The 144,179-nt window shown below is 39.5% G+C and overlaps 1 protein-coding gene across 1 annotated transcript; it reads right to left on the minus strand.

Moving 5' to 3' along the window:
- Positions 1-132,242: 132,242 nt before the first annotated feature.
- LOC307117297 (E3 SUMO-protein ligase ZBED1-like) lies at positions 132,243-134,362 on the minus strand (the record flags this gene model as incomplete). Its single annotated transcript, XM_079802083.1, has 2 exons — positions 132,243-132,677; positions 132,911-134,362. The coding sequence occupies 2 exons, from the start codon at positions 134,360-134,362 to the stop codon at positions 132,243-132,245; spliced, it is 1,887 nt and encodes a 628-aa protein (XP_079658209.1).
- Between the last annotated feature and the right edge of the window lie 9,817 nt (positions 134,363-144,179).

Below are 144,179 nucleotides of genomic sequence, written 5' to 3' on the forward strand. Positions count from 1 at the left end.
AGTGATATGGACCAGAGATATATTGTCCCATTCATTTTCTCAAAAATCTCAAATAAAATATTTCACCATTGAAACAGTATCCAAACAATACGAACATCGCAAATAGAAAGGTAACGTAGGCTACAGGATTCTGTAGACTAATTATAAGGAAAGGAAACTACTTCCCATGCCGCGCATATCGCGTGTCTCGCGCTAGCTTCACAACGAGATTTAATTTTCATAGTTGAGGACGTTGTAAAGCTTATGACCGGCGGAAAAATGGGTGTAATGAATGAATTAGATTATGAAGAATGACGATTTGTAGATCGTGCTTTTGCTTTATACACACCTTCCGCAATCTATTTTTCAATTACTTTTAAAAAGTGGTGGGGACAATATCGAGCTTGGCAAAAAGTGGTGGGGACATGTCCCACCCGTCCCACCCGTAAATTACGCCTATGCATTCACAACAAACTCAGCCCATGCACTAAACACTTCCTGGTAGAACAATGGCATGTTCTCAATCATTGACTTTAATAAGGCCATGAACACCACATCCACAACCTTCATTTAAATAATTCTTCATATACCCCTTCCACCCATACTCTACTTTATCACTTTATTGTTTTAACTCTTATTGCCTTCCTTTTAACTCCTAAATCTATCAACTTCTAACCCCCCTCCCTGTAATCTGCTATTAATGTTTTTGTTGATATTTTCACTCCTTTCCCTCCCCACACAGATTATCCAGTCTCTTTATTCCATTCAACACCCAGTTTGGTAGGTCAATTGACATAATTACATCTGTTGAGCAATAGTGAATTAGCCACTTCTACCCTGCCTCTCAATCTTAGCTCTCTTAGTCTCCAAAACTGTAACATTTGTTTAATTTTATTCAACACTCCAGCCTATGTGGCATCTCTAGCCTCTTTTTCATTTACTCCTACGTTCACACCTAAAATCTTTATATAGTCTTTCGTTATTTTAAAAGGAATGTCTGACTCTTCTATGTCCACTCGTCCTATACTCATTTTTTTCTGATTTATCTACATTTATTTGTGCACCTGCTGCTTTTCCGTACGTTTCCATCTGTTTCCTTGTTCTATTTATACTCTATATGTCCCTAACTGTGAATGTTGTCAACTGCATACGGATGAATTACGCTTATTCCTCCATATGGTATTTCAATTCCTTTTATCTCCTTATGTCTTATAATCAGTGTTGCCAGCGGCTCAGCTGTTATTGAGTATAACAATGCTGACAATGGACATCCTTCCCTCAGATAGTACCCATTCATTTTGACACAACTTTTAGCGTTGTCGTATATTAGCTTTATCCACTTTTGAATCCTCCCCCCAAACCCAAATCTTCCTATTGTTTGCTCCATAAAGCTGTGTTCTACCCTATCAAAAGCCTTGTTTAAATCCACAGATAAAATCAATCCCCCTTTCCCGTCCTTTCCCATGTTTTCTGCTACATCTCTTATTGTGCACATAGTATCTGTGATATCTCTTCCCATTATGCTGTATGCCTGGTTTGGCGATAATATTCTCCCTACTACCCCTTTTATTCTATTAGCCAATACTTTTGTTAAGATTTTATAATCTGTATTTAATAAACTCAATGGTCTATAATTTTCCAACCTCAGAGGACTTCCTTTATTTTTATATATGATAGTGATTACTCCTAAACCCATAGATTCTGGCCTTTCCCCTCTCTTCCATACTCCTATACAACTTCCACAGTATTGGTGCTAAGGTCTCTACAAGTCTTGTAAAACTCGTGCGTTAAACCATCTGAGCCCAGGCTCTCATTCATTTTTGTTTGTTTTATTGCTTCTTTTATTTCTTCAATACCTGTATCTCTTTCACACATATTTTTGTCAGTATTCAAAACTTCATCCACACACTCCTGTCTTTCTTGAATAATTTCCGATAAAACGACTCTACTTCTCCTATCTTATCACCTTTTTAATTTTCCAGCTCTGTGATATGCTTTCTCCTCTGCATTTTATTTTCTAAATTCAGAAAGAACATTGTGCTTCTTTCTCCCTCCAATGCATACTGAGCTCCACTCCGAATTATTGCAAGAAAGGAGCCAAAGCAATTGAGAAGGATCTTTGCCATTTCCGTGGCACTGACTCTTTATATGAGAAAGGAATTTAGTTTTGAAGCATGAGTGAACAGTTTTGGGAGAGATATTAGGATTTTGCAAGTGAGCTATAGTGTTGTGCTGAACTGTAAGACTATTTTGCCAAATGATCTTACAATTTTGAGAATGTAATTTCTATTTTTCAAGAAATGAGCCAAACCAATGGAGAAAACTGTAAATCATCCTTTAAAAAAAAAAAAATAAATAAATAACTTTTTACAGTCTTAATTCTCAAACTTTGCTTTCTTATCATTGGGTCTATCAGTCCCAAACCTTCCTTTTCTACCTCCCCAATTATTGTATTATAAGCTATTTTAGCTGGTTTACCATCCCATAAAAACTTTAAAATTAACCTATTTATGCTTTTATACACCCATATTGGCAGGTTAACCACACTTGAAATATACCACATCTTAGATAAAAATACAGAATTTAAAACCAGTACTTTCCCCGTTAAAAATAATAGTCTTTTTTCCATTTTTCCAATAGTCTCCTCCCAAACCATTTTTCTAATTTCATCTCTTCCAAGTGTTATTCCTAACATCTTTAGTTCATTCCTCTGTTCTTTAAAGTTCCATTGTCTTCCTAAAGTATCTATCTTCCCCATTCTCATATATTCTGTCATTTCATTATTGACTTTAGCACCTGTTCCACCTCAATATTTTCACAATATTAACATTGCCTTTACAATACTCTTAAAATCTTTTAAAATCAAGGTGGTGTCATCTGCATATTGAAACATTTTAGGCTGCACATCCTCCTCTTCCAAAACTATTCCTTGCTTTTCTTTGTTTATTGCAAATCCTAAAGGTTCAGCAACTAAAGTGTACAGTAGTGCTGATAATGGACACCCCTGCCTTATAGACCTTGATATCTTAATAAAATCTGTTAAAAACCCATTTACTTTAATACAACTTAAAATGTCATTATATAAGCATTTTCCCCGAAACCAAATTTTCCCAGTATATCAAATAAATATCTGTGCTCCACTCTATCAAATGCCTTTTCCAGATCTATACTTATCAAATATCCTTCTTCCCCTTTGTCTTTCATATACCACATTAAATCTCTAATACTTGATACTATATTCAATATATCTCGATTTAAAACACCATATGCTTGATTTGTTTTTATAATATTGAGAATCACTTTTTTCAGTCTGTTTGGACAATGGTCTTGTCTAAGGCTTGTGTGGGCTATTTCTTCTGGGAATTTTAGCTGCTTTTTCAGGTCGGCCCTCATCTCCCAATCATTTGCTGAAGCCAAGATCCCTCTGCCCTTTCGTCCTGTTGCAGTGCTTTCTCCTGGCCTGACGAAGTGGATAAAGTTAGGCCCGTTAGAAATCTTCTTCACCTTCTTCCTCGCCTGCTCTACGCCATCTTCCAACTGGGCTAGAATCTTGACGTGTCGCCACCTGAATTTCCCATCTGCCAAGCCTAACCGACACGATGAGAGTACATGCTCGAGGTTAGCTGTTTTTCCACAGCGCTTACAATTGGGGCTCTCTGCTAACCCCCATGTGTGGAGATTTGATGGAGTAGGCAGAACATCATACACAGAACACATCAGGAACTTTACTCAGTGTCCTTCCATACTCCAGATGTCCTGCCAGGTCAGGGCCCTCCCACTTTGTCCAGCTGCCCTGTTTCTTCATGGCTACAGCCTTGACATGCCGAACCTCCTCTTCTGCCTTTCGAACCTCCATCTGCACCATGGTTCGCCGCTTCTTTGGGTCAGCATTGTTCCAGCTCACTCTAGTGGAGCAGCCTAGTCCAAGTCTGCCCTGGGCTACTGTCCCCACAATATCTGAATGATGCAATCGGACCTCTGCCTCTGTCAGTGCTCTGCTAGCTGACCACTTGCGGCCTGTCCTGACCACAATGCCTGCCTGGCGTACTCTTCCGTCTTTGCTGTCTCGCAGCATCATGGCCTGACGCGTCTTTGTCGCCTTAGACCATGATGAAATCAATATTTAACATGTGCAATGGTCTATAATTTTTATGCTCTTCTCTTTCTCCTTTATTATTTATATATAATCTTGATCATTCCTTTCTTCATATTTTCCCTATTTTTTTTTCTGTTTAAAAATATCAATAAATAGATCATGCATAATTGGCGTTAAAACATTATTAAAAAGCTTATAAAATTCAGATGGTTAATCATCCAGGCCTGGAATTTTCCCATTACTCAACTGATCTATAGCTTCATCTATTTCTTCTTCTTTTATTTCCTTATCACACATTTCCTTATCATCCTCATTTACTTTTATTTCACTTTAATTGGGGATATTTCACCCCATGTTTTGGGAGCTTGGGGGTCCCTGATAATATATCCATCATAAAAAGTGAAGGACCAGTGGAGAACCGGCCACAGGGTCATGGAGGACCAGTGGAGAACCGGCCACAGGGTCATGGAGGACCAGTGGAGAACCGGCCACAGGGTCATGAAGGACCAGTGGAGAACCGGCCACAGGGTCATGGAGGACCAGTGGAGAACCGGCCACAGGGTCATGAAGGACCAGTGGAGAACCGGCCACAGGGTCATGGAGGACCAGTGGAGAACCGGCCACAGGGTCATGGAGGACCAGTGGAGAACCGGCCACAGGGTCATGGAGGACCAGTGGAGAACCGGCCACAGGGTCATGGAGGACCAGTGGAGAACCGGCCACAGGGTCATGAAGGACCAGTGGAGAACCGGCCACAGGGTCATGAAGGACCAGTGGAGAACCGGCCACAGGGTCATGGAGGACCAGTGGAGAACCGGCCACAGGGTCATGAAGGACCAGTGGAGAACCGGCCACAGGGTCATGGAGGACCAGTGGAGAACCGGCCACAGGGTCATGAAGGACCAGTGGAGAACCGGCCACAGGGTCATGAAGGACCAGTGGAGAACCGGCCACAGGGTCATCAAGGACCAGTGGAGAACCGGCCACAGGGTCATGAAGGACCAGTGGAGAACCGGCCACAGGGTCATGGAGGACCAGTGGAGAACCGGCCACAGGGTCATGAAGGACCAGTGGAGAACCGGCCACAGGGTCATGAAGGACCAGTGGAGAACCGGCCACAGGGTCATGGAGGACCAGTGGAGAACCGGCCACAGGGTCATGAAGGACCAGTGGAGAACCGGCCACAGGGTCATGAAGGACCAGTGGAGAACCGGCCACAGGGTCATGAAGGACCAGTGGAGAACCGGCCACAGGGTCATGAGGGACCAGTGGAGAACCGGCCACAGGGTCATGAAGGACCAGTGGAGAACCGGCCACAGGGTCATGAAGGACCAGTGGAGAACCGGCCACAGGGTCATGAAGGACCAGTGGAGAACCGGCCACAGGGTCATGGAGGACCAGTGGAGAACCGGCCACAGGGTCATGGAGGACCAGTGGAGAACCGGCCACAGGGTCATGAAGGACCAGTGGAGAACCGGCCACAGGGTCATGGAGGACCAGTGGAGAACAGGCCACAGGGTCATGAAGGACCAGTGGAGAACCGGCCACAGGGTCATGGAGGACCAGTGGAGAACCGGCCACAGGTTCATTTGCCAAAAATGTAATTATATATTTGTTACAGCACATTGAGTCTTTTCATTGAAATGAAAAGACTCAATAAAATAAGGTTTTTCCTTGTTTTAGTTTACCAAGCCAAGATTTAGTGGGTCCCACATCGCTGCAGCAAAGCCCAACCTAAGTATGGCTAGGAAACCATCCGTGTCCAGTGGTCCCATTACAAGCACCACTGTCTCTGTAAGTACTGGTATAATCCACATTGCATTGTATGAAGACACACTCCACTCCTGTGCACTTTTTAGTGACATATTTAACTCTAACAGTACAGAAGAACAGTACTATATAATGTTTGAATTAAATAGATTTTGTATACACTGCAGTTTAAAAGTTGGTGGGTTCAGTATTTAAATTTTTTTTTTTATACTTTTATTCAGCAATTGATGCAATATTGCAAGCTCCGTCTGCAGTTCGACTGCATCGTTTGTGGTCGGAGACCTTGCCACAGGAAGACCACAGCTGGATTGCCAACAGACTTTTAAAAACGGGGCCCAAGGGGAAACCAGAGCTTTGTGAAAACTTACAGCTCTGGTATTACCCACCACAGCCAGCACTTACCTACAATCAGGCTCCAGCTCCAGACAGATTTTGTTGTCATGCTCTGTTGCTGTGGATGCCGTACAAGCTGAGGAGGGTAAAGGTTCTCTGTCCCAGTCCTGCCTGTAGACAGCATCAGCTGAGGAGGGTAAAGGTTCTCTGTCCCAGTCCTGTCTGTAGACAGCATCAGCTGAGGAGGGTAAAGGTTCTCTGTCCTGTAGACAGCATCAGCTGAGGAGGGTAAAGGTTCTCTGTCCTGTAGACAGCATCAGCTGAGGAGGGTAAAGGTTCTCTGTCCTGTAGACAGCATCAGCTGAGGAGGGTAAAGGTTCTCTGTCCCAGTCCTGCCTGTAGACAGCATCAGCTGAGGAGGGTAAAGGTTCTCTGTCCCAGTCCTGTCTGTAGACAGCATCAGCTGAGGAGGGTAAAGGTTCTCTGTCCCAGTCCTGCCTGTAGACAGCATCAGCTGAGGAGGGTAAAGGTTCTCTGTCCCAGTCCTGTCTGTAGACAGCATCAGCTGAGGAGGGTAAAGGTTCTCTGTCCCAGTCCTGCCTGTAGACAGCATCAGCTGAGGAGGGTAAAGGTTCTCTGTCCCAGTCCTGCCTGTAGACAGCATCAGCTGAGGAGGGTAAAGGTTCTCTGTCCCAGTCCTGCCTGTAGACAGCATCAGCTGAGGAGGGTAAAGTTTCTCTGTCCCAGTCCTGCCTGTAGACAGCATCAGCTGAGGAGGGTAAAGGTTCTCTGTCCCAGTCCTGCCTGTAGACAGCATCAGCTGAGGAGGGTAAAGGTTCTCTGTCCCAGTCCTGCCTGTAGACAGCATCAGCTGAGGAGGGTAAAGGTTCTCTGTCCCAGTCCTGCCTGTAGACAGCATCAGCTGAGGAGGGTAAAGTTTCTCTGTCCCAGTCCTGCCTGTAGACAGCATCAGCTGAGGAGGGTAAAGGTTCTCTGTCCCAGTCCTGCCTGTAGACAGCATCAGCTGAGGAGGGTAAAGGTTCTCTGTCCCAGTCCTGCCTGTAGACAGCATCAGCTGAGGAGGGTAAAGGTTCTCTGTCCCAGTCCTGCCTGTAGACAGCATCAGCTGAGGAGGGTAAAGTTTCTCTGTCCCAGTCCTGCCTGTAGACAGCATCAGCTGAGGAGGGTAAAGTTTCTCTGTCCCAGTCCTGCCTGTAGACAGCATCAGCTGAGGAGGGTAAAGGTTCTCTGTCCCAGTCCTGCCTGTAGACAGCATCAGCTGAGGAGGGTAAAGGTTCTCTGTCCCAGTCCTGTCTGTAGACAGCATCAGCTGAGGAGGGTAAAGTTTCTCTGTCCCAGTCCTGCCTGTAGACAGCATCAGCTGAGGAGGGTAAAGGTTCTCTGTCCCAGTCCTGCCTGTAGACAGCATCAGCTGAGGAGGGTAAAGGTTCTCTGTCCCAGTCCTGCCTGTAGACAGCATCAGCTGAGGAGGGTAAAGGTTCTCTGTCCCAGTCCTGCCTGTAGACAGCATCAGCTGAGGAGGGTAAAGTTTCTCTGTCCCAGTCCTGCCTGTAGACAGCATCAGCTGAGGAGGGTAAAGGTTCTCTGTCCCAGTCCTGCCTGTAGACAGCATCAGCTGAGGAGGGTAAAGGTTCTCTGTCCCAGTCCTGCCTGTAGACAGCATCAGCTGAGGAGGGTAAAGGTTCTCTGTCCCAGTCCTGCCTGTAGACAGCATCAGCTGAGGAGGGTAAAGTTTCTCTGTCCCAGTCCTGCCTGTAGACAGCATCAGCTGAGGAGGGTAAAGTTTCTCTGTCCCAGTCCTGCCTGTAGACAGCATCAGCTGAGGAGGGTAAAGGTTCTCTGTCCCAGTCCTGCCTGTAGACAGCATCAGCTGAGGAGGGTAAAGGTTCTCTGTCCCAGTCCTGTCTGTAGACAGCATCAGCTGAGGAGGGTAAAGTTTCTCTGTCCCAGTCCTGCCTGTAGACAGCATCAGCTGAGGAGGGTAAAGTTTCTCTGTCCCAGTCCTGTCTGTAGACAGCATCAGCTGAGGAGGGTAAAGGTTCTCTGTCCCAGTCCTGCCTGTAGACAGCATCAGCTGAGGAGGGTAAAGGTTCTCTGTCCCAGTCCTGCCTGTAGACAGCATCAGCTGAGGAGGGTAAAGGTTCTCTGTCCCAGTCCTGCCTGTAGACAGCATCAGCTGAGGAGGGTAAAGTTTCTCTGTCCCAGTCCTGTCTGTAGACAGCATCAGCTGAGGAGGGTAAAGGTTCTCTGTCCCAGTCCTGCCTGTAGACAGCATCAGCTGAGGAGGGTAAAGGTTCTCTGTCCCAGTCCTGTCTGTAGACAGCATCAGCTGAGGAGGGTAAAGTTTCTCTGTCCCAGTCCTGCCTGTAGACAGCATCAGCTGAGGAGGGTAAAGTTTCTCTGTCCCAGTCCTGCCTGTAGACAGCATCAGCTGAGGAGGGTAAAGGTTCTCTGTCCCAGTCCTGCCTGTAGACAGCATCAGCTGAGGAGGGTAAAGGTTCTCTGTCCCAGTCCTGCCTGTAGACAGCATCAGCTGAGGAGGGTAAAGGTTCTCTGTCCCAGTCCTGCCTGTAGACAGCATCAGCTGAGGAGGGTAAAGTTTCTCTGTCCCAGTCCTGCCTGTAGACAGCATCAGCTGAGGAGGGTAAAGTTTCTCTGTCCCAGTCCTGCCTGTAGACAGCATCAGCTGAGGAGGGTAAAGGTTCTCTGTCCCAGTCCTGCCTGTAGACAGCATCAGCTGAGGAGGGTAAAGGTTCTCTGTCCCAGTCCTGTCTGTAGACAGCATCAGCTGAGGAGGGTAAAGGTTCTCTGTCCAAGTCCTGCCTGTAGACAGCATCAGCTGAGGAGGGTAAAGGTTCTCTGTCCCAGTCCTGTCTGTAGACAGCATCAGCTGAGGAGGGTAAAGGTTCTCTGTCCCAGTCCTGCCTGTAGACAGCATCAGCTGAGGAGGGTAAAGGTTCTCTGTCCCAGTCCTGCCTGTAGACAGCATCAGCTGAGGAGGGTAAAGGTTCTCTGTCCCAGTCCTGTCTGTAGACAGCATCAGCTGAGGAGGGTAAAGGTTCTCTGTCCCAGTCCTGCCTGTAGACAGCATCAGCTGAGGAGGGTAAAGGTTCTCTGTCCCAGTCCTGTCTGTAGACAGCATCAGCTGAGGAGGGTAAAGGTTCTCTGTCCCAGTCCTGCCTGTAGACAGCATCAGCTGAGGAGGGTAAAGGTTCTCTGTCCCAGTCCTGTCTGTAGACAGCATCAGCTGAGGAGGGTAAAGGTTCTCTGTCCCAGTCCTGTCTGTAGACAGCATCAGCTGAGGAGGGTAAAGGTTCTCTGTCCCAGTCCTGCCTGTAGACAGCATCAGCTGAGGAGGGTAAAGGTTCTCTGTCCAAGTCCTGCCTGTAGACAGCATCAGCTGAGGAGGGTAAAGGTTCTCTGTCCCAGTCCTGTCTGTAGACAGCATCAGCTGAGGAGGGTAAAGGTTCTCTGTCCCAGTCCTGCCTGTAGACAGCATCAGCTGTGGAGGGTAAAGGTTCTCTGTCCCAGTCCTGCCTGTAGACAGCATCAGCTGAGGAGGGTAAAGGTTCTCTGTCCTGTAGACAGCATCAGCTGAACGGTGGAGGCCTGCACAAAAGGGCTCGGCAGGTTCTGGACATCGATAAGATGTACAACTAGGGCTGTCACGATAACACATTTTGCTGGACGATAAATTGGCCAAGAAATTATTGCGATAAACGATAATGTTGTTCTGAGACCATTTTCATCTCAAATAATGATAATGGCATAATAATGCAGGTACACCTTTTCAAAGATCAATAAACTTTTATTTCTAAAGACTATTTTACACTGAAAACAGAAAACATTTTAAATATCCACAATAAATGAACAAAACAACAAAAGCAATGGACTCTCAGTCTGTTAACAAAGAATACACTTGGATAAATACCAAAACCACAAATAAAATGGATGTAAACAAAATTGCACTTGACACTTCAAAAAATATTAAACATTAGGCTCAGACATAAATAGTGATACATTCCATAACAGGAAAAACTGTCAGTTAGGACCTTTGTAAACAAACAAAAAAAGCCTCAACAGGCCATGTGCGAAAAATAATTTCTCCAGCATAAAGCTTTGTTCAAATAAAGCAAAAGTGAATTGCAGTCTATTTCCACCAAGTTGCGCAAACACATCTCTACAATGTCCAGAGTTCTTAACATGAACGACACCGAAATGGACCAACTTGCTGATTTCCTGGGACATGATATTTTTATCCACAGGAAATATTACAGATTACCAGAGGGAACACTCCAGCTGGCAAAAATCACCAAAGTCTTGATGGAAATGGAGCAGGGAAGGCTTACCGAATTCAGAGGGAAAGGTTTTGACCAGATCAACATCAATCCAACAGGTCTGTAACCTGTTAATGGAGTTTAAACTTCCTGTCAAGCGTGTCCTAGTGACTTTGGAAGAATCTGTGCATATCTCTGAATAATAAGACTATATTTCAGAGTGCGTTGAGCCTAATGCTGGGATGGAGAGTGACGTCAAGTGAGCCAGGTAAAGATTTGTAAACACATTTTTTAAAGATGTTTGTCATTTCCATTAGTTAAATAATAATTAAATCACGCCTTCAAGCAGGCCCTTCAGGAGTGAATAGCAGCAGGCCAGTAAACACGAATGAAGGTAAGATGTACGAACAGGCAGTTCAATGTTTAATGCAATCAGAATATCAAGAATTCCCCCAAACAGCCTATCAGTAATTAGTAGTTTGATCTAGAAATGTATATGATTGTGTTTCTAAAGGATCTCCAGAGAGGACACGGGAGGTCATGAAAGTAACATCAGGTAAGGAACCTGTCCAGTAATAGTTTTTATTTGCTTTATTTATAAAAGGTCAACAACATCATAAAGAGTAGTATAAAAATAATCCAGTCTTGCACCTACAACACATGCAGTGCAATTAATGTCATTTTCTTGTCATTAGTTCCTAGGAAGAGAAAGTGGAGTGAGGTGGAGATTGCGGCTGTAGAAGAGAAAATGATGACATTTATTCACTCGGGAGTTACTCGACTGCATTGCATGCATTACAGCAGCCCTCAAAGCCCTCGGTGAACGAGACTGGCAGTCAGTAAAGTATTATATAAAAAACACAATCACAGCATATGAGAGAAAGACCACTAAAAAGTAAGGTTGATTTTGGTTGTTGATTCTGTTTTTGCGTTTTAGTTGAATTATATTATCTGTTTTTTTGGTCTCAATACCATAGTTGGAAACATTATAATGTAATTTAAGTTTTGAAAGAGTTCAAACGGCTCGATGTTGGTTGTAAATGTGGTGCTTGGACTTCCTTGTTTTTAAGTCTGCAGGCAAAATGCTGTGTCAGGTGATAAGGAGTTGGTGTAAATGTTTTTTCTAATTGCGTAGATTAGTTTTACTGTACAGTAGCCATACGACAGAGTGCCTATAGTTGTCAATGCCTTTATTCAGGCCCCTTTATGTTTCACATTTTTAATTGTGTTGTGGATTTCATTTTAAATTGATTAATTTATTTTCTGATGGCACATTAGACGAAACACATCATAAAAAAAATATGTTGTAATATCTGGTGGCAAGCACGGAACCCATACTGTACTGATTAAATTTGGCTGTAGATTCAATTTGTATCAAGGTCGTTTTTATTTCTCTTGGATTTTTTTAATGACTTAAAGATTCAATTCTTAGAGCATTTCAAAACAAGACAAAAAAACTCCATTCCACTGATAACGTTCATTATTTTAGACAATTTAAGAATTGTAGCTCTGATCTACTAACCTTCCCAAATGTGTTATTACTGGTTAACTACAGGATACTTAACTTTGCCTCAAACATAATACATACTTTTAACAGTAAGCTTACCATGTATACGTTTAATTGGTTTGATCATTTTAATATTTTTTTGGTGTATCTACTTGTTGTGTGCTCTGTCGGGTTTAGGGTGGGTGTTTGTAAAAGCACTCTGTGACAACTTTGTTTTAAAGGGCTTTATAATATAAATTAGATTGACTTTGATAAGAGCAGCAAAATCACATTCAACGTACGGCTCTCATGGGTCATAACCAGTAAATGTAGCAACTGAATTGTGTAAGAATGAGTTAAATGCAGTATATGATTGTGGCAGTCTTGGAGGACTGAAATGACTTGCAGTTGAAGATTTCATGTTGTTCAAGTTCATTTTTGAAGGTAAGCTGAACTAACTTATTAAACCACCCTATTTTTAACAAACCAATATAACTTCCGGAAATACCATTATGAATTGGCCAGCTGGCCATATTATGACCTTTCTTTGTCTGTAGATTACACTGGTTTGTCCCCAGATTGGACATCCATGTGTACTTATTGATACACTAGTTGGTCAGGGTTTTGTCCCCAGATGGGACTTCCTGTTAATGCCCATATAAGGAGTTGTCCCTGTGTCCCCACATGTGTTAACCTGACCTGTCCCCAGATTACCACCTACCCTTATTTTAATGAATTAACTACATTTTAAGAGAGGTATTTATTCAACTTTTTTTTTTTTTTGATGTGTTTATCTAGTATCTAGGATGTCAGGAAAGTGGTGTCCCCAAAATGTGGTAAATAACTGGTGCCCCCATGAGGCACCCCAAAGAAGTGTGTGTGTGTGTGTGTGTGTGTGTGTGTGTGTGTGTGTGTGTGTGTGTGTGTGTGTGTGTGTGTGTGTGTGTGTGTGTGTGTGTGTGTGTGTGTGGACATACAGTAAAGTACAAGTGGGAGAGATAAGGAAGGCTACCCGGAGTTGGAGAATGCGCCAGCGTCGAAGAGCAGGGCAGATGCAGTGCGGAGAGCGATAAACACACATACACACGCATACACACACTGGCAGTGTTTTTCTCGCGCAGCTGAACCGCGGCTCGTGTATTGCAAATACAGACAAATAACAGTAACAGTACTGCGCATGGTTAGTTCATGTTAGTTAATACATTAACTAATTTTAACTAATGACCATTATTCTAAAGTATTACCAATTAAACTATAAATGAATGAAACACTCCCCAGTATTAGACTGTGTTGGGGGAGATTAGCTCACTCTGTGCCTTCCTCAGGTCTCTCCTCTTAAGCCAGCTCAGGTTGAATGCGTTGACCAAACTTTAACAGAGTCCAATGGCACGCGCTGTCCGATCTTTGTTGCTGTCCAGACCAATGGACACAGTGAGATGGAGGTTGTGACCAAAGCAATTGAGCCATGGCCAGCCAAGATCCCTTATTGCAGCAACAATGTTAGCACCGTTGTCTGTAGTGATGCAAACTAGTTTGTGCTCATCCAGTCCCCAGTGTGCTACAGCAGACTTCAGGTTTTCTCCAAGGGTGTCATCAGTATGGTTATCTGGGACATATCTGGTCTCTGAACACTTGGAGTGCAGTTATATAGGGTATAGTCAAGCTCATATAGGGGGTCGTGTCTGAACTTGACCACATATCCGTAGTGGCAGAGAAAAATTGGATGTCTTTGATCTCCTTTAGTATGTCATCTTTAATGCTGTTGTACAGTTGTGGAATTGCCGTTTGTGACACGCATGTTCTCCCAGGCAATTCATACTGGCTGTCAAATGTTTGCAGCATTCGTCGAAATGCCGGCTTTTCGATGATACTAAAGGGCAGCATCTCTTTAGCGATTAGGTGAACTACACTGTCGGTGAGTCACACCATTTTGCACTGTCGTGTTTGTATTTTGTTTGTCGACTAAACGCCCCAGTGATTGAGCACTGTCGGGAAGACGGAGACGGCTTTTCTGTTGTTGTAGTTTTTTTTCCCAGCTGGGAAAACTGCAACGGTGATTGTGTTTTAGGTGCAAATGCATGTTTGTTGTGTTACCGCTTTTAGTTGCTACCGTTTTACAACAAATGTGACATACCGGCTCGCTCAGGTAAAGTGGTTCACCACGGTCATTCGGTTTGAATGCGAAGTGCTTCCACACTGCAGCCATCGCGTTTGGCTTTGAAACCAATTCCATCTTTCTTTCTTTTTTATTCCTCCAACTCACAACTAGCGTCTTCTCTCTCTTCCCGGCAGTCCCCTCAAGCACTCCCGCCTGCCTTCCCACACACAGACCATGTGACTGACAAGCGCCGCCTCCCCACACAACTGCCAAGAGTCGTCATCCAGTCTCTAGAGAGAGAGCGAGGAAAACAAACAGGCATGCAAATGGAAATTATCGCGGCCGGAAAAATTATCGAGCTCATTTTATTTTAGGGTGCGATTAATTGATTATCGCGACAGGCCTATTTACAACAATGGTCTCAGAAACCCTAATCTGTGCCCAGTGTAAAGCCACGCATGTGTCTTGGAGTCAGACTGTCCTGCAACAGCTGGATCTGGGCCATCGATCTAGTTTCGGGTCATCCTCACACGGAAGTAAGTACACTTTCATTCCACATCCACTTGATAGCCCTTCATCACATTTATTTTCAAATACTTTACAATACAAATATGTAAATTGGATTTAGCTTTTCCTAAGGTATGCCTGTGATATGAGGGTCATTCGGTTCCTGTGCGAATGTGGCCTAGGCCTCAGTCCCACGCGGATCATTAAACAGCTGAACCACAGTGAGGAGTGGCTCCAGCGGCTGGCCCAGTACACCACGCAGTGTTTGGGCTTCCTCAATGCACCTGGGGTGTTGGCAGTCAAATTTCAAGAGGGTAAGAGGGGTAGAGTCAGAACACCCAGGGGAGCTGCACCAGTACAAGCTACCAGAGAGCACAGCAGGTCCGGCAAAGCAGAGGCAGACTGCTGTTGGGCAACCCCCTCTCAGACCCAAGGCACCAGCACAGAGTCAGAGGTTGGTTACACCATCAGCACCTGGATCATCACTGCAGGGAATGGTCCAGGGAATGCCAATGGTCCAGGGAATGCCAATGGTCCAGGGAGTGCCAATGGTCCAGGGAATGCCAATGGTCCAGGGAATGCCAATGGTCCAGGGAATGCCAATGGTCCAGGGAATGCCAATGGTCCAGGGAATGCCAATGGTCCAGGGAATGCCAATGGTCCAGGGAATGCCAATGGTCCAGGGAATGCCAATGGTCCAAGGAGTCCAGATGGTCCAGGGAGTCCAGATGGTCCAGGGAATGGCAGTGGTGCAGGGCACCATCTCACAGCCTGCTACACCAGCTGCCATGCCCAAGAGACCCTACAGGAGAACTGTAGAGGCCAACACTTGCAAAAAATGTGGGCAATTTAAAACAACTGCAACTGGACACAGCCAGTACATGGGCAGGGTGTATTGCCCACAGACTGAGACCATGACAAAAGAGGGAATGAGGAGAACCACTTCTAAATAATGTATATATATTTTCTAGGGCTGTCAAAAGATTAATCGGGATTAATCGCATCCAAAATAAAAGTTTGTGTTTACATAATATATGTGTGTGTACTCTGTTAATTATTATTTATATATAAATACACACACATTCATGTATATTCATGTATAACATTGCAACAATAAAAACTTTGTATATTAAACAATAATTTGTACATTTTCTTATTCTTGTGACAGACATTTTTCAGCATAATGGTTACTGTTTAATGGGTTGCATCTTTGTTCATTACAAATAACAGATTTGCAAGTGTCTTGTCTGAATATAACCTAAAAATGCTTATTCAGATAAAAAATAATACAACTACTAAATAATAATAACACTGTTCCATTTGGTAACTAATTACATATGTATATTTCATTAACACTGGAACAATATGCATTCAAAAATGTGTTTATTTAATTAAAATATAAATATTACAAAAAGTTGTCTTTATCTGGATTCGAACCCCGGTCTTGGTGAGCACCTACAATAGAAAACAGTGTAATGTAAATGCGTGATTTTCCCACACAAAGAAACTGGGAAAGTTATCACAAGACATGTGCTAAGGAAGGAATATCTCCAAAAGTCACATTTCACCCTTTCTTTTCTTCATTTTTTCTTTTCCTTCTTCCCCTTCTCTCTTTCTTCCTTCCCCCTTTTCTTCCCTTCTTCCCCGCCTTTGTTGGACTATTGTTCCCCAGCTTTGCACTGGTGAGACTGACAAATATCCGGGACTACTGGAGGACAAATACAATATTCAGCCAACAGTTTCCCCACTCAGGTATCAGGTCATTTCCTGGAACATCCACATGAGCGACCCTGATGAAGATGTCCACAACGACCGGAAGAGAGGGACACCAGCTTATGACCGGCTGTTTCGTCTGAAGCCCTTTTAGATGACATCAAACATGCGTGCAGAGCATTTTATCACCCACGGCAGAACCTTTCAGTGGATGAGAGGATGGTGGCAACAAAGGCTCACACTGGCATGACGTAATATATGAAGGCGAAGCCAACTACGTGGAGCTTCAAACTTTTTGTGCTGGCAGACAGCAGCATTGGGTCCACTTTAGACTTTGCTGTATACACGGGGAAGTCTGTGTTTGCTTCTGGTGTAGGACTGGCATACGACTCGGTTATGTCCCTCATGAACAAATCATCCCTAGGGAGTGGCTACAATGTGTATGTAGACAACTTCTACACAAGTCCAAAGCTATTCATGGATCTCTACAGCATGAACTTTGGAGCATGTGGCACCTACAGGGACAACAGACGAGGATGCCCCCGCACAACCACAAATGCCATGACCAAAAAGGATCCTGGGGCACCATCAGGTGGATCCGTGACGGCCCTCTGGTTTTTGTAAAGTGGATGGACACTCGGGAAGTCTCTGTCTGCTCCACAATTCACCCGGCCTTCTCTGGCAACACAGTTCAGAGAAGGGTAAGAACTCAGGATGGAGGCTGCGACACCAAATCCATCCCATGCCCAACCCCTGTCACTGAGTACAACAAGCATATGGGAGGTGTGGATCTTTCTGATCAACTCATCCAATACTACTCCGTTCACCATAAAACCATGAGATGGTACAGGACATTGTTTTACCATTTTTTGGACATTGCTGCGACCAACAGCTACTTACTTCACAAGGACGTTTGTGCAGAGAAGCAGCAACAGCCCATGACCCACAGGGCTTTTCTGGAGGAGCTGACAGCCCAACTCTGTGGTGTTACCGTTGCTGTTCCCCACACCCAGCAACACAGTGACCATGTGCCTGTGCCAACATCTGACCAAACTGGTACCAGCAAGAAGGCCTCCTATGGTAGAAGGCAATGTGTGAATTGCAAACAGGCAAGGCAGGTCAAACAGGCCACCCCCTGGAAATGCAAAGCCTGTGATGTGGCCCTCTGTGTGATTCCTGATAGGAACTGTTTTGAGGCTTGGCACCAGTAAATATCCAAAAAACCAAAGAGGCCAAAAACGCCTGGACTTTTTTTTGGCAAAATGTAAATAGTTTTGGTTCTGTATAAGTTCTCATGTTTATTCCTGAGTTCCAGGACTCCAAAGACTTGAACAAACTGTTTTCCAGAGACAATATGCTTAGCTTTTATTTATTTGTGTGTGTTTTCAATAAATATTTGAGTGATTCAATTTCCGTTTTATGTTTTCATTTGTCTTTATGGTCCCATAACTTATTTTACATTCAGGTGACATCAATGCAACACAAATATACTGACAGTGCAACTTGTCTTGAAAAAAAAGAGGTGTGTCAATTGTCTGTGCACAACAGGGTTGATGTTTTACAAGCTTTTTTTAGTAAATAACACCAGGCGGAAAATTAATTGTAAAAATACCCTTAGGTCTTAAAGGGTTAAATATAAATCCTGATGCAACATGGCAAGACTGTTTAGACTTTAAGATTTATTTGGCCTGTTTTCGTTTTGTATAAATTGTATCTTAATTTTTATCAATGTTTTTAATATATTTGATATAATATAACAGACTGGTATAATACATATATTAGTATATTTGATACCAATATAGCAGACAATAGCCTTAGTGCTGGCTCATGCATTTCACGTGTTTCTGACTGAAGCTGGAAATGATATTTGAGTATTTTGTGTATTTGGTCGTTTACAAAATCAAATGATTCAGAAAATATTTGCCATTGAAATGACTGGGAAAAAGTGTCCCAATCAACCTAAAGTCACTATTTGAAATCATAATTGCACTGGATTATGTTGTTTTAAATCCCAAATATTTTACTTATAACATTCATCATTACCAATTATTCAGTTATTTGTATTTATTAAATATTGAATTGGGTTCAGTGTCACAATATTACTGTTTTTTTAGCTCTTCTTTCAAAAACATTCCTGATTGAAATCTTGTTTCTTTTTTTGGCAGATAATTTAGCTTGCTTTAAGTAAAAACTTTAAGTAAAAAACAATTAGTTTCTGACTAACTAAAAAAAAACTTTTTTTTTTTTTTTTACTGTTACTGTACTTATCTAGTAAACCTCAAATCTAGTAGGCCTACCTGAAGCTCATTTATTATGCAGCTCATTATTATGCAGGTCTTTGTTTCTCAGGAGTGATCATAATTATTATTCATGGCTCGTCCTACTCGCATAAGGCCTGAGTAAAGAAAAAGTGTTTTACAAAATGTAAATGAATATATTGTTTTATGTGAATGAGTCGGCTCAATGATTCTCACATCAGTTTAAAGCAAAAACTCCCAATAATCAAAGGGCTTGTGAACACATATCTATTGTTTGCTTTGAAGCCTTAATTTAAAAAAAAATTTTTTTTTGTTAAATGATGTATAGTTTGTCAAGGTAATTACTTACATCCAGTGTTGGGGGAAACGCATTACAAGTAACTTGAGTTACGTAATAATATTACTTTTTCCAAGTAACTAGTAAAGTAACGCATTACTTTTCAAATTTACAACAAAATATCTGAGTTACTTTTTCAAAAAAGTAACAACTTACTTTTCACATTAATTTGACTGACTGCTCTCCTGCCCCCATGTTGAGAAAAATAAGTGCAGAGGTGTGTGTGTGTGTGTGTGTGTGTGTGTGTGTGTGTGTGTGTGTGTGTGTGTGTGTGTGTGTGTGTGTGTGTGTGTGTAAACATGATGGTTATTGTAGTTCCAGACTAAAAGTGAGCATTTATTTTATCTCACTTGCACAATAAAGATTCTGTCCTGCTCAAAATGAATAAAATCAGTCAAATGCAAAATCACAGTACTATGCAAACCTCCAATAATTAAATGTTAAATTAAAACAACAATTTTTATGCATAATCTACCTTTATATTTAATTGACCAATATTTTGCTGCTGACCTTTGCTGCAGTCCTGCTGCAAGAGGATGAGTACCAGATTGAACATCCGGTCTCCTACTTTTCTAAGAAGTTCTCTAAGACCCAGCAGAACTATAGTGTAATTGAAAAGGAAGCTCTGGCACTGTTGCTTGCTCTTCAGCATTTAGATGTGTACCAGGGGAGTAGTTCTAATACCATAATTGTGTACACTGACCATAACCCTTTGGTATTCCTTTCCCGAATGTCAGGTTCCAACCAGCGATTATTACGGTGGTCTCTCGCGGCCCAGGAATATAGTCTGGACATTCCACACAAGAAAGGCTCTGAAAATGCTCTCTCGAGAGTTTAAAGAGATGCTATTTTTGTTGACCCTTATGCCTTTCATTCATAACGTTATTGGTAAGAGTGAATGTATTTGATTACAAACTCTAGTTTGTAGTCTTAGTGGTGGGGGTGTTACGTCCCGTGGATGTATTATTATGTATGAATGTTTCTGAGTATGCATTTTTCTTTCTGTTGGGGTATTTTTGTTATGTGCTCTCTCTCTCTCTCTCTCTCTCTCTCTCTCTCTCTCTCTCTCTCTCTCTCTCTCTCTCTCTCTCTCTCTCTCTCTCTCTCTCTCTCTCTCTCTCTCTCTCTCTCTCTCTCTCTCTCTCTCTCTCTCTCTCTCTCTCTCTCTCTCTCTCTCTCTCTCTCTCTCTCTCTCTCTCTCTCTCTCTCTCTCTGCTTGTCTTTCAGGTAACGAGCCACACCTGATGTTCATAAGGAGTGCTGCAGAGTGTGCCGCTATAAGAGAGCAGAGTGAGGTTCACTTCTCCCTGCGGCACAATTGTTGGCTTGGAAACTGAGCGTAAAATTGTTGTGTTGACGTTAGTGTTTAAATCAATTGGCACACCTTGTGTGTTGAGTGTGTGCTCTAATTTGAAAACACTGTTATAGTCTTTTTGATTTCAGTTAATAATTTTCTTTCTTTTTGGTTAGGTATTTAACAGGTATTGTTTCAATCTAATATTAATCTTTTTGTTATGTGAAGCAGTAGGGAAAGGGCGCCACCTTTTCTTTTTGTAAAATGTTTATCCCTGTTTTTGTTTAGTCAGGGAGTGAGAGAAGCTTTATGTTGTTTATTTATTTTCTTTTACCTGTATAGGTAATTTAGTTTTCCTTACACAAAGTGAGGTACCCTTTTGTTTGTTGTTTTGGCGTGCCCCCCCCCCCCCATTTCGTTAAAATTGTATTTATTTTATTATATTCCAATGATCCACATCCTACATAGACACAAAGCTATTTACAACCAATCACATTATATAAAGTTTACTTAACTTCCATTTATATTAGGGCTGTCAAAATGAACGCATTATTAGCGCGTTAAAACAAATTCATTTTAAAGGCACTAATTTTATTAGCGCAGCGCACATTTTCTGTTTGATCTGTGGCCTAGAGCAGCCATAAACGTAAAGGATGCAGCGGCAAACCGAAATGGGGGAAGAAAAGGGTTAACATTAACATTACTATTCTGAAACAAGTGCAGTTATAGCCTACATACATTTTTTTTTCTGTTTAACTTTTATTAGACTCCAGGTCGAAAGAAAAGTGTGTTTTTACTTTGAGCACGTTTGCTGCAGTTCAAGTCTGAGAGCGATGCGCGAATACACTGCAAGCTCACTCACTCATATCCGACGTAAGTCATTAACACCATCACCACTTACAGTACATGTGTTTTATTGAACTAAATACATTACAGTCGGCTAAAACGAGTAAGTTACGCAGGTTACTTTTCTGAACGAGCGCTCTTCCGAGTCCGTGTTTTTCAGTGTTCATGTGAATCGCGGCACAGTTTGAGTGCAACCGAACTCAGAGCACCTTGTAACGTGTTGTGTCCAGATGAAAAAAATAAGCTCACTTAACCTGATAACCAGGACGAGGACGCACTGAAGCTTTCTTTGTTTAAATTAGCTCAAATGACTGTCAGATGTAAGTAATTAATTACCTTGACAAACTATACATCATTTAAACGATCTAAGACTTAATCCCACATTATGTGTTCCTTCAATTTCATCCATATTATTCCCACGCCCATATTAAAACCTCCACACTTATTTAAAAAGTAATTTATTCTATCCTTCCACTCTGGTTTATTCTCCTTATTCAAAAATGTCTTCATTATCTTTAGTCTTAGGCTCTTCATTCTTAGAAGCGGGTCTAGCAAGCCCATTCCCCCCTTCTCCACAGGTCCTATCATCATATCATAGGCAATCTTTGCGGGTTTCCCATCCCATATACATTTGTAAATACTCGCTTTCAACCTCTTATATACCCACATGGGCAATGAAGTTACCTCTAAAATATACCAAATTTTTGACAGCATCAATGCATTCAGTATCAAAATTTTCCCTCTTAAATTCAGCAATCTTTGTCTCCAAAAAGTCACCCTTCTCTCTCTATACCTCCCAAAATTTCATCCCATTTTATATCCCTCGTTTCCTCCCCCCCCAATTCGAATTCCCAGAATTTTCACATTTTCAGTCTCCTCCTTAAAATTAAGGTGGTCAGGTAATTTCTTTACAGTTCCTCATCATTACCGTTTTATCTATATTTATTTTTTGCTCCTGACCTCATACAATATTTCAAAATTGTCCCCATAGCTCCCTCGACGCTCTCAATATCCTTTAGGATTAAAGTTGTTGTCCGCATATTGGTAAACATTTTTTGCTCTTTTCCTATTCCCCCAAAACCAACTGCTTTAATATTCTCATCCTCTGCCACTGCTAAGCCTAAAGGTTCGGCTACAATGCTATACAGCAGGGGTATTCAATTCAAATTCTAAGAGGTCCAGTTAGAAAAAAATTCAGCAACCAAAGGTCCGCAACATCACATGACTAACTTGTGTTATCATTCAGTGCCACAGCCTAGTAGTTGTATGAAAATATGTAAGTAGCCTAGTCAAGAGACGACTGTCAAATAAAATGAAAGTACAAATTTAATAATATTTCAACAATATTTATTGTCAGTTTATTTATTGAGCTGTAGGGAAATAATAAGTACTCTAATAATAAATGATCAATTTAAATCAAATAAAGGCTGCATTTAAAAATAAATTATAAATAAATAAAACACAACAGAGAGCTTTTGAAAAATGTGCATCTCAAAATAGAGTGCTTAATTTTAGAAAAATGAAATAAAAAGTATAGCTTTAGTTTTACTTTTTAGTTAACTCCCTATCACATCTTAAGTTTAAACACATTTTAAAGTTGAAACACATTTTAAAATAAACAATCTCAACACATTAACAATTGAACAGCTTTAACACCTCCTTTTCTCTTTCTTTCCCTTTTATATCCAACTTCCACACTTTCTCTTGCTTGGTGAGAACATTTACATTTAGAGCAACATTTACATTTTTTGTGAGAAAAGTGAGCCCTTGCTTGTCCTGCCAGGATTTTAAATCTGGGCTGGAATGGAGTCAGGGCCATTCTCAAACACATGTGTAGGTGCTCATTGGTGAGCCTGGATCCATATTTGCTTTTAATAATGTTCATTGTGGAGAAAGCTGCCTCACAGATGTATGTGGAGCCGAACATGGTAAAGATGTACAAGGCTACTTTCCTGAGACCTGGGAAAGCGGTCTCTGAGACCATTTGAAGCCAGAAAGTGGCAGGATCAGTTTTTCCAAAATGCTCTTTCAAGGCCACATCTGCTTGGAGATTGACCAGTTGTATCTGGAGAGGCCCAGCATTTTCCCACTTGAAGAGCAGTGTGACTTCCTTTGAGAACTCTGACATCTGTGATGAGGAATGGGTTCTGAATGAACAATATTTCTTAAAACAATAAAACATTCCTTCTTTTCCTTCTCCTCAACTGGTGCAAGTACATTTCCTAAAATCAAATCTCTTCCTTCATATTTTGTCTCAACTACCATACATTTCCCTATTTTATCTTTGTTCACAACTTTACTCAATTTAAACACATCATCCTTCATTGAAAAAGCCACACCTCTCCCAAACCTCCCATCTCCATTATTGTATAAAATCCCTCCTTCCCATCGTTCATCACATTTTCTCTCCAGTTTGTTTCTTGTAATACGTCTTCTCTTTTACATTTTTCTTTCACCTTTCAAAAGCTCATAAGTCCTCTTGCATTAAAAGTCACACAACTTAAAACCATTAAAAAGAAAAATAAATATCTAAAACCCATCATCTCAGTCTTCCTCCTCCAAAACCTTTTAACGCTTCGTACCTGTTCATGCATTTCAAATGTCCTTTTTTCATTACCAGTTTTCTTGCAGTCAATGTGGCATTACCTTCCGTGATCTTCTTCTTATTAGTCCTTTGCCCACTCCATCCTTCTCCACCCTCTGTATGTTTTTCTCCTTCACTGTCCACACCTGTCCGTCCACCTGTTCCTCCCTTCCTCCTTCCTCTCCCTCCATCCGACACCTACATTTATTTAAAATGTTCTGACACTCCGGGCTCCTTACAGCATTGCACTCTCTGGCAAAATGTCCCCTTTCTTGGCATTTATAGCACTGGAACTCTGGTCAGTCTTTCAGCAGGTGATCTGGGCTCATGCTCAGCCTACAGGTCTTCATCTGGTGTGCATCACCCTGAAATACTGCGGCCCTTCTGCTGTTTACATCTTTGTGCTGTATGGCAATGATGCCACCTCTTTAGGGAACCTTACTTTTAGGAACCTTGTTCCATCCTCGATTTCGGTGCCCGGGTAGTGTCTTCTTTTAATTTTTGTTATGGGAATAACTCCCCATCCCTCCAATTTGCCAATAATGTCTCATCATCCAGGTAGACGGGCAGGTGCATGAAGGAAACAATGTAGTCCCTATTTTACAGTTTTTTTATTTCACAGGTCACCCCTTTTATTATCAGTCCATCAGTCAAATTATCACGTTTCCTCCTTTTCCATTGTTAGTTCAAAATCTTTTCCTTGCCTTGGTCTTAATGCCAGAATTTCCCATTTCCCCATTTATCCATCACTGCTTTAATAATATCCACAGCTCTGACCTCCATTTGTTCTCCACATTCACAATCACTGTTGCCTCCTTCAGATACATCCTCCCACTTAACTTGTTTCTTTCGTCTCGTTTTTGTCTGTGTCCTGCTCGTTGATAATCCAGTCCAGGGTCGTTTGCCCTGTGTCTCGCCATCCAACTATAAACCACAAAAAAACAGGCCCGACCCCGCTTAGCTTCTGAGATCAGACGAGATCGGGCGTGCTCAGGGTGGAATAGCCATAAGCGAAAGCTGCAGCCAAATTCGGGTTATTTAACACATTCAAACACACTTTTTTTTATAAAACAAATGCTTATAGCACCTGGTATTCCCAGGCAGTCTCCCATCCAAGGATAACCAGGCCCGACCCTGCTTAGCTTCCAAGATCAGACAAGATCTGGTGTGCTTTTATTTTATTTTTTATTATCAAAAGTGTCAGAAATACATATTTTTACAACATAAAATCAAATCAAAATAGACAAAAAATTAGAATTATAACCACTAACACATCCAACAACACACATCAAATCTATAAATAAAATATATCAAAACCAGATAACCATAAACATATGTTCATCATTGTGTAATCTCCATATGTATTTCTATCCTTTTAGAATTTTACACTTAACCCTTCTTTATCATCCACACAAATCAGCCTGCATCCATTAATAAAAGTCTTTTCAAAAGTATCTTCACTTAGATTTTTTCACATTGAATAAACATTCTCTCACCACAGATTTAAAGGTCCTGTTTTTCGTGTTTTTTTGAAGCTTTGATTGTGTTTACAGTGTGCAATATAACATGTGTTCATGTTTCACGTGTAAAAAAAACCACAGTATTTTTCACACAATTTACTGATCTGTATTCCGCCTTTTTCACTGTCCTAAAAACGGCTTGAGGATTTCCTCGTTCTATGAAGTCCCTCCTTCAGAAATACGTAACGAGTTCTGATTGGGCCAGCGTTTCCCCATGTTGTGATTGGACAGCAGCTTAGCGCATGTTGCCTCTTATCATAACGGGGAGATGCATGTGCTCAATGTTATTGTAAACATGTCTATTTTACCGTATCAATTTGAGCCACAAAGGTGATTTGACTCCGGGATGAAAATAACAGCGTCTCGACGACATGGCGACAAACGCAACACTTCCTCTTCTCCACGAGGGAGCAACAAGACCACGCCCCCTTTTTCGCGTACTCTTGTGGGCGGAGGTTAGTCAACAAACTGTTCTACTGACGTCATTACAGCAGAATGTACAGGATGTAGAACAAACCGGCCGTTCGCTGTAGGCTTTGAAAAGGAACTTCTGTTCAATAAAATATCTCGCTTGGCATTGAACTTTGAGCTTTATAATTTTACAGGCATTATTTAATGCTTTAACAGCAACATTACACACTAACTAAAGTTTGAAAAATGGGATCACGAAGAACAGGACCTTTAAACATCATAGAAACATCCACTTTTTTCTTTACATAATATGCCAAATTCCTCCTCGCCCATATTGCATACCTTGCATGACTTAGAATAAAGTTACACAGGTTAACTCCAACAATTTGTACATTCACCAAATTACAACTTTTCCCCACTCATTTCCTGTTACATCTTTTCCCCAATCATCCTTGATCAATTTTTGATGAAATACGTCAAGCTCTTTGCATTCAACAAATATATGCATTAGTTTCAGGATCAGTCTTACATACATCACATTCTCTGTTCACGTTTTTATTAATTTGATGAATCACCCCCTTTGTATAAATCCTATTATGTCTAAGTTTAAAATCTAAATTCTCACAATCCAGTCCATTATACTTCACACTTAAGTTCTTCCATATTGTCTGCACGTTAAATTTTGGAAACAATTTTGGCCATACCTTTTCTGATGCAGTCAATTTAATTTCCTTTTCCACCAATATCTTGTATATCTCTTTCATGGTTACATCTGTAACGAGGACTCAGGTGGATTGGGATCCATTTGCAGTTTATTAAGATTACACAAACTCACAGTGAAAGCAGGCAGAAGTCGGTAATCCAGGAATAACAGCAGTACCACAGGCAAGGCATAAATCATGGTCATAACAGGCAAGGGTCAGGGCAGGCAGCAAACAGTTGAAAGAACAGAGTCCAGGCAAACACAGATCAAGAGGCAGGCAGCAAGGGCTCAAGAGTCGATATAACAGGCAGGGTCGATATAACAGGCAGGGTCGTAATACAGGCAGATCAGGATATCAGTAGGAAACGCTCAGAAATGTTGCCGGGGCAGAACAAGACTTTGCGGTGAGTGTGTGACGCCGCATTCACACGGGGCGTCGGCGTCAACGCTTCTCGTTTACTTTGAATGGGTGACGTCATGCGTTGCCGAACTGAATTGTGGGTTCCGTCGCGGCGCTTCACTCACGTTGCAAGCGGCAAAAGTTGAAGATTTCTCAACTTTTCAAGCGCCAACGCAGGCGTCATCCAATCAGATCACCCTATGCAAATATCCTAGAGCAGACGCTAGCCAATCGCGTTCGTTTAAAACACCGGTGAATGAAGAGTGAATGAAGAGTAAAGAACGATCTAAAATGGAGGAAAAGCTATAATTGCGGTGGGTAATCACCCTTTACTACCAATCATTATTTACATACCGGGACACAAACTGGAGAGACCAGGCCTGGAAGGAGGTGGCAGAGACGGTTGGAGAATCTGGAATGTATCATGCTTGTATTCCGTCCGTGTACTCTGTTTATCATTGAATGACAGGCAGCATATCATATGGTTCAAATAGAGCTATCCCCCAGCCAAATGAGGAATCAAATATTAAAGTGATCAGTTTTCATACACAAAATAGTCTCACAGACTAGCTGTCAAAAAAGGCGCTTTTTTGTGTTGTGTGGTCCAAGCGGCAAGTAATGTGATTAGCTGTTGTCACTATGACGGTCGCGTCAGGCACCAAGCTTCAGCCACGCCCTCCGTCAAGCGTTGACGCCGAAGCCCCGTGTGAATGCGGCGTGAGAGTTCAGGCTATAAATATGCAGGATGATAAGGGTCAGGTGTGCAGTAATCAGTCCCGGCATGTGGGAGCATGGGAAATGAAGTCCGTGAGAAGGAGTTAGTACTCTGATGAGTGCGACCTCTGATGGCCGACGGTGGGATCTTCACCAGCGATTGTGACAACATCAGACAAATATTTCTTCTCATCATTTTTCACAATATACATATCTGGAATTCCCCAATTTCCCACTTTAGCAACCTCTCTCTCTATCCTTTCTACCCAACTCCTGGGCAGACTTGCTTTGATATTTTCACATACACAATCAACTTTTGATTTTTCAATCTCATCATCCCATCCCACAACTCAATCATAAATAGCCCTATTTGGTAGAAAACCTTTTACATATTCGTATACGATATCCTTGACTTGTCTTATTCCCGCTTTCATATACAATCTGTTATAGAACGTTTTCCCTTTCATCTGTATCTTTGGATTTCAGAAATATCGGCTGATTGAGTATTTAATTAATATTTTCACACTCATGTCCTACATTTACTAAAAACTCAGCCCATGCACATAGTTCTTGGTAAAATACGGTAATGGCATTTTTTTCAACCATTGGCTTCTTTAAAGCTATAAACACTCCTTCTTCTCCACATCCACCACTTTTGTCCAAAAAATCTCTCAAGAATCCCTTCCATCCATAAAATACTTTTATACTATCTTTCTTAAATAGTTTCTTATAGAACAACTCTACTACTTCCATTATCTCCACATAACCTGTTACCTTTTCACCCTCTTCATTTACCAGTTCTGTCATATGATTCTTCCTCTGCTTTTTTTCCTCTCTAAATTTAGAAAGAATTGTGTGCATCTTTCTCCCTCCACTGCTTACTGTGCTCAGCTCCTTACTATTGCACCTGCACACCTCTCCCTTTCATACTCATCTATTTCTGCTTTTATCCGGAAGAAACGCTCTTTTCCGTACTCAGGATAATTTTACATTTTATCTGCTTCTTTCTCCAAAGCACCTTTCATAGCATCCATTTTACTGTTTCTCATAACATTCCTTTGTTTTGAATATCTAAAACATTATTTCCCACCACTCACATTTTCATTATACAAAGGATTTTCCATTTCATATCGTATACATCTTCTAATATTTTCCCTTTATGCCTCTTCCTTTAACAGAGATGCATTCAGTCCTCCACCTCTTTATTCCCATATCTACACTCCTCTTTACTGTCATGGCCGCATGGTCACTTATTCCTTGAAAGTTGTATCTCACTTTTTTCACATAACTTAGCATTTCCCCTTTAATTAAACATAAATCTATTCGACTTTGTTTTAAACTCCCCAACAGCATTTGCCTTCTTGAAAACTCTCTTTTATATGGATTCTCCTCTCTCCAGGCATCCACCATATCATCACTTTTGCATCAACTTATTTAAATATTTTCTGGACACCTCTGATTTAAATTTTGCACTGCTCGACCCATCAAATCTTGTGCACCATACATTAAAATCCCCAACCACTACACATTTGCCTGTACATAGCGGCTTCATTTGTTTAGAAATTCCCATTCTCTCAGTTTCTACATTAGGGGAATATAAATTAATCAACCTAAACAATTCATTACACCACATAAATTCTATAGCTAGCGATCTTCCTTTACCGTCATTGTATATTTATTTGATATTATGCATTTTTCCTCCTTTTATCAAAATCGCCACACCGCAGGCTCTTTGATTACCATGATTAACAAAAATATCACCTTCCCAAAGTTGTTTAACCTGTTAAACTGCAACCCCACTTTGGGGCTCACAGCTGAAAACGACCTACCTGAATTAAAACAATTATAGCTCCTGAGAACAGTGTGCTACAGGCACAATTAAGGTATCTTTGGAAAGAAGACACTTGGGACTCTACTAAAAAGCAATCAGAGTTGATAATTCTCAAACAGATAAAAAATTATAATAGTTGAAATGCCTCAAAAATTATTTGCACTACACAGAATGTTGTATTATTTCATGTAAAAATATATGAAAATAGACCTGGAGGAATCCAGTTCAGTTATGGATTGAAAGCCACACGACTTATCAGTTTATAGTTCAAGTTTGAGGAAGATATAATGAAAAATGTGGTTCCTGCAAGCTTTTTTCCAAGACTATGTCTGTTCCATTTCTCCCTCCGCCTGCTTGAGGCACATCCCCAGAAATGACATCTCCCAACTAAAACAATTGCAGTTGCTGAACAATTTGCACTACATGCACAATTTAGACATCTATAAAAAGAAGACACTTTACAGTTTATTACCCAAACATTAAAGTAGAAAAAAACTTAGAAAGACAAACAGTTATAGAAGTTGAAGTGTCTTGAAGATGATTTGTGCTACAATGAACACTTTATTATTTGATGTAAAAATATATGAAAATAAGCCTGGAGGAATCCAGTTAGTTAATGAATTGAAAGGCACAAGTCTCATCAGTTTATATTTAAAATTTGACGAAGATATCATGAAAAATGGGGTTCCTGCATGCTTTTTTCTAAGAATATGTCCAGGTGCCAAGAAACCTACAGGAGACTTGATAACCTAATGTTATGAAGTGTACTGCAAGCTGTTTTAGCCATCATATATGATGCTTGAATGCTTTTTCAACTATAAAATAATAGGCAGAACCATAAGACTTTGTATAAGTGATTTATTTGTACAACAGAACTTATAAAAATATAATAAAAATGAAATATTAATAAAAAAGAGCTAAACTTCTTTGCAACTGAAAATACAACAAGTAATATAAGTATAATAACTATAAATATAACTAGTAATATAAATAACAATATAATATAAATATATAGCTATAAAAACACACACAATTTGCAAATGTAAAAAAAAAAACATTTACTGGCCTTTTACTGGCGGATTCAGGTCTACAACAGCAGGTGCAGATCTTGAAGAATCTGAAAGCGTTCTTCTCTTTTCTGCTGGTTGGCTGGTGCTTGGATGCCATAGCTCATCTGAAGACTCAACCTGATGCCTGTAGAATGGCAAGGAAAGGAAAGAGAATTAGCACTGCATGTCCTATTTCTGTATAGTTTGCCCATTCAATCAACAATCACACTGTCATCATTCACTCTAATTACAGGCCATCCCATGAACAATGAAACTGATGGGCAGTCGGTTAGACAGCATTCATATTGACGGCGGCCCATACATTCTCACACAGCCCAAGCATCAATCTAACGGCCGGCCATACAGTGAGCATTCATATTGACGGCCACCTATACATTCTCACACAGCCCAAGCATCAATCTAACGGCCGGCTATACAGTGAGCATTCATATTGACGGCGGCCCATACATTCGCACACAGTCCTACAATCAATATAATGGCCGGTGAAACAGTGAGCATTCAACAATCACACAGATGGTCGGCCGTCCAGAACTTTTCTTTTTTCGTCAATTTGTTTTTGTAGCACAGGGGAAAAAAATGCATTTTATATATTATATATATATATATTTTTTTTTTCTGTGTGTGCTAGAAAAAATGCTAAATATCAGTATATGTATAATCTATACTGGTATATTGTAATTTTTCTAGCACACAGGAAAAACATAAAATAAATACAGTCTCAATATATATATATATATATATATATATATATAAACAATTACATGTGTTATATATATATATATATGTTTTATTTACACACACATGGGGAAAAATTATATATACTTTTTCCCCATGTGTGCTAGGAAAAATGCAAAATATCAGCATATGTATAATGCATACTGGTATATTGTAATTTTTCTAGCACACAGGAAAAACATAAAATAAATACAGTCTCAATATATATATATATATATATATAAATATATATATATATATATATATATATATATATATATATATATATATATATATATATATATATATATATATATATATATAAACAATTACATGTGTTATATATATATATATATATATGTTTTATTTACACACACATGGGGAAAAATTATATACTTTTTCCCCATGTGTGCTAGGAAAAATGCAAAATATCAGCATATGTATAATGCATACTGGTATATTGCATTTTTTCTAGCACACAGAAACAATAAAATACATACATTCTCACACACATTCTCAATATACATAAACAACTACACATAGCAACTCACCGGTATGTTATTGGATCAACTTCTCTGTCAACAAGCACCGTCACCGCTGTGTTCACTCTCCTTTTTCACATCGCTGCTTCGAGTGAGCTCAAATAAAGCATTTTCAGCACAATAAAAACTTCTTTTGACGATCCATTGGATAATACATTCCGTCCAGTTAGTAAGATTAGCAAACAGTTACTACAAAGAGACCTCTGTTTGTTTACTAGCGCGTTAGCTTTTAGCTGTCAGATGGGGGGTGTCAGGCTCGCAGCATCTCGTCGGAGATAGCGCCACATTGGCACATTCAGATGAATAAATATTCACGCCCATGTGACAAACATACACATGCAAGGTCTCGTTGGAATCGTGTGCTCATTGGCTACATTTTCTGTCAGTCATGACGATTCAATGCTTTTATTGGCTCCAGATAAACAGACATTATCATTGGATGAGCACGTCATGACATCAGATAAAACGATCGCTATGGTTGGATATTTTTGACTATATCGCGGCTATCTTTGCATGTTTTTGAGTGGGGTTAGTTGGATTTTGTTCGTAACATTCTAAGCTTTAAACCCATGCCACTTTATTCTACCGGGAGACTGTTTTTGGTGCATTATTTTATTGCATAACAGTCTAGTATGATACTTCGCTCCGCAGAAATGCAATGTAAACAAAGGATTAACCATCAATATTACACCGTTATTGTTTCGTTGGATTAAAATGCTCTATGGGATGTTATTCAGTGGACCCTCACCTTTCCATTCGTTCTGGAATTGTTTGCAATGGATGCGTGTGTGGCTCGTAATTAGGACACTAAAGGTATGTACTCTGTTTTTATTTATAAAATCGTTGATGTGTATTGCTTACATTGATGCAAAAATACAGCCGTTATAAGCTTTTCAATGAAAAACAGTGGTCTGTCCTCGATGCTTGAGGTTTAGACCTTTAGAATGATATATAGTTTGTCAAGATTAATGATGTTTTTTTACGTTAAATCTATTAACAAACATTACACTCGTGCTAAAAATAGCGCTTCAACCCGTGCACGCGCTCATGAAGCTTATCAGGTTAATGTTATGCATTATGTCTTCAGTTCAATGAGTCTCATTGAATCACATCATTTTTTAGCATTTCAGTCAACCGCTCAAACATAATTGTTTTTCTTGAGTCCATTACTCATTATGTCACACATAACATGCATTACAGATAAGAGAAAGAAAAAGATCATTAGGACAAATTTCAAGATCTTACTTTTTGGTACTGTACTCTTCCATTCCTTTCTTTTTTCTTTTCGTCTGTTTGATATTTCCTTCATTTCTGTCCATTTCCTCACCCATATTTGTCACTGGAGTTTCTAGCACCACCTGCTCTCCTCCTCCTCCATCATCTTTGATCATCCCTCCATCGCCTTCTTCAGACATCTGTTCCGACGAGATATTCACATTACCAGCTCCTGAACTTGTCTCTTTACCTGGACCTGATTTTTCTCCCCTTTCTCATTACATTCTCACACATAATGTCCCTGCTTGCCGCACTTGAAACATTTAAAGCTCAGACATCTTCACGATGTGACCAGGTTGGATACACAAACGGCACACCTTCACCTGTCTGTCATGGATGACCCGAAAATGCTCCGTTCCTCGCATTGTGTCGAACTTTGTTGAGTATGGCAACGATTTTACAGAATCTGTGAACCTAACTTTTAGGAATCTTGTTCCGTCTGCGATGTCAGTCCCTGGCCACTTTCTTCTTTTAATTGTTGACACCGCTGTTACTCCCCATTCAGTCAGTTTTCTCTATCTCCTCATCTTGAATATATACGTTTCTTTGGCCGTGATTCTGCTGTTCTTTTTTCCTTAATCTATCCAATATTTTTTCTTTTGCTTTCTCCTCATTCATTGTCAGTTCATATTCTCTTGGGGTTTTATATCTGCAACCGATAACCTCTCCACATTCATCTCTCACTTTCTTCAATAACTCCATCATAGTGACTCTGTCTTCTCCCTCGATCTCCATCAAAACTGTTAATCTCCTCTCATACGTTCGTCTTCTTGGTACATCTTCATCGTCCTCCTTTCTCATATTCCGCTTACCAAGTCCATTTTCCATCTCCATGTTGTCCTTCCTTTTTATTTAGCCACTTAAGAAAAGAAAATAATAATACCCCAAACAGCAAAAAACTGTTTGGGGGATAAAACCAACCAAAATACACATTTTTTTTTCTCTAAAGTAGTATCAAAATCTCAACTTCTAGTTTCAAACAAATCACTCTCCACCTGTTCTTTCCACTTGCTCAACCACTTCCTGCTTCCACTAGGGCGTGCTCAGGGTGGTATGGCCATAAAACAAAAATGCTTACAGCACCTGGTATTCCCAGGTGGTCTCCCATCCAGGTACTAACCAGGCCCGACCCTGCTTAGCTTCCAAGATTTGACGAGATCAGGCGTGCTCTTTTTTTTTTTTTTTTTATCTTTTATTATAAAAATTCACAAATTACAATTCAATTTCAATTGCTCACATTACATTTACATTTACATTTAGTCATTTAGCAGACGCTTTTATCCAAAGCGACTTACAAATGAGAGCAATAGAAGCAACTACAACAGTCAGAGGCTACAGTATGCAAGTGCTGTAACAAGTCTCAGTTAATCTAACACAGAACACACAGGATTTTTTTTTTTTTTTTTTTTTTTAAATAAATTAGACAGACAGAAAAATGAATAGAATGTTAAGTGCTATTCTTGATTGGTCAGGTGCTGCTGGAAGAGATGCGTCTTTAGATGTTTTTTGAAAATGGCTACAGACTCGGCTGCTCGAATTGAGATAGGCAGGTCATTCCACCAGGTGGGGGCAGTCCAGGAAAAGGTCCGTGACAGTGATTTCATGCCTCTCTGGTATGGCACCACAAGGCGTCGTTCACTGGTAGAACGCAAACTCCTGGAGGGTGTGTATGTCTGAACAAGCGAGTTAAGGTAAATTGGTGCAGAGCCAGTGGTTGCTTTGAAGGCGAGTACCAGTGCCTTGAATTTGATGCGAGCGGCTATTGGTAGCCAGTGGAGTCTGATGAAGAGAGGCGTGACGTGCGCTCTCTTCGGCTCGTTAAAGATCACCCTCGCCGCTGCATTCTGGATCAGTTGCAAGGGTTTGATAGTGCATGCCGGAAGGCCCGCTAGAAGAGCATTACAGTAGTCCAGTCTGGAGAGAACAAGAGCTTGGACCAAGAGTTGTGTGGTCTGCTCTGATAGGAAGGCTCTAATCTTCCTAATGTTGTATAATGCAAATCTGCAGGACCGGGTTGTTGCAGTAATGTGGTCAGTGAATTTTAGCTGATCATCGATCACAACTCCAAGATTCCTGGCTGTCCTGGACGGAGTTATGGTTGATGATCCTAGCTGAATGGAGAGATTGTGATGAAGTGCTGGGTTGGCTGAGACCACAAGCAGTTCAGTCTTTGCAAGGTTGAGTTGCAGGTGATGTTCCTTCATCCAGGCAGAAATGTCTGTTAGGCAGGCAGCAATACGAACACCAACCGTGGGATCATCTGGTTGAAATGAGAAGTAGAGTTGAGTGTCGTCTGCATAGCAGTGATAGGAAAAGCCATGTTTCTGAATGACCGATCCCAGTGATGACATGTAGATGGAGAAGAGAAGTGGTCCAAGCACTGAGCCCTGTGGAACTCCAGTGGCTAGATGATGTGACTTAGACACTTCACCTCTCCATGACACCCTGAAGGACCTACCTGAGAGGTAAGACTTGAACCACTGGAGAGCAGTTCCTGAGATGCCCATCTTCATGAGAGTTGACAGGAGGATCTGGTGGTTAACTGTGTCAAAAGCAGCAGACAAATCCAGTAAGATAAGTACTGTGGATCTGGAAGCCGCTCTTGCCTGCCTCAGTGCCTCCGTAACCGAGAGCAGGGCAGTCTCAGTTGAGTGGCCGCTTTTGAAGCCTGATTGGTTGATATCCAGGAGGTTGTTCTGTTCAAGAAGCGTAGAGAGCTGGTTAAAAACAACTCGCTCGAGTGTCTTTGCAATGAAAGGCAGAAGGGATACCGGTCTGTAGTTTTCTAAAAGTGCTGGGTTCATAGAGTGTTTCTTAAGCAGTGGGGTTACCCGAGCCTGCTTAAATGCTGTGGGGAAAGTCCCGGTGTGAAGAGAGGTGTTGACAATGTGAGTGAGTGCAGGAGTAACAGAAGAAGAGATGGCCTGAAGGAGGTGAGTGGGGATAGGGTCAAGCGGACAGGTAGTGGGGTGGTTGGAAAGGATGAGTTTGGAGACTTCAGCTTCAGAGAGCAGAGAAAAGGAGGGGAGTGTATGTGTTATGGTTGTTGAGATGTGCGTGTCGGTTTGTGGTGCGGAGAATTGGCTGCTGATGGAGGAGGTTTTTTGTGTGAAAAATGATGCAAAGTCATCAGCTGTAAGAGTTGATGAAGGAGGGGGGGGAGGAGGACAGAGGAGCGAAGATAACGTTCTGAAGAGTGCACGAGAGTCAGAGCAGTTGTGTATTTTGTTGTGATAGTATGTAGTTTTAGCAGTGGAGACGTTACTAGAGAAAGAAGCGAGAAGAGACTGATACAGGGTCAGGTCAGTAGTGTTTTTAGTTTTGCGCCACTTCCTCTCTGCCGCCCGGAGCCCAGAGCGATGTTCGCGGAGAACATCAGACAGCCAGGGGGCAGAGGGAGTGGTGCGGGCTGGCCTGGATGTAAGGGGACAGAGGTTGTCTAAGCAGGATGTTAGAGTGGAGCAAAGAGTGTCAGTAGCACTGTTAGTGTCCAGTGCTGAGAACTGAGCAGGTGGAGGGAGTGAGGAGGAAACCATAGTGGATAGACGGGAGGGAGAGAGTGAGCGTAGATTACGCCGAAAGGTAATCAGCGGAGGAGTGTGTGTTGTGTTAGGAGTTAGTAGGAGGTTAAGAGTGATGAGAAAGTGATCTGAGGTGTGTAAAGGAGTAACTAAAGTGACGTCTGTGGAGCAGTAGCGTGTGTAGATAAGATCAAGATGGTTACCTGATTTATGAGTAGCTGTAGTAGATACTCGCTTAAGATCAAATGAGGTCAGAAGAGTGGTGAAGTCTGCAGCCTGGGGTTTATCAAGGTGAATGTTGAAGTCACCGAGCAGTACCAGAGGAGTGCCATCCTCAGGGAAGTGAGAGAGTAACATATCCAATTCCTCCAGGAAGTTACCCAGTTGACCTGGAGGACGATAAATAACTACAACATGGATTTTAGCAGGGTGAGTGACAGTGATTGAGTGTGATTCAAATGAGCAGTTGCCAGATAGAGAAGGGATGGGCTCAAATTTCCAATCCTTTGAGATGAGCAGACCAGTACCTCCGCCCCTCCCAATCTGGCGAGAGGTGTGTGAAAAAGAGAAATTATTTGAGAGAGCTGCAGGAGTGACAGTGTCTTCTGGTTTGATCCAGGTTTCAGTTAGAGCCATGAGACTGAGATGTGAATGAGTGGAAAGAGATGAAATAAAGTCTGCTTTGTTTACAGCAGACTGGCAATTCCAGAGACCAATTGGAATGGACATTAATGTAGCAGAGGAAATGGGTACACTACGCAGATTATTAGGATTACGGCGTCTAGAATGTACAGAGCGTGATTTACGGGTGTGTGTGATAATAGTAGAGATTTGGAAGCACATTGTGAATACGGGTCAGAGAAATTAGCAGATGAAAACAAGCAAAAACACAAAAGTGGACAAAGTATATATATATAGCTATACTCAAGTGCCTTGTCGGTGTCCTTGCTCGAGTGGAGTCGCGCAGAGTAGAGTCGAATGGTCTTTACACTCTTCGGTCTTCACACGAGGAGGGCTTCACACGAGGGCTGCCGCTTCCGCTGCCGCGGAGTACTACTCAATTTATACTCGCATTAAATGTCGTTATTGAATACAGCTGGCTACTCCCAGTGAAACGCGTTAGTTCGCACGAGGTCAAAGAATAACAAACCAGACTACAACAAACAGCCAACTACAGCAAACAGACAGCGTTCTAAAGAACAGCTGAACTACAGATCAAATGAGGAAAATGTAAACAGAACTCACACACTAGCTGTTTTCCCTGATGTTCGATGCTTCTCTCTGACTCAAAGTAAACAATGAACGCTCTATATAGCACGCTGGCTTATGGCCACGCCCAGTGAAACGCGTTAGTTCGCACGAGGTCAAACAATAACAAACCAGACTACAACAAACAGCCAACTACAGCAAACAGACAGCGTTCTAAAGAACAGCTGAACTACAGATCAAATGAGGAAAATGTAAACAGAACTCACACACTAGCTGTTTTCCCTGATGTTCGATGCTTCTCTCTCCAACATAATCATATTATGTTTTTTTTGCATTTATTATGCATATTATGTTACGAGCTTCTCTCTCCAACATTAACCAACATAATCATGTCATTCACGTTTTTTAAACCTTCAAACATAAATTTTTTCCAGTTATAAAAAATCTCTTTTCACCCTCTTTTATAAATTTATTACCAGTTACAAAAAAGTCCTTCACATCACATCGCCCATATCAACAACACATTTCAATATCTCTACAACTACTAATCTGGCATGGCTTAATACATAATTGATAAACCAAAAGTCCATTGATGTCTTCTTCCAAAACACTCCAAATAAAAATATTTTCCTCCATCCCTCCTCCAAATCCACATCCTCAAAACAATGATTTTTTAACAGACTTCTTAAGAGAGAGAAAAAAAAAAAACTTAATTCATTACATTTAAAAAAAATAATGCAAAAAAATCTCATAGTCATTGTTACATACATAACAATTCTGGTGCAGTCTCTTTTCTTTCCTCTTCATCACCTCTTTCCTCCTCACGATTTTCTCCTTTCTCCTCCTCTTCCTCATCCTCTCTTGATTGCTCCATCTCCTCCTCATCATCGTCCTCTTCCCTGATACTTTTAGTTTTGGCCCTCAGTCTTCAGGCTGTCACCTCTTTCTTAGATCTTGCTTCCATGTCATCCTCTTCCTGCTCTTCATTCTCCTCCTCCTCCATCCCTTCTTCATCATCAGCTTCCACACCAGTTATATCAGATCTCAATCCCCATTCAGTTTCATCGACTCCATCGTCATTACTCCTCCGTCGTTCGTATCCTCCATATCATCGCCACTTCTCTGGCTGGTCTTCTCTCCTCTCGTCGTCATCACTTTGTTCTCTTTCCTCCTCTGTCACCCTTCTTACTTGCTCTCCACACTCTTGCATAATGGCCCACTTTGCCACACGTAAAACATTTGAACTCGGGGCATTCTCTGTACAGATTTCCAGGTTTAATGCACATTCTGCAGACCCGTAATTGGCGATCGTGTATAACCCGGAAGTACTCTATACCTCTTAGCGTGTTGAATCGCGTTGAATATGGGAGTGAACGCACCTCATCTGTTCCTGGCCACACCCGGCGCTTGATGGCAGATAATGGCCTTACTCCCCACTCCTCCAGTTTTGCCAATATTGCTCTGTCTTCCAGATTGACGGGCAGATTAATAAATGATACCACCAAGTCATTATTTACAATATCTCTGGCATGCACCAATGCTCCCTTCACTCTCACACCGTCCATTAGTTTTTGCTTTGCCTCATCAGCTTTCATTGTTAGCTCATGAACTCTTTCTCCTCTCTCTCTGCAGCCGACCACTTCTCCACACTCCTACTTCTCCTCTCTTAATAAGTCCATCATAGAAATTCTTTCCGTTCCCGCCACCTCCACTTCCACAGTCAGCTCTTTAGAGTACTTTTCTCTGCGCTCTTCACGTACCTCACTTCGCCGGCTTGAAAGGTTGACGTGCTTTTCCGTTGTCACTTTCAGTTTGTTTACCCTTTACAATTTGTCCGTCTTTAATTTTGGTTTCTTTGTTTGCTGCCATGCTTTCTGTTGACATCATAGCCAAAGTCTGTTTGATGATCCCCCAAACAGCAAAAGCACCTCCACCGGCTCACTTCCTGTTGCTCTCTAGTGCTTAGGGGGGTATGGCCATAAGCAAAAGCTGCAGCCAAATTCGCACTATTTAACAGGTTCAAACACTTTTTAAAAATGTTTTAATAAAACAAAAAAGCTTAGCTTCCGAGATCAGTTCAAAAATTTTACTTCCCGATCTTCTTGTTTAAAAATAGAGATTGATTTAGAATTGTTTCCCTTCCAACAGGTTTAAAATCCACCACTGCTAAAAAAGGCCCCCAAGCACTTTAAACTTCTATTCCTTGTATCATCCAATTTCATCCATAAAATATTGTCTCCTATTTGTACATTTCCACACTTATTCAAACAAAACTCCATAGTTGCCTTCCAATCTTCTTTATTTTCGTAATCTAAATATTTCTTAACCACCTTTACCCTCATACTCTTCATTTTTTGTTCCTAGTCCCATCCCTCCCTCCTCTGCCGGCCCAATCAAAATATTGTAAGCATTGAATTCATTTTTTTCATTCTTTGTCTCACCCACAGTGGCATTGAAGCTACCTGTGACACGTACCACATTTTTGATAACATTAAGACATTTACTATTAAAATTTTTCCTTTTAGATTTAAAAACCAGTTTCTCCAAAATACCAACCCTTTTTTCCATCCATTCCACTATTTTCCCCTAAAAGCACACCTAAAATCTTAATATCCTGCACATCTGTGAAACTCAAACACTAACTCTAAAACCGGTACCCTCCCAAATCTCATGTATCCAGTTTTCTCTTGATTTATCTTTGCTCCTGACCCTTGACAATACCAGTTAGCTTTCTCCATTACATTTTTAACACTCTGCAAATGTTCTACTATTATTGTAGTGTCATCCGCGTATTGATAAATCTTGTTAAGCTCCTTTCCTCTGTTTATCTCAATTCCTTTTATTTCTTTACAATTTCTAACTATCATTCCTAAAGGCTCTGCAACTAAAGTATAGTTGTGCTGACAATGGGCATCCTTGTCTCATAGATCTAGTTAAAATAAAAGGCTCTGTTAAAAAAACATTACACTTTACTTTTGTTAAAGCATCTTTGTATAAAATGTACATTTTTTTAAAATTTCTCTCCAAAAACTCCATACGAAAATAAAAATCCATGCTCCACTCTGTCGAAAGCTTTTTCGAAATCCAAACTAATAACGTAACCATTTTTGCTTTCTCCACTGACATAACCCACCACGTCTCTTATGCTACTTGTTATATCTGCTATGTCTCTTCCAATAACTCCATACGCCTGATTTGTCTCTATTATTCTTAGTAAAACATTTTTTAATCTGTTTGCTAAAACCTTTGTTAAAATCTTCAAGTCAGTGTTTAACATGGTTATTGGTCTAAAATTCTTTAAAAGCGTCTGATCCTCCTTTCTTTTATATATTATTTTCATCAAGCCCAAAGTCATTCTTTGATTAAAAGCCTATTTCTTAAAAACCTCCTTATATACCTAATGCAGAATCAAACTTATTTTATCCTTAAAAACTTTATCAAACTCATTGCCTAACCCCATCTATACCCGGACTTTTCTTGCTTTTCAAGTTATTTCTTGCTTGTGTTATTTTTTCCTACTGTATTTCTTTATCGCATTCCATTTTGTCTGTCTCTTCCACTCTTTTTGTTATTTGTTCTAATAATACGTTTCTAATTTTTTCATCCATATCTTTCGTTTTGAATAAATCTTCATAATAGCTTCTTACTTCTTCCAAAATTCCCTTTGTTTCCTTAATTAACTTAATTTTTCAACTCTTTTATCATTTCCGATTTAGCTTTTCTCCTTTCTAGGTTAAAAAAAACCTGGTGGATTTTTCTCCTTTTACTGTAAATTTTGCTCTGCTTCTTAACATTGCTCCATTACATTTATATTTATCTTCCATTTGTGTCTGCATCCTTTGTTCGCTATCCTCCTCTCCTTGTCCATTACGGTTCTCTTTATTTACACTGTTCTGCGTTCCTTCCACCTCTTCCTCCATCTCCTTGTCATCATCTCTCTCATGCACCTGCCCTCTCACCTGCTCCTCTTGATTCTGGTTGTTTTCCATCCAGCACTCACACTTGTCAAATATCCTCATCGCTCTGCAGTCCCTTGCAAAGTGGCCCGTTTCCTCACACTTGTAGCACCTCGACTCTGGGCAGTCCTTTACAATGTGGTCCGGGCTCATGCACAGCCTACAGGTCTTCACCTGGTTACTGTGCACCTTCCGCCGTCTCCATCTTGGTGCTGTAGGGCAGGGACACCACCTCCTTGGGGAACTGCACTTTGATGTACCTTGTTCCGTCCTCTATGCTGGTGCCTGGATATGTCCTCCTCCTGTTGTTAGAGACGGGGGTCACCCCCATCCCTCCAGCTTATTTAAAATGTCTTCGTCGCTCACGTAAGCAGGCAGTTGCATGAATGCTTTTTCACCTCACACATGATCCCCTGAATCGTCAGTCCATGAGTCCCTTACCCGCATCCTCCTCATTCTCTAAGGTGATTTCATATTCCTTTGGTCGCCAAAATTTTTGCCACATCGATCCTTTCTGCAATCGCTTTAATAATATCCTCCGCCGTCACATCCTGCACATTCAATAATTCCACAATCACCGTTGCTTCTTTCTTGTTAACTCTTTTCCCAGGTTCTTTTTTCATCTTTATCCAATCCTTTTCCATCTCGTCGTTCTTTTTTTTTTGTTCTCACATTCATAATTAACATTGACTAAAAACTCAGCCCATGCACTGAAAACTTCTCGATAAAACATTAGCATTCTTTCAGTCATAGGTTTTTTAAAAGCCTTGAACAGTCCTTCCTCACCACATCCTCCACCTTCATTTAGATACGTTTTCATATATCCCTCCCACCCATACTCTACTTTGTCACTTTATTGTTTTAACTCTTATTGCCTTCCTCTTAATGGAATCTTAATGGAAAGGGGTCAGTTAATACCCCATTGATTTTGACACAGCTTCTTGCATTGTCATATATTCATTTTATCCATTTTCTTATTCCATCACCAAACCCATATCTTGCCATTGTCTGCTCAATAAAACTGTGCTCTACCCTATCAAAGGCTTTATTCAAATCCACAGATAAAACCAATCCCCCTTTTCTGTCTTTTCCCATGTTTTCAACAACGTCTCTTATAGTAGATATGATATCCGCGATGTCTCTCCCCACTATGCTATACGCTTGACTTGGCGACACAATACTCCCTGCTACCTGTTTAATTCTATTAGCTATAATTTTTGTCAAAATGTTATAATCTGAATTTAGCAGACTCAAAGGCCTATAATTTTCCAACTTCCATGGATTCCCTTTATTTTTATATAGAATGGTTATTATTCCTAAACCCATAGATCTCGGCATTTCCCTTCTCTCCTCCATACTTTTATATACCTTTAGCAGTATTGGCGCTAAAGGTCCCTATGAAGGTCTTGTGGGTTAACCCATCCGAACCCTGGCTTTTGTTCTTTTTTGTCTGGTTTATCGCATCCTTTATTTCTTCAATACGTATATCTCCTTCACATATATTCTTCTCATCCTCATCTAGCATCACATTCCTCAAGACTTCATCCACACACTTGTTTTACACCCTCTTTCTTGAAAAATTCCCTATAAAAATTATCCACTTTCCTCTATTATCCCTACAAAATCACTAATTTTGTCGCCTTTCCCATTTTCCAACTCTACAATATGCTTTCTCCTCTGCTTTTTATTTTCTAGATTGAGGATTTTTTTTTTTACTTCTTTCTCCCTCCAAAGCATACTGAGCTCTGCTCCTTAGTATTACTCCCTTGCTTTTTTCTTTTTCATACTCCTCTAATTCTGTTTTTAGCCTCAAAAAGCCCTCTTCACCATACTCAGGATTATTCTCTATTTTTCCGCTTCTCCTTTTAAAGCATTTTCCAATGTTTCTGCTTTACTCCTCCTCATTAAATCTCTTTGTTTTGAATACCTAATTATTATTCTTCTTTTTTCCCCTCTTTCATTCCCTCTCACCACTCACATATATTTTCCTCAATTAGTGGATTCTGCATTTCATAGTTTATACATTTTTCAATGTTTTCCTTATATGCCTCTTCATTTAACAGATTTGCATTTAAACACCACACTCCCCCTCCACTCTCCTCCCTAATTACACACACATTGATTGTCATCACAGCATGATCACTTACACCAACAAACTCATATTTTAACATTTCTCTTCTCGTCAAACATAAATCTATACGACTCTGTTTAAGGCTACCCATCACCATTTGACTTCTCGAAAATTCTCTTATATGGATACTCTTCCCTCCACACATCAACTAAATCATCATTCCGCATCCACTCTGTTAATATCTTTCTTGATCCATCAGATTTAAAATTGGCACTACTTGAAGCGTCCAGTCTCGTGCACCACACGTTAAAATCCCCAACCACCTATGCACTTCCCTTTACATATTGTCACATATTCCATAATAAACATATATTTACAAACAATAAACATTTTTTGTAAAAAATATAACCTTTTGTCTTACCTATAGCCGTCGTCTCCCTTCCTTGTAACGTTACTTGATTGTGATGCATTACATCCTTGCCAAAAAGTTCAATCCATGTTACTCCTCTCTTGTTATTTCAAGCATGCTTAATTAAATAAATATAAATATTAATAAAATATAAAAGCATGCCTTTTTAACTATAATAACGATTGCTTGTTCGGTGGCCGCTGACGTCAGCATTATTTATTTGCTATCATCTCTGTTCACCAAAACTTTAAGATTAAACAAGACGGTTCATTCATATTATTATTAATAATCAGTCACAGCGGAAGCTCGGGTTGCCATAGAAACATGACACACGCTTGAGACTGCACCTGCGCGTTGGCTGGAGCAACCTGAAATATGAGCTTTTTTATTTTTTTATTTAATTTGAACGTCATAGAAAACATTTATTTGACAGTTCACCTGAGATTGTGTTGCTGATTTGAAATATATTATTTAAATATAAGTTCAAATCAAACTTCAACAGTGCGTCACACGTAGGCTAATACACTTGACAGCACTTACTTTTTTCTCATGTTTGTCCACAATAGGCGATGCATGAAGGATGCCCAGACAGAAGAGGTGCCCGTGGGTTTAACTTCGTTATATTTGTTGTTTTTTAGCTTTTTTCGCACATCGCTTATGAATGTAACCATTATTACCGTGCGCTTGCAACGGCTGAGAGCGAGAGAGAGAGCGGGGCGAGCGAGCAAGAGGGAGAGATTGCTCGTGTTTTTCTTCTTTCTTTTTTTTTAAACCTTATTTCCCGGCTAACTTTTCTTTTCCTAATTTTACAAGTTGCAAGTTACAAAAAACACACAAGCAGTGCTGACTGACTCTGATCACGGGCAGGTGTTCTCCGAGTCCGGATCGACTCGGGTATTACACACAAATGTTAAAAAGACCCGGGACCCGAAGTAATAGATTAGGACCCGGACCCGGCTGATCATTTAAAATATAGACCCGAACCCGTACGGGTCAGTGTCCACGGGTCTCGGGGGCTCCGTGAAGACCTCTAGCCTGAAGTACTAAGTTTGGACATTGCACAGAGCATCACACACTAGGGCAGGGAAGAAGTAGAGGAAAATGGAAGGAAAATAAGGAAAAGGAAAGTTTTTTTTTTTAAAGATAAGGTTAAGTGCTCGCGGAAGAGGTGAGTTTTCAGCTGTCGTTTGAATGTTGTCAGTGGTTCTGCAATTCGGATGGAGGTGGGAAGGTCGTTCCACCAGCAGGGAACGGTGAATGTGAATGTTCTGGAGAGGGATTTTTTGCCTCTCTGTGATGGTACTAGGGATGGCTCGATACCACAATTTTGTCTTCGGTACGGTACCACAATCTAATACCGAAGTACCGATATTAAATCGATACCATACAGGGTCTGAATTTTGATGCGGGTATTGTGCATAATTTTGCTCACTCTCGCAAGTTTTGGTTTTATGAAGCGGGAAATTACCGCAAATGTTTATTATTAAATTAATCAACAAAGATCGTCACATCAATCAATCATTTGGAAACTTTTTTGTAAGTAATTTCAGCATTACTGCGCGTCTCCATTGCTTCTGGCTTGAAAAGACATCGCACCTGCACTATAAAAGCAATCTGCGCACTCAGATTCAACACTATCGCTTCCGTTGCGGGACTGCTGACGGAAATCACTGCCCACGTCTTTTTAAACCTCGCCAATTTGAACATGCAAGCGATTTTATAGCATTTCGTAATACATATGGGATGAGAGCTCTTTGAGAGAGAGAGTTTTCTTTGCGCTCATGCCAACAACAAAAACACACACACACACACACACACACACACACACACACACACACACACACACACACACACACACACACACACACACAAGCCTAAAGAGCTCGCGCATTCCATATTAAGTTGTTTTTCCTCAGTCAAATACACACAAAATTATGTCAAAAATGTCAATCTTTAGTGAGTAGTTACATAAACACAGTTGGTTATGTCTTTCGCGGATGTAAATAGTGCAATAGTATGCGTGCAAATATTATGAGGTCTAAACGTCACTGGTTGAAACGAACGCTGGAGATTTCTTTATATTTAAACGATACGATCTTATGTATGTGCGTTAATCAGTGTTAAAAGAAAAATGTCTAAATTAGAGAATAATGCACTCACCTGTCGATCTCATAATGTCTTACAAGTCAGGAATTAAGTGGCAGATGCTTGGCAAGGTTTGATGGTTCTTCAGCAGTTTTATAAGCAAAGTAATTCCAAATTTCACATCTACTCTCTTTATTAATGAGTTTTGTGCGTGTTGAGTGAGATTCAACTGCTGTATTCATCTTGTTCTGTTGCCACATTTGCCGGTTTTGCGTCAGTTTGGGTAGCGCGCTGCCACCTAGCGGTGAACTTCGGAACAGCAGTATATACCGAAATGAGCAAAATCATGATATCGTACCGTTTGAAATAAAATATATACCGGTATTTTTGCAGTACCGGTATACCGCGCATCCCTAGATGGTACCACAAGCTGTTGCTCCTTAGCTGAGCGAAGGCTTCTGGTGGGGGTGTAGACTTGTAGGAGCGAGTCAAAGTATGCAGGAGCTGAGCTCGTGGTGGATCCGTAAGCGAGCGTAAGCGCCTTGAACTTGATGCGAGCAGCAAGTGGTAGCCAGAGCAGAGATGAAGAGTGGTGTGACGTGGGTCCTTTTGGGTTCGTTGAAGATCAGACGTTCTGCTGCATTCTGGATCATTTGGAGCGTTTTGATCGCACATGATGGAAGTCCAGCCAGAAGCGCATTGCAGTAGTCAAGCCTAGAAATGAACAGGGCCTGGACAAGAAGCTGGGTTGCATGCTCTGTTAGAAAAGGTCTGATCTTCCTGATGTTGTGGAGCGCAAACCTGCATGAGCGAGCTGTCTTTGAAATGTGGTCTTTAAAGGACAGCTGGTCATCAAAGATTACGCCAAGGTTTCTGACCGACCCTGAAGGGGTGATCTGAGATGACTTCGCCATCCAGCTAGGTTCATGTTGTATTGTCGGATTGGCCGGGAAGACGAGCAGTTCAGTCTTTGCCAGGTTGAGCTGTAGGTGATTTTTACTCATCCATGCAGAGATGTCAGCCAGACAGCCGGAGATTCGTGCAGCTACTGTGGGGTCGTCTGGTTGGAATGAAAGGTAGAGCTGAGTGTCATCAGCATAGCAGTGATATGAGAAGCCATGTGCCTGTATGATGGGACCTAATGAAGTAGTGTAAATGGAGAAAAGGAGAGGTCCAAGCACTGAGCCCTGAGGAACCCCCGTGGTCAGTTGATGCGCTTGGGATTCCTCTCCACTCCAGGCAACCTTGAATTTGGCAGGCAGCGATTTGACAACGTTGTTGAACTTAACTTTTAAAAACCTCGTCCCGGCCACATTCTCCGCTTTATTATTTATATTTATTATTATATTTATTATTTTATATTTATTAGGTGCTTTAAACAACCACCTCCATGCAATCCCCTTCTTTCACCATCACACGACTATTTCTGATCTTCAAACCATCCAGAATTTTCTCTTTTGCTTTCCCAGTCTCCATTGTTAATTCATACTCTTTTGGAGTTTTGTATCTGTAACCAATCACTATTCCGCATTCTTCTTTCACGCTCTTCAATAATTCCATCATTGTAATTCTGTCCTCCCCTTCCATCTCCACCAGCATCGTCAGCTCTTTGCCATATCTGCGCTTGTCCAGCCATTACTCCTTCTTTGCTGCTAGAGGTAGCAAGAGCTGTTTGAGGATTAAATGACCCCACAGCGCAAGCACTCCTTTGGAACAGTTTTTTCAAACAATGTGTAAAGATAGAATCCTTTACTCCACTCAAACAAACACACTCCTTCTTCCTCCTTGCTTCTCTTGCTGTACCACTTCCTGCTTCCACTAGGGCATGCTCAGGGTGGAATGGCCATAAGCGAAAGCTGCAGCCAAATTCACACTATTTAACACGTTCTAAAACTCCTTTTTTTGTATTAAATAAAACAAAAATGCTTACAGCACCTGGTATTCCCAGGCAGTCTCCCATCCAGGTACTAACCAGGCCCGACCCTGCTTAGCTTCCAAGATCTGACGAGATCAGGCGTGGTTTTTTTTTTTTTTTACGAGATCAGGCATGTTTTTTTTTTTTTTTTTGTATCTTTTATTATAAAAATTTACAATTCAATTTCAATTGCTCACATTAACCAACATAATCATGTCATTCACGTTTTTTAAACCTTCAAACATAATTTTTTACCAGTTATACAAAATCTCTTTTCACCCTCTTTTATAAATGTATTACTAGTTACAAAAAAGTCCTTCACATCACATCGCCCATATCAACAACACATTTCAATATCTCTACAACTACTAATCTGGCATGGCTTAATACATAATTGATAAACCAAAAGTCCATTGATGTCTTCTTCCAAAACACTCCAAATAAAATATTTTCTTCCATCCCTCCTCCAAATCCACATCCTCAAAACAATGATTTTTTAACAGACTTCTTAAGAGAGAAAAAAAAACAAAAAAACAAACCTTGTAACCCTTAACGCCTGAATTTATATAGCTGTTTATAAAAAAAATGTATGTGTGTTTTTGCCTTTAAGTAGATGGTAAATAATGTTGAGATTATCAATTTCACTTTTGCACAACAAATAAATAGAAATTTTGGTATGTTGTAAATTTGCAACAGCGGGCATAATGGTCAATAATAAGATAACAAAAAACAGTAAAATAACAGTGAAAAAAACAATGTTTTATTTATTCACCCTTTTTTTAACTTATTTATTTATTTATATAAATCTGCAACAGCAGGTATTTAATAAGAAGAATTATGACCACTTTCATGTCACCAACACAATATACACAAACGTTACTGTTAAGGCTATAGGAAACATTGCATTAATTTGAATTGTAGATTAGGGGTGTAACGGATCGCAGTTGATCCGTGATCCGTACGGATCACGACCCGCGGTTCGGCACGCACGTGACCCGCGGATTTATTGTGCTTTTTTTTTTAACTTGTGGATTAATCTGAATTGTTTAGCGTTCGCAGACTAAAAGACAGTTTTTCTGCCGATATTGTTTTTTAAGTGATCTCGTTCCTTTAAACTCGATGCTGAGTTTCAGAGAAACACACGTGAATAGGGCATGTTAATCAGTCAGCAGTGACTAGCGGAGAAGTAGAAGAACTTGAAAAGCCTCCCGCATCATTCAAATCACGTGTATGGGAGCATTTTGGCTTCCCCATAAAATATAATGATGACGGAAGAAGCGTGTGGACAAAACTGTAACAGTACGTAGGCACTGTGGCACGAGAAAGCCGTATGAAAGTGGCGCATACATCGAGCATATGGCACCTGCTGACGCCCGTTTCACACATACTCTGTTTGCGTATGCGGTGCGTATTTTTTCCGTACCCTTGTTAACGGATACTGCACGCGTCTTCGGTCCGTCAGTGCGTTCCAGGAGTGCGTATACAGCTGTGCTGATCGATTTTTTGATGTGCTGGCGCTGAATTAAAGTGACAGCGCATCCGCATTAAAACAAACATGTCTCGATGCGAAAATCTATTAATTCCACCACAGATGCATATAATGTAAGTCTACTCTGTTTCAAAGTCATCACATGGCTTTTTACCTCGAGTAAAGCAAGGAAAACGGCCTTTAAGTAAACAAGGAGAAATAATAGCACCTGTCCTTTCTTGGAGGTGGAAAAACAAAGTTCTTTATGACCTGCAGGATTTCTTGTAAAAAGATTTAAAAACGAAAGAAAAGAGTAAATTTTAATTTAAAATGTGTGTTATTTTAACATATAGTCTATTGTCTGTTTTTCCGTAATATATACATCTAAAGTAGGTATTAGGCAATATAAATACAAAGTAATGAATTCAATAAAACGTTGTTTAAGTGTAGTGCGTTTAAACATGATATCTATAAAATAGTGTATAGACCTACAAAGATAATTGTGAGAGGTCTACTCTCTCCTGAGAATGTTGACATCCTAATCTTTATAAAAATAAAAAATAAAATAGCTCAGGCCCATTTTCACGTCTCAGGTTGTTTTTAGTCAAATTTGATTTATTCAAATGGTTATTTATTTATTTTATTTTTGTTAACACCAAAAGTTCCTTGTTAACCTATAAACCATATAGGTTATGTTAACACCAAAAGTTTTCATGTAATAAATGGAAAGCAAATAAAAATAGTCTCCTCCCCCTTTTATTATGATCCGAAAACTGATCCGATCCGTGACTCATGATCCGTAGTCGATCCGAACCGTGAGTTTTGTGATCCGTTGCACCACTATTGTAGATTGATTTGAATTGTAAATTAAGTTTTCAAATGTATGTTGCTGAACCTGAAAGAATGAGAGGGAATGCACAGAAGCAGTTCTTTGTACTATAACAATGTAACATAACAATGCTACTCCACTCTTTAATTCACTCTTTTAGTGTAAAAAGCTTTTGACACTGTAAACCATAAAATATTATTAATCAAACTAAGCAAATTTAATTTCTCCTCAGATGCAATAAAATGGATAGAATCATATCTATCGAATCGCTCAGTCGGTTAGGATCAGTGATTATCACTCACCGCACCTCGCCATGTCCACGGGGGTTCCTCAAGGTTCTATGTTGGGGCCACTGCTATTTTCACTTTATATAAACGACCTCCCTTCTGTTTGTCCAGACGTCTATATTCAGATGTACGCAGATGACACAGTTATTTATGCCCATGGTAAAAACACAAATCAAGTTGCTGAAAAACTTACACAGTCTTTGGCCCATGTCTCTGAATGGCTAAATCAATCCTGCTTAAAACTTAATGTAAATAAAACCGTTTCTATGTTCTTTTCTAAATCAAACATTGCAAATAATCAGGCAGATATTTATGTGACAGGGGAAAAAAATAAAAGTTGTGTCAGAATTCAAATACTTTGGCATCATAATAGACTCTAAACTAACTTTTAAATCACAGATAAAAAAGGTCTGCAATCGAGTCAAATTTAATATTGCAAATTTCCGGTTCATAAGATCAAACTTGTCACTTCAGGCAGCTAAAATGTTCATGTACAGTATGGTTCTGTCTCACATCACTTACTGTCTTACAACCTGGTCACAGGCAAATAAAACAACACTAAAATCTTTAGAGTCGCTTTATAAACAAACAATCAAAATTGTGGATAAAAAACCATTAAGATATCATCATTGTGTCATTTTACAAAAGCATAAGCTTTTAAGTTGGGAAAATGTCATTAAGTATTCAAACCTCTGTCTATTTTACAAGATCATCCATGGTCTGTCATCTCCTCCACTTAGTCAGTTTGTAAACATTAGAAACATCACACAAAGAGTAACACGAGAGTCGGCCCGAGGAGACTGTGTTGTTCCTCTGAGGAAAAGTGCTTTCAGTCAGAGCAGCACAGGAGTGGAACTCCGTCCCTCAGAACATCAGAGAACTCACCACACACACTCTGTTCAAAAACAAGCTAAAAAACTGGCTCATAACACATCAGACATGTCAGCATTAATACGAATATTTATCTTCCCTTAACCCAACCTGCTGCCACTTGTCTCTGCTGTGTCAATGTGTATAATATTAAATCTTGTTGTTTGTTTTGTTTGTTTTTTTCAACATGTCTGTTTTATAGTAAATTTGTACACCGTATTTAGCAACAGGATTGAAGAGTTATATCTGTTTTACTGCTTTTTATATTTGTACTGTTCTCTGTAATCTTTTTTATTGTGTTTTTAGGTAGACAATTTTAAGATCTGTCCAGGGACAACGGATGAAAAATAGCCTTTTGGCTAACTCTGGCTACAGCAATGTCAATTAATGTACACTGTCCCTGTCAAATAAATAAATCAAATAAATTAAATTATTTAAGGAGCAGGGGCCGTGAAACACCTCTTGGGTAGCCCCAGGGTTAACCTCCAACACGCACGCACGCACGCACGCACGCACACACACACACACACACACACACACACATGCACGCACACGTGGACACACATGCATGCATACATACACACACTCAGGCACGCACGCACAACAATGTAACAATGTTTTTCTCACTCGTGGAATGCACAGAAGCAGTTTTTGTTCTTGTTTAGGCACAAGTGAACATCACATTTTGTACACTTGAAGCTAGTGTGGCCTGTGCACGTAGGGAATTTGCAGCGTTGCCGCACACTGTTGATTTGCGGCCAGTGACCCACAGCATCAGCACGGACATCTTGTGTGGGAATGGCCTTAGTTGGTCCCCTGCGCTTCTTCTTGAACTCTAAGGGGGTAATTCATTACATTCCAAAAAAAATAATGCAAAAAAAATCTCAGTCATTGTTACATACATAAATAAAATGAGGCATAACACAAAAATCACAGACCCGACCTTGGTTCTTTTGTCTGTCCAGCCTGTTCTCTGTCCATGTCAGACTTTCTCTTTGCACTCAGTCTTTTGATCCTATCTTTCAGTCTCTCTTTCTTTTTCCCGTCGCTACTTCCCCACAATTCTGGTGCAGTCTCTTTTCTTTCCTCTTCATCACCTCTTTCCTCCTCACGACTTTCTCCTTTCTCCTCCTCTTTCTCATCCTCTCTTGATTGCTCCATCTTCTCATCATCGTCCTCTTCCCTGATACTTTTAGTTTTGGCCCTCAGTCTTTGCAGTCTTTTTGGGCTATCACCTCTTTCTTAGATCTTGCTTCCATGTCATCCTCTTCCTCCTCTTCCTGCTCTTCATTCTCCTCCTCTTCCTCCTCCTCGCTCTCTCCCAACTGCTCCATCTTTTCCTCACCATCATCCCCGTCGCTGGAACTTTCAGCTCCAGCCCGCCACTCCACTTTGTTTCTTTCTTCACCTCCCACAGCCCCATCCAACTCTTGCCTTTCCACATCATCCGTTATCTCTTCACTTTGTTCCTCCGTCAGAATATTGTTTAGTATTTCATCATCTTCTTGTCGATCCACCCGTTCTCTCTCCAGTCTTATCTGTTCTTCACAGTCTCTTGCATAGTGTCCAGTCTTTCCACACTTAAAGCATCTAAATTCAGGGCACTCTCTGAATGTGTCCTGGCTTAATGCAAAGTCTGCAAACACTTGCCTCAAGAGAGTTGCCTTAGTCAGTCGTAGTTCTTGTGTTTTTCTTTTTTCTCTTTTCTTCAGTGATTCTGCTCATTATCATCAGGTGTTCACCACTAATGTTCAATCATCACTTAATTAATATCGTAATTATCTCATTAACTTTAACACTGATTCAGTGTTACTTTAACACTCTGTAGAGTGGGACCATATGTGCTCTGAGCAGTGTTAATTTAACACTGGGGATTTTACTGTGTAGATACTTTTTCACCACTTTGATTCTCATACTCTTCTTCTTTAATTCTACATCAGCTAATCCCATCCCTCCTCTATCTGCCTGTCCAATCAAAGTGTTATAATAAGCAAATCTTGTTTTTTTTTTCTCCCATACAAATTCTGAAACAAATATTTTCAGTCTCATTTCCACCCATTTTGGTATTGCACTCACAGTTAAAATATACCACATTTTAGATAACATTAATGCATTTACCACTAAAATGTTCCCTTTCAAACTTAAAGCCCTTCCCCTCCAGAAGTTTTATTTCCTCTCCATTTCTCCCACCAACATTTCAAACATTTCTTTCTCTTGCCCCTTTTTCATCTTTCCCTAAATTCCCTAAATAGTTTCGATGTACTTTGCCTCACTGAAACCTGGCTTAAGCCAAATGATTATTTCGGTCTAAATGAGTCTACTCCGCCAGGATACTGTTATAAGCATGAGCCCCGTCTGATTGGTCGTGGCGGGGGTGTTGCAACAATCTATGATTGCCCATTGGTCCCTCTCCATCATGGCCTCCTAATCATCCCCATATACAGATTGGCTTCATCACTCTGTCTCCTCTCCACCAATCAGCTGGTGTGTGGTGGGCGTTCTGGCGCAATATGGCTGCCGTCGCATCATCCAGGTGGAGCTGCACATTGGTGGTGGTTGAGGAAATTCCCCCTTCTATATGTAAAGCGCTTTGAGTGCCTAGAAAAGCGCTATATAAATGTAACAAATTATAGTCCTTTAATTTGCAAACCATTTAAAAGCTCATCACAAACTTCCTCCATTTCCAGTGTCACTTCATATTGCTTTTTAGTCTTTGGTCTTACCGCAAGAATGTTTTCTACTCCAATCTTTTCCTTGATTGCCTTTATGATGTCCTGTGCTCTTTACTGATGTCAGTAATTGCTGTAGCTTCTTTTGAATACATTCTTCGCTTCTTCTTTACTTGTACCGTAATCCCATCTCGTTGTTTTAATCCTTTTCCTTGGTCATTTGCCTTAACTTGGTTCACCTCCGTTGCCATTTCAATACCAGACAGACTATCCATTCCCCGGCAAAACAGTATAACAACCCACTCCCCACACAGAAAAAAGCTGCTGGTTTGTGGTTTAAAAACTAAAACAAAAACTCCTCTTTCACTTCTCTTTTCCAACAAAATTTTTATCTTCAAAACAAATCAAACAAAATAGAGGGAGATTCACTCCACTCAGCCTCTCTATTGCTTCCTGGATCGTACCTCTTCCCTTCACAGCGTGCTCAGGGAGGTATGGCCATAAACAAAAGCTGCAGCCAAAATCGGGCTATTTAACACGTTCAAACTTCCACCTTACATCTTTTAGAACACAACAAACTTGGCAGAAAAACCTCCACATTTTCCATATTTAAAATACACATACAGATACATACACAATCATTTTACAAACAATCTGAATCACACACAGGCAATATTACATTGAAATGAAACCATGTCTTTTCAATAAAAGGGTTATAATTAAAGGGTTGTTATTGTTAAATACTTCTTTCGCTTCCATTTTAAAATAATCATATAATACTCCATGAATAAAACATCCGTTGCTTAAAAGGTTTACATACAGATACATTCTTCTTTTTTTCTGTTACTATATTCCTTCTTCTCCAAATAATTAATCTTGCAGCCGTTAACATCATATTTAAAAAACAAACATTATTGGCTTTACCTTTAAACGCAAACAAAAATATTGTTTCCCAATTATTGTCAATGATTATTTCTTCTACCCCCAATTCCCTTACCATTTCTTGCAATTTTTTAATAAAACATTTCAACTTTGTACATTTAAAAATTAAATGTAATACTCCTTCATCTTCTCGATTACATACTTAGCACTTTGCATCCTTTACTATACCAATCTTACAGAGTCTCATTTCACTCAACAAACAATTATGTCTCAACATATATTCAAAATTCTCTAACATATGACTTTTCCACCAAGATCTTAGATTTTGCCATAATTCCTTTGTTTCCAAATTAGGATATATTCTCAGCCAATATGCTTCTGATTTTGGTTTGATAAAAACATCTTTACATAAACAACACTTAAATTTTGATAATTGAAAGCATGTTGTTCGTCATTAATTTTAACACTGACCACCATTCTGTCATTTGTATTTGTTTCTGTTTCCCTTTCCATAATTTGTATCCATTCATTTGGTATTGTCTCTTTTAATTTTTCATATTGATCTTCTAAAACTACTTTACTTTCTTCTTCATAATTTTCTTCAATTGCATCACTTATCACTTGTATCGGAACAAAACCAGGTATCACTTCATACATTATATCTGTGATTTGTCTAATGCCCGCATTATACCATTTTTATAAAAGATTGTGTGTTCTCCCCTTTTAAGTATCTTGTTTAAAAACAGTGGTTGTCTTAAAATCTCATCTTTATTAAAAGACGTACAAACAACATGTTTACTATAATCTCTCCATGCTTTAAAAACTTCTTTATAGTATTCAGGAATTCCATTCATCATATTTTCCTTTAATTTCATCCATAAAACTTCATCTCCTATTTGAACACACTGGTTTAAGAAAATTCCAATCATATTTTTCATCCTTCCAAAAATGTTTAACTAATTGTATTCTTATGCTTTTCATTCTTATTAATGGGTCTAATAATCCCATCCCTCCTTCTTCAACTTTACCAATTAGAGTATTGTATGCAATTTTTTGGCGGTTTGCCTTCCCAGACCTGCCAACATGTACGCATTTTTCGTACTCGGCACGCATTTTGACCCTTTGGTACGCTTGTACGATTCGCTGCTCTCTATGTACGCATTTTGTTGCATCTCGCATTTCGCCGGTTTCAGTGCAATCTATGACGTTGATTCTGCTGCTGAGCCACAGCGTGAAAGTGGAGTGAAAAGCTTTCGGCCAATCAGAGCGCTTCATTACCTCCGCTTACATGCCCGCCCCTCCTAGACAAATGCTTCGAGTCCGCGCCGCGCGCGTTCGTTTCATTTCAGTGCCTCAAGCAAGCTAGGCAGGCCGGATAACTGCAGGCTTGCATGCCATGGCTGAACCGCGTCACAGAGGTACGCTGTTGGCGGTTACAGCCGCGGATGACTTGACGAAAAATTATATTTTAAATAAATTTGGGCGAGTGGCGGTTGAACCAATCAAATGGGAAAAAATATATGCATTCTTAAATATTGTTACAGTGTACTAAGCAAACCTGCAAGCTATGAGCCCAGCTGTCAGTATGGAGGCCTAGGCTTCTTCTCGTAGATATTTTAAAACAGCCAGTCGTTGTAGCCTAACACTCGGGGAATAGGCATTTAAACAGACAGATTATGGAGTGATATAAAAATGGCATCGGGCAATGGCAGCGCGAGATGTTCAGAAGAACACAAAGAGCTAAACTTCTACAAGCTCAATAACATCCAGAGCAAAAAAAAGGAAAAAATAAGGTAAAAAAATAGTCGAAAAACTTTGCCCATCGTTTATTAGCAGATGTGCAAAGCAAGCGGGCAAGTTTTGGGGTTGTTATGGATAATTAAAATGTGAACATGCACGTTGTGCGGTTGACTTTCAGCGAATTTTAATGAATGAATAGAGTTGGCGTTTCTGTAATATCAAAGCTCCATAATTCGTTTCTTGTATGATTTTGTTTGACCTGCTGGTATAAAATGAATTAACGTAACTGTTGCGTTGTGTTGCGTCGCGTCTTGCCACATTCAATGTAGAAAGCATTGCTTTCGTTTGAGGGTGCTTAACTCGCGTCAGTAGACAAAAAGTTACCTGATTGTGACAGATGGTCGAATTCACATGACACATTATAAATTAGCATTATAGTCTGCCATAGCCTACCCTACAGTATCAAAAAGACCAAAGCCATCTGATGCAGGGAAGATGAAAAATGTGGATAAAGACAGGTAAAGTGATGTAATGAAGGAACAGTTTATCTAATTGCATAGTATTAAGATACTAGTAAATGAATGGCAGTTATTTTTACCTTAAACTTTATGCTAACAATTGTGCTGGGTTGTCTAGAGAGGCACCAGACAGTGTGACTTTACCTTAATCTTGTCAGATGTTTTTAAACGCATGGAATATCAGTTTTTTATTAATGTTTTTACTCTACAGTTGTGTAGTTTTGTGTAGTTGTGTTAAATTATATACATTTTTATTTATTAATTAAAATTCATATTTAATTTGATTAAATATTAAATTAAATGTACATGTGAATTAGTAATAATAGTCTATTTATATAATAGCAACATTTTATGTCAAATTCAAATAAAATATCTACTACTCAGTTTCATTCATTGTGAAAATATGAAATGTGCCATAGTTTAGTGGAAGATTGCTGCCATCTACTGGAAAACAAACACCTTTGCTATTGAATACGGTAGTTTGTTATTAATCTTACTATTTGTGTTTAATCTGTCTTTTGTTCTATTTTTGTATGACGTTTAACCATCATCAGTCTTTTTTGTATATAATATCCTGAACACAATGATGGGTGTGCAGTAACTGTACAACATTTATGGTCTACTTGTATTTGGTTATGGAGTAACTAATAAATCGTAATTGGTGAAAGTATATTGTGTATATTATGTATTTTAGTGTTAGGTATCTCATAGATTACTTACTGGTGTGTGGACAACGGTGGAGCGTACATTGGCAGTGCGCTGGGGGCCCGTGGTGGGGGGGGTAGTGTGTACTCATAAAGTTTCTTCAAGGTTGGCAGGTCTGCCTTCCCATAAAAAAATATTTTTTTGTATACACATAATGGCATGCTCACAGACCCTAACATACCACATTTTTGATAAAAACAAAGAATTTATTGCTAAAACCTTCCCTTTTAAAAACAAGTTCCTTAATTTCCAGAAATGCAACCTCTTTTCCATTCCCTTTAAAACCTGCTCCCATACTAAATTCCGGATCACATTTTCATTTTCTCCAACCCTAATTCCTAGAATTTTCATATTTCCGTTCTTTTCTTTGAATGGTATTTCAAGAGGTAATTCATTCGTTCTACCAATTCTAATGTATGTTGTTTTTTCTTTATTGACTTTTGCCCCCGTTCCTCTGCAATATTTTCCCAACACCTCCATAGTTATTTCTATACTTTTAATATCTTTAATAAACAATGTTGTATCATCCGCATATTGATATATCTTATGTTCAGTTTCTTCTTCTTTTATTGATATTCCTTTGATGTTTTTTTACATTTCTACTGCCAGTCCTAGAGTTTCAGCCACTAAAATATATAGCAATGCTGACATGGGGCAACCTTGCCTGATCGATCTTGTTATTTTAAAATCTTCTGTTAAAAACCCATAGTGTTGGGTCCGAGTCCACCTTTGTCGAGTTCGAGTCAAGTCCAAGTCTTAAACAATCAAGTCCGAGTCCAAGTCCGAGTCCAAAAGGGGCCGAGTTGGACTCAAGTCCGAGTTCTTATCGACCGAGTCCGAGTCGAGTCCGCCCGAGTCCAGAGTGTAATTAAATTGAAAAAAGATTAGAAATTGCTATTGTAAATTTGTATCTTCTATTAATATTTTAAACTTTCAACCCATTAAACCAATGGCAATATAAAATTAAACAAAAAATACCACTATAACATCTAGCCATTGCCATTTAACATTTTTATTTTGTCAACAGATCAACTAGTTTCCAATCAAAAATGGTTTCAAACGATTAGAATGGACATAGATATACTGTATGTAGAACTTTTATAATTACAAGTGCAAGAAAAACACAAATTAACCTGTTTTATTGTATTTAAATTGTTTAATGCCTCTGGTATCACCAAATTCTTATGTTTAGGGGTGGGCGATATTAAAATCTTATTTCACGATAATGATATATTTTCTCAAGAAGGATTATTCAAGTAAGAATAAATACTATAGAAATTGAATTAAACAATTACATTTAAAATAAAACAAACTTCACTGTATTACATGTACAGTGATTCTTATTAAATTTACTAAAGTTAGTCAGGAGTGAGTGAGTGAGTGAGTGAGTGAGTGAGTGAGTGAGTGATTTTCTCTTTGTCTTTTGTTGTTTTATTAACATTAAAGGGATAGTTCACTCAAAAATTTAAATTCTGTCATCGATTACTCGCGCTCAAGTTGTTTTACACATATTTTGGAGAATGTCGGAAACCAACCAGTTGGTCCCATTGTAGGAAATAATAATATGGAAGTCAATGACTACCATTCAACTGTTTGTGTTCAACAGAAGAAATTAATACAGGTTTGGAACAATATTAGAGTGAGTAAATAATGACATAATTTTAGAGGTGAACTGTCCCTTTAAGGACAAGCGACAGCGTGTTCACTATAGGCTGCGCTGCTGTTAATTTAAGACCTCTACACATCTAATATACAGACACGCCGATTTTACTTTCACTTTAGACATAACTGACTGTGTTTATGTTAACCTTGTGTGTATTTGACAGTATTAGTGCAGTAAGACTACTTAGTCCAGTCATCACGTGTGTTTGACAGGCTTTTAGTGCGCGCGCTCAGCGCATGTTAACACAGTGCACAAGCACGCGAATGAAACGTTTAACCAGCAAGGCTCATATCAGCGCGTAGACTCACAGGCACACTCAAACAGAGCCAAAATAAACTGAGAGAAATATTTCAAAAATGTATTTATTCGAAATTAATTAAATCGAAAACGAAAAGAAAAAAAACGCAATTCCCAAGCGTGTATTCAAGATATTCAACAGTGCCGAACGGTTTAATATTATATTAAGAATTGTGACGTCCATAGTATGCACACAAGAATCCGACATATATCGTCCTATCACCCAGCCCTAAGTTATTTGGATTTAAGTTGGTATTAAAAGTTATAATAAGCAACTTACATTTCTCTAGGTTTTCTTTGAACATGTCGGTAGAAAGTCGTGCCAGACACATCAGTTGATTTGCAATCCGCAGAGTGCTTCTTTTTACTGGATTTCTTGCAAAAAATTCTTTATGATTTTCAAAAGCAAAACAAATTATTGCTGACTCTGAAGACATTGTCCTAGCCACGCATTGCATCCGTGTGATGTGTGTATTGTCTGCAAGCATAAGATGATGCTACTGCTGCCTGCCGGTGTGGTGCAGTACAATCACAAGCGGGGAGACGTTCATTAATTTCTTATCTTTATGGCGGTTTTGTTGTTACACATGACTCGGACTCGACTGCACTCGGGATATTTTCCGAGTCCAAAATGTCCAAGTCCGAGTCAAGTCCGAGTACAAATTCACCCGAGTGCGTGACAAGTCCGAGTTCATTCAAAATTGGACTCGAGTCCGGACTCGAGTCCGAGTCCAAGTCCGAGTACCCCAACTCTAAAAACCCATTCACTTTAACACAACTTGTAATGTCAGATCTCTAATACTGTTAGAAATGTCACTACAGTGGTTCTAAAATAACTTTATGAATTGGCGATAATAGTTTTTGTGCGCAAAAAAACCCTAAATAACGACTTACATAGTGATGGCGATTTCAAAACAAGGCATCATGAAGCTTCGAAGCGTTATGAATCAGTGAGTCGATTCAGCAGTTTGAATCGCCAAATATCAGCAGTTATGCGGTTTGACACGCGATCCGAATCATGATTCGACTCACTGATTCATAACGCTTCGAAGCTTCATGAGGCCGTGTTTTGAAATCGTCATCACTATGTAAGTTGTTATTTAGGGTTTTTTTGCACACAAAAACTATTCTCGTCACTTCATAAAGTTATTTTAGACCCACTGTAGTGAGATGGACTTTGTAACGACGTCTTTAGTACCTTTTATGGGTCTTGAGAGTGTAAAGTGCCATTGTGCCAATGGAGGACTTTCAGAGCCATCAGATTTACACTAAAATATCTTCATTTCTGTTCTGAAGATGGGTGTCTGACGGGTGTCGAACAACATGAGGGTAAGTAATTAATGACAGAATTTTCATTTTTGGGTGAACTAACCCTTTAACTGATCTATTGCAGTTTCTATTTCCATCTCTGTAATATTACCCTCACACATTTCTCTGTCTTCACTTTACTTTTAATTTTCTCTAATAAAAATTCCTCATCCTCTTCACTTAACTCATTTTCTGTAAATAAGTCTTTGTAAGATGTTTTAATTTCCTTTAAGATTCCTTCCTTGTCTTTCACTATTTGGCCATCTTGTGTATTAATGCTTGCAATTATATCTGCTTTCTGTCTATTTTTCTCTAATTCATAAAAATATTTAGTACTTCTTTCTCCTTCTACTATATCCTTTGCTCTGCTTCTTATCATTGCTCCCTTACACCTTTCTTCCTCTATATTCCTCAATTTTTGAGTTCCTCAGTTTTTCTCTCATCTGTTATTTTCTCATTTCTTCAACCCATTCATTTTTTTACTTTATTTTCTGACAATCTTTTAGCTCTCTGTACTTTTTTTAGAAAAGTTTATTGAAAACCTCTTTATTCTATTTTTCAAACCATCCCACCAAAATCTTTTTTCTTCTTCAAACATTTCATCATTAACACTATTGATTATTATACCCTCCATTTCAATTCTGCATATTTCCATTTTTAAAAGGTCTGTATTTAACATCCACATTCCTGGTCCTTTGATAATCTCGTTAAAATCAATCGTAATCCATAAGAAATCATGATCACTTTCACTATAATTTTTATAAAATGCCTTTAAAACAGTTTAATTATTTTCTCTTACATAAACATAAATCTATTCTACTTTACTTTAAGTCTCTTCCAACTATTTGTCTTCTTGAATAATCTCTTTTTAAACCATTTCTCTCTCTCCACACATCAACCATATCATATTTCCTCATTACATTATATAATTCATTCCTCCCTCTATCAGCTCTATAAATCATTGAATCATCTATCGATTCTTTGCAATACTGTATTAAAATCCCCTATCATAAAAATGTTTTCTTGTTTGGCCATTAACATATTTAGACGTTTATAAAATTCAAACTTTTTTCTTTCCTCATTTGGTACACATTTTTATTTCTCTATCTTTATTTAATAGTTTAACCATTATAATTCTGCCATTTGTGTCTTTGTAATCTGTCATTTTCCTCAAAAATCCCTCTTTTGATTAATATCGCAACACCCCTCTTCCTCTCCAAATCACAATTTATATAAATTTCTCCATCCCATAATTTTATTTCATCACTTATTTTATTTTCCCAAAAGGTTTCTTGTAAGCATATAACATCACATTGTTTGGTCAAATACATAAATTTCTCCATTTTCTGGCATTTTGTCAATCCTCTTGCATTCAGCGATGCAAAACAAAGTACTCATCAGTAATAAAGATAAAAACACCCATAAACCAGCCATCATTCTATTCTAGCTTAGTCAAGAAATCCTAATCTTGACTTCTCATGGTTTTATAAGGACCTTTTCAATGTCTATTCCTCCTTTCGGTACACTTTTATTCAATCTTTCTTTTCCTATGCTTTCCATTCCAGAAGAACTCTCTCCATTTCCCGGTTCTCTTACGCCCTTAAGGCCAGTACCGATGAAAAAGGGACTATGGAGCGATTTAAAAGGCTGTCCCTGCCAAGCTGTATTTGACGGCTGCGCGCCACCCCTAGATGATTTTTCACGGCCCAACGACCGCACAGAGCCCAAGGGGGGCCCGGCCAGGCGGGATGGAGGTTTTCCTTTTTTCTACCTCCCGCACCTGCAATCTGAGACTCGCCACAGGGTCTCAGATTGCAGGCTGCAGGAACCCAGTCGAATAAGTTACAGGTGGGCACTTCAAATACTGGATCTCATCCTCCATTGGCTCTCGGCCAAGCCACCCAGAGGCACCAATCTCGGGTCGATGGAGGGTCTCTGCGGGGCCTCTCCAACGCGTCCTGGCATGAGCTTCTAGCGTCCCCGCAGGCCGAGATATAGGGCCCAGCAGGAAAGGGTGCAATTTGGAAGGAAGGGTCCCAGAGGCCCGGGACTCTGGGGTCTGAGAGGGCCCCTAGGGATCCCTCACCACCCCAAAGGACGAGCCACTGGGACTCGTCAATTCCGAGATGTGGACAGTTTTGTCAAAAAGTCATTTATGTATGACTGTGGCCGAGTAGGAGCTCCATGCTCCGGGCACGGAAGGGTGCCTGAGGGCCCCTTCCAACCCCACCGTCCCCAGCTCCTGGGACCTCCCGGTTCCAAGATACGGCCACTTCCGGTCCAGCTTTCAGCGGCCGTTTCTCGGAAACCAAGCCGAGTTGGAGTTCCAAACGCCGGATGCTGGGGGTACCCTTGGGCCCCCCGTAACCCTAGAGTATGGAGCCCCAACTCGGCTTGGATTCGGAGATTCGCCCGGTTGTAATTTGGTACTTTGACCGGCTGGCGCTCGGGACTCCCGCAGACTTCTTAAGCGTGGCTAGTCTCGTTTGATCCGTCCCAGCGAGCTCTATAAGGGGGCCGACTTTCGGAATAATTTGCCTTTCCCTCCCGGAGATGTAAGCGAAAAACTGAAAATTCCTGTTCGTTCCAAGGGGTCGTGGGTGAATCTGACCGTGGCCGGGAGGGTGAACCTTCCCTGGCTTGGCTGAGAGCGGCGGAGGGGGTGGAGGTCGGGACCCTTTTTGGATTTTTGGACTTATTCATAGTTAACAGCTGTAATGTACATCACTGTGTTGTATTGTGTCCCCTGTGTGGTGTACAGTGGGTTTAACCACATACAACCACTTTAATTATGAAATATGACCCATTAATGGACTTACAAAATGGCCTGCAGGAACCCTGTAGAATAAGTTACAGGTAGCACTTGTGAGCATCCCACGTGATCTATTTGACGGGACCTCTGCATGCTGTCTGTGGGCATTTTAATGCTAATTATGCATAATTAATGGCTGTAATGTACATAACTGTGTTGTATTGTGTCCCCTGTGTGGTGTACAGTGGGTTTAACCACATACAACCACTTTAATTATGAAATATGACCCATTAATGGACTTACAAAATGGCCTGCAGGAACCCTGTAGAATAAGTTACAGGCAGCACTTGTGAGCATCCCACGTGATCTATTTGACGGGACCTCTGCATGCTGTCTGTGGGCATTTTAATGCTAATTATGCATAATTAATGGCTGTAATGTACATAACTGTGTTGTACTGTGTCCCCTGTGTGGTGTACAGTAGGTTTTACCACATACAACCACTTTAATTATGAAATATGACCCATTGATGGACTGACAACAGACAGCCTGCCGAAACCCTGTCGAATAAGACCCCGTATTTCCCGCCGACCAAGTGCAGCTTGTTTCAATTGATACTTCACGTGTGTTTCCTGGTCAAGGGGGTCTTTTTCGGCCAAATGAGCAGGCACTGACACGGAACTCTTGACACCGACCCAGGGGCCCGTGACGAGACGTATATGCGAATTTAGGGCCAATCGGACCACCGGTCACGAAACACCTGTGAAATGAATGCTACAAGTTGCACGTGTCAGTGGCCCCTGTTTGGCACCCGGGGGTCCCACGGGCCCCAAACTCTGCGCGCCGGTAGTCCTGGTTCCCCCGAACGTAAGAGTTTTCCTTATTCAATATTTTTTTCATTATCTTAACCCTTAGACTCTTCATTCTTAAAACAGGATCTAACAAACCTAAACCTCCCTTCTCAACAGGCCCTATCATTGTGTCATATGCAATCTTTGCTGGTTTCCCATCCCATATAAATTTTAAAATACACGTTTTCTACCTCTTATAAACCCAAATGGGTAAAGGCGTACTCTAAAGTATACCACATTTTTGACAGCATCAGAGCATTCACAATCAAAATTTTCCCTCTTAAGTTCAACACTCTTTGTCTCCAAAATGTCAACCTTCTCTCAATTCCTCCTAAAATCTCATCCCATATTATATCTCTAGTTTTCTTTTCCTCTTTCCCAGTTCGAATTCACAGAATTTTCATATTTTCTGTCTCCTTTTTAAAGTTTAGGTAGTCAGGTAATTGTTTTGCTGTTCCTATTCTCATCATTACAGTTTTATCTATGTTTATTTTTGCTCCTGAACCCATACAATATGTTAGTATTTTTCCCATTGCTCCCTAAATGCTCTCAGTGTCCTTTAGAATTAAAGTTGTATCGCCCACATATTGGTACATTTTTTTGTTCTTTTTCTTTTTCTATTCCACCAAAGCCAACTCCTTTAATATTTTCATCTTTTGCAACTGCTAAACCTAAAGGTTCGGCTACAATACTATATAATAATGCAGATAGCGGGCATCCCTGCCTTATGGACCTTGTTATGCTAAAAACATCCGTCATAAAACCATTGCACTTCACAAAACTCACTGCTTCTGTATATAAAGCTCTAATCCATTTTATAAACTTATCCCCAAAGCCAAAATGCTCTAAAAGTTTGAATAAAAAATCATGTTCCACCCTATCGAAAGCTTTTTCCAAGTCTAAACTAAACATGTTTCCTTCCTTTTTATTTTCAATCATATAACTTATTTTATCCCGTATATTAATTACCGTATCTGTAATTTCCCTCCCTATAATTGAATATGCTTGATTCGTTGTTATTATTTCTGGTAAAACCTTCTTTAATCGATTTGCTAAGACTTTGGCTAATATTTTTAAATCTGTATTTAACATTGATATAGGCCTATAGTTCTTTAAATCTGCTGAAGCGCCTCTTTTCTTAAACATTTATTTCACGATTCCTACTCTCATCAATTGACTTGCTCTCCCTTTGTCATATATTTCCTTATATATTTATTTTAGAACCGGTGTTAATGTATTCTTAAAAGTCTTATAAAATTCACTCGTCAATCCGTCTGCTCCTGGACTTTTACCATTATTCAAATGTGATATGGCTACCTCTATTTCTTCAGTTAACAAATCCATATCACACCTTTCTTTATCCTCTTTAGTTACTTTTGTTTTTACCTTACTTAATAAAAACTGCTTTTCTTCTTCTTGCGTCCCTTCACTTTTAAAAAGACGTGCATAAAACTCTTTTACATCTCCTAATATCTCTTTACTTTCTTTCGTTCGTTCTACTGCTTTAATACCTCCTTTATTGTATCAGCCTTTTGTCTATTTTCCTCTAAGCTAAAAAATAATTTTGTGCACCTTTCCCCTTCTATTACATTGTTTGCCCTACTCCTTATCATAGCTCCTCTACATTTTTCTCCTTCAATCTCTTTTAATCTGTTCTCATAAACTAAAATAGTTTCTATATTTGAATTGTCTCCGGTTCTTCCTGCTACAGCCGGTCAGTGGCTAGGAGACTCATCAAGTGAACGATGTCCACCTGTTCTTCTCTCTATAAAGCTTAGGCTTTGTTGACACTTCGGACGTCACCCTTCGCTCCTGGGGCCCGTTCTTCGTACGTCGCTAACTCAGTTAGCTGGATTTGATTGTTGATGATTTGGCATGATCTTGGATTGTTTGGTTCTTCGAAGCTCATCCTGGACTTGCTGTCATAGTAACAGGTCCGTAAGCTTAAACCTGCTCGGGAGCAGGCTTACTTAATGTAAACAGGATTAGATTGCGGCTTTATAAGCGGAGGAGATAGGGAAGTCTGTCGCAGCCATGTCTTGTCCATTTTTACGACAGCAACCTGTTGCGGAAGGTGCAAGAATAATTCGCAGAGCTTTTCGAATTAATCGCGTATTGCGGGATAGACAGGATCCTTTAGCGCAGCGCGATAGTGTAATTGTTGAGAGATATCGTTTTTCTTGTGAAGGTGTGATTTACATCATTAATTTGTTGGAACCCCACATTAAGTGTTCGACACGGAGGAGCCGGGCTTTAACAACAGCACAGACTGTGTGCATCGCCCTGAGATTCTTTGCGAGTGGCACTTTCCTTTACACTATTGGAGATGCAGAGAACTTAGTGAAAAGTGCTGTCTGTCGTGCCATTCGCAAAGTTTACCTGGCACTCAAACAGTTTTTAGGGTTTTTTGTGATATTTCCAAGCCACTTAAGACCACAGGTTGTAAAGCAGAATTTTTTTGCTATTGCAGGTACATTTATAATTGTTAATAATGACATGCAATCATGACCATGCCAATAAGTATGACTAACAGTATGTTTTCTTCAGGCTTCCCTAATGTGATTGGTGCTATAGACTGCACACACGTCCCCACCAGGCCCCAATGAAGGGGATTTTGTGAACCGAAAGGGGGTTCACAGTGTAAATGTGCAGGTCATTTACCATTACAATTTATAATATTCCATATTAGTAAAATTACATTAAAAAAAAGGAATGGAATCAAAAAGTATGCAGTTGACTGACTAAAATCTCTTAGATGGTGTGTGACGCTATGTTCCATATCACAAATGTGGAAGCAAAATGGCCAGGATCAGTGCATGACTCCAGAATTTTCAGAGTCACATTTATGCACATTATTTGAACGTGGTAAGGGAACATAAAATGTCAAGCTCCCAGTATTACACACTTATGCTGAGTCTAACAGAACTGCATTTTTCCATTATACAGGGGATTTTGACGGGATCCTGCTTGGAGACAGGGGCTATGCCTGCAGGCAGTATTTTATGACGCCCTTCCCTGACCCAAACCCTGGACCACAAACCCGTTACAATGCAGCTCTAGCCAGGACAAGGGCACACATTGAAATGACCTTTGGGCAACTAAAGGAAAGATTTCAGTGTCTGAAAAGTCTGAGGGTTGCACCTGACAGGGCCTGTGACATAATTGTTGCATGTGCCATATTGCATAACATTGCCACCATCAGAAAGGAGAGGACCCTTGTGGTGGGGGTGCAGCCTGATGATGACCTCCAGCCAGTGCATTAATTTGTTCCTGTTCTGTCTGATGTCCTGATTTATCAGGTGTTTGACAGGAATGGTGTTGGTTTGTGTTGATTCCTTCTTTTATATATCTACACGTATCTATATCTATACGTTAAATCTTTTGTTGCAACCTTATTAGCCTGACTGTGTCCTCCATTTCATTTGTCACGGCTTTGAGCCGGTCGTGACAAAGTCATCTTATAAAATACACTCACCTAAAGGATTATTAGGAACACACACTAATACTGTGTTTGACCCCCTTTCGCCTTCAGAACTGCCTTAATTCTACGTGGCATTGATTCAACAAGCTGCTGAAAGCATTCTTTAGAAATGTTGGCCATATTGATAGGAGAGCATCTTGCAGTTGATGGAGATTTGTGGGATGCACATCCAGGGCACGAAGCTCCCGTTCCACCACATCCCAAAGATGCTCTATTGGGTTGCGATCTGGTGACTGTGGGGGCCATTTTAGTCCAGTGAACTCATTGTCATGTTCAAGAAACCAATTTGAAATGATTGGAGCTTTGTGACGGTGCATTATCCTGCTGGAAGTAGCCATCAGAAGATGGGGACATGGTGCTCATAAAGGGATGGACATGGGCAGAAACAATGCTCAGGTAGGCCGTGGCATTTAAACCATGCCCAATTGGCACTAAGGGGCCTAAAGTGTGCCAAGAAAACATCCTCCACACAATTACACCACCACCACCAGCCTGCACAGTGGGAACAAGGCATGATGGATCCATGTTCTCATTCTGTTTACGCCAAATACTGACTCTACCATCTGAATCAGTGGGGAGTTCAGGAGATTGTGTTGACCAGGACCACACCCCTAAATGCATTGAAGCAACTGCCATGTGATTGGTTGATTAGATAATTGCATTAATGAGAAATTGAGCAGGTGTTCCTAATAATCCTTTAGGTGAGTGTATTTTATCAATCATTCTCCTCATATTCCTTTTAATCAACATAAAATCTATTCTACTTTGCTTCATTCGATCTTTCACCAACTGTCGTCTAGAGCAGTGGTTCCCAACCACGTTCCTGGAGGACCCCCAACAGTGCACATTTTGCATGTCTCCTCAATCAAACACACCTGATTCAGGTTATCAGCTCATTAGTAGCTACTCCAAGACCTGATGTGGGTGTGTCAGACAAAGGACACATCCAAAATGTGCACTGTTGGGGGTCCTCCAGGAACGTGGTTGGGAACCACTGGTCTAGAGAAGTCTTTTATACCCTCATTCCTCTCCCTCCATATGTCTATTAGATCATATGTATCCATTAATTTAAGCAATTCTTCTCTCCCACTGTCTCTTTTATACACCATATCATTTGCTATATCCTTTCTACTGAAAACTGTATTGAAATCCCCCATTAGAATAATCCTTTCCCCTTTTCCTATCTGGCCATTTAAATTATTAAAAAACATTTTCTTTTCTGCCTCTGCATTTGGTGCATGTACATTACACAAAAAACATTTTCCCCTCTTATAGCCAATTTTACAATAATGCATTTTTCTTCTTTATCCTGATATATGATTTCAACATCATCACTTACATTTCTTTTGAATAAAACAGCACCCCCCCCCCCCCCTCCATTATTATAAAAAAAATCCTCCTTTCCATCTTCTTTTAAAACTGTCTATCATTTCATCTTTCCAAAATGTTTCCTGCAATAATATTACAGCAGCTTTTTTGCATAACTTTCATTTTTTCAAATTTATCCACACTAGTTAATCCCCTCACATTGATTGAAACAATACAAAGAGTCATTACAAACAACACATTCATGTTTCATTTCTTTCTCCCCCCTTCTCCAATAAAACTCCATCTGTGTTTGCACTTAAGTTAATTCTCCTTCTCTGTCCTTTTTATTTTCTTCTCCATTAGGTTTATTTATCATTCCTCTATTCATTCCCCTCCTAAGCTCCTCCAAATTAACTTCAATGCATGCTTCTACTTGTTCCTTTTCAATTTTATCCTCCTCCTTTCTTTTCTTCATGGGAGTGACTTCCCAAAATTTCAATTTGTCCTCAATCAGTTCATCCTCCAAATAAGCCGGCAGGTGAAGAAAAGACACCATATGTTCCTTAACCTCCAACCTCCTTACTTCAAAGAATTGTCCTTTTATTTCCATCCCGTCCAGAAACGCAACACAAAAATCCGCACCTTCCAAGGTCAGTTCATATTCATTTCCATGCTTGGGTCTCACTGCCAACAGTTTGCCAAAACCAATCTTCTGCGTTACAACTTTAATAATGTTCTCGGCTTTCAACTCTTTGTTGTCCCTCAAATCAATCACCACCGTCGCTTCTTTCAAATAATCCACTTGCTTCTTGATGCTCCGTTGTCCCTCTTGATCCCTGTTGACTCCATTAGCCTCTCTCGATCCTTTGCCCACTCCATTAGCCTCTCTCGATCCCTGTTGACTCCATTAGCCTCTCTCGATCCTTTGCCCACTCCATATCTCTCAATCCGTTCCTCCAGTCCACCTGCCATTGCTAGGTCTTTGCCATGTGGTCCGTCCATTGTTTGCAGAAAAAAAACAAGGATTGCTTCCAAGCACATCAACTGCTTGGAGCTTAAACGTGTACCTTTTAAATCAAAACCAAATCAGACACACACACTTCCAAATTGCTCTCTAGCGCTCAGGGTGGTATGGCCATAAACGAAAGCTGCAGCCAAATTCGGGCTATTTAACACATTCAAACACTCTTTTTGTCATAAAACAAAAATGCTTATAGCACCTGGTATTCCCAGGCAATTTCCCATCCAAGTACTAAACCAGGCCCAACCCTGCTTAGCTTCCGTGATCGGGTGTGCTTTTTTTTTTTTATAAAAGTTTTTCTCATACAATCATCTTTACACAATATTTCAAATATTTACATACATCATTTGTCATACATTGGTTCAGAAATCTCCTTCACTCCCCGGCAGCTTCCACATTAAATCTTTTAAAACACAACAAACCTTTGGTGTAAAAACTTCATAAAATGCATCCAACATATTTTTACCTTTAAAATACACAAACAGTCTTTCCATGTACACTTCTGTTTTTCTTTTAAATACATTCCAAACATCCAACACAATTTTTTCCTTCTTGGCCACAATTCTTCTCTCCCATATTGCACTTTTCATTAGTTCAATTCAATTCAAATGTATTTGTATAGCACTTTTCACAATACACATTGTTTCAAAGCAGCTTTACAGAAAGTGCATTTCATAAATGTACATTGAAAAATGTTAGAAAGAGAATGTTAAACAAAAATGTTAGAATAAGTTAATCATTCATGTATTAATTTAGGCCATAACAACGCTGGCGTTGAGTCGTCTCTTCACAGGTGTTGGGGCATCTGAAGTCTCCATGAGAGGCTGGATACAAACTGGAGCTGACGAACTGTGGACTTATGCTGCCTTCACGTGCTATCGGAATTATCATAAATACGAGTTTCCTAGGTAAAAATTGCACATGAACGCCCTCTGATGTCGTGTTTACCACTGGGAAGTTCGGAAATAATTTTGATACCCCAATTCCCGAGATGGGCGTGTCATAAGCTTTAAACATGGTGGCGGGGAGAACTACTGCTGTGTGTGGTTTTATTGTTTTTTTTCCAAAACAGCTAGGTCGTCTTATCTTGACATTAATGTAGTACATATTTACATGTAAGAGTAATCATATGAAGCGTATTGTATGTTTGGTACACAGCGAAAATAGCCTGCATTTGACTGAAATTACAGAATCAGCAGAAAGCGGACTATCTGGAATGTTTATATGGTTGTCGGTGCATGGGACACTACATATGATGTTGGTTTTAATAAGATTTTCCCAATAAATAGGCATGAATAACCTGGTGTCCACCATGATTCCTGTTCACTCCGACAACAAAGCACTTGAATGCAACAAGCTCGTAATCACGACTTCTAAAGTGGGAATTAGGAAATTTCCGATAGCACGTGAAGGCAGCATTAGATATCCTAGGAATGACCAGAAGCCTCGAGTTTAGTGATCTTAAAGAGCGCGATGGATTGTAGGGCGATAGAAGATCCGTTAAATACACTGGAGCTAAACCATTTAGGGCTTTATAGGCAGAGATGTATAAAGTACTAGAGACACATACTTGAGAGTAAAAGTACAAGTTCCTTATCAAAAAAGTGACTTGAGTAGAAGTTGAAGTGCTCTTTAAGCACCACACTTAAGTAGAAGTACTAAAGTATTCAACATTTTTTGTACTTAAGTATTGCAAGTAGTTTATTTTAAAATGTACTACTCAAGTACTGAAAGTAAAAGTACAAGTATTGTGTTATGTAGTTATTAAAGAAAGTAGTCAAAAGTTTGAACATCATATTGTTTTTATTATTTCAAATGATTAAGCTAAAGGACAATCACAATGTTGGTAGGTAATTGTTCTACATATTGTCATATAAATAACCTGAAAATACTGTAGTTCATTAAGATTAAATCTTACTATAACCACTCTTACTTAAAAAAAAATGGGGTAAGCACACTTATATTCTCATTTCAAGAGGTGTTCTGAGTAAATGATTTGTTTGTAACAATTTACAATATGGTTTGATTTGTTAACATTATATTAGTCAATGTATTAGACTAATAACTAACATGAACTAACCATGATCAATACATTTGTTACTGTTTTATTAATCTTTGTTAATCTTAGTTAATAAAAAAAACAGCTGTTCATTGTTTGTGTATGTTACTTCACAGTGCACATTAACTATGTAAACAAATAGAGAGCAATTTGAGCGCAAGACGCTCGTGTTGTTTTAATAGACAGTGAATGCGCGCTCGCGGGGCTCTCTCGCGCGCTCTGTCTCTCTCTCGCACTCTCGCGCGCTCTCTCTCTCATGCGCGGTAATGTGGGTTTGGAATGGAATGATTCGTAACATTTTTATAATTGTAATGAGTAACGATGCAGCACATAAAAAAAATATCGGAGTAAAAGTATTAAACTCATCGAAAATATCTACTGAAGTAAAAGTGGAAGTAGGAGAAAAAAACAATACTCTAGTAAAGTACAGATACTGCCTTTTAGTACTTAAGTACAGTAGTGAAGTAGTTCTACTTCGTTACTATACATCTCTGTTTATAGGTCAGTAGCAATACTTTGTAATTGATACGGAACTTAATAGGTAACCAGTGTAGAGATGATAAAATTGGTGTTATATGATCATATTTTCTTGACCTAGTAAGAACTCTAGCAGCTGCGTTTTGGACTAACTGTAGCTTGTTTATTGAGGATGCAGGACAACCAGCTAATAAAGCATTACAGTAATCTAGTCTCGAGGTCATGAATGCATGAACTAACTTTTCTGCATCAGAAATAGATAGCATGTTACGTAGCTTAGCAATGTTTCTAAGGTGGAAAAATGCCGTTCTTGTAACATATGAAATATGATTTTCGAAAGACAAGTTGCGGTCTAATATAACACCCAGGTCTTTTACTGTAGTGGATAAAGTGACAGGACATCCTTCCAAGTTAAAGTTGTATTGTGAGAGGTTTTGTGGGCAGTTTTTTGGACCAATAAGTAATACCTCCGTTTTATCTGAATTTAATAGCAGAAAATTAAACGTCATCCAGTATTTAATATCTTCAACACACGCTGTCAGTTTAGTTAATTTAGCGTTTTCATCTGGTCGTGATGAAATATATAATTGAGTGTCATCAGCATAACAGTGGAAATTAATTCCATGTTTTCTTATAATATTACCAAGTGGCAGCATATATATAGAGAATAGCAGAGGGCCTAGCACGGATCCTTGCGGCACCCCATAGTCAACTGACGTCATCTTTGATTTTTCCCCATTTAGACAGACAAAATGGTAGCGGTCTGATAAGTACGATCTAAACCAGTTTAATGCCTGTCCCTGAACACCAGTGTAATTTTGAAGTCGATCTAAGAGTATTTTATGATCTATAGTATCGAACGCAGCACTAAGATCGAGTAGAACTAGTATTGAGATACAGCCTTGGTCAGAAGCTAGAAGTAAATCATTTGTGATTTTAACGAGTGCAGTTTCTGTGCTGTGATGCGGCCTGAATCCTTTGAAATTTTTCATAGATATCATTTTCTTGCAAGAAAGAGCACAATTGAGCGGACACAACTTTTTCTAGTATTTTAGACATGAATGGAAGATTTGAAATTGGTCTGTAATTTGCTAGGTTATTATGATCTAATTGTAGCTTCTTAATGAGAGGTTTTATGACTGCCAACTTGAATATTCTTGGAACATGACCTAAAGATAAAGACGAGTTAATAATATTGAGAAGAGGCTCTTCCACTACAGGTAACAACTCTTTCAGTAGTTTAGTGGGTATTGAATCTAATAAACATGTTGTTGGTTTAGATGCAATGATAAGTTTATTTAGCTCTTCCTGTCCTATAGTTGTAAAGCGGTGTAGTAGTTCTTGAGGGGCGATAATTGCGGTTGAATCATAAGACATCATTAAAGATTGTACATTTACAATTTTGTTTCTGATGCTTTCTATTTTCTCAGTGAAGAAATTCATAAAATCATTACTACTAAATTGTAAAGGAAAATATTTGGCTCAGGCGATGCTTGTTTATTTGTTAGTCTAGCCACAGTGTTAAATAAAAACCTTGGGTTATTTTGGTTATTTTCTATTAGTTTGTGGAGATGCTCAGCCCTGGCTGCTTTTAGGGCCTTTTTATAACGTGACATACTATCTTTCCACGCGATTCTAAAGACCTCTAAATTTGTTTGTTTCCATTTACGCTCTAAGTTACGAGTTTCTCTCTTGATAACATGTGTAGCACTGTTGTACCATGGTGCTTTTGTTTTCTCTCTAACCTTTTTTAATCTAATTGGTGCAACAATTTCTAATGTGCTAGATAAAATGGTGCTCATACTGCTAGCCATTTCCTCTAGTTCATCTGTTTGTTTGGGTTCACTGAGCAGCTGAGCCAGATCCGGTAAGCTATTTGAGAATCTATCTATAGTGGTTGGAAGGATTGTTCTGCCTGGTCGATAACGTGGCGCAACATGACAGATTTCAGCAGTACGCAGTATGCAAGTTACCATGTAATGGTCAGTGACATCATCACTTTGCGGTATAATATCTATATCGGTTGGGTTGGTTCCATGTGATATAATTAAATCTAGTGTGTGATTAAGACGATGAGTGGGACCAGTGACGTTTTGCTTGACCCCAAAGGAATTTAATAGATCTGTAAACGCAGCCCCTAACGCATCATTTGTGTTATCTACGTGTATGTTAAAATCTCCAACAATTAATGCTTTATCGACGTTGACCAATAGATCTGAGAGAAAGTCTGCAAACTCTTTTAGGAAATCAGCATAGGGCCCTGGAGGTCTATTAGTATCACAATCAAATTAATCAACTTTTTGTTTTCACACTTCTTCCATTCTATATTTTTCTCATTTTGTTCCCCTCTCAGCTTTTCAACCAGTCTTCTACCATTTTCATTAAAACTTGCCAATTCTCTGCAATTTAAAAACAAGTGTAAAAAACTTTAATCTTCAACCTTGCACACTTTACATGTTTCACTTGGTTCCATTCTGATTTGTGTTAATATAATATCAGTAAAGATAGCTTTGTGTCTAATAAAATATTCCAAACTCTCCAATTTTGTCTCTATTATGGTTCCTTTCATATTGTTCCATATGTCATTTTCTTTTAGATCTTTACGTTTCTGTACCCAATACTCATTAACAGCTGGTTTCTTAAAAACGTTCCCTCTAAAAAAACAGTAAAACATTTTCACTGTACATTCTTTTAAAGTATACAGTTTTTCCCCCAACTTTACATATACTTATTTCCCTGGTTTCTCTTCTTCCATGTTTTCTATTCTTTTTATCCACTCTTTAGGTATTGCTGCTTTAATTATTTCATATTTATTTCTTATTTATTAAAATCCTCTTTTGCCACTTCCATAGTATCAGTTATATACTGTAATGGTAAGAATCCCTCTATAAATTCATATAAAACATCTCTGACTCTTGTGATTCCCACATCCCACCATTTCTTATAAAATATGTGTTTCCCCTTGTCTAAAATGCCATTGTTTAGGAATAAAGGCTGATTTAAAATGCTCTCTCTACCATGCGGATTAAAACTAACAATAGTTAAAACATTACCCCAAGCACTCATCAGTTCTCTGTTAAAATCTGGCAATCCTTCCACCATCCAATTCTTAGTTTTCATCCATAAAATGTTGTCTCCCAAATTAAGATTCCCACATTTGTTTAAAAAATATTCCATTGTCTTTTTCCAGGCTGTTTCACCTTCCATCTGCTCCTCCTTTCCCTCCATCCGACATTCCCACTTTTTTAGGACTTCTCTGCAATCCGGGCACTTGGTTGCATTGCAGTTCCTTGCAAAGTGACCCCTCTCGTCACACTTATAGCATCTAAAGTCAGGGCAGTCTTTTACTATACGCTCTGAGCTCATGCACAGCCGACAGGTCTTCACCTGGTGACTGCATGACCCGGAAGCACTGCGGCCCCTCCGCCGTCTCCATTTTAGTGCTATATGGTAGTGACATGACCTCTCTCGGGAACCAAGCGCGTGCCATCCTCTATGTTTGTGCCTGGATATACCCTCCTTTTGATCAGAGAAATAGGGGTTACTCCCCACTGTTCTAATTTATTTAAAATGCCCACATCTTCAGTGTAAGCAGGCAGGTGCATGAAAGAAACAACAGTCTCAGTTGTGCAGTCTATTTACTTCAAAAGTCTTTCCTTTAATGTCCAGCCCATCCATTAACATTTCTGTGTCCTCCTCATGTTCAAGCGTTACTTCATAAACATTTGTTTGTTTTGGCCTCACTGCTTTTATAATATCCAGCGCTCTCATCTCTTTTTCATCTCCTAAATCCACTGGTAATCGTTTCTTCCTTTTTGTACACTCTTTTCACACCCTCCTTCCTTGTTTCATTCCTCTGTCGAAGCCCATCTCTTTGTTGTTTGTCCAGTCCATGGTCGTTCCGCCGTCGTGATTCTCCTGCCATTGTAAAGTCCAGTAGCGTTTGTCCATCCATTGTAAGCACCACACCCAAAAATACGCAAACAGAGTTTCGCTCGCCCCAAACAGCGTACGCTGATGGGAGGATTAATTTAAACCAACGCACCACAATAAACTAACAAAAAAAAACACAGATTCTAACATAAAACAAACAAAAGACGTGTATGGTGAGCCTTCCTCACCGTCTGCAGCCAACACTTCCTGTAACTAGCAACTCACTAGAGACAGTATAACCAATATGACCAATACTATACGAGACAAAATAAACAGTGCTTAATTTCTTTTTTAAATGCTACTGTTAAATAATAGTGTACTGAAGCTGAAAAAATAAAGTCTTCACTCTGTAAATTAACTATAGACTGATTCTTAATAAATAGATCAAATTTATTCAGTCAAGCATTGGGTGATTTCCCATATTCTGCCAAGGCCTGCTGCACCCACCCACCTCCAGCCGAAGCCTGCTGCACCCACCCACCTCCAGCCAAAGCGTGCTGCACCCACCCACCTCCAGCCAAAGCCTGCTGCACCCACCCACCTCCAGCCAAAGCCTGCTGCACCCACCCACCTCCAGCCGAAGCCTGCTGCACCCACCCACCTCCAGCCAAAGCGTGCTGCACCCACCCACCTCCAGCCGAAGCCTGCTGCACCCACCCACCTCCAGCCAAAGCGTGCTGCACCCACCCACCTCCAGCCAAAGCCTGCTGCACCCACCCACCTCCAGCCAAAGCCTGCTGCACCCACCCACCTCCAGCCAAAGCGTGCTGCACCCACCCACCTCCAGCCAAAGCGTGCTGCACCCACCCACCTCCAGCCAAAGCGTGCTGCACCCACCCACCTCCAGCCAAGGCCTGCTGCACCCACCCACCTCCAGCCAAAGCCTGCTGCATCCACCCACCTCCAGCCGAAGCCTGCTGCACCCACCCACCTCCAGCCAAAGCCTGCTGCATCCACCCACCTCCAGCCAAGGCCTGCTGCACCCACCCACCTCCAGCCAAAGCCTGCTGCATCCACCCACCTCCAGCCGAAGCCTGCTGCACCCACCCACCTCCAGCCAAAGCGTGCTGCACCCACCCACCTCCAGCCAAAGCGTGCTGCACCCACCCACCTCCAGCCAAAGCGTGCTGCACCCACCCACCTCCAGCCAAAGCGTGCTGCACCCACCCACCTCCAGCCAAGGCCTGCTGCACCCACCCACCTCCAGCCAAAGCCTGCTGCACCCACCCACCTCCAGCCAAAGCCTGCTGCACGCACCCACCTCCAGCCAAGGCCTGCTGCACCCACCCACCTCCAGCCAAAGCCTGCTGCACCCACCCACCTCCAGCCAAAGCCTGCTGCATCCACCCACCTCCAGCCAAAGCCTGCTGCACCCACCCACCTCCAGCCAAAGCCTGCTGCATCCACCCACCTCCAGCCAAGGCCTGCTGCACCCACCCACCTCCAGCCAAAGCCTGCTGCACGCACCCACCTCCAGCCAAGGCCTGCTGCATCCACCCACCTCCAGCCAAAGCGTGCTGCACCCACCCACCTCCAGCCAAAGCGTGCTGCACCCACCCACCTCCAGCCAAGGCCTGCTGCACCCACCCACCTCCAGCCAAAGCCTGCTGCATCCACCCACCTCCAGCCAAAGCCTGCTGCACCCACCCACCTCCAGCCAAAGCGTGCTGCACCCACCCACCTCCAGCCAAAGCCTGCTGCACCCACCCACCTCCAGCCAAAGCGTGCTGCACCCACCCACCTCCAGCCAAAGCGTGCTGCACCCACCCACCTCCAGCCAAAGCCTGCTGCACCCACCCACCTCCAGCCAAAGCCTGCTGCACGCACCCACCTCCAGCCAAAGCCTGCTGCACCCACCCACCTCCAGCCAAAGCCTGCTGCACCCACCCACCTCCAGCCAAAGCGTGCTGCACCCACCCACCTCCAGCCAAAGCGTGCTGCACCCACCCACCTCCAGCCAAAGCCTGCTGCACCCACCCACCTCCAGCCAAAGCCTGCTGCACCCACCCACCTCCAGCCAAAGCCTGCTGCATCCACCCATACTGCTGGTTCTCCCCGCACAGCCACAGGCTCCCTCCGTCCTGTTTCGTGGGCCATCGTGCAGCCAGAGCTTTGTACCTCCTGCACCAACAGTCAAGACATTCATGCCAAACAAGTCCCCATGTGGGGCTTGCCTCGTGCCCAATTGTGGTGGACAGCGGAAGAGGTACACACCTTCCAAGGACAAAGTGGCTGGAAGCACCCAGAAGATATTTTCCTACTGTCCATCCACTAGGAAATCCACCACCTCTGGGTTTGACAATGTGTACGAAAGCTTTGAACACTTTAAAAGTGTGGTGGATGCGGAGTTGGAACAGAGGAGAACTGTGTAAATAACTGTGTAAATAACTTACCTGTGTTATGGCACTTCTCCTGTGCCATCTGTAGGAGAGAGAAAGAGGCTTGTTTGTGTTTTTTTAAAGTGCTTCAGCAAGTACAATCTATTTATGTATATAGTTCAAAAGTTTAAAAAAAAAAAGCACTTTACAGTTTTACTTAAGAATGTTCTAGTGTTTGTTTTTTATTATTAATTATGTTGCTGTTTAAATGGACTTTGTAGTATCTTTTTTTATGTTCTGGCCTATGTTCAATATCAAGGCCAATCATTTTAACCTCAATCAGTTCCGATCTAACACAATCAGTTTACATACCCTTTAGTGGTTGTTCATGGTCAGATAATCTGTGTTTTTGTCATGTGTGTTTGTTTGTATGTCTTTGTCTGCTTCATATTTAACAAAAGTTTGCCAAAGAGAAAACACAAAAAAAAATTGACAGGAATGGCTTGAGCCTTTATTTGTTGATTAGTGACTTGTTGATTAGTCTTTGGATAATGCTGTTCTTTATTGGGCTTTGGCCTGTACAAACCAATTGTTAATTTTTATCTTAAGTACAAGTTTGTGTTTTAAATTGTTAAGTGTTTTTGATTATTATTAATGTTATTTATGTGTGTGTGTCCTTGTGATGTTTGTATGTCTGTCAGCTCCATGTTTAACTAAATGTTTGCAAATGGTAGTAAATGTTTGTCTCTCGTGTTTCTCGCTCGTAGATCTGTACCTTGTTGTGGTGAGCGAGCTTTAAACCAAACAGATCTTGTTTACTTGTGTTTTCGTGCATTGCCTTTAAAATGAAACGCATTCTGGGTGAAAAATAAAAGCTGTAAAAGTATTTCAAATACTTTGGAGTTGATCTCCGCTAGCGTTGTTTTCGTCAACGAAAAGTATGACTAAATATCGTCGTCAACGAACCTTTATAACGTGATGAAAACGAGATTTTTTGATGAGACGAGACGCAACGTAAATGCTGGTCATGTGACGATGACGAATAAAAAAGAGACTAAATGTGGTTCACAAAATAAAAACTATGCTAAAATGTCTCTTCATTTTCGTTGACGAAAATGAGACGAGACGAAAAGTCGCGTTTTTATTATTATTTTGCAGTATTTCTGTGCGTCTCATTCAGGGGCTGCATCAGGTCTCACTGCGCAGACGCAGGCGACATCTCTCTCTTCAAACCCCACTCGCGCGGCATTATAGAAGATTGAGCTCCGGTGAGTGAACGAGACTGATGGGCGGGCAGTCGGGGTTCGTAAGCACTATTCGGACGGTAATTGTTTGTCCTGCGGTCGTAAGGTGTTTTCATCACTTACAGGGGCTAGTCAGGGATTTTATTGTCGTCTTAATCCAGAATATCAGTGTTTTTCTCCCACCACCCGTGTAAAAATCTCCGGCCGAATGACCTAACTTACTGTTTGACAAACACCAAGGTCGTGTGGTGCCGTCTGAATCCACATCTCTGAGTTTTCAATAATATATCACTTCAGAATTCACGGTTTATATCCTTTTTGGCCACTGCAGAGCACCGGGCGGCTGTGCTTCGCTGTTATTTGGATGCATTTGAAAGATCTAGACTTGTATTACTGAAATGCTGGCAACAGATTTAAAGAATTAAATAATAATTTGGTTATTATTTTCCTATTATTAAATTAAATTAAATATGCATTTATTCTTATTAAGACATTTGGAAAAACTTTTATTACTTTGAAGTGGAAAATAAAACGGGTGTTGTGTAAAAAGATGATGTGGCCACAAAAATCACAGGAAAAAACACCACGAACCTTAAGAGACATCTCAATGTCTATTTTATTTAAATGTATGTGTGTGTACTTCTAACATGTTTAGTTGGTAAAATAAATATGTTGTAACTTCAAATCAGAGCGTCTTCCGTGTCTGGAATGGATGTATTATTGAGTCTATAAGGTAACAATAATATAATAAGATAACATTGTTTGAAATGGGTTTGGCTAAAAGAAGATTTTGGTTTTGTCTATAATATGTACTTATACTATATTGACTGGGTTAAATAGAATTGCATTACTAAAAAGAGACTAAAATACAATTTTCATTTACTAAAACTTGACTAAAATGTCATCAGTTATCGCCGACTAAAAGTAGACGAAAATAGTCATAGATAATTCTGACTAAAATAAGACTAAAATGCTCAGACTTTTAGTCGACTAAAACTTGACTAGACTAAAAAGAGTATGACTATGACTAAAACTAATACAAACTAAAATGACAGCTTGACACAAAGACTAGACTAAAACTAAAATTAAAACAGGCCGCCAAAAACAACACTAATCTCCGCCACTACCAGAGGTGTGAATACACCCCACTGTGCGCTGACTGTACCCCCTGGGTTCAAGTGGCCCTGAACGACTCCCATTCGGCTCAGTCCCTTGAACCATCGCACTACGACTAGGCTGGATGAGCGGGTCTTACAAGCCGTCCATGCTTTCTGTATGTGCACTGGACATTTAACATCCTCACTGCTGTCCAAAGTGACCCGTAACGACTCCCGTGAACTACCGCACTATGACTATGCTTTCTGTACTGGGCATGTATTGCTCTATGAGGACAACTCTTTCGTGCAATTGTGTGCAAGGTATTTATTTACTGCTCTCCTGCTCACATTTACTACTCACAATGTGTAAATGCTTACAGTCTCTCTGAAGGTCAAATTTACAGAAAAGGTAAAATCGCTCCCGTACTCATCGAAGTTTGAGACGATTGGGAGGAACCGAGTACTTCCGGGTGATCCACGACAGATCACCAAATGTTTTAAATGTGGCGGAAATGGACATTATGCACGGGAATGCAATGAAGGAAGCTGCACGGTGTGCTGGAAGAGGAACTGTGTGTATGTATCACGACAGAGAAGGACGACGACAAGGAGGAGATGGGAGACTCCGAAGATCTGTACAGAGAGGAGACCCAACTATCGAATGGTGAAGAAGGAGATGTGGAATGGAGTGAGCTGGAAGGCATAATGGAGGCAGGAGGGTCTGGAAAAGGCAGCAGGAGGGAGAATAACGCATGTGGAGGGATGGACAACGAATTGACAACCAACGGTGACGGGAGAAATAAGAGGGATCGTAACAAAAACCAATGAGAAATGGAAACGGAGAAAGCAGAAGTGCCGACGGGAATACAAGATGGAAGAGGAAGAGGGGATGATTGTACAAGAGACTACCTTGATAGACTTTATGGACAAAAAGGAGAAAAATGAAGCTGCCTCAAAGCTACTGAAGAGGAAAATAAAAGAGGGCAGAGAAGGCAGCGCCAAAAAGTAAGACACAGAAACTTACTAATGAGATAATTTAATGTTTTTAGTATTATTTCTTATATTCTTATATATTTATATATATATATATATTTCTTATATATTTTCTTATCACCCATGACTGTTTGTCCACACACAGCTCCACCTCGATCATCAAGTTTGCTGATGATACTGTTGTCCTGGGTCTCATCTCCAACAACAATGAGACGGCATACTTGGACGAAGTGGAGCAACTGACATCATGGTGCCAGGACAACTGTCTCTCTCTGAATGTTAACAAGACCAAAGAACTGATTGTGGACTTCAGGAAGAGACAGCATCGGTCATACTCCCCTCTCATGATCAGCGGGACACCGGTAGAGAGAGTGAGCAGCTTCAAATACCTGGGTGTGAACATCTCCGAGGATCTGACCTGGACTACACACATCCAGACACAGGTGAAAAAAGCCAGGCAAAGACTGTACCACCTGCGCCAGCTGAGGAAATTCAGGGTTTCACCAGCCATCCTGAAAACTTTCTATCGAGGGGCGATAGAAAGTGTCCTGACTCAGTGCATCACAGCGTGGTACGGGAACAGCACCAGTCACGACTGCAAAGCCCTGCAAAGAGTGGTGCGCTTATCCGAGCGCATCTCAGGCTCAGCTCTCCCGTCTCTGCAGGACATCTACACCAAACGCTGCAGAGGTAGAGCTACTAAAATCATCAGAGACATAAATCACCCTGCAAACTCTCACTTCACCCTGCTGCCATCTGGTAAGCGCTTCCGTAGCCTGATGGCAAAGACTGAAAGACTCAGGAGGAGTTTCTTCCCCCAGGCCATCAGACTCCTGAACTCAGTCACGTGACTCACTTCACCCCCGCACACACATAAACATACAGTCTTTTAACATTAACATCCACATACTGCAATTGCACTGCACTTTACGTCCCTATTGTTACTGCGTAACAACCTGTAATAAACCTTGCACATTATACTTCTTTATATATACATATTATATATTTTATGTTAACCACTTATTTTTAAGTCTACAGTTTATCTCACTTATCATATCCACATATTTTTTATATTTTTATTTTTATCTTATTTCCTATTTTTATCTTTTACTTGATTTATTTATAATTCTACTTATGTTAATACTTTTTATTCTAATTTTATTCTATTTCTATTTAATTTCTTGTAACTGTTATTTGCACTGTCCATGGAGCGGACCTGTTTACATTTCACTGCCAGTTGTATATTGTGTATATAACTGTGTATGTGACAAATAAAACTCTTGAATCTTGAATCTTTGTTATGAGTGAAATATTAAGCATTGCCTGTTTGAACTGTAATGGTCTGAGGGACATGGACAAAGTTAAACAGGTCATAAGTGGGCTTAATGCTCAATTAATATGTTTGCAAGAGACACATTGGACAGATGACTTAATGAGTAGAATTCAAAAGGTTTGGGAAGAAGAGATGTAAACCACGGCACTCAAAAAGCCTGTGGGGTAGCAATATTGATTAGAGGAGGGAGGATGTATAAGATAAAGCAAGTACACAATGATGGTAAAGGGAGGGTATCAGGGACATATTTTAAACTTCAAAATTATAAATATAGATTAGTTAATATGTATGCACCAAACATGGAAACAGAAAGGTAAGAGGCTTTTATGATGTTGAAATCCTTATGTATCGAACATCGTATAGTGGTGGGAGATTTTAATGTGAAGTGTACAAGACTTGACATAGCTAAAAATATATGGAGTATAAAGAGGACACTTCCAGGGAGGAGAACCCTTACAAAAAAATTATATTTAAGGAGGCAAATGGTGATGGAGATCTTAAAGTAGAATAGATCTATGCCTGTTTAAAAGAGACATTTTACAACACAAAGAATGTGAGCTATAACTTTACAGGTATAAGCGACCATGCCGTGATGACAGTGAAAAGCGAAGGGAACTCTAAAGGGAAAGGTGGGGGTACGTGGTGTCTAAATTCTGCTTTATTAAAGGAACATTCATACAGAAGAAGCATAGAGAAGTGTATAAAATATGAAATGGAAAATCCTCTATATGAAGAAAGTGTATGTGAATGGTGGGATATATTAAAAGAGAGAATTAAAAGAGGAAGTATTAGATACTCGAAACAGAGAAATCATATGGGAAAATGCAAGTTAGACACTATGTACAGGTTATTGGAAGAAGAAGCCGGGAAAATTGAAAATAATCCTCAATATACGAGAGAATATTATTGTCAGATAAAAGCAGAAATAGAGGTGTACGAAAAAGAAAAATGTGAAGGTGCAAAAATAAGGAGCAGGGCACAATACGTTTTAGATGGGGAAAGATATTTTATGAACCTAGAGAAGAAAAAACGGGAAGAAATTTATAACAGAGTTGGAAAACGTAGATGGGGAAAAAGTTAGAATGTAGGAATAATAGAAAGCGTGGATACGTTTAATAGGAAATTATATTAGAAAGGGAATTTAAAACAAGAAGATGTAGATAGGGTTTTAACTCCCTTGATTGTCAAAGATCGCAAACGGCCCCAGATTAAACATTCACTGCTCATTAAAACATCTCAGTATCATTACACAGATTAAAGACTCCAGCTTCAATATTTGACCACTGTTTATGATCAAACTGGGTTGCAATGACATTCATTTCTTAATTTATGTCAGGAGTGCATAATAACCGATCTGTAATGAACAATATTTTGAATGGAATATCACGCGCAAATGAATTCTCTCTCTCGTCTGCTTCGGTTACGCTGTGTCCACACAGCTCGCAAATAACAGATTTCAGTTCAGGCAAGGGCCAAGGGGTTAAACACTGTAAATATAAGCCTCACCGTAGAAGATAGGAAGTTGTGTTAAAGAGACATAACTCTAGGATAAGTAGAAGAAGCAATTTAACAAACAAAACCAAATAAAAACCCAGGAGAAGATGGTTTAATACACAAGTTTTATAAGAGCATTGTTAAAGTTTTGGCATCAAAATTGTTAAAAATGTATAAGAGGATGGAGGAACAAAAGGACGTACTAAAATCCATGTGTATGGGGATGATAATCCACTGAGCCTACTAAATACAGAGTATAAAATTAACCAACATTTTAGCAAATAGACTCAAAATGGTCATAGGGACCATAATTGCACCAAACCAAACATATAGCGTCCCAGGAAGAGACATAACGGACACAATTTGCACAATAAGAAATGTAGGGGGCAGCATGGGGGAGGATAGAGAAGGTGGAATAATTTTATGTGTAGATTTAAATAAGGCGTTCGATAGAGTGGAGCACAATTACTTGGAACAAACAATGAGGAAACTTGGATTCAGTAATAGAATGCTAGAAAATATAAACTTGCTATACAGTAAAGTAAAGTTGTGTTAAAGTAAATGGTGTTATGACGGACACATTTCCACTTGAAAGGTCAGTGAGACAAGGATGTCCGATGTCTGCCTTACTATATTCAATCTCGGTTGAACCACTAGCAATGATGATTAGAGCAGACAAATACCAAACAGTGGTGAGAGTGTAATACACCAATTTCTCACACTGCGGGCGTTTCGTGAGACATTCCTCTCCCCAGCATATGCAATGCAGACTCCATTTTTTGTAACAGTTGGAAAAGTTAACATTAACATTGAAACATAGTATGAACACAGTGCAAGAATATAAAAGGACAGAAGACAATAGATGGTAAAATACCTGTGGATTGACATGAATAAAGTTCATATCTCACACTGCGCGCGTTTCATGAGACATTCCTGTATGATATAATAGTTATTAGTTAATTGAAGACTCAAAGCCATGTCAATAGCATATCATACGGCCCACTCGATATAACTTCATAATCTTAATCCACTCACGCATAAAACATACATCAGAACACTGCAAATAGTTTCAGTACTACTTACAATAAAAGATTTAATCGATTTATGCACTTTATCAACTTATTTTACACATAAAATGAAGAGCTCAGAAAAACGCCTACCTCTCCCCAGCATATGCAATGCAGACTGGCGAGAGGCGCACGCGCACTCGAAAATGGCGTCAGTAGGACGGCAGAAGAAAATGTCAAAATAAAAGTCTCCAAAACGTTTACAGCAAATATTGGTAAAAGAAAACCAGCAATAAATGGTAAAATAATAAAAAGGATTTTAGTGAAAAAGCAATGTATTACATACTTATATAATTCACTTTAACTTGTTACATGCGCACATACACACACAAACGGGACCATCACTCCACACAGACCAAGAGGGGACCTGTGTTTCTAGTCATTTTGAAGAAACAAAACTTAGATACAAAATTTAGTTTTAAGGTCTTTTTTCATAATATAACTTCAAATAAGCATTTATTTTTTTAAACATGCCAAGAGGGGACCTGACCGATGTCTACCTATCCAACAGGGGATAGCCTGCAATGGAGCTGTGTGTGTGAAAGGGAAGAGAACTGGCAGTCAAGTGTGTCTTCATTATTTAATATATATATATATATATATAATTATATAATGTTCACACAGGCATCAGGGAACACAATGAGCACACATAAACATACACAATATACCATACGTTAGATTAGACAAATGTGTGTAATTAAGGGCTCACAAAAATGGCTAAAAATCACAAAGCTGCAGATGGCAGATTATAATAGGCTATTACAGTTTAAATTATGCCAGTATTAAATCACATGTTTAATTCAAAGTCAGAGTACTTCTTATTTATTCTTAAGGAGCCTGTTTGATTTAGTTTAACCATTCATGTTAATTAATGCATTAATTATCAAACATGTACTAACATGTATTAATGCTGCTGTTATTCATGCATGAATCCTTATGACTCCTGTCTTAGTTCATGATAGCTCCTCATTTGTTCATGATTAGTTCATATCTTCACTAATCATGAGTTCATGTTGAATTAACTATTAATTCATGTATTAATACATGATTATTCATGTACTGTTATTGTAAAGTGTTACCAATTGTTCTTTAAGGTAATAATCACAGGTCATCACTTTATATAGTAAATAGTGATAATGTTAAACACAATGACTCGGTCTCCTGTTAGATAGTAAATCACCACACCAGTGTGTTTGCTGTGTCATTTCTTGCCATCTCAAACACACTGTAGAGATTTTGGAGGTCAGAACTCAATTTTATAATGACTTGTATTAAAATGTTTATCCGTCTCAATTCAATTATGTGAACTGAATGACTTTTAACATTGACACTTTAGTTGTTTAACCAACTGATGATTTGCAACTTAGCAATCAACACACAACTGAATTTTGACCTCCAAAATCTTATTATAGTGTATTTTTATGGTAAGTATTGGTGTTTTATCAGGGTTTTTCCTACATCGAAACATTTTTGGCGGCCGCCAAAACACATTTTTGTCCCGCCAAAGCCTTATTTGATGAGTTATTGTGATTTATGAATGATGTAGTGATGACTGCTTTGCTTGAGTTAACTGAGTGACAGAGAGAACGATCAGAGAACTCCTCCACTTGCACGCTCTCTGTCTTCAAAATAAGCATTCTTAGCTTTCTAATATTTCACACATATTACGTTAATCAAAATCAAACGGTCGAAGACCGAATCCATGTTGCACGTGGCGCATTCAGACGACGTCTTCCTTTAATTACCGCTGGGTGTGAATTGCGCTCAAAAAACATTGACTGATTCTCTGACCAGCCGACATAAAGCATACTTTAAATAAACAGGAAACAAATCCTGTCCGGTTATGAAGTGATTTCTGTGTTGACAAATCTTTCGCGATGTTCTAACAGACGGGATTCGCACACAACGCGTCTGCTAATGTCCGATTCGCCATAATGACTCCTTTGAACCGAATCATTTTAACAACTGGTTAGAACTGATCTGTCCAACACTGAACGAACGAATCAGTTTAATCATTTACTCTGAACATCTGAAATGAGAACACAAGTGTGCTTACCCACTTTAGCAAGAGTGGATAGTAAGAATTAGCTTTAATTATCCACAGTCTTTCAGCTTATTTATTTGGACAATGTGTAGTAAAATAAATAGCCTAAAATCATTTAGTTTAGACTGGAGTGAGGTGAACCCAGAACAAAGTTGTTATTAGCTAGCTGATAATTTTATGAAATTGTATATGGCAGAAAATTAGGCTATTTGTTCATTTTTTAATACTACTTTTTAATATTGATATGATTATATACCAAAACAATTATCTGTAAAGAGTGTAAAAATGAGGAACAAAAACAAACATCAAGGTATCAAAATAAGATAAGCAAAAATTACAAACCTTATTTGAATTTATTTAAAATGTATTGTCAGTATCAGATCTGCACTTGCAGATCACGTCGGTAGGGTACTTTTTTACTGTGCGTGCGTGTGTGTTTGTGTGCGTGTTAGAGGATGGATACCCGACCCGAGCCCGACAGAACCCGACGGTGACCGATGGGCCGGGTTCGGACAGATGTTTATAAATGATGTTCGGGTTCGGGTCGGGCTCAGTCACGTCAGCGCAATAAGGCATTGAACATCTGAAATTTAAAACAGCTTATGTAGGTGTAGCCAATGGGCCTTTTTAACTTGATGTTTTTGTGATTAAAATAAATAAAAAATATTACCCTCACATTCGTCTTCCTGTGCGCGGAAATTTGTTTATGTAGCTGTGACAACGCGCAACACGTGCATATTGCATATTATTAGGCTACATGTGCAACTTCAGCACTGCTGCTGGACCATCGAGCAGAGCACAGCCTTAGCCATCCACAGCTGATGCAATCCTTTTTCTGCATAAGAACCTGGATTAGCCTAAACTTTGATGGATGGATTATGTAAATAAATCCCATGTTGCAGTTTAGTAGCCATACAGTTTTCGAGAAAAATGGTAAGAGTGATTTTCACTTCAATAAGCTGCATTTGTGTTACGTTGATGTGTTGTTCTGTAAGCTGGGCCATTTTTGGTAGACTTTTGTTCATTTAATTTTGGTTTCACAATTGGCTATTTGATTGGGCCCCGTTGTTTCCCCGTGTGTGCGCTGATGCGCTCATCTGTAATCATTTCAGAATGCCTTCCTACAGTTGCTTAATAAAAGCGGGCTTTCCACACGAACAAATGTACATGTGTCATTAGTATGAGAAAAAGAATAGTGTAATGTCTGAAGAATGACAGACAAGGGAGGTTTCCGAACTTTTAATCAGAATGAAGATGAACACACTCTCACTCAAGCGCACCCGTCTTCCCTATTTGTTTCCGCCCCTCTGAACTCCCTTTGTTAACCCTATCACTGCCGGTGCAAAACAAAACAGCAATTTCACAACTATGAAGAGTCTGTGCGCTACATTCGGGCTCGGGTCGGGGTCGGACATAAATATCGTAATGCCTGTCGGACGCGGGTCGGGGTCGGACATAAATATCGTAATGCCTGTCGGACGCGGACCGGGCTCGGACAGAAAAATGTGGCCCGATCCGCATATTGCCCCTTTTTACATTTGAGCCCCTGCCCCTGAAGAACTCTCTGCACGGCCCTGTTTATCAGGTTGTCATTGCATGTGATACTAGCCTACATATAATGTTGTTGGTTTTAATAAGATTTTCCCCAAGAATAAACCTGGTGTCCTCCATGATTCATGTTCATTCTGACAACAACGCACTTGAATACAACAAGCTCGTATCACGACTTCGCGAAGTTTGCCCGCGTGAAGGCAATAAATAACAATAAAGCGAGCGAGCAAGTTTCCACCTGGTATTAAAGCCTTAAAGTGCTTCACGGATGAGTAAATGCCGAAATTAAGACGAATAAATGCATTAGAAGTAAATTTTCCATTTTTATTGTAACTGTAACAAATGGAACCTAATTTAAGTGTTGTAATTTAGTTTATTTTTAGTTGTTTGCTGTTCAGTCTTGTAATATGTGTTTTAAGTGAATGTATGTAGGCTACATATTTTTTTGCATTGGTTTGTGAATGAATTTGCCCTCTAATAAAATCCTTTTCTGAAGTTGTTTGACATTTAGTTTTTTATTAAAACGATAGTTTTAGCAGTTTTCACTCTATTGTTTAATTATTGTAATATATGCCGTGAGTTTTCTGATTTATGTTAATGTGTGCACATCATGTGTTGTTATGGTAACTCAGCTGGTCTCCAGAAAGCGTCATTATGACGTGACTTGCAGCTGCATATGAATATTCTTTATGGAATTCTCTCTGTTGGGTGTTTTTGGCAATTGATGAAGTTGGTGTGTTTTTAGCGGTTGGCGAGTTTCTACAGTTATTGAATATATTTGATTATTGTTTATCGGTTTTTGACTCTCTTTCGGACTTTGACTATCAGCTTTGGATTCGCGACAGATTTTGACTCTTGGTTTTTGACTCCCTTCTGCTTTTGACTCACGATTTTGACTGTTTTGGATTCCCGTGTTTGACCCTTTTCTGGTTTCGACTTCGGACTCCTCGGATTGGTCGACGGCTCCTTTCATGAAAATGGGAGTGGTCGGAGTTTTATCAGTGTGTGTAAGTATGCGATATGCACACACAATTCACTTAATGTGCTATGAAAATTCTAAACATTAGCATTCTTTTTTTCTGTCTTGTTTTCATTGTTAAATATTGATATTAACGAACGACATCCTGTAAATTGGTGTTTGTGTACATGGAGAAACGCTATAATACATGTAGTAATGTTTTAACATGACAATGTATACAATAGTAATGAACGGTTCAAAAGTCGGACAATTTCTGTTGAGGCGTTGCCATAATGCGTTGCTATGGGTCGCGTGCGTTTTGATTGACAGCTGATTTTCCTCTGTTCGGAAGCGGCTCTCGAGCCAAATATGGTCCTTTCAGAGAGTGTGTGGCCTTACGGGAAAAAAGTAAACCAATATATATTTTTTTTTCATCCATAATCAGAGCTAATGTGTTGATTTAATTACAAATCTATATATTATATATTTTAAAGTATTACACAATTCATCAATGCCCGCTTGTCATGTATATACACCAACCAATCATGATCTGGCAAAGCAAGTTCAAATTCCATTGGGCATGTGAAGCGGTAATTTTCTGTTCTTATTCATAAATCGGTTGAAAATTACATGGACAGACGAACTAACTTCGAAGAAACTTCGATTTCCTGTGGTTTGTGTCATTTTTTTTTAAATTGCATCACTGACAAAATGGATTTTAACTGACAACAAACAAATCCCTGCACAAAACCACAGCAGCAAAAATCGCATTAGTGTTAAATTCACTTGTATTTATGTATATTGATACACCGTTTACTATTTCATGAAACTATCAAAGTTAACAAAACCCAAGTGCCAGCGGCTCCTACAGGCCTATTGTGAAGTGTAGGCTGGTGAAATGGTTACGTGAGAGGACTTTATTATATTACCATTTTTGAATATTATGCAGCATTATGAAAGAAGTCTCTTATGTTCATCAAGCCTGCATTTATTTGATAAAAAAACAGCAATATTGTGAAATATTATTAAAATAATAGTTTTCTATTTTAAAATAATTTAAAATATAATTTATTCCTGTGATCACAGCTGTATTTTCAGCATCATTACTCACATCATGATCACATGATCATTCAGAAATCATTCTAATATGAGGATTTAATGTCAATGATGGAAACTGTGATACTATTTTCAAGATTCTTTGATTAATAAAATTAAAATAAATTAAAAAGAACATAATGTAATAATATTTCACAATATTAGGCTACTGTTTGTTCTGTATTTTTGATTAAATAAATGCAGGCTTGATGAGCATAAGGATATATATATATATATATATATATATATATATATATACACATATACATATTTACATATTGCCCCTTTTTTACATTTGAGCCCCTGCCCCTGCCTCTGCACGGCCCTGCTACAATGCATACTTGTTGACAGCTTCATGTAAAAAAAAAATGTTGTGCACTCCTACAGTACCAGTACTGTCCGGGTTTTTGTTGTTTTTCACGAACTTTTGCCTTGTGCAGGTGGAACCACAGAGAGCTGTGTTTGGTGTGCTCCTGATCGACCTGAGGAAGAGTGGACAGATGAGGCTGGGTCTTCCTGTGGCGCTCATGCACATAGTGGAGTTTGTGGAGAAGCATGGGGAGGGCCGTGGCTCGTTTGATTTATGATACATCTACGCATCTATGCCTCATCTATGCTGAGATAATGTGCGTTTGTGTTTAGGTCTCAGTGAAAGTGGCCTGTTCAGGGTTGGTGGGAAAGTAAAACTCTGCAAGGAATTAAGGACAAGTTTTGATCAAGGAGGATTTCCAGAGTTTGACAGTGGGGATATTCCTACTCTTGCCTCCTTATTGAAACTTTTCCTCAGGGAGTTGCCTGGTGGACTTATTCCAGAGCTACACAGGACACAACTGCTGAAAGTGTTCAGGGGTAGGTGAAGCTGGGGTGGGGATGATGAGAGAACATTTTGGGTTCCTGCTGCACAACAAAATTGATTTAACTAAATCTTCTTGAATTCTTTATTGTATCTTGCAGATTTAAAAGAGGAAGAACTGAATCAGGCTGTGAGGACGATCCTGAACCGTCTTCCTGAGGAACATTTTAACGTCCTCTGCTACCTGTTGTTCTTCCTGTCCCGTGTGGCTGCAGAGAGTCATCTAAATCTTATGACATCCAAGAACTTGTCAATAGTTTTTGGACCCACTATCTTTAAGTAAGTGTTTGTATTTGTGTATTAATCTGATATAGTCTGTAATTAAACGCACATTACAACATAACTCAAGGACTGAGGTGTCTATATAGTAATGTTTGTGATCTGTGTGTGCAGAGTTCCTCTCGGCTCCACCATGGTTGAGGAACAGTCTCTGTGTAACGATTTGACAGAGCACCTGCTCAACAACCTGAAACATTTGCTGCCAAACATGTACCCTCATGCATCCTCCGGCAACACAGCAGCGAGTTTATACTGTTATAAGTTTGTTTCAGATGATATTCGTATCTGTGTGATTAGGTTATGAATTTAATCAGAACATTGTTAAACTATTATTATTAGTCATTCATTGCCAGTGTGTAAGAGTGTATGAGAGATTTAAAATGCTTAGAAATGTGTTTGTGTGTTTGAGGAGGCAAAGGACTTGATTGATGAAGAGTGTCACTGCCACTCACAGAAATCAGGTGCGTTACGTATGCTGAGAACACACACCTAAAGAACACACCATGCCTAAAGTTGGACGACTTCAGCGATTGAGTAAAAGATTAGGACATTTTGTGAGAATGTTTTGCTCATGCTTTGGCAGGTAAGCGGAAGCATCTTTATAAAACATTTTCATGTCAGAGTGAGAAAGAGAATGATCTGGTTGTGCACAGTTATACAGGTAATGAATGTGTTGAGTGGACAAACATGAATTCTCTTTCTTTTTCATTCTTACAGTGGAGAGGCTTCTGTAGAAATGGAGACCTAGACATCGGTGACCCTGACCGCAGGACACTGGGGTCGGTGAGGGTCACTTGAAGACAATGAGGCTGGTGAAGGTCGTGGCAAGACATTCGGGCTGGCACTGCAATACACTGGGTCCAGAGAGGGGGGCCAGTAATGGTAACCCACAGCACTGGGGCCAGTAATGGTAACCCACAGCACTGGGGCCAGTAATGGTAACCCACAGCACTGGGGCCAGTAATGGTAACCCACAGCACTGGGGCCAGTAATGGTAACCCACAGCACTGGGGCCAGTAATGGTCACCCCACAGCACTGGGGCCAGTAATGGTAACCCACAGCACTGGGGCCAGTAATGGTCACCCCACAGCACTGGGGCCAGTAATGGTAACCCACAGCACTGGGGCCAGTAATGGTAACCCACAGCACTGGGGCCAGTAATGGTCACCCCACAGCACTGGGGCCAGTAATGGTAACCCACAGCACTGGGGCCAGTAATGGTCACCCCACAGCACTGGGGCCAGTAATGGTAACCCACAGCACTGGGGCCAGTAATGGTAACCCACAGCACTGGGGCCAGTAATGGTCACCCCACAGCACTGGGGCCAGTAATGGTAACCCACAGCACTGGGGCCAGTAATGGTCACCCCACAGCACTGGGGCCAGTAATGGTAACCCACAGCACTGGGGCCAGTAATGGTAACCCACAGCACTGGGGCCAGTAATGGTAACCCACAGCACTGGGGCCAGTAATGGTAACCCACAGCACTGGGGCCAGTAATGGTAACCCACAGCACTGGGGCCAGTAATGGTCACCCCACAGCACTGGGGCCAGTAATGGTCACCCCACAGCACTGGGGCCAGTAATGGTCACCCCACAGCACTGGGGCCAGTAATGGTCACCCCACAGCACTGGGGCCAGTAATGGTCACCCCACAGCACTGGGGCCAGTAATGGTCACCCCACAGCACTGGGGCCGGTGAAGGGAACTCTGCAGCTGATTTCATTAAAGCTTTTATTAAAGATAATTGATCTTCAATCAATTAATAGCGACTCTTTTTTATTTATTAAGTCTGTACACAGTCTTTTGTTTGTAGTTGTCCAGGCAAGATGAATTTACAGAAATTTTACAAATTTACAAATTTTGAAAAAGCCCAAATTCTGCACAGCTGTACACTTATTTACACCAAAATAAACACACCATACAAAACACCTAATATTAAAACATTTCTGAATATCATAAATTACCTTTCAATTGGCCTTAATTATTTTTAAAGGTCCCATGGCATGAAATTTCCATTTTATGAGCTTTTTCAACATTAATATGAGTTCCCCTAGCCTGAATATTGTCCCCAAGTGGATAGAAATGTTGATCGGTGTAAACCCGAGTTCTGGCTGTCTTTCTCTGCCTTTGAGAAAATGACAGGCCAGACGAGCCAATCCTGAAGTCTCCTGGTTTGACGTCCAAGCAGGAACGGTTTCCTCTCTTTCCTCCGCCCAGAGAATCTGCCACGCCCATGCAAACGCTCACGAGATCATGGCTTGTGAACGAGTGAACGCAGGCAGTTTCTCAGTGTTTGGATGTACAAATGAAAACAGAAGTCTTTCTTCAGTTCCTTCTGATCTGTGATCAGTGATTTCTGATGTGTAGCTAATTATTTATTATTTGTGCACACACTGCGGCTTCTCTCTCTCCCGACAGAACGGTGTTTTCGTGTTTTCTATCTTGTGAGTCAGTGTTTTTGTACGTCCTCGTCGCGTTTATCTGTTCTTAAATTGTGCATACAGTCGTTTCTGCTCAACATCAGCAGAGTAACATCTGTAGAGATAAACCTCACACACGCCGAAGCTCGGCCTTCATCATCCCCGACCCCCAGTACTGCATCTGCCCACAGCGGAGGAGCCAAACGCGGGTGAGATTAAGCAGAAGGAGGGTAAGCGTGAGCATATCCGGGCTAGGCTAGCCAGCTAACCCACAATAAACTGGATTACATTCGATTACTGCTGTTGTGTCTTTGTTTGCTCTGTGTACTCAATGCGCGTCACTGACGCTTTTCATATGATTGGAACATATCTAAAAATAATACTATAATCAACACTTACTAACTCGTTCATCTCTGGTACATTGCATGTGTTACAAAGTTGGTAATAATGATGAAGACGGACTCGGTGTGACTGGGACTCGTGTTTATTCAGAACTCTCAGATACAAACACAATAAACTCGCGCTGACAGACAGCGCTCTCATAACTCAGTAGTTACTATAAATAACTTTGTTAGCAATCGCTGAGCTCCGTCTCTGGTACATTAGTGATGTCCGGTTCGCGAACGATCTTTCTTTTGAACCGGTTCTTTTTAGTGAACCGAATCAGTTCACCAAATCGGACTGAATCGTTCTAAACGGTTCGCGTCTCGAGTCAGCGCTGATCCATAATTTACTAAAGTTACTAACTTTCTGACATGAGTGACAGCCCCTCCGACTATAAATAAACTAATAACCTGAAGTATATGCTGTAACTAAAACAGTTCAGACATGCTGAGAACTGATGAGAAGTGAACTCAGGTCCATCGTCTCTCTGGCAGCAGCTCGTGCGTCGTAGACCTCGTTAAACCACGCCCCCTCCGCTCATTTCAAATGCAAAGATGTCAGCCAATCACAACAGTGGGCGTTTTTACTGAAGTCTCACAGCAGACACGCCTCTTGAAGCAGGGCATTCAGCCACAGGGCAAACAGCAGTATAGAAAAAATGCCTTTTATTTCTAAATTATGACATTTTATGATGTAAAAATCATACTAACAATATAAGTACACCTCAGGAAACACTATAAAATAATAGAAAAATGCCATGCCATGGGATCACTTTTATTGGTGTTGTTAATGAACAACAGTTTCCTTACTGTCTATTTATCAGTTATTTTGTAAACCTTGTTACATATACATTATAAAAATGTGTCGTTTCAATGGTTCAATGTAGCCTATATTACATACAATATGGAAAGAGAGAGCAATACAAAATTAATTAAAAGCTATTCAAAAGCTAAAGAATACATTTTTAAAGACTTAAAAGTGGGAATTGATTAAGCTGACCTGGAACTATGAGTCTTGTACATGTTACGGGAAAACATTATTTACGATGTGCTATTTCAGTTGTGCTGTATACATTTGTGTTACTTTTACCTGTTATCTGCTCTGCAGATTCCCTCCAGCACATCTGAAAATGAAATAAAAAATCTGTTAAATTAAACTTTTTATACCAAGTAGCCTAACACCTCACAAAATGTTTGGCTCTCCTAGTACCACAAAAATGACCAACATTAAAATAAAGTAGCGTAGTAGGCCTAACTATTCAGCTACAGCTCTGCACAGTTCAAAAACGAGACAGTTTATTCCTAATAAGAATATTTACTGTTGCCAGCCACTTTAACATTATATATATATATATATATATATATATATATATATATATATATATATATATATATATATATATATATATATATATATATATATATATATATATATATATATATATATATATATATATATGAGTGTGTGTATGTATGTATGTATGTATATATATTATATATATATATATTATATATATATATATTATATATATATATATATATATATATATATATATATAGAGAGAGAGAGAGAGAGAGAGAGAGAGAGAGAGAGAGAGAGAGAGAGAGAGAGAGAGAGAGAGGGAGGGAGAGAGAGAGAGATTGCCATGTTAAAATAATTTCATATTAGTTCATAAAGTTAAGTTTATTAATAAAATTAAGTTTTTTGTATTTTATGTGTTAAATGTGTCAGGGTTAAAAACTATTATTTCTTTATATTGTTATAATTGTTGTTATTTTGTGATTTGAGTAAAGTTTAAAAACTATATATGATTAATTATTATAATTTTAATTATAAAGCAAGGCTTTGGGGGAGGTTGGGATATTTGCAAATATTATTAATTTTATTTTAAAATATGCATTCGTAAGTCTAATATCCCAAAACCAACTGCAAAATATTTATCGTTCCGTCGCATTCAGTTATGAATTAGCCAATCTATACGAGTTCTGTGAATAATAGCATGTTCAAGTCAAAAATGGGAATTTTCATAAATATGTAATATATGTTCCTAAACAACGTCTAAAATAAAATCACACTCATTCACATGTTTTGCAAATAAAGTCTCACAAAGGGGCACTGACATGAAACCAGGCACGTGCAGAGGGGGGGGCTTTGGGTGCTCGAGCCCCTGCCCTTTTTCAAAATGAATCAAAAGTGCCCCTCTCAGACAAATATCAATGATAATATCGTGGTCAATAAAACTAAATAAATGTGATTATTATAACATGACAATGTGATTTTCCTCTGTTCGGAAGCGGCTCTCGAGCCAAATATGGTCCTTTCAGAGAGTGTGTGGCCTTACGGAAAAAAAGTAAACCAATATTTTTTTTTCATCCATAATCAGAGCTAATGTGTTGATTTAATTACAAATCTATATATTATATATTTTAAAGTATTACACACAGAGGTGGACAGTAACTAAGTACATTTACTTGAGTACTGTACTTAAGTACACTTTTTGAGTATCTGTACTTTCCTTGAGTAGTATTGTTTCTGGAAACTTATGACTTTTACTTCACTACACTTGAAAGACAAATATCGTACTTTTTACTCCACTACATTTCTATCAAGGCCCTCGAAGTAGAAAGCCGTAGCTGCTTTGAAAGTCAGTGGATGATTTGTTTTCTTCTTTAAAACGGGATTTGTTTTTGTGCAGACAGCAGTACTTGTAGGACCACATGAAGTTCAATGATTTCCAAGTATTTTTTGAAAACCAATCAATTGATGGCAAAATAGAAGGCAGCAGTTCCCAGACACAGTGTGCGCAACCATAGTCATACTTAAAAGTTAAAATTCAGAAGAGCAGACGTGGATAAGTCTAAAAAAGTGCGACAACACGAAAGCGCACACAGAAAGCTGCCTCTCAGACGCCAGACCACAAGTACTGAATTTTAGTCTATTGAATCTACTAAAATCTTATTATAGTCAATTAAAACTAATGTTGTAGTCAAAAGACTATGATTAAAACTAAATCAAAATTAACACTGGTATGAAGTATGGTCGTCAAATGATTTTTATAGATTTACCCAAGTTGCCATAGCCTTGTGGATACATCGCTAACACATAGCGTTCGACAATGATGTTAGTTAGCATGCAAAAACGGCATAGTTGGACTAATAATGTTAACTAATGGTAACACGCGGCGGGCACGAGAGAAGAGAGGTGGAGAGCTAGAAGCTCTTAGAAGTGGCATTGGCAGCAACGCACACATCATAAACACACATAAACATAGTATAAAGGATATTTTAACGCCGGATGGCTCAGCTGGAACAGCAGGCGGCTGAAGGCGGAGACCAGGTTGGAATCCGTCGTCCTCAGGGCTGCAGTGTTCCGCTGGGTGCGTGTCGACGGCGGGCTTCGATCCGGAGCTCAACGATTGCAAGACGCTGAAGAAGAATTAATCTGACTAACCTTGCGAGACAGGGTCTTATATACCCTTGGCTATGCAAATTCTGTTGCCCCTTGTGGCGGGAATTTGGAAGGACCTGATTGGTCCGTCCCGCCCCACGGTCTCGCTATAGGCTGCTGCAGTTGCAGCGGCACAGCCAATCAGCACGCAGCTGCTTCCTGCTGAGAGTTGTGCAGCTGCACTGCGTGTACATGGTATTTTTGGATACAAATTTGCTTCAATATCTCGAGGAAAGGAATTCCCCCTAGCGTTTTAGCAAAACGCAATACGAGAGTACTCTCGTAAGGGAACCTAGTTATTGTGTCAATAATTTGGCCAAGGCCACCAAAATCTAAAGTATTTTTGTCATTGTGTGACCCACACTGGTCAAAATGTTTAGTTGTTTTTTCACCACAACAGTCAACCATGAAAATTAAGGGTTTAAACAAAAATCTCATATTTGTTGAGAAAAGTCAATAGCATGTAGAAAGAAAGAAAAAAGTCTATGAACATTTGTATTTTTACAGTGTTTATTTTTGTACTTCATGTGTATATACACAATACAATTGTATTTACTGTACATATAAAGTAACTGACAAGAGTAACAAGATTTCACTTTAAATTTCATATTTGTGTATTACCACAAATACACAAACAACAAATAACATTCATGAGAAAAAAAAGAAAAAAAATTATTCTTGGTGGACATCTTGTTGCTCACATTGGTCAGACCAAAGATTTTCATCAACATCACATCTGATGTTTTCTGCTGCAATGGTCAGCTGTGATGTCCTCACATGCAGCATTCATGGCATCCAACAAAGACATCTGATTTTGTGGTCTATTATCATACACTTTCCACCTCCATGCTGAAAAAAACTCTTCTATTGGATTTAGGAATGGAGAGTATGGTGGAAGGAATTCCACTGTTATCCTTTCATGTGCAGCAAACCAGTCCCTAACACTGTTGGTTCGGTGGAAGCTGACATTATCCCAGACAACAACGTATTTAGGCAAATGTGGTCTAACTAAACCTCTTTCTTGTTCTGGAATCAGGTCTCTGTAAAGTGCATTTAGGAAGGCCTGGAGAAGTTGGGTATTATAGGGCCCAATGTGTGGAATATGTGTGCTCACACCGTTCGGTGTCCAATGAGATTGCGACCACGTCTCCGGCCTTTGGACAGATTAAACCCAGCCTCGTCCACAAAAACAAGAATGTGGGTCGTTTCATGTACTTCTAACTCCATGATTCTCTATGAAGAAACAGAAAAAAAATGTAACAGTAAATGTATTTTCTTATGGGTTTCTGAAACTTACAGTAAAGTAATACAGGCATCTTAGAAAAACAGGAAAACTCACTCAGTGCACACCAATGGTTTACCTGGACATACTGGTACCGCAACGCCTCGACTCTTTCACTGTTCCTCTCAAATGGCACCTTATAAGCTGTTTCATAGTCATCTGATGTCTTTTTAAAACTCTGTCTATGGTGAAAATGCTGACAGAATTTATATTTGCAAAGACATTATTGTCATTTATGATTGCACTTTGGATCTCTCTTAGCCAACAATTCCATCAGGCTATGACCATGTTGCAAATTTCTTGTTCTTGCAGTTGGTTAAATACTGCTGCTCAGCCACCAGCGCGAGGTTGTCGTGCAGTTCTATAGAATAAACAAATAGACTTGCATTTACCTTTACAATATTGTTGTTTATACAGTAAAAATACTTTACATACTGTAAAACAAAACAAAAACATATTTACCTGTTTTCCCTACGAAAGGTTTGCACAATTGATGACACTGTGGACCTGTTTACATTAGGCTGTACTCTTCGACCATTGTAAAACCATGATTTATGACATGATCCACAAGTGTGGCTCTGATTTCATCAGAGACTCTGACTCTTCTATTTCCACCTCTTCCTCGATTATTTCTTCCTCTACCACCACCATGTATTCTTACACGCCTTCCAATTGCTCTTCCACGAGCATGTTGCTGCAGTTCAGGGTTGTGAACGTCCTCCATTCTCAAAAACTTCTACAGCAGTGATTGTGCTGTGGGCAATCTACATACATATATATATATACACATATATATACTGCCAAAGTTAATTGGTTACGTAAATGGTTGATTCATATTAGAGGTAATTTGCAATTAGATTGCGAATGCAATTAGAGGTCATGTGCCAATTTAGCAGACATTACAATAATGTCAATGTCAGATATATTTTAGAATATACATTCATGTATACTAATTATGATAATTGAATAGATCGTTTTGAATGTGATGGCTTACACAATAAAAAATGTCTGAGAAGTTCTGAAGTGTTTGACAGTGTAAGTGAGAATCGAGTCATTAGTTTTGATCAACAAGCCAAATGCAATTATTTGTTGTCCAAACTGCAGACAGTTGTATGTAATCTTTGCACACATGTGCCAAAGCATTTGCAATTTGCTCAAATCAATAAGAAATTCCAATCTGATGTGAAAAAGAAGCAAATTGTTCAGAGATCTGAACTTAATGTTTTGGGAAATAAAAGAATCATTTGAGAACTGAGCCAAAGCAATTGAGAAAAACTGTAATAGGAAGCCAATGTAAAGTTGCTAAAATGGGAGAAATATGATCAATTTTTTGTGCCAGTAAGAAGACTCTCTGCAGCATTTTGGACAATTTGCAGGCAAGAGATTGTAGTTTGAGGCAGGCCAAAGTACAGCGAGTTACAGTAGTCTAGATGGGATGTTATGAAGGCGTGGATTACGGTCTCTAAATATTTTAAAGACAAAAACTGAAAGTGAAAGAAACTGCCCTGATTTGTTCGAATGTAACCCCAAGATTCCTTACATTAGGTTGAACAGTGGCGGAGATAGAACCTAAATTAAAAGGAGATGAAGACCTGGATGGGCCTAAAATCAAAAATTCGCTTTAGCTTTCATTTAATTCTTGCCTCCGAAATGCTAATGTCTGAGCCATCTTCTCTCTTATTGTTTTGACATTCTTTACCTCATACAAGAGGGCAATTCTCACTTGCTCCATGGACTCTGGGGTCTCACTGAGAGGTAGAGATGGTAATAGTTAGACTCAGCTCACCTGGGTTTCTTTATGTTCTTTACAAGGTGGGCATCCATCTGGGACTTTCTTTTCATAGTATTGACAGTCAGCTCGTCAGATAATGAGCTGTGTGATTTCAGGTATGTGCAATAGTTATACATCTTCGTCTTCAGTCTCTGTTTCCATCCATAACTGTGGTTGAAGGACCCAGGTTCTTTCAGACAGGGGTGTGTCTGTGTGAGTGCCTCTGCCATTTCACTCAAGTCTGCATTGCTAAGATAGGATTCATGAATTATGAATTTGAAAATTGGCATTATTCACAGACATGTCAACTGGCTCCAAGAATAAAGTCTCGGTGGGTTCTACATGAATAACTTTCAAGATCCTCGAGTTCTGAGGTTGAAGTTAAGTTAACCCAAGAGCCAAAATCATTATACTAAAGTCGTATTTTATTAGTTAGACCACCGACGTTCTTTATTTCCTGGATGACTTCATCAACTGAGGATGGGATGCCATTTGGAAGCTCCAGGTTGATGCAGTTGTCCTAATATATCACTTGAGTGTAATAAGCCGCATTGCCCCAACTGTGTAGTCTGCCATGTAGTCGGGGAGATGGCTCCAGAACTTCAATCTCCTTTAAAGGTGAGGTTTCAAGTTGATAGGCTCTGAAGTGTTCTGTGTACCAACTCATTTTTGAGAACTACCATCTGGATGATTTCAGTTATTCCTTCAATTGAGCCATATGGAAAGACCATTCCAAGTCTGTAGTCAAATCCATTATAGATGACATTTTCAGCCAAAGAAACTTCCTTCACATTTTGGAGCTTGTGTTTAACAGCCTGTGCAATATCATCTTTTAGGACATGAATGCTAACAGTTGAGCACTGTTTAACTTCCAAGAGAGGTTTAGGAAAGTTGAATTAGTAGAGCTGGTGCGCCACAGATAACTGGTGTCTCTCAGCCAAGGAATACAGCAAGTTTTTAAAAAGGCTAGTGTGTTGTACAACTCTCTTAAAAAAACTATGTTTCCCTGTAAACCCTAAAGTCCAGAGTGAAACAAGAGGTCCAAACTGATAAAAAGCTGTGGGTAGTGTTCCAAGAAGGGATTCTTTGGAAGCAAGTTGGAGTCTGGAAAACCCTCCTGGAACCATACTTAATGCTCAGATATTTTGAAATTTAAATAAGCTATTTTTCGTCAGTATGCACAGGTGTGACAACAACCTGTGCATACTGGTGTCCTTTAAGTCAGTGAGGAGATTCCAGGCAGGTTTATCAGCAGGTAAAGTGGCAAAAACCTGATCAAACTCCAATTCTCATGAGAATTGCCACCAACTGTTTTCCTTTTTGCATAGGTAAGTGGTACAGGATGAGGGGAATTTGCTTTATCTTTCCACTTGAAGGAAAAGGTATTTATGGAGTCATTCAAAAAATCCAAAGTAACATACTTCTTCGAGGTGAACACAGAGAGACAAAGAGCTATTTCAAGAGGAACAATTCCTGAAATAATAAATCATGAACTATTTCTGGTGGGAAGCCAGTGGTGACATTAAAATGAGTCCTCTAAACGCCAAAACAATTGGACAGAGATTCCTCCTTAAGTGCTTTAATATGTCTTATGTGACCCTCCTATGTACCCCTGGAGGTCGATGATCACGCCGGCGAGATGGCCGCAACTTTTTTCTTATCAGTGCCAAAAAGGCTCAAATAACGTAGATTTTTCTCATTCAGGCAAATGTTATACATTATTATAATCTGTTAAGTTTATACTTTTATTTGTGTACAGTAACAATAAAAATAGAATGTTGTGCTCTTTGCAAAATAAAGAAAACAAACATGATGCGCAATCTGCAGCTTCTCTGTCAACTCTAGCTTAGTGAATACTTGTCTCACAAACATGAGACATATGTCTAAAGAAACATTGAAATGTAATGTTAATCAAAATGAAAACAAATATTCTCTGTTTATATAATTTGTTTGAAAAGAGAGACATGTCAGTCGTTTGCGAACCTCTTCATTATCCGCTAATGCGGCCACGCCCACGAAGCGCATTCTTTTGAGATTCAAATACTGACTAAATAAACCCAAAGGCCACTCAGGCACTGGTCACTGCATCTTTTGCTGTGCAAGTACATTTTTGACTGTCAGACACATTCTAAGTGTTTGCATTTATTTTAATAAAACTTGCATATTCATGCTGCAAGTTAAAGTCATCAATGATTTCTTAATAAAGACATTAAAGGGATAGTTCTTCATGTTGTTCCAAACCTGTATTACTTACTTTTTTCTGGGGAATGCAAAATGTATTTTTTGAATTTTTCATCTGTCTTGTCCATACAATAAAAACATTATTGGATCCCATTGACTTTTTATTGTATTGACAATTTATTTATAATTTTTTTTTCTAAATATCATCTTCCACAGAAGAAATCTTGTAGGTTTGGGCTACAAGCCATGGCACCCCAAACCATCACTGACTGAGGAAGCTTTACACTGGACCTCAAGCAACGTGGATTGTGTGCCTCTCCTCTCTTCCTCCAGACTCTGGGACCATGATTTCCAAAGGAAATGCAAAATTTACTTTCATCAAAGAACATAACTTTGGACCACTCAGCAGCAGTCCAGTCCTTTTTGTCTTTAGCGCAGGCGAGATGCTTCTGATGCTGTCTGTTGTTCAAGAGTGGCTTGACACAAGGAATGCGACAGCTGAAACCCATGTGTAGCCTACAGATCTAGGCCGTTTCTCAATACCAAGTACGCAAAGTTCTGACTTGCGTCCTTGGTAGTTCAGACTTGCAAGTTCGACTCGGGAGAATGAACTCCAGAGGACGGGAGCAATCGTCATCAATCGTCAATGGTGAAACGTCATCAGTCGCAGCCCAAGTACTGTTCCAATTCAAAGTTCACATCTAGCCATAGCCAAGTCCAGTTCAAATCCCCGGATGTGTCCTTGATCCGCCCCTTTTATCGAGGATGCATCGAGAGGAGACTTGTGGACTTCAGACAGACCGGTATCCCAGAATGCATCTCGCACCAACCAGCAAACGTCAATAGCGGATGAGAAACCCCTCATAATTTAAAAATACTACTGTTAATGTTTCACAAAATGTAGTTTTAAGACTTTTTCAGGCGAGAACGTACTTGTTTAAAGCTCAAATCTGTGGTTTATTTATAAAGAGAGCGCCTTTTTGAAAATTTGATCTGGCGTTTTCGGAGTTGTGAGATCCAGTCGATCAGCGGCGTTCAGCGGGCGCTCTCCCCGCCGAGAGCAGACTAAACACGGCCAGTCCTTCTGACGTCTGCCGCTGGCTCTGATGTCTTCAGATATAATTCGTCTTCTAACGGGCGATCTTTGGTCTCATGAATTTATCATTTGTTCCCTGGCAAATCATTTTGAGTGAGGGCAAAGTGAAGTTTTATAACTTTATATTTTTAGGCTATTAAACACACAAAAATAGACTGGGCAGTGTTAATTTTGACAGCATATTTTGATTTAGTTTTAGTCATAGTCTTTTGACTAAAATGCCATTTAGTTTTAGTCATATTTTAGTCACCTGAATTGTTTTTAGTTTTAGTCTAGTTTTAGTCGACTAAATATCAAAAGATTTTAGTCGACTAAATCTACAGTAGATTTAGTCTCCTAAAATCGAATGAGTTTAGTTAAATTGTAATACATTAAGCATTTAAGCATTACATAACCGACTGTCACTTGAACTGACATTTTGACATAATTTTGCTTTTGACATTAAAAATACACGAAAGAGCTCAATTCACTTTTTTGTTTGTTTTTAAAAACATCTATATAGTTTTTATAACTTTGTATTTCTGTTTAAGTTAGTATATCATGTTAAGCTAAAGCTTCAAATTAGCTTGTTTATTTATTTTTTTAATTTCAGTTAACATTTATTTAATTTCAAGTAACAAAGATTTTTTAAATGGTTTTAGTGAACTATTATAACCCTGATACTTTATTGAATATGTGTCAAATACTGGTCTTTCCTCCTGACTATCAATTAAATGGGAATGAAATTAAATATAGTTTATTGTGTAAGCAAAAACGAATATATAATGCGTGACATTTAATTACAAACCAGCTGGAAATAGACCAGGACTCTTATTTTGAAATGTCTGCACCTCTATTGCAGTTGCAGGAGCTCATTCAAGTTCAGATGAGGAGATCAAATATGCGTTGTTACAACCGTCTAAAACACATTACTATATAAACATGGTAAAGTAAACATTGTCATGATTCATCAGCATTAGTTCATAAACAATAGCCTGGCATAAACGTGTGTTATTGATAGACTGTGCGCCGCTCTGGAGCTGGATTGGGGATTTTCAGCGGTTAGATCAGCATCTGTTCCACAGGACATCAGTTCTGACTGGATCTCTTCCCTAATCGTCCCTCACTAACATTTTCGTCTCGTTTTTATTGACGAAAATGACAGTTGATTTTCGTTATAGTTTTTGTCATCCATCACTAGTTTTTATTTAGTTATCGTCTCGTTTTCGTCAGTGAAAAAAGGTCGTTGACGAAAATTATGACAAATTATTCGTCAACGAAATTAACACTGAGACTGGGTTGTGTTTTATGTCATAATTCATTTTATTACAGTGATAATCACACTTGTCTGAACCACATATTAATGTTTTTTTTATGTAAACAAAAAGAGGCAGGGTTTTTAATATTTCGTTTTGTTATAAATATACATGCAATAACATTGCCTGCACTACATTTGTGTGGCTATAATATGTTTAATATTTTTTAATGAAAATGAAAAGAGGCAGAGTGGTGTTTTATCATATATTTCGTTTTATTGTAGCCTAAAATATACATATATACACTGAATAACACTATCAAGAATGCTGCTGTTCCATTAGCAGAGTAACGGACTATTGTCCTCCCGTCCTCGGGAGTTCGTTCTCCGGAGTTGAACTTGGCGAGCCTGAAACACCACGGACGCAAGTCAGAAGTTCGCGAAGGCCTACTTGGTATAGAGAAATTTATATTTTAGGCTACAATAAAACGAAAAATGTCATAAAACACCACTGCCTCTTTTCATTTTTTTTTTTTACAAAAAAAAAAAAAATCGGGGACATTTCCTATTTGAGTGGTCAAAATATCACTAAAATCTAATTTGTTATTATCTTTTAATTAAAAAACGGGACAATATATTTTTAAATGTTTTTGTTTGTTTATTTCTTGTTGTTGTGGGCTCTCTATATTATTATTAACATTAATAATTATTATGATTTAGTTTGATTATTATGATTTTTATGTGGATTTAATACAATTCAACGCACCCGAAAAAAAAAAATGAAAACAGTTAATAGTTGCCATTGTAAATAACAAGCAGTTCAAAACAATATTATAACATGACTTAACAAAAACACATTACAAAAATAAACCATAAATATGATAAATAAAACTATTTAACAAATATTTTAACATTTATAATTGTATTTAATATTTTAAAAAAATTTATACTACTATATAAGTAATACATAAAAAAAAATTGTTTTACTTCAAGTGTTTTATTAGGCTTGTGCTTAAAAATAACTCTTACTATCCTAAATTGGTCTTGTTTTGCATTTTAGGCTTATTTTAAGCAGAAATTATGTGTATTCTGGATGTGTTGCAAGTGACAAAACAATGCCGCACCCGTTGAGGCTCTGTTATAAAGCACATGCAAACAGTATTACTGTAATTGAGGATAGTGTCGCTCTGCTCTGGGTTATGCTCTCAGTAGAAGAGGGTGTTGGGGGGCATTACTGATGGTTGTGTCCGTCGGTGCGAGATGCATTCTGGGATACTGGTCTGTATGAAGTCTCCTCTCGATGCATCCTCGATAAAAGGGGCGGATCAAGGACACATCCGGGCATTTGAACTGTGCTTGGCTGGCTAGATGTGAACTTTGAACTGAAACAGTACTTGGACAGCAACTGATGACGTTTCACAAGTCCACGAGAACACAAGTACAGACAAGAACACACACTGAGAAACGGCCCTAGACTGAGAGACCATTTAAAGGCCTTTGCAGGTGTTTTGAGTTGATCAGCTGATTAGTGTGGCACCAGGAGTCTGCAATATTCAACCTTTCACAATACTCTAATTTTCTGAGATACTGAATTTGGGATTTTCCTTAGTTGTCAGTTATAATCATCAAAATTAAAAGAAATGAACATTTGAAATATATCAGTATGTGTGTAATGAATGAACATAATATACAAGTTTCACTTTTTGAATGGAATTAGTGAAATAAATACATTTTTTGATGATATTCTAATTATATGACCAGCACCTGTTTATGAATTCATGAGGGGCCTGGTTGGCCTCCAATTCCATAACTCTCTGAAACAAAGTTTATGTAAATCATGTCATTACTGTATACCAGACTGTACTGTAACCTATAACTGTGTATGTTACCTACTTGCAAAGTGCAAAGCTTATAGAACTGGACACTGAATTGAATATACACTATACCTGGACATATTGCCGTCATAGCTCCTTGACTCTCTCACTGTTCCTCTCAAAGGGAACGTAGAGCTGCTTCATCCGCACTCTGTGTCTGGACAATGTCCGTGTAATGGTTGTGAGGCTGATGCTATCGATATTGTCAAATATCTCATGGTCCTCCACAATTCTAGTTTGAATTTCATGCAGTTTTATTGCATTATTTGCAACAACCATTTCTACAATGGCAAGCTCTTGATCATTATTGAGGAGCTTTCCTCTTCCCCCAGAGGGTGGAAGACGTTGCATTCTTTAGAGGGACAAAACATTCTACAAATGCATTACTGCCTCAAATTGGGCTGCACTCTTTCACCAGCGTCTCTTAGTGAAAGACCGCTTGGACTTCTTACACCTTCCCTTGCCCTCTCCCTGGCCCTGCTCCTCTCTCTGCACTGGACTTCCTCGTCCAGACGTTACAGTGTTTGTCTTTTTCTGCTTCTGTTTCCAAAAACATAATTCCTCAAAGTCCTTCTTTTACTGTATAAGTATAAAAAAATAACCCCTGCTACTGAGTCTAAGCCAGACTGGAATCAGCTGCGGTTGGCCCAGTTTACCCAACATAAATCAGCTGTGTGTCAATTATTCAATTGTTTGTTTATTATCAGCTGAGATGTATTGTTTTTGACCTGATACCATTGCAGAAGCAGAGGTTTTTATACTGTATCTAAGGTTTGGGATATTGTTTTTGCTATTGTGTGTGTTAACATTCGTAAATACTACAAAAACAATCCATCATTTTGTTAAAATGTACATGTAAAATATGTATACGTTTTGTTAGCTGACTGCAAAAACGTAATGAGAAGTTGGTGTAATATCAATATTTTGAAAAGTGTTTATAGGCATTTAATGGAATGCAATGTGCAGTGTGTGTGCATGATGTTAGACTGCTTTGTGTTTTCTTTTTTCTGTGTCATGTTTAGTGTCTTCTTTTGGTGACAGGGTAATGTCTGTCTGTTCTGTGGATGGAATGAGGGACTGATTGTCAGGTGTCTGGAGTCATCTTCAGGGATGTCTATTCTTATAGAAGACAGTTCTTGATCACTGGTATTTTGTCCAGGTGTGTTTTCATTTTGGCTTTCTGATTGAAGATCTATTATCTTCAGGTGTATGTGAGCGGGAGTGGTCCACATGTCATGAAATATACTTCTATGTCTTGGTTGGCCATGGTGCTGACATTTTGTTCTCTGTTCACAAATTCAATAAAAAGTTCTCTAGTTTTGATGAGAAGTTTAACTGATTCTTTGGCAGGCTGGCAACAGTATTGGTAGAATGTGATTATCAACTGGCTTTGAGGCCTTCCTGTATTGAAATGTAAATTACATGCAGGGATTTTCAAACTCTTCACATAGTTATGATCTAATATTGTAAGATCAATATTTAAAATATGTTGAGAGAACACTTCTGTGATGTTCACTATAACCAAAACAGTATCATTATAAACATTAAAATAAACACAAATATCAAATGTCTTTGAGATATCAAGAAAAGCACTGCTCTCTTTCAAATGTTTTATCATGTCTACATTAGGCTGAGCCAGACGCCATGCAATGCAGATAACTGACATTTTTGGATTTTTCCTTCCTTTTTAACGCTCACACTCAAAGCTTTGTACTCCTTAGGATTTGCAATTGCCAACTCAGCAATAGGGGCTTGCATGACAACAGTATTTCTGTCAACATTCATTTTGTTGTATTTTTAGCTTTAGCGTCCGAGGCCTTGGCATGGGATCTGGGAGGTTCATGAACGGCCAAAGATTCTCATGGGAGGTTTAAACCTAGTGATTGTGGAGAACACTAAATCAAGCCCCTATTCTGTGCTTTTTTAAATTTGGTAGAGAGGCTCTACATCTTCCGGTCTTCTTCTAGCAAGCGTCATGCTACGTTCATAGAAATGCAAATGTTGTTATATGCTGGAGAGAAAACTTGGGAATTAAAACGGTTGACTGACACATCGTCGAGAGAAAGTCCTTTCTGCAGTTATGCAGCTGTTGAAAAAGATGTCAGACAGTTATCCACCTGATCCAGCTGCAGGCTCTAATGTTGTTTTGCAGCATACATCTCGAGTTTATGCTCTGTCTGGAGGTGGCCACCCCAGAGTTTCAGGAGACTGCTCTTCAGCGTAAAGATAGGGACAGAAAGTGAATTCAAGATTGTGTTTGAAAAAGCAAAGGAGAAGGCTGAGGCTGCTGGAATTGACTTTCCTGACAAAAGAGACAAGACCCAGAACAATATACCAGCCAACAGGAGAAGACCATCACCCTGAGAATTTGGAGGATTTCTACCGAACAAGGGTATACTACACCTTTTGGAGACCAATACTGGTTTAAATGCACATGATTTATTTAATAAATAATTGCATTTCAATTCTGTAAAAAAAGAATACATTTGATTATTTGATACGTTGTGCCCTCTTTGGTCCTGACTATAGCTATGCCTGTTTGACTCAATATTTAACATAAGCATACTCACTCTTCAGCTCTGAGTCTTTTGTAACAGAATATAACATTTTGACCCTTTGGATGAAGTAGGCAGGTTTCTTCAGACTACTGTAACTACACCAGATAGTGCTTTTAGTCGTAGTAGTTTACAGTAGTAGCTCTGTTAGAGGATGACCAGAAGGAACAAATGCTGAGAACAATGTTCCTCCAGTGTCTTGGCATCCGCCTGCCACACTGAACCCAGTGCAATTACGTTTGGGCCTAGGTAGTGCTATATGGCCCAAAAAAATTATTATTATCACGATATAATTTTCCATATCAGTCGATATCGATAATTATCACGATAAATGTCAAATCTTTATTTCTTTAAAGTTTAAAGGCATATTTTTGCTCCTGAGTGAAAGATGTAGAAAACAGACAGTTAACTGTGGTTTTAAATTATCCTTTATTGTCAAAACATGACAAACACTTCCCAAACAGGTGAACAATATTAATAGAGTAGAATATTAGAATATAAATTGAATCTTTACTAAAATCTAGAACTGTAATGATAATATTTGGCTCTGCTGACTGCAAATGCAAAGTTAAAGTGCTTTAAAGATAATGTTTGTCAATAAACAAAAAAATCTTTCTGGTCAGCATGCCAAACCTTTTAAATAAATGACATTGACAATATAAATAAAATTAGTAAAAGAAAAAGCTTTTTTTTTTTACTCTACACTCTTTAGATCAATAATATAATTACATATACTTAATTAAAATAATTGTGTAAGTAGTAAAACAATAATCACGCAAACGGGCAAAAAATGCGTTTTACGTTTTGAAACATTTTGAGTCCCCCCTCTCTCTTACCTTATAGTGGATTGGTCCACCGCGCAGAGACACACACACACCTCACTGACACACACACACACACACACACACACACACACACACACACACACACACACACACACACACACACACACACACACGCCAGCCGTGTGCTGGGAGAGAGCACAAAGATCAGTAGTTCATGAACTAAGGGCTGTCAAGTCTATTTTATTCACTTTAAACATTGGATGAAATTATTTTATTTCTCTTTTAATACAGGCGATGCTGAGTTGTTAATAAATCACCAAAGACAAAAAATTGATGATACCGATGTATTTTTCCAAAAGTCCGATGTTTTAGTGATTATAGTTTGGTAACGTTAGCTTGTTGTAAGTCACCCACTACAACTAACACTGCGATAAGCCCATGTGTGAACTGATATTAGGCTAATGTAGAGTTAGCGCTGTGTTGGGCTTAATGCTATATGGAATAACTTCCAAGAAGCAAGATAACTGAATAATTATATTACTGTGTGGTGATCCTATGATCAGCAGTGCACGTCGCTCGGGTTTGTCTGATTGCGAATAGCCAAAATATCTCCAGACCACTGAAGTTGAGTGACCTTTCTTGTCAATTATATCGGTGTCGTCCGAGCTGGTCGCGAGCGCTGAATTTTCTTCACAATTGCTCATTTTTCTCGCTCCACACTCTTCCAAACCTGTCGGCCACTGTGACTGTCAACAACACCCAGAAGCCCGTCTGCACACCGCGTAAGCATTATATCGAGCATTTATTGAACTGTTGTTATCGTTTTATCGAGGATAATTATTTTTTTTATAATTATCATTATCGTTTTATCGCCCAGCACTAGGGCAAGCGTATCAACTATCAGGTACAGCTACCCTACACACAAAAGTGAGGGGTGAGTCGTAAGACGTTGCTTTGAAGTGGGGTAAGACAAGAGATTCCTCATGTGGGGAGCTCACTACAGGATATCTTGGAGGCAGCATATTGAGGCTGTGACCACAAGCTTCAGAGTATTTTGGATAGATGTAGTAGGGACTATTCTGAAAGGCTGGAGGAGAATACTGACAATCTTAGGGATGGAAGGTTTCCTTTTGCGGCTGGCTGGGGTGGTACTCTGCTACATTTTTGTTCCCAGAATGATGAGTGAGAAAATCATAGTCCTGAGCCTGATAGTGGGTCTGCTGTTGCAAAAACAACCCCGGAGAAACACGTCTAGTCAGGGACACGCTGAGACAAAGTAAAACTAAGCAGACCGTACACTCTCACCGAAACCTGTACCTCATTAGAATAGGTGAATTCTGAAAATGATATGTCTTCAAAGGGTTAGTTCACCCAAACATGAAAATTACCCCATTATTTACTCACCCTCAAGTCATCCTAGGTGTATATGACAAACACAATCAGAGCTATATTAAAAAAGTCCAGACTCTTCCCAGCTTTATAATGGCAGTAAATTGTTGCCTCGTTTTTTAAGTCCATAAAAGTGCATCCATCCATAATAAAAGTGTGTCTATCCATCATAAAAGTGCATCTGTTCATCATAAAAGTGCATCTATCCATCATAAAAGTGTCTATCCATCATAAAAGTGTCTATCCATCATAAAAGTGCATCCATCCATGTGTACACATTACATGTGTAATGTTTTAAACTATTTTTTAAACTATATTTTTGCAGTACAATTAACTTACAATTAAAATATTTACATTTCTCATTTTCATTCATGACAGATAACATGTAAAATGTGCCATGGTTTAGTGGAGGATTTCTGTCACCTGGTGAAAAAACAAACACACTTTCAACATGAAAATGATGTGCAATTCCACTATAACCAGTACATGGCAGCAGAGGACCACTCATTTGCAATTTCCAGTCACTTTATTTATTTTTGCGTGTCTTACTCCTGATTTATTATAAAATTAGTTAAAAAAAAAAAAAAAAATTAGCAATTGTACTGAAGTAGTAAAGCACAAAGCCTCATGCAGTTAGATTAAAGGAATTTTAATAAATGAATAAAGATTTTACTGTGGATGGAAAACCGTCTTGAATTGCTCCTGCATTTATATTATTTAAACTGTATTTATGATAAAGAACTACACAGATGCAGATATCATAACAATCTGTCAATAAATGCACACGTGTTGCCGTCTGCTTTTGCCGCTGCTGTGGTCTGAAGAACACAGACTAAAATACGGGGAAGAGCCGAAGCCTGCCGCCGGTTTCATGAGTTTTAAAGGGGCAATTACGAATTAGTGTACAGATTACAGAGTTAATGGCACATTTTTAGGGGGGCTGGGGGGAAATATAGCCCTCCTAAAATTGGCCTAGTGACGCCCCTGCTTGACCCAGCCCTTAACGGTACGGTTCAGAATTAAGGTACCATTCACAACTTCTGACAATGGCAAAAATTGTGAACCGTTCCACTAGATGGAAACAAGCCATAAGGATATTAAAAGAACAGTGAAGGTATATTTTACACGCCTCAATAGGGATGATTACAACTGCAACTTCCATTTCATAATTACTTTAAGTTTAAGGATAGTTAGCATCATTAGTACCTTTCACATGTTTCCTATTTAATTAAGTGCAATTGCGGAACTGAGGAAGTAAAGATGTCAACTAGTTTAAAAAACATGATTGTAATTTAATCTATCAGTTATATTTTCATTGACAAAATAGTTTTTTTATGAATATGTTATAAAATAGTCACACGCCCCAAATTAAAGCCTATTTTAATTTTCAGTTTGTCACACAGCATTTGTATGAATTCTTCTCATGTATGAGTTATGTGGAGACATGATGGTGTTCTAAAGCCTATGAGAGGGTGGAGCCTGCCTTTTGAGGTTTAACCTAATTGGTCATCTGAGCAACTGTTAATAGATGCTGAAAAGAAAGTAAAAGATTTGAATCAGGACATGGAAGAAGGCCCCTGTGTTTTGCTGTACCCAGACAGTTCAGAGGTGAAAAACATTCCAGGAACAAACACCCAATTCAGACTACAGCTGTACAAAGAGTACCGTGGGAAGGCTTATCAAAGAATAACACTGTTCATATGCACAGTTCAAGACTTTTCAGACAACCGTGAGCATATTTACATTTATGGTAACACTTTACAATAAGGTTGTATTAGTTAAAATTAGATAATGCATTAGTTAGCATGAACAAACCATGAACAAGTGTTACCAATTTTATTATATTTATTTTAAAGACATGTATAGAACACTATTTACACCAATGTATGAATGCATAATTATTATTATTTTCTAAATTGAGTTGTTCCAAAGTTCATTGCAATAGTGATAATAAAATATAGGTATGGAAAAAATGTGTCAATTAACATGTATCAGTAAAATGATCCAAACTTCTCATTACTAGAGGGAACTAGTGAAGCTAGTTGTGCTAGCGTTCAGCAGTCTGCTGAGACTGTTACTGATGAGCTATTTACTTGAGAAAAGTGGCAGAGGGAATCCTAAACAAACATGTTTGAGGTCCAATTGCTCTGGTGTTGGCGTAGATACTTTTAGTAAAACATTTTTTGTTGGTTAATGGGATTTTGTATTGGGAAAACCTAGTGTTCAGGGGTTTCACCAGGGGTGCAAACTTTCACAGTGAAGGACATCAACAGACTCGGGCCTTCTGAAGTTACTCTTTCAAACTTCAGTGGACATTAGAATCTTGAAAACATGTTTTATATTCAACAATATTTGCAACAAAATACATGACATTAATTAAAAAAAAAAAAAAATGTCCATACAGGATGTTCAAAAACCTAAGATTTACCACATGCACCACATATTGGTAATCTCTGACAAAACCATAAGTTGTTTGAAGATAAAATGGCTTTTTATCAACTTTCTGATCATTTCCCTGTATCAAATGAAAGGAATGAAAATGCTCTGCAAAACAAAGTGTCTGAAAGTCCTCTGTTACAAGAAAATGTTCTCTATTAAATGCAGTGACGTCTTTTATCTGACTAAATACGGGCAGATCGACCTCTTTGGTTGTGCAAACTAAAAGGCTTGGATGATACCCCGTCCCAAAACAAGTGATCCATGAATTCAGATCAACTTCACAGAACTTGTTCATCAGAGAAAGGAACTTCTGTACACTCAAGGACTTTCAGATTGCATCCGAGGGGCTCTAAGATTAAATCAAATCCAAAGGGCAGAGTTAATCTTTGGAGATAAAGTATCCCTCTGGTCTCCCTCCAACTGCTGCACTTTAACCCTTCTCTCTGTAAGTGTGTTCCGCTGTGCTGTGAGAGCTCCTTCTCCTGGTACCGCCATTGCTGAGGTCTTGCTGTGTTATTAATCTTCCAGGAAATAAAGCCCTCATTGCCGTCTAAATATCAGCAAAGTTGAAAATGCAGCATGAATCAATAGAGATCTGTAGAAAAGAAGTGTGAGACTTCTAAAATCCCCCAGAACATTATTCATTTGTTTATTAAGATGAACATTACTTTTAAATATGCATATGTTGCTCTGCTGTTTTCATCTCTTTCCAAGAATTGCTTGATTTTCTCTTCTGTGTCTGTGGTGATGCTGTTTTTTTGCTTCTTCCTTGTGTATTTAAGTGCTGCTGACCTCTTTTCATTATTTCTCATTCTCTTGGCTGAGAAGCCAAATTCTGTTCTAGCCATTTTCAGAAGGCGATACTTCTTTAGGATCTTTCCTGCCATTATCTTCTAAATAAGTTGTTTTTCTCTCTCAGAAGACAGATTTTCATATCTGTCTCTCAGCTCAGCAAGAAGGGCATTATGGAAAACCAAAGTTCTTCTCAGAGTGTGTTTTGGTGTTGCCATCTGCTTTTTTGACTTGGCATTTGGGGAGTCAGCCTGCTCCACTTTCTTCATTAATCGGTCATACCGTTTGCGGTACATCTCGGCCTTCTGCAGAGCCTTCCCAAGCATAGCTTTGCTTTTATACAATGCTGCAGAAACTTTTGAACGGTTTCTTAGAACCTTTTTCCTTCCCCTTTGTTTTTGACTTAAATGTTGGGCAGAGGGTGATGGTGTGGTTGGACTGAGACCTTTCTCCAGTTGACTTCCGCTGCATCTTAAAAATAGATGAAAAGGCATTTCAACAAATATATATTAATACATACATTAGTGTTGGACATTTCAATAAATAAAATATTCATATGTAGCCACTCAATAAGCATAAATGTCATTTCCACTACACCTTTGTCATTTCCACACAAGAAGGTAATGCGGTGGAAATGACAGTGGTGGAAATGACAATCCTACACTATTTTGTAAAAAAATCCAAGCTAGCATTACAGATTAGCTATGAATTGGTAGCAAGCATTGCATGCATGCAAAATACATCTATTTGTGTTAAAAAATCTATTTATTTACAAACTCATTTGATGTTACGCCATGTTTCGAAATGACATACAATAAAAATATTTTCATTTCAAGCAATATTTACCTTGAGTTTTCTTCTCCAAGTCGCTGAAGAAATTTAAAATCTCCTCCATGTCAGACATGTGCTGTGATGTCATTGTTCATGTGCTGTGATGTCATTGTTCATCTCCATAGAAACTACCCAAACAATCTTTAAAAAAAACTTTTTAAAGGGACATTACAGCATTGTGGTGGAAATGACGGCAATACTGTGGAACTACATTTTGTATATGAAATCACATAAATAGTTGTCTGACCTTAACCTCAATTATGTTTGGATTATTTTACTGATACTTTATTCAGTCATATGAATCAGTCGGCCCATTCTCCTCTGCCCTCTAGCATCAACAAGGCATTTTCACCCACAGGACTGCCGCATACTGGATGCTTTTCCCTTTTCACACCATTCTTTGTAAACCCTAGAAATGGTTGTGTGTGAAAATCCCAGTAACTGAGCAGATTGTGAAATACTCAGACCGGCCCGTCTGGCACCAACAACCATGCCACGCTCAAAATTGCTTAAATCTCTTTTCTTTCCCATTCCGACATTCAGTGTGGAGTTCAGGAGATTGTCTTGACCAGGACCACACCCCTAAATGCATTGAAGCAACAGCCATGTGATTGGTTGATTAGATAATTGCATTAATGAGAAATTGAACAGGTGTTCCTAATAATCCTTTAGGTGAGTGTATGTTACAAGGAGCTATTTAAGCAGCTTAACTACTAGGGCTGTGCGATAAATCAAAATGTAATACATTTGAAATGTGAGTTTGTGTGATTTGTAAACTGCAGAAAGCAGAATTTTTCCACCATCCACCTAAGTGCAATCTGAATGCTGTATGGTTTAATTTAGCACAAGAACAGAATGCTTGCGCTGGTTTCACACAGACTTTGTTTGTATTGTGTCTGTGGTGCATCTTTTTTGGGTAGTTATGTTAAGAGGTTAGAGGTTTCACACTGCATGAGGGTCCGAGAAAAGCAATGCGTTCTGCGTAGTGTACAGTAGTGCATGGATCATTTCTACATGGAGTGTTTTTTTCTGTGCAGCACGCACTGAATTAGTTACACTGCATAGTTTGTGGTCAAAATGAACACAGATTCACATGTATGTCCCGGTGTTCTCTTTTGGAGTGAGAGAGACGGACTTGATAATAGCTTTTTATAGGGGTGTAATGATACACTCGTTTCACGATTCGATATAAATCGCGATACTGAACTCACGATACAATATGTATCCTGATATTTTAAGCCAAAGTAAAGATTTGTGAGATTATTATTATTAAAATAACATTATTATTATTAGTGTATTATTATCAGGACTAGAGGTCGACCGATTTATTATCAGCAAAAATCCACATGAATAGTTTTTCCGTGTTGCGTCCATTGCTGGAGCGGCTGAGACGGGTGCGCTGCCATTACACAGTACGAGAGCTCTGAGAAGGTCTGCTGGCATTATATAGCACGAGAGCGCCCTCTAGAGGCCAAATAAAAACTCACTGACACCGTGTTTATAATTCACACGTGAGGCTGCGCGGCGCTGCACGGAGAGAGCTGACACTTCAGATGCGCGTTTAAAACACGACAGTGAAACGGTATGAATACAGAACACTACAGTACTTGTTTCCAAATCATTATAAAGTCATTACTTTCTTGACTAGATGCTGCATTAACAGGTAAATAACCGCAGTGTGTATGTTTGTCAAGGAGGCTGAGAGACGCTAACATTAGCAGTACCTCAAGCAGTTCAATCAATGTGATAAAAACACAGACCCAAATGTTGCATATATAAAATTAGTGATGTGAGAACGCAAACTGTATCGTCATGCTGCCGACAGAAACATAAACAAAGCACTCGTTTTTTATTAGATACTCGCCTTCTAAAAAAGCTTTTTTTTTGTTACATTAACTACGGATTAGGGCTGGGCGATTTTTTCCCCTAAAAAAATCTGCGATTTTTTTTATAAAAAACTCGATTTACGATTCGATTCGATTTTTTCCCCCCGCCCCCCATTTAAAACAAAATAATTGCAAAATGTACATATATTTTAAAAATATATATTTATTATATTTAATTAAAGTGCATCAACATAAAATTGCAAAGGCAAACCCTTTATCTAACTGAAAAGTCACTGTGCAGTGTGCAACAAAGATTGTTAAACATCCAAATTATTTATACTGTATTTGGATTGAGCTAATAAACAACAACAAAATCCTGAGGTAACTCTTAGTTGAATTGAACATGTAAACAGTAACACCATTCGCCATAAAAAAATGTAATTGCATTTTAAACATTGTTTGCAAGGAAAATGAGCCTATCAACAACAGCAGGCTTGAGGCAAGCTCGGTTGTTGAAGAGTTGTTTGCTTTGCAAACGGGGGGCTAGCGCTAACGCCACTAGAGTGGTTTTCTTTTCGAAGAAGGCAACACTTCTCCCACTCAGCCGCATGTCTTCGCTTTAAATGTTGAAACAGATTTGTCGCACTGCTGCCAGCAACAACAACAGCCTTAAGACATAGTTTGCATCGAGGTGTTGTCTGTTCCTCATCAGATGCCGTAAATCCAAACCAACTCCACACGACTGAAGTCGAAGAATTTTTTTTTGGAAGGAGCTGCTGTCTTTCGCCGGCTGTTTCTGCCATGTTGTTTGTGTATGCATGCGCTGCCGGGCTGCGCCGCCCATTGAGCGTGCTACGGATTTAAATCAAATCGATTTTTTTTCCCAGCCCTACTACGGATAATAAATGCTGTGGAAGTATTGTTCATCGTTAGTATGTTAATTTCAACATTAAATTGAGTTAGAATTTTTATTTTTATCTGTTAACCTTGTAGCCTGACAAGCCAGACCCACATCAAGATGTTTGGTCTGGAAACTCACCATTGAGTTTCAACTCCCCAAAGGGCTCATTCCGAGGGGCGGGATAAATGGTTGTCTTTCAAATTCCCTCTGCACGCAATTGGATAGCGCCATGAGCGCCACAACCAACCAGAGCGAAGAAGAAGGTGAAGCCAAGCTAACGTTAGTTGATAGACTTTCGCCGTATCCGGTAGGCAAAACTTCAAACATTCTTTTCTTAAGAATGACTTCAGTGCCGTTCTTTTCTCAAAGAAAAGCTTAACTCCAAGTCTTCCAGAGTCGCAGCCAAAGCCGATTCGAAAGACCGCTGTTCGTCAGCTTTGTTTACGAGTAGCACGCAGAACCTCCTCAAATCTGCTGTGCCGTCATTATGTTAAGCCCGCCCACCGACTCTACACACGCTGTGATTGGCCTGACCAGAGTTTGGGTTTTCCAGCTTGCAGGTCTACCGAGAGTTGCTATATATTTTCTGCCGCTAGGGTGCGTCTAGATTTCTAGGCTAATTATGGGGTATTATTTTTAATCATAATCAAATTAAACATCTAGACTTGTTACTCAGTTTTCATAAGAACAATGCATGTATTTACTTTTCTGGAAAGAGACAGTCTCATTCTGTGGTAGGACAGGAACTATAGAACTATATATAAAAAAGAATGCATTCATAATGTCAGAAGTTTCCATCTGAAGTGTTTTTTTTGGTGGTTGAACTAATTAACTAAATGATAAACTCAAATTATTTATTTTAATCAGACATTCTAATTGTTTCAATGATTTTCCTCTCACAGGGAACACCTGGAGTCTGAGAGCAATGAGCTCCCTCAGAGCCTCCTGGAGCTCAACACCAGAATCAAGAAAAAAGCTATCAAGTGCAGTGGAGGTTTGTCCAGAGACCTGTGCAGGTTCCAGCAGAGCAGGAGATACACGGACGCCAAACACACGCAGACTGAGGGGGACTAGGACACCGGCAAACCAACTTGTAGATGTTATCCAGGATTCAGAACAGGCTAGCCAGAGGAGACACTGTGAAATACTTGAGGAAATGAGAGCTCAGCGTATCTCGTTTGAGAATTTAATGAGAGAGTATCCCAGCAAGCAATAAACTGTTCCATTTGTCTCTTCTGGGGCTGTTGGGATTGCCTAGAAGGCCCTCAAATACTTCACACTTCCTCACATGAGCATTCTTCCTTTACACACTCTTCGTTTCTTCTTCTCAACACCCCTCCTCTCCTCGCCTCTCTTCCTCCCAAAAGGCTATAGTTGTGTGACTGTATATTAAATGCATTCAAGAGATGTTTTATTAACAAATTTCGTCAGTTTTATAATATTATAAGACTGTATTATAATACGGTCTAGTTCTAGAGCATCTCTATCACGGGGGGATACTCTGGGCTCTAAAATTCAGAGCCTGGAGCCCACCCCCGGACAGCTCGCCAAATACGCATAATCTTTACTCTATTTAATTTGATGTAAGTGTCAACTCGTGAATTGTCATTTTGGAGCATTGTTCCACTTGTGTTTTTGAAATTGTTGTCATTAATAAATATAGTTTTGTCTTCATATATTTGCAGTTATTGTCTATTTTGCTGTTTGATAAATGCACAATGCCCCAAAATAATACTTGCATAATAACACCATGGATGAGGCTTGGGGCTGTTAAGGCACTTGATCGCCTTAATAGCCCCAAGCATTATCCATGGTCAAGTAGACATTACAACATTGCTGCTAGTTCAGTGATTTCTCTTGAATACACTGCTGCTAGAACAACGATTAACAGAGACACACTGCAACAATGTATACACTGTATTCAATGGATACATTTTGATAAATGTAAATATCAAATACAAAAGTACATCAAGAAAAACACACTTCAGGGACTGAAGTTATCAACCTGGTACAACAAATAAATATTAAATATTTAATTCTAAGAACAATTGCCTTGAATGTGCAGCAAAAGGAAAGAGTAGTTTCCTTAAAGTAGATCTATTTTTGAAAATGAACTGTTCAAATGTTGTCATCCTCATGACGAGGGCGGATTGGTCCTCACACATGTCTGTAGGTGAATGCAGGCTGACATGATCAGCACATCCAGCCTGGTGTTTTGCAGATCTCTTATTCTTCACCACTTGCATTTGACCCTGTTAAAACATTACAGTACACAAAGTCAGCTCACACACCAGGAAACGGGAGATAGGCTCTGCCCTACTTACCTGCCAAAAGCTTGTTCCACCACAACACGTCCTTTGCAGATCTGTGTGTTCCTCAGCTGCTCCTAGATGGTCAGGGCACCATTGTCCCGCCTTGGCGTGATAATTAATGGGTATTCGCGACTGATTTAGGCGCTGTCGCCGAGTAGCATGTACCTTAAGATGAGAGGACAGATTCCCAGGGTGGGAAACTTACATTTGAGCAGCTAGGACATTTGAAGAAAGTGGGCTTCTGGGTGTATTGTGAGTAGTTTTGACAGAAAGGTGGGTAAACAGACACCGATTTCAGGACTAATTCAAACCTTTCTGTCAAGACTGCAGCTGTGCACAGATCCTATACAGGAGGTAGTGCACATGACATACTTGGATAACAAAATAATCTGTTTATTCTAAAAGACTGACATCGGTAGAAGATGGAGGACGGACCAATGCCATTGTGGGTTTAAGCTAAATTTTCTCATCCAGCATATACAGGGGGTACTGAAAATAACATCTTCTCCAAGATGCTACAAAATACTTACCTCCCCATTTTTTCTGCCCATCTTGCGAAGAAGGTGGATTTCTTGAGGATCCTGGAGTCATGTACCCTGCCTGAATATCAGAAGTGGTTTATTGCTGTGTATGCTATGTCTCGAAGAAATGTGCTTGTGGTATATTGGTGCATGACAATAACAGGATTCAATATACAATTACCAGGTGCTCCTACAAACGGCTATAGAAACCATCAATATTATCCAGAATAGTGCTATTTTTACAGGATAGCATGACACTAGTTGCAGCTCCAAAAACTAAATCAATTCATAAAGTCAAGTTGTATACAAGCAGCACAAAACAAAAGAAGTGGATTAGATTAAATCATGTTTTAGTAGTATTGCTGAACCATGTTCAACAGATGGGGATTGAGGGGGAATCGGAGTTAACTGTAACGTTAGTGTGATCTTATTTTGCGACAGGAGCAAAACCCTAATTTATGTTTTAATGCAGATCCAGTATATTTTTTACTCCAATTTTTTTTTATTTGGTGATCTTGTAGTAAGTACTAGAGAAATGATGTTTTAGTAACAAAGTTCGGGAGAAGCACGTTCAGATAATTGACACAGGTGGAGAGCACTCAGCTAATCAACAATAGAGGTATATACACGCAGCAGTCCTACCTCCGTTTGTTGACAGTTCTCATCAACCCTTCCACCACCCCTTCGCCACACCTTTTAACTCTAAAACCCCTTACATATACGGGGGTACTCTGGGTTCGGGCCTAATTCCGAGCTCGAAGCCCAACCCCCGGACAGCACGCCAAATACACATTGAATTACTCTCAATAAATGATATGTAAGTGCGAACTCGTGAACGAGAGAAAAAGAGACGAGGCACGTGTGCTGTTGTTCGAAGCCGACTTATTTTTACGTTTGCTTATACTCCGCCACCTCCCTTTCGGTAACGGAACATCAACGAACAACGCGGGCTCGCTCAGTCACACTTGGTCAACAGGTGAGCATGAGCAAACATCTTTTTCTTGACCGTAATCATTTCATGTGCAGTTGAATGTTTGGTTACATACAATATTCAAGTCATTTTCCTGTTTCTCCCGTGTGTGCAGAAGTTTGATAGGATGAAGTTGGTAAACTGGCTAAACTTTACTTTTTGCATATAAAACTGCACAGTTGTGTTAGGGTTATCGAATTACATGCGGCACTTGCTCTTAATGTAATATATACACGCTTGGTAACAATATATTGCTAGATTTTCTGTGTGGTTGTAATACTCCTGAAAAGAAGTGTAAAGTTTTAAAGAAAAGAACAGAGCTGATGCGATGGCTTTCTTATCTGTGCATTGCTCATGGATGAATAATATACCAAAAAATACAGTACATTACAATATTAATACATAACCTTCCTTTTGATTAGTGATGAGTGATTTTAACACGATTCAACCACTTTCATTACATTCATGGTAATCCAATAACCTCGTGGTTAGCTTCGGTCCCAGACTGACACGTGTGGCTACTGCACATTCCAAATCTACAAATTAACTCTGGAAATTTACACTTGTTAAGTAAGTTCTCTACAATATACAATCTCTTCTGTGATAAAATTGATAATACATCTTTAAAATGTTTTATAGCTCACAGTTTAGATTGTAATGTGAAATGGCTAATGTCTTTACATGCCGTTTCTGTGGCCTTACGCTAAAATCTGTAAAAGGTTATGTAGATCATCAAGTACTACATAGACATGAGGCTAATGGCCAATATCCATGTTGTGTGACTGACTACAAGCGTGTTTTTGTTAAGTACAGTGCTCTTAAAACACATGTTCATCGACACCACAAAAACCCATCTGTGACAGCTGGACATCATACAAGTAGTCAAGGACCATATCGTAGTCAAGGCATGTGAGAACACAAGTTGTCAGAAACAGTGCACAGATCTCAAAGATTTGCTTGCACATCTCAGGTCACATCTTTCCAAAAGTGAGTTGGTAAACTGTCAAAATATTTAAGGTACGGTCATCCTTTACTTCCCCCATATATAAAGGATCCATAAACATGCGATTAGTGATTTTCGTGATTTCGATCGGATTCATCAACTAATTGCCTGTTCATTTAATAAATAAGAAGCAAACCAGGAACGCCGGGAATGAATTGACGTGCGTAACGAACCCACTGGCCATGTTTCCGCAGCCTTTGAGTAGCCATAAGGCTGAAACTACAGCGTCTTTCTGATTTTTTAAAAATACATTTGTTGAATATGTCTTAATTACAGTAGGCCTATTATAGATATTTATGATATTTGTGGCTGCACCTGGGGTCCGTTATTTACTAGTTCTGAGAACTTCAGAAATGTGGAAAGTTATTAAATAGCTGTAAATATGATTCTTATTTTTGTAAATATTTTTTCTTATTATTATTAATAAAAAGGGGTATGATCATTCATGCTTTGTACTGAAACTGTAACTGCAACCTTTCAATGGGGTAAAGTGCTGAAACCCTTTTATAGCCTACTTTATTTAATCGAAAATATATTAACCACTTAAAACTGACAAAGAATGATAACAAAAAGCTTACACAAAAATTCTTGCTTACTGATATGAACAAGTGATTTATCTTTCATCCAAAGCCACATGAAGCAATTTTGAATTTAGAATCATAGTTACAACTATTTAATGGACACTTTTCACATTTCTGAAGTGATATAATTGTGGCTGGGTAAACAACATAGATTTAGTGGAAGTATAGTGGTAATGTAGCGGTGAACTACAGCAATATGTATTCTCATTTTCCCCAGTAGCTACAGCTCCATAAAAATAATAAATAAAGTTAATATTTACTGACTGATTGCATTAATATAATATGTCCTTACCAGATACTATAAAGTTGAACTCTCTTGCATCTGGTCCATTTCTTTTGCATGTTTTACAAAAGGCATCCATTCACAACTGACTTCCGGAAAAACAATTGACCAATGACATTTCAGGTGACCGATATTGGTGAAGGAATTCTTTGATGTGCTCACTGTTAATTTCAAAGGGAACTTTGTATAGTTGTTTCATTCGGACTCTGTGTTTAGTTAGAGTGATTTTGGATATTGTAGTGTTTTGGTTGCTGTGTGCTTTTGAATCCACATTCTTTAGGTGCTGCTCTGGTGTCTGTGTCAAGACGTGCTGACAGGCAACTGTCCTTGGTGTTGTAATAACACTCCAGGGAGTGAAGAGAGCTCAGCATGTGTTAACTGTATGTCTTACTAAAGTGACCCCTGGGGTCATCTATGTTACAGCTATGGGACTCTTGTGGGGACTCAGAGAAATGTACCTCTCTGATATACTTTTCTTTCTTACTAAATAGAATAAAGTCACTTCTGTACTAAATGTAGTATCAGCATGTTTTGGAGAAGTGCTTTGTTGATAGTTAGTTAAGATGTCCCGACCTTGATGGAAACTGTTTTTCTGGGAAACTTTGTGTGTGCGTCTCATGATTCTGTGCAGATCCAGTATTGGAGATGGTCCTTTCGGCAGACGATTCCAGACTTGGAGGCGTCTTTTCTATGACCTCCGAGGTGGACTAATCTGGGCCTGGGCGACATCAAGTCTACGCATTTTTAGAGATATATGCTCCTATCTGTCTACGTGTGGAAAGTTGCTTACGTTGCATGTTGTTAGAACCAATCAGAATCATTCCACATGGCAGTAATGACGTGTCTAGACCTTGAAAACAGTATAACTGTTCAGAAAATTGTATGTACGTTAGACGGAGGCGGGGAGACTGTTGGAGGGAGCGCGGCCTACAAACTCCTCTTGAGCTGGCTTCTGCTGATGAAACTGCAAACTATTCTTCAGTCAAATTTTCTTTAATTAATCTGACTCCTGACTCCTGGTCTTCATTTTTCACTACTGGTCCTGGGTCCTAAACTGTTACCCCAACAACATTAATCTAAATAGCTACTATTTATTTTGTATTTGCTAATGTATTAATTAAAGTTATATATAATTGTTCATGAAGGCTGTGCATAATTATTTAGCAGTTTTTATTACAGATTTTGATTACTGATTGAATTGAACAATAGTTAAGGTGTATGCTCACATTTGACAACCAAGGAACATGAGTGTGACCAATAAGTAAGGACTAGCCTGAGGGTCTTTGTGTTGCCTCTCCATCACTCTTCAGAATAAAACCGTATCAATTAGATTGTTGAATATGGATAAGTGATGCTCTAGCTATTTTTCACGTGTATGGTATGTATTGTGTGAATGAATTATGGTGTACAATTTTTATAATGTATCATGAATGATTTTATAATGAATGACTATGGTGCAAAATCGTATAATGTATCAGGTTCTGCTCAATGCTGACTATGAAGTCCATCTCAAATTTCCCTTCATGGGACAATAAAGTATATTTCATTTCAAAACAATACTGTAAATGTTATCAACGTTATAATCAATGCACACTATGCTATAAAGTAAAAAAAAAAAAATAGCTGTAAATCCCACTATTATAGTGAAGATGTTATATATCCTGCTTAAAGCCATTTAAATATATTGACAGCGCTGGATTGTAATGAAACACGTGACCGCTTGGTGGCAACGGCGGTGAGATCAAAGCATGTCACAACTCTGTTTTTCAACAGCTCTGGCTTTAAATGAGGTGCTACAGTGATCTTATGCCATATTAAGTGTGCCAAAGCAGTATTCATTGTTTGAATTTACGTATTAAAATTTACAATATTTGAAAGCTTAGACTTTGTTTCATAACTGAAGCAGGGTTGCCAAATTGGCGTGAGATTAAGTTGGGAGCTTGAGTCTCACGGCAAATTCATGAGAGTTGGCAACCCTGGAGCTGTAGCTTTCTCTTGGTTCTTCCAAAGGGTCGGGTTGTCGATCCGCAAATTTGAAGTTGGATGAAAGCAAAGTTTTGGGAGGAAAGAAAGTTTGTCTTGTCGGAAGTTGTGAGTGAGCATACCTAGCCAGGGGGCAAGCCGAGATGAGATGAGGGAAGGAAGAGAGACGTGTCCTTTGTCTTTTAACATGAACTTGAAAAACTTTTTTTTTCTCTCCATGGATCATTGTCAAGGTTGTTTCAGATCAACACATGCACGTGACCACTAGGTGTCGCCGTAGAGACGGGTGTCAACTTGATTTGAAGCTTCGAAACAATATGGCACATTTGCTTCAACAATATGGCAAAGTGCTTCACGAAGCCTCTGTCTGCCCATCGCTACCAATAGACAAGAACCACATCACAAACATCAATAGACAATAGACACATCATACAATTTTCAACTCATTTGGGATCATCTGGCCACCTACAACCCAGTTGCACTGTTGATCTTGGACTTTGAATGAATCAAGCATCACTGGTAGAAATGGCATTAGAAGGCTCAGGTGGTGCTATGGCAAAACAACTAAACAAATATTGCTCCAAATTTAACAACAGCTGGGCGGAGGAGTTAAATTTCTTATTTCAAAGCCGCATCGACAATTCCCACACCTTTTTGCAAAGTGTGCTGCACTGATTTTAGTATCGGACACGGTGGGACGCAAATGACGCAACGCAGCACAATAAATTACAACGGCACAATCGCGCTGTGGAGGCACAGAACACAGGCACAGAAGGGCACACCGGCGATTTCAACCTTTATTACAAAGTGACGGAGAAAGAAACCGTATTGCAGAGTGAACTGAAAATGGCAATGCGGAAAACATTACTTTTTCTTTTTGAGATGAATTCAATGCTAGTGTGGCAGGCATGTTCACTGATTCTGCCATAGCTAGAAAATACTCACCTGGAAAGACAAAACAACTCCGCTTCTTAAAGGTAAGTTCATCCGTCTCGGGCCGGCAAAGGCGGAATAGTCTCATGCTAAAGGCGCCACTCATCAATAAAGGCGTCAAACTGAGCCATTTTCTTTTGGTATTTTTACACTACTATTTTAAAGAGGTGATGAATTGAGAAATCAACTTTCCCTTGAGCTTTTGATATATAAAAGGTCATGGTAATATAAGAATATCCTGTAAGTTTTAGAGCTGAAAAGTTCCTTGTTAGTCAAAGAAAAGCTTTTATTGACACCAGGCCCAGAAAACGAGAGCTCTCAGAATGTGCCCGGCTATGATGTCAGAGTGTGGTGAAGCACCGCCTCTGCAGAAGAAGAACAACGCCTGATTCTGTAGCCTTAGAATTTCTAAGCAGTAAACATACCACATAAGCTTCATTCGGATTTCCAATATTATGAATGCATGGATGAACTTTATTTTTAATGAATATCCAGCTCATGTGGGGAAGACATTGCACGCATGTTCATTTAACCACGGATTCGTTTGTAAAGAAGAGACTGGATTTGCAGACAGGATGAGAATACATGAACGAATGAAGCAATACACTAATGTGAGTAAAACATGTTTTTATATGTGATAGTATTGCATTGTTACAGATCTATGGATTATGTGTACGTGTCTAACAGAACATACCATAGCACACAGTCACAGGCTGGAGAATACTTTATTTGAGGTGCGTTGTTCGCTCTCTTGACTCGATATTTGAAGGGCGCGTGTGTGTGTGTGTGTGTGTGTGTGTACGGTTTGCAGTTATTTTCATGACATTTTGCGAGCCCTGGCTGTGGGCTGGGCTATTCATTCCGGTTGCCATTTGCCAAAACCAGGTCAGAAAATAGCCTATTACTTATTCATTATGATGTTTTTGAATGTAAAAACCATGCGAACAAAATAAGTTGACCTCAGACAACAGTATACATTTTTTTAGAAGCCAGTTCATGTCCCCTTTAATAATATTAATTCGAAATATTACCAAATCTAAAACAAACCAAAAAAAATCGACATTTCTCAGTTGAATTCATGGTGAAAACGTGCCATAGTTTAGTGGAAGATTGCTGCCATCTACTGGAAAACAACTTTTAAAGGTGCTCAATGAAAAGTTTGTGCATGAATGCTAGATGTATTCGACCTAATCACTCACTCTTCCCATTTGTGTTTAGGCTGTAGGCTAATGACAATCAGAGCACCATAGACAATCTTGCCTAGTGTAGGGCAGCAAATTGGTCAGGGCCTGACCGGTCTATTAATGCTAGATTTACAATGTCTTAGCCTTCTGACAGGAAACATAACTAAAACATTAACTTATTATTTTTTATCTATATCATTTCTATCTTTTTTGACCACTTCTTTTTCTTCTTCTTATTTGTTCGGTGCCATTTCCCCAGAGCTTTACGATGAGGTCAAAAACATGCCAGACCCAGCCATTTGGATTACTGTGTGAGAGTCCAGTGGCGGTTCTACCTTGAATTGCACCCAATTGCAATCCTTCGAGCCCCCTGTTTACTGTTGCAAATATTAACGCCTTATTCTGCATGACCACATTGTACATCCCTTATCGTACCCAGGAATGTAGGCAGGTTTATAATCACTGAGATCTCCGGTTATTTAGGAGGGTTCGGGGGCATGCTCCCCCTTGAAACATTGTATTTCTGTGATCTACAGAAACCACACTTACTTTCTTTATCCCTGAAACATTTTTGGCTCAAATTCCACACTTTTTTGTTCAATCTGTAAATATATACAGTATATGATATTAGAATTTTTTTTTTTTTTGCTTAAAGAGATTTTTGACCACTTGCCCCATTTCCGGATTATCTCCAGTCTCCTTCAACAACATTGTTGATGAGTAAGAAATATGGCAAGGGTCCAAAATTCTGACCCTTAAATAAGGGTCACATGGATAACATTTCCATCAATAAGGCACATACCTAAAAACTGAAACAAAAGTGAGGCCAGGCGCATTCTCTCTCGCTGTATTACAGGGCACTGGAAGGAGGTAATGCAGCCACCAGACTTCATAAACTCAGTGGCAAACTTGAAGGAAGACAAAAGTATTTAAAAAAGAAAAGAAAAAAAGGATATTTGTCACTAAATACAGATTCTGACATGCATTGACCCTTTAATATAACAATGTAGAAGGGAAAATTGCGGATGATAATAGGTTTAAATTAAATTGGTTAAAAACACATGTCTGCAGTGATCTACGCTTGGTAACAGAAATTAACTTACCGCAAGTGTGTGGACACCACATGACACTGAATCAGTCTGTAAATTGTGCTTTATGGTTTTAAGGTCCCACTCTCCTTTCACTCCCCTTGAAGCTGCAAATGCACTGTAATCAACAAAATCACAATCACCACTAGCATCCAACTCCAACATTTCCTTTTAAAATAAATATTTTGTCAGCATCTACTTATACCCATGTCAGTCAAAACTCTATTTCAGTTTTGGCTACTTAATCTACAGTGAGAGTGCATGTGCTAGTCATGTGAGCATAACTGATCAACAGTGGGACTATATACTTTATATAATGGGAGCAGGAACTGCCATTTTACATAATTTGGGCCTTAAAGTAGACCTTTAGCCCATAGACGACTGACATTGCTATAGCAAACAAAACAATGAATACCAACCACTAGGGGTGTAACGGTTCACAAAATTCACGGTTCGGTTCGATACGATACACTGGTGTCACGGTTCGGTTCGGTACGTTTTAGATACAGCAAAAAGAAAAAATTGGCAGATAAATTTCCTTGATTTTTTTTAAATGTTTTATTTATTAAAACTAACAAAGTATGCTTTTTTTTACATTGAACAATGATGGAGCTATACTTTACCCATCTTCTATGGTGTTTTCTTAGCAGCATACTGTATAAAACAAAAACAGCTCCTTATAAAAAAATGAAAATGTTATATTGTAGTAGTTATGAACAAATACAAAGAAAATAATTTTGTTTTTATATGTTAACTCTATAACTCTTTACATGGAGTGTGTTTTTACTTAATTGTTAAGTTTTTTTTCAGAAAGATGAGAGTGTCCACATTTTCTGTGGACAGCACAGATCTGCTTGATGTGACAATGTCCCCAGCAGTGGAAAACACCCTCTCACTAGGGACAGAGGTTCCAGGCACAGCCAAGTAACGTCGTGCCAACATGGCAAAATGAGGGTATAAGTGCTCATGGGTTTTCCACCATTTCAGTGGATCTGCATCCAGGGGAATAGAGTCCACTGCCGCGAACAATTTCATCTCCTCTTCTGCCATTTTGGCCACAGATTTGGGGCTTGGCTCATGATGATGGGTCATGAACAGTCCTCCAAAAAGTTCAGTCATGGCTGATTTCTTTTCTCGTGGAGGTGATGTTGAGGGCTCCAAGTCCTCTGTCTTTGTCTCCATGGAGGTTGCTGGCTCTGTGGTGCCTGTAGCTTGCTCCTTGAGAAATATAAACAACAATAATCTTAGAGACATGCATCATATAATCCATAGCATGGGATTAACTAAAAAAGGTTATTATAAATCACACACACAATTACCACTGTTATACACAGGGACATGGGATAGAACAATACAGAACAGATTATAATGAACACAACATCTGTATATATTCAGTGTCAAAGTAAGGATATGCAAAATATAAATAGTACCAGTAGTTCAATAATACTCACAATCTCTGTGGTTAGAATTTCACAGATTCTCAGGCGAGTGGTAGCATCCAAGTGTTGCAGTGACTTAAAACGTGGATCCAAAGCTGTGGTCTTGTGTAGGTAATCTTGAAGATCAGGTGCTGTGTATCGCTGCTGCAGGTCATTTTTGATGGCTGTTTTGACATCCTTCACTGCTGGGCTGTCATCATCAGACAGTACCATGGATTTCAGGATCATCATTTTCATAGGAGGGACCATGGACGCAGATGGAGAGGACTCGGTGCACATAAGGGTTGTCACAGTTTTCAAGGGTTTCAAAACTGTGATGACATTCTCAGCCAGTCTCATGTCGTTTTCAGACAAAGTAATAATGTCTTTAACATTTTTCTTCACAGTTTTGTCTGTCATTGCAGAATACACTGCAGCCTGCTGTTCAATATATCTTTCTATCATATCATAGCTTGAATTCCATCTAGTTGGCATATCTTGAATGAGTTTGTGAACAGGAAGCTGCAGCAACTCCTGTTTTGTCTTCAACACATGGGCCGCTGTTGTGCTTCTGTGAAAAAATGTCACAATCTTTCTGATCTTTGCTAGGAGGCGAGAAATCTGCTGCACTGCCATTGCTTTCTGCGATGCTAGATTAATGACATGGGCAAAGCACCCTATTTGTGGACCAAGTCCAGCAGCTCCAACAACAGCATTAACTATATTCCTGGCATTGTCAGTAGTTACAGGAATAGTTACATTAGCTCTCTCCAACTTCCACACTTCTACTGCTTCTGTCATCCCTTTGGCCAAATCCTCACTTGTGTGACTCTCAAGGGGGCGTGTCTGAAGAACGTGGCTGTTCAGCTCCCATTCATCGGTAATGTAATGTGCCGTTACAGTCAGGTAGCTTTGTGTAGCCCTTGACGTCCAGCTGTCTGTTGTCAGTGCAACCGCTGTTGCTTTGGCCAATTGGTTCTCTATTTGGGCTTTTGTTTTTTGGTACAAAGCAGGAATTACGGTCTGGCTGAAATGGGCTCGTGAAGGAATATTGTAACGGGGCTCAATTACTTTAAGCATGTTCTTAAAACCTGCGTTTTCCACTACAGAGTAAGGTCTCATATCCGCGGCTATAAATGTACCAATCGCCGCGGTGATGTCTTTTGCCCTGTTTGAATCGGTTGGAAATGTCTGTCTAAATGCTGCGGGGAGAGTTTGTGGTGTGTATGTTTCTGCTTTTTTTCGTCTTGTTCCAGATACTGACACACTGGGGTGATGTCGGCGTAAATGAGTTGACATGTTTGAAGTATTCCCGCTGCTGTACCCTATTGTCATGTAGCAAATGCGACATACCGTTGTTTTTTTATCCACCACTCTCTTGTCATCACCATCATAGCTTACAGGGAATCCAAAGTGCACCCAAACACCAGACCTGTTGGTTATTGGAGGATCTTCTATTTCTGGTCTCTTAAACACATTAGCCATTTTGCAACGAGCATTCAGCGCGTACTGAGTGAGCGAGCGCCTGACTGAGTAGCCTAACATTAACATATTTAGTGTTTTTCTTCTTCTTCGGGGGTGTCAGGGGCGTTGCCTGTTACGTCGTTTGGGTTATTGGGCTACCTTGTTGAACGCATAACATTATATTTCACACACTTTTTTATTTTCCAAATGTAATTAATTAGTCCAAGAACCGTTCGGTACATAATGCGTACCGCATACCGAACCGAAAGTCTCGTACCGAACGGTTCAATACGAATACGCGTATCGTTACACCCCTACCAACCACCAGTGATGACAAATTGCTTGGCACTGCCACTCTGTCTCTCCAAGGGAGTTGAAGTAGGTGATGCACCTGCTGTCAACATTGCAATGCTAAAACAGAAGTATTTGATGTTAAAGTAACCATAAGACACATATTATAATATTTTCTGCCAATTTTCCAGCTGTCATTGGCCTCCAGTGTATGAAAACATGTCTAAAACAACACATTGGAGAAATTCAACAGTTTAATACAATGCCAGCATTAACATACTCAAGATGTTAACATGACATTTTAGTCAGATATGTTAACTTTCATGGGTTTTGTGGTGTTTAAGACACATTTTTACATAAAATAGAAACATTTGGAAGTGGTGATTTCGCAGAAAATAACTAAGATTTTTATGTAAAGGCAAGAATTAAATGGAATCTACATGTGAAAAAAAAAATCCTTAAAGAGATTTGACTCACAAAAAAGCTCCAGTGATTGCCACCTTCCAGATAAACGCCAACCACCTCTGTTGCCCCTTCAAAAATGTTATTCTGTAATTCAAAGAAATAGAATTGAAAATTCATTCAAAGGTATAAAGATGCAGACCAAAAAGATGCAGGTCAGAGACAAAACATTGCATCATACCTTCAGAAAATAATGGCTCTTGGCCCTTTTTGAGCCATCAAGTATTTTTGTAAGGGCTTGGGAATTCACATGCACAACCCCTGGGCGATCCTCATTTAAGGTAGAGGAATAAAATATTGTTTTCCAATTTTACATTCTAACATTTAAATCAAGAAATGAATTGAGAATAGAGTAATAAAGAAATAAACGTTTCAAATCAAGCTTAACCGCACATTTTAAAAATTACAGTATTTCTTTGTATATCATTAACATATGCATTATACATACAGCTCTGCAAAAAATCAAGAGACCACTTAACATTGAGAAATCAATATATTCAATTCAAATTATTGCTGGTAAAATTACACTTACCTTGCTAAGAACATTACATATGGAATCCATGGAATCCATTTTTTTTTCTGTGGATCTCACTGCTTTTAATACTGTATAGACTACATAACAATTATATATATAATTAAAGCTGCGAGCAGTATTTAGCGGGGTTCAAGCATTTAAAGGCCTTTGAGCACACAAGCATCAAAAGACATTAAGTTTTATTTAGCAAGATTTTAAACACTGAAATAATAGATGGAAATGACCATGTATGACCATTTCCATAATTTACCATGCACTAGCATAGTTTACCATGATTTAACATGTTCTAGTGTGATTTACCATGATTTACCACATTGTAGTATGATTTACCCTGATTCTAGCATGATTCACCATAGTTTACCACGAGTTACCACATTCTAATATGATTTTACATTTACATTTAGTCATTGCTTCTGGTCATTCCTAGGATATCTAAGTCCACTAAAGGAGGGAGGGCATTTTCACATTTAGCTCCTAAACTCTGGAATAGTCTTCCGGATATTGTTCGAGGTTCAGACTCGCTGTCCCAGTTTAAAACTAGATTAAAGACGCATCTCTTTAGCCAAGCATTCACATTATAAATAAGTTTTATACTACAGTTAAATCGCACCAACAGCATTAATATTCTGAACAGCAGCTATGCTAATTATTTCCCATCTGCTTTTCTGTTGTCATCTCGGGACACTAGTCCCGAGGTAACTAGTTCATCAGCTCCAGTTTGTATCAGCCTCTCATGGAGACTTCAGATCCCCAACACCTGTGATGAGACGACTCGACGCCTGTGAAGAGACGACTCAACGCCAGCGTTGTTATGGCCTAAAATAATACATGATTGATTAACTTATCCTAACATTTTTCTTTGACATTCTCTTTCTAACATTTTTCGATGTACATTTATGAAATGCACTTTCTGTGAAGCTGCTTTGAAACAATGTGTATTGTGAAAAGCGCTATACAAATAAATTTGAATTGAATTGAATTGAATTTAGCAGACGCTTTTATCCAAAGCGACTTACAAATGAGAGCAAATGAGATTTACCATGATTATCCATATTGTAGTATGATTTACCATGATTCTAGCATGATTTACCATAGTTTACCATGATTTACCATTATGTCGTATGATTTACCATGATTTATCACATTGTAGTATGATTTACCATTGATCAAATTTGACAAAATGTGATTGTAAATATTATATTAGTGGTTTTATAATGTCTAAATATGAATTCTAGATTAATAATCAAGTAGTATGGCTAAATGACTTTATTACCCAGCAGGTGGCAGCAGAGAACCACTCATCAGCTCATTCAAGATTCAAGATTCAAGAGTTTTATTTGTCACATACACAGTTATATACACAATATACAACTGGCAGTGAAATGTAAACAGGTCCGCTCCATGGACAGTGCAAATAACAGTTACAAGAAATTAAAATAGAAATAGAATCAAATTAGAATAAAAAGTATTAACATAAGTAGAATTATAAATAAATCAAGTAAAAGATAAAAATAGGAAATAAGATAAAAATAAAAATATAAAAATTAAAATATAAAAATATAAAAAATAAAAATAAAAATAAAAAATAAAAAATATAAAAAAATAAGTGGATATGATAAGTGAGATAAACTGTAGACTTAGAAATAAGTGGTTAACATAAATATATATATATATGTATATATAAAGAAGTATAATGTGCAAGGTTTATTACAGGTTGTTACGCAGTAACAATAGGGACGTAAAGTGCAGTGCAATTGCAGTATGTGGATGTTAATGTTTAAACTGTATGTTTATGCGTGTGCGGGGTGAAGTGAAGTCACGTGACTGAGTTCAGGAGTCTGATGGCCTGGGGGAAGAAACTCCTCCTGAGTCTTTCAGTCTTTGCCATCAGGCTACGGAAGCGCTTACCAGATGGCAGCAGGGTGAAGTGAGAGTTTGCAGGGTGATTAATGTCTCTGATGATTTTAGTAGCTCTACCTCTGCAGCGTTTGGTGTAGATGTCCTGCAGAGACGGGAGAGCTGAGCCTGAGATGCGCTCGGATAAGCGCACCACTCTTTGCAGGGCTTTGCAGTCGTGACTGGTGCTGTTCCCGTACCACGCTGTGATGCACTGAGTCAGGACACTTTCTATCGCCCCTCGATAGAAAGTTTTCAGGATGGCTGGTGAAACCCTGAATTTCCTCAGCTGGCGCAGGTGGTACAGTCTTTGCCTGGCTTTTTTCACCTGTGTCTGGATGTGTGTAGTCCAGGTCAGATCCTCGGAGATGTTCACACCCAGGTATTTGAAGCTGCTCACTCTCTCTACCGGTGTCCCGCTGATCATGAGAGGGGAGTATGACCGATGCTGTCTCTTCCTGAAGTCCACAATCAGTTCTTTGGTCTTGTTAACATTCAGAGAGAGACAGTTGTCCTGGCACCATGATGTCAGTTGCTCCACTTCGTCCAAGTATGCCGTCTCATTGTTGTTGGAGATGAGACCCAGGACAACAGTATCATCAGCAAACTTGATGATCGAGGTGGAGCTGTGTGTGGACAAACAGTCATGGGTGTAGAGAGAGTAGAGCAGGGGACTCAGCACACAGCCCTGTGGAGCTCCAACACTCAGGGTGATGGAGGTGGAGGTGAACTGGCCTACTCTCACCGCCTGGGGTCTGCCAGTGAGGAAATCTTCAATCCAGAGGCAGAGAGAAGAATTCAGGCCTAGATCCAGGAGTTTGTGTGTTAGCTTAATGGGAACTATGGTGTTAAAGGCTGAGCTATAGTCAATAAATAGCAGCCTGACATAGTTCCCACTTTTGCTGTCGATGTGAGTGAGGCAGGAGTGAAGGACGTGAGAGATGGCATCTTCAGTCGATCTATTGGGACGATAGGCAAACTGAAGAGGGTCCAAAGTGTCAGGAATGGAGGAGCAAATGTTGTTTTTAATGAGTCTCTCAAAGACCTTCATGACTAAAGATGTGAGAGCCACTGGACGATAGTCATTTAGGCAAGAGGGTTTACTGATCTTAGGTACAGGGATGATGGAGGATCGTTTGAAGGAGGTGGGGACAACAGATGTAGCAAGGGACTCGTTAAATATGGATGTAAAGAGCCCTGCGAGCTGATCAGCACAGGACCGCAGAACACGACCTGAAATACCATCCGGCCCAGCAGCTTTCCTGACATCCACACGTTTGAGTGCCCTCCGAACCTCGTCCTCCGAGACAGAGATCACGTGACCGTTGCTGCTCTGAGGGACTCTCTCTGACGCGTCACTCGCCGGAGTCGCGCTGCCGCGATTACCATCAAAGCGAGCGTAGAAAGAGTTTAACTCGTTCACCAGCAACGGATCAGCTCTCACCTCTGCAGAGGATTTAGTTCCAAAAGCACAGATGGTCCTCAGTCCCTGCCACATCCGCCGGGAGTCGTTGAGTTGGAAATGAGATTCCACTCGGTCTTTATATCGGAGTTTTGCGGCTTTAACGGCGCGCCGGAGGGCGTAACATGAAGCTTTGTACTCCCTCATATCCCCCGTTTGGAGACCGGCATTGTACGCGATAGTGCGCGTGTTAACTGCAGTGCGGATTGAACTGTCCACCCACGGTTTCTGATTTGGGAAGGACGTTATAGTTATTGTTTGTATGGCTTGCTCTGTCAGTGTATTGACAAAGCAGAGCGCCACTTCTGTGAACTCGCTGACGTCTTCAGAACTCGCGCGGAACATCTCCCAGTCGACGTCATCAAGAGCTGCCTGTAGCGTGATCTCTGAATGGGATGACCAGCGTTTGACTTCCCTCCTCACCGGGGGCTCTTGAACGAGCCTTTGTTTATATTCCGGTGTGAGGAAAATGGCGGCATGGTCCGATTTGCCAAAAGCTGGCTGTGAACGAGCTTTGTAGGCGTTCTTAAACGGAGAGTAGCAATGATCCAGTGTGTTTGCTCCTCGTGTGGGACAGGAGACATGCTGGTGAAAGTTTGGCAATACTTTCTTTAGGTTAGCTTTGTTAAAATCACCCGCGACGATGAAAGCAGCGTCGGGGTGTTTGTTTATGAAGCCGCTGGTCACATCATGGAGGGCAGATAGAGCCAGCCCCGTGTCTGCCTGTGGTGGAATATAAACGGCAGTGGCGATGACCGAGGAAAACTCCCTCGGCAGGTAGAAAGGCCGGCACATGATAGTTAAATGTTCCAAGTGAGGCGAGCAGGATCGCGAAAGAATGGAGATGTTCCTAGGATCGCACCATTTCTTGTTTATCATGAAACACACTCCACCGCCTTTAGATTTCCCGGCCTCGGCTGTTCTGTCCATCCGAAAAACAGAGAAGTTCTCGGACGGCGTCACGGCTGTATCCGGGACCGCTGGCGTGAGCCATGTTTCGGACAGACAATAGATGTTGCAGTCTCTCATGTCCCGTTGAAAACTTATCCTGGCTCTAAGATCGTCCATCTTATTCTCCAAGGATTGGACATTTGCGAGCAAAATGCTCGGGAGAGGAGGACTGAATGCTCTTTTTCTCAGTCTGTTGCGGATCCCAGCGCGTTTCCCGCGGTGTTTTTTGAATCTTCGCCGTCGACTCGAGTGGCCATTGTTCAACTCGGCGTCCCGGCGAATCTCAGATGGAAGATTGGAGAAAGTGTCCTGAAACAGGTCAGTGTAGCGGTAACCAATTTCCAGAAGTGTTTTGCTGTCGTAACAGATCAAAGCAGATGATCCGTTGGAAAAAATAGAGAGTAAAAGAGAGTAGAATAATAAATAAAAGCAAAGTCTTAGCGGAGCGACCTGAACGGCGACCGAGCACGGCGGCGCCATCTTATAAGATTAGCACTCATTTTCATTTTAAATGTCTGTTTTTCAATTAATGGGCATATTTTCCAAGTGAATGCCTTAAAATGTGCCAACTCATATTCATATTTTGTTGCAGATATAGATATTTGAAATAAATGATAGATAACAAATTGCTTATTCCAGGTTTTCCCCTAAAAACATATTTTCAGGTGTTATTTTAATTGTAATATAATATTATTGTAAAATCATACATCAAATGAACAAATTAATTGGTAAACATTGCCAAAATATGATTTGTAGTGTTATTATGGTTTTATACAGTTTAAATATGATATATAATTATATTAGTGAGCATAATAAACCATTGAGTGGTCTTCTGCTGTATTCTGGTGGTTTTGTAATTTTAAGGAATATGTAATAGGCACATTTTCCATGTTAACTCATACAAAGATTAAAATCTTTTTGAAGATATATTTGAAATAAAATATTTTGACAAAATGTGATTGTAAATATTGTAATAGTGACTTTATAATGTCTAAATAGGAATTATAGAACATGATAAGTAAATAGTATGATAAAATGACTATTTAAGCCCAGCAGGTGGCAGCAGAGAATTTTCATTTTTTCATTTTTTCAAAATTTTCATTTTAAATGTCTGTTTTTCATTTAATGGGCACATTTTGCAAGTTAATGCCTTCAAATGTGCTAACTCACATGCACATTTTGTTGGAGATATAGATATTTGAAATAAATGATAGATAACAAATAGCTTATTCCAGGTTTTCCCCTTTAAAACATATTTTCAGGCAGTATTTTAATTGTAATATAATAATTATTGTAAAAACATACATCAATTGAACAAATTAATTGGTAAACATTGACAAAATGTAATTTGCAATGCTAATATAATGTTTGTTTAAAGTTTATATATATGCTTAGTGGACAGAATGAACCAATGAGTGGTCTTCTGCTGCCCTCTGGTGGCAATTTGAGGTAAAATGCCACAACCATTTTTTACTGTTATAGAGGCATCTAATGCCCGATGTCCATGAAATTGTGCATGCTTCTTTAGAGTCACATGCTGCATGTGCCCACCTATTTTCGTGAAGTTTTGAATTTTCATTCAGGATTAATAGGCTTTTGAGCATGTTTTGCCAAACTTCGTGCTTGAATTCCTAATAATAATAAAAATCAGCACAATTACAATTGGGTTTCAGCACTTGGTGCTTGAACCCCTAACTAGAAGGGGCATGTTACGTAGAAGAGAATACATATTCTGCATTAGTTCACCTTCTAAAACTACAAGATATATTAAAACCATTTCTCAGGACTCAAAAGCAGAAGGATTATGCATCAGTTTAATAGATCTTCAAGGGAATAGACAATACAAAGTGTAGTGACACATACTGAACACAAATGATGTGAAAATGTGCACTATTGTTTACATATATCTTTATGTAATGAACATTAATGTCTTAATGACATTATATAGATCAACTTTACTACTGTATTAACAGTAGTCATACTATAACTCTTGAGTTAGAGGTTAACAAGTAAACAATACATCTGAACATTGATGTATTTTTAAAATAGCAAACATTTTTTAACTTTACAAACATTTTTGTTGTCTGTAGAAATTGAAAAAGTAATAGTTTGAATTGTATTTTGTGTGTGTCATCAGGTTAAATGTAAAAAATAAATAAAAAGGTAATGGAATGTTGCAGTATAAATAAAAATAGTTTATAAACATGTAATGCAATGTATAGTGCGTTTTAGTGTCACTGCTTTGTGTGTGTTTTTTCTGATATTCTCATTTGTAGATATCTTTTGTGGTGACTGGGTAATTGTTGGCTCAGGTGTTTGTGGGTGTTGTTCAGGGACTTCTATTACTATTGAAGATAGTTCCTCATCACTGTAGTTCTGTTGTGGTGTAATTTGGTTTTGTGTTTGAATGTCTGTAATTTGGTGATTGTCGGTGAATGTGTGTGTGAGTGGACCGCATGACATGAAATACTCTTCGATGTCCTGGTTGTCCATGGTGTTCACTTGTTTTTCTTTACTTACAAAGTTTGTAAGAAGGGAATTTGTGATGGCCAGAGAGGTTTCTTGGTGGTTGTGTTCAATGGTTAGAAAACCATTACATCTAGTAATATAGCTGGTGCCTTTTCGCAGGATTTTACAAGTAACGCATCTGTGAAAGTTGTCCTTTGAGGACAAGGGATGTTGGGGGTATGGCATTTTGGGCACTGCTTTTTAATGGTGATTGCTGCACCTGTTATTTCTTTGGTTACTGTGTGTAGTGTGGGCTGAGTTGTCTCGGTGTTATCAGTAATTGTTACTGATATTTTTTTGTGTAGTGGTGTAATAGTGGACGTGCGTGTAGTGGTCAGTGAGGTTGTGTCATTAAATTTTCTAGTAGATAAATTTGTGAAGCAGTATGATCTGCCTACTTCCACAAGCTCAATTTGAGTGTCCCATAATGACAGTGTGATTGTTTTTCCGGTTTTGTCAGCAGGTCTTCAGCTGTTCTCGTGTACTATGACAGTAGTGCATGAAATGTCCATTGTGTGGACAGATGCTTCCAGGTTGGTGATCTGTAATGAATAAAATAATGTCATAATTGACATACAGTTTTATGTTCAATGATTACTAACATTTCAATGAATAAAGGGAAACATTAAAAAACATTAAAGTAACATTTGCATAAGCAAATTAATAGAGATGTTTATTTCATTTTTAATATTCATATTCTTTATAGTAATTATGTAGATAGTTTAGTAAGCTTGATGATTGATATTACCAATAGGTGTGCATGTATGGTATGGAAGTTGTTTTTGTTCTGTTGCAGATATTTGAAGAAAAAGGAAGTGATATTTAACACATAATAAAATTAAATATATAAACAGAATGATAGGTGGTGAGAATTGCAACTTTTGAATGTAAGCATATTAATGATTCTTGACATAAGGGATAAAACGTGTTTTAGATGATGGGTGTGTTTTGGGCTTTATGTGCAATAAACCAATCAAGAGTTTTATCTCATATGTTTTAAATGCAAGTTGTGTTTGTGTGCAAGCAGACCATCTATGGGATAAGCTGGATTTCATCATAGCCTATATTTGTGTAGACAATAATACTATTTTACATTGTAATCCTTTTAGTTGTAATATTGGAATGGTATGCGTGTTGCTGTGCGTGATTGTATGTAAAATAAGTAGTTAGCATGTGTGTTTTGGACCCGTTTATTTGTGGACATTACTAAGACGTTTTTTTAAATAAATTTAAATAAAAAAATTTACATATACAAATATTGCGTCATTGAGTTTTGATCAGGCGTTAGTTGATCAATGGTGAATTATTTTGACCTTCAAAATAGCCATTAGCCTGAACATAGGCATGCCTTGATAGGATTTTTGGCACGGATACTGACATTTTGGTTGGATTGGGTAATGATCAGATGAGACTGATCCAAATCTGATATTGTGCTTATACTATTATGTCATTGTTAAGTCCTACCAAAGGCATTAATACATTATTAAGCACCATTAAGTTTTGGTGCACTGTATTATAAGTGTTCAGAATATGATCAGTCTATTTTGAGGTAGAAATCAATATTTAAGTTGTTATATTCAAGTTCACGTAAATTCTTCCCTCCGCTGCAGCTGTCACGCTTGTTTCACACATATTCCATTTCCAGTGTGTCTGTACCCATGTTAATAGGTTAGAGTGTTTACAGTACATGCAGATGTGGTGTGTTGATCTGTTGCGGATGCGGTGTGTATACA

The sequence above is a fragment of the Gobio gobio genome (genome assembly GCF_949357685.1).
Source record: "Gobio gobio genome assembly, chromosome: 21".
In the NCBI taxonomy this organism is placed as follows: Eukaryota; Metazoa; Chordata; class Actinopteri; order Cypriniformes; family Gobionidae; genus Gobio; species Gobio gobio.